The 108,914-nt window shown below is 41.1% G+C and overlaps 2 protein-coding genes and 2 non-coding genes across 4 annotated transcripts; 1 reads left to right on the top strand and 3 right to left on the bottom strand.

The window, feature by feature from the left end:
* Positions 1-15,626: 15,626 nt before the first annotated feature.
* Positions 15,627-17,824, bottom strand: LOC122668730 (probable pectinesterase 53; the record flags this gene model as incomplete). Its single annotated transcript, XM_043865266.1, has 4 exons — positions 15,627-15,840; positions 16,714-17,015; positions 17,115-17,304; positions 17,520-17,824. Coding segments are annotated over 4 exons (1,011 nt in total), but the record flags the coding sequence as incomplete, so codon positions are not given.
* Positions 17,825-23,455: 5,631 nt separating this feature from the next.
* Positions 23,456-87,925, bottom strand: LOC122668729 (probable RNA-dependent RNA polymerase 5). Its single transcript, XM_043865265.1, has 10 exons — positions 87,841-87,925; positions 87,630-87,684; positions 83,807-83,955; positions 83,292-83,514; positions 52,103-52,328; positions 47,718-47,863; positions 37,284-37,446; positions 25,559-25,697; positions 23,930-24,126; positions 23,456-23,814 (listed from the first exon to the last, which is right to left on the bottom strand). The coding sequence occupies exons 1-10, from the start codon at positions 87,923-87,925 to the stop codon at positions 23,578-23,580; spliced, it is 1,620 nt and encodes a 539-aa protein (XP_043721200.1). The 3' UTR covers positions 23,456-23,577.
* LOC122670207 lies at positions 86,292-86,385 on the top strand. Its single transcript, XR_006334181.1, has one exon. It is a non-coding gene; the product is annotated as a small nucleolar RNA Z103 (small nucleolar RNA).
* A 20,282-nt stretch (positions 87,926-108,207) lies between the features above and the next one.
* On the bottom strand, positions 108,208-108,302 carry LOC122670206. The gene has a single exon (XR_006334180.1). It is a non-coding gene; the product is annotated as a small nucleolar RNA Z103 (small nucleolar RNA).
* Between the last annotated feature and the right edge of the window lie 612 nt (positions 108,303-108,914).

Here is a 108,914-nt window from a genome sequence, read left to right as displayed (position 1 = left end):
GTAGAAGTTAAAAAGAATATACATGATAGTAAAATTACCAGGAGTAGAAGCAGACGAAGGCGTGCCACTTCCGGAAGGACTAGGACGGGAAGGAGGAGAGTATAAGCTTTTACCAGGAGAAAACGCAGAAATTGGAGTTCCGCTTCCGGAAGGACTTGGGCGGGAAACAGGGGAGGATGTGTTTTCTCCACGAGCATTTTTCACCATGTAATTTATAAAACCACTGAGAGTTCGAATCGGCTGCTTAGAGCTATAAATCTGGCGGAGGATCTCAAGGGAGGCTTCCTCTCCAAGCGAAGCGAGCTGTCTTTTCGCTCCGACGTCCGGCGGAGACACTGAACGTTGTTCACAGATTTTTGTGAGTGCTTGTTGAACAGAGGCAGGTAAAGAGTCATGGTCGGCATGATCCACCATGATCGTATCTCAGTCTCCTCAAACCCTAAACAACAGAAACAGAGCAAACGGACGAAGCTCTTTTTCTACAGGATTGAAGTCGAAATTTGAAAGAGGGAGACGAGGGTTTAGTGTATAAACAGAGAGCAACTTGGGCGTCTGTAGAGTCTAGAGTCAAGCTTTTTCTGGCTTTCGAAATGACCACTTTCGCTTTTATGAAAGATGACCTGTCGTCTCATATTTAACCGATGGAACATTTTAAATTGGCACTTGCCACAGAGAGAGAGCCAGTGAGAAATTGTGAATACGCATAAAATAAACTCTCTTTACCGAAAGTTTTCTTTCTTTCTTTCTTTTCCCAGACCGTAGAGCTTTGCTTTACATAGTAGTCCATGACGCGACAAACCGTACACGACTTTACTCTTTAGAAAGAAAAAAAAAACGATGGACCGACCATGTTGAAGAAGAAGGGAATTTGTGTAAGATGTAAAATGTCAGAAGGGTTCCGTGCGTATCTCGACAAGCATCTCTATGTTGAAGAAGAAGGGAAGTTCAGCTTGAAATGAGTTGCAGGTGTGAGGGATCGACTGCTGTGAGGAAGACGATAGATGGGATTTGGGGCTTTTGGTTGCAAGGGTAAAATTGTACATTAACACTGCTAAAGGGTAGTTTAGAGATTTAAATTTATTTAACTGGGTGACATGAGGGATGTAAATGGATAACCGAAATCCGAATCCGAATTCGCATCCGTATTCGTTTAGGGGCATCCGTATTCGTTTAGAGATATCCGGAAAATAATCCGAATACTCCGATTAAAATCCGTCCGAAAAAAAATCCGAATACTTAATAATAAAAAATTAACTAAATAATGATTTCAAGGGTTTTTGAAGATTAAATAAGTTCTAGAATATGATGAAAAGAGAATCATGATCTAAGAGATATGGATTGAGAGTGAATTGTATCCGCTAGGGGGAGGAAGGTCCGGGTTACACAAGGCAGAGATGTAAACGGATGGTCGAAAATCCGAATCCGTTTAGAGGTATCCGTATTCGACCAGGGAATATCCGGCCCCGATCACATCCGATCCGTATCCGATCCGAATCCGATCCGTTTACATCCCACTGACATCGTCACTTAACAGCAAAAAACTAACGTCAGGGACTAATTGGGTATTTTGAGGTCTAAACCAGGGGTGATTCGAGTTTTTTCAAAAACCAGGATTGATCCGAGTTTCAATTGAAAACCAGGGGGTGATCAATAATTTACCCAAAAAAATAAATTAAAATTGTAACTAAACCAAATAAGCCAAGCTGAATTGAATAAAATTTTTGTGCAATCCAGACCTGCAATGTAGAACAACAATCGGTTTGATTCCGGTTCCAGAATAAGAGTCAGTTAGAATTGAATTTGAGTATATTAATGGGAGAAAAGATTTTTGTCCGGTAGAGTGGTGTATGCCCATGGTTCTAAGTATCGGTATCATATCGCCCGTATCAGGTGATACATATCGATTTTGCTAGTCATTGATATCGATACTATGCCGATACCGTATCTGTAGCACGGTATGGAGAGGGGATAAAATGGTCAGAAAACTCATTTTTTAAAGAATTTCAAGGGTAATTTTGTCCAATCCAAGCCGATACTGTATCGGTATCATACCCATTTTGCATGTTGTCAATACCCGTTCTGATACCGTGCACTAAAACCATGCATGCGCCAACACTCCCATGAGTCTATCTCTCTTCTCCCCAAATGAAAAGACACCTCTACCCCCTTGTTTTAAGGAGGAGAGAGATAGACACATGGGAGTGTTGGCGTAGGCCACACTCCCGAACATAAAACTACTTCCCATAGTAATATATTAATATATTATAATTGTAATGTTAATATATTATAGTATATATTAATATTAGTATTAAATATTATAATATTTTTATAGTATAATATATTATATTATACATAGTATATTAATATATTAATAGTTTATAATACTACTATATCATAGTATATGACCCAAGTAAAGGAATCATAACCAAATAAGAACCAAAATCAAACAAAGCAGTTCAGTTTGATTTTCGATTTTTAGGATCAATTCATTTCCAGATCACGCCAACACTCTAGAACATAATCGAATACCTAGTTCTAGACCAATTTACACCTTATTTTGTTGTTTAAATAAGAAAAAAATAATAATAATAATAAAGGGCAACGATGGGGAGCCGCTTGGCAAAGGAATCAGCGACTTGCAGGAAGATTGATATAACTTCCCCATACTCAACCAAACATTGCTCATGTTGTGAGTCTGATGAGTCAATTTTTGCATGACCCACATTCTACTCACTTAGATGTTGTGTATCGTATTCTGAGGTACCTGAAGTCAGCTCTAGGCAAAAGGGTACTCTTTTCTCCTCATAGCCACATGCGTGTTGAAGCCTTCACTGATGCCGATTGGGCAGATTCTCCAAATGATCTAAGGTCCACATCTGGTTATCCTACTTTTGTAGGAGGTAATCTTGTGACTTGGCGTAGCAAAAAAACAAGTTATTGTTGTTTGATCTAGTGCAGAGGCTGAATTTTGTGTTATGGCTAATGGCATATGTGAGTTGTTGTGACTTAAGGGTCTCCTTAAGGATCTTGGTGTCAGCATTCACTCTCCAATGTTGTTGTACTATGATAAGTAATTTGCTATTAGCATTGCTCATAATCTAGTTCAGTATGACAAGAACAGGCATGTGGAGATGGACTGACATTTTATAAAGGAGAAGTTGGCCCAATGAGTTATATGTATTTCCTTTGTTCGATCAGGTGATCAATTGGTTGATGTCTTCACCAAATGGCTTAGTAGTAAAGTGTTTCATCCTATTTTGTATAAGTTAGGCATGTGTGATATATATGCACCAACTTGAGGGAGAGTGTTGTAATTTGGCCAAATTGGGTATTATTTTTAGTATATTCTGTCTTGAGGGCGTACTTATAATTTACACTCTTTCTCCCTTATAATAAATAAAGCTTGGTTGTGATCCCTAGGGACACAAGTCATTATTCTCCCCAATCCATTTCATCACATGTCCCTAAACCAAAATTATAAGAGTTGTTGGTCGCAATGCGACCGATATTTTCATTAAACGCATTGTTAAATGCAATGGATTAATGTAAGCCATTGATGTTTTATGAATGAAATCTTAACCATTGGTGGTATTTGTAGTGATTATCCTAAGGTTACCGGTATCATCTCCTATCTCCTGTTATGAAATGGACTTAGCCGTGCAGCTGAACAATACTTTCTTCTTCCCCCAAAAAAATTCGACTTTCTTTCTCCTTTTGTCAGAAGGTTTCTTCGAGTAGTGTAGTGAGCAAACTCAAAGCCCTGTACAGAGGTGGTGGTTGCAAAGTTCTTCTTCTTATGCCAGAAGTTATCTTCGTGTAGCGAGAAAACCCAAAACCCTGGTTCTTCAGAGGTGGCTGTTGCAGATTTATTTGGGTTGGGAATACCTAATAGACCCAATATGACCCATTTGATCGATTCTAACCGGCATTGGCATAGATCGAGAGCTTTGGGCCCGGTGTGTAGACACGCGGCTTACCCTTGGTGAAACTACAATTCTTAGCACCATATTGTCTGGTATATCAAAGAGCCTTGCACCGTCGTATTGCTTGATCATCTTACTCGTAGGAGTGGTGAGAGGTATGTAGGAGCACCTTGCTAAGGGAACCCTTTTCGGTCCTATTATCCTTTAACCGGCATGCATCATGTAGGGATCTAGAGCACAACGCTTAGGTCACGATACACTAACTGTAATATTATTTGAGAATCGAATCGACACTTTGTTGACCTTGTTCTTAACCGGTCTTATTAGCTTTGATCTCATCTTTGGCCCACTCCGCTAATTTGCGGCCCTTGTCGTATGGGCCAACTTAGAACTTGATCAACTTGGTATCCACACTTACTAACCCGTGTTTGGGATTGGCGTGCTTGTTGTGAACTTGTTTGCGCATCATGTTGCATAGAGCTTTGAATGACTTTCTTTCCTTATCCTTGAACATTCATTGTGTACTAAGTGTACCTTTTTCATAAACTATTCTTATCTCTACCGTGAACATATACATGATACATAGGGGGCATAATATAGTTGCATGCACAATAAGAGCACGTACATTCATTCCATTCTTAGTTCATTCATAGTCTCATGTAATCATTCAATCATTCTCATCATAATAGACATGAGGGATAAACATTATATCATTATTAATCATAACTTTACATTAAGATTCTCACTCATGGTCCATCCATCATGCATTGTTATCATTCTTATCATTTACCATACACATAATGCATAATTAGAAACTATTATCACATTAAGCCTTCTTACTCTTATTCTAACATACATTCTTTATATCTATCATGAATGTATAGTTCATAGTTACCATAAATCATAGCATTCATTCACTCTAATCATCATTCATATGCGTTGCCTTAGCTGGCTTGGAGATGAGATGTCTGGTGGCCCGTAGTATGGGATGCGGTTGACACCACCCAACTCATACGATGTCATATAGAAAGCGTATAGTTAGGATTCTCACCACCCATACTATGAACACTTGCCAACAGGGGTTGAGGTGTTGGATGCATGTGTGAATACTAATGTTCGCAGGGCATTATTCGGTCTGGGACCCATCTTCCGAAAGGGGTATGGTATCACAGGTTAATCATAGAGGACTGGTCAGGCTGACCATGGAGAGCATGTTGGAGCCGACTAGTCTTCTCTGACAACTTAATATGGCTGCTACCGAATACGGAAAGTGATTTTATATTCGAACTGCAGGTATTGGGGATTGTAGTAGTACCTTCTTACCTGGACTTAATTGTATTGTTAGATGGATTAAATAATAAAACTGAATCTCATGCATATAGGATTCAGTTGTGTTGCATCTGCATGCATTGTTTATTTTTCATTCATTGGGCTCGGTGGAGCTCATTCCTGTGGAACCTTTCTTTTAGATGATACTGCAAGTGAATGTATTTATGGCTGGGAGAGTTGTTTTGATAAGGACACTAATGGTGATCATGACCATCTTGGTGTGGACCACGAAGGAGGTGATCCCTTTTATGCAGGTGATCTGGGTGCCTCTTCAGGATGAGCCCTGAGTGATGGATCTTTGTTTCTTTTTTACGTGTGGATATTCTTTTTGAATAAATAGGTTCTACTAACCCCTTCTTTTGTAAAGCTTACCCCGGGTTCTTTTACAAATATAACCCCAATGTAAATATGTAAAGCTTTAATTAGGGAATGTAATTACAGTACAAGACAAGATGAGGTGTGGAAACAAAACAATTAGCATGTAAATATTTAATCCTATATAGATAACTTTTAGCTTTTCGTTGCACTCTGTATATCTTTCTTTCTTACCTTTATGTTTGTGTGGTTTGTGAGTTATATAAACTGCTTCTAGATCCTGGAGGTTTAGTGGATGTTGCCAGACATTTGGGTCACTTGCCCAATCCTCCTAGGGGTGATTCGGGGTGTGACATCATCTATGTCAATCAAAAATATATTAAAGGAAGGGCCATTGCTGATCATTTATCAGCTCACCTGGTGGAGAATGGCCGACCATTGGACGACTCTTTCCCAGATCAAGGATTGGCTACCCTCGAAGGTGAATAATGCAAAGATACATGGTAGTTATACTTCGATGGAGTAGCAAACCAAAAGGGTTGTGGGGCAAGGATATTGTTGATAACATCTGAAGGTCTCCATATACCATTGGCATTCCGACTCGATTTTCACTACACCAACAACATAGTTGAGTATGAGGCTTGTGTAATTGGTTTTGAAACAACACTGCTTATTGGCATAAAGAAGATCAAGGTCTATGGTAACTCATCTATTGTGATATGCCAAACATAAGGAAAGTAGAAAACCAAAGATGAAAAGTTGAAGTCATATTAGAAGTATCTCGAAGAGATAATCAAGCACTTTAAAGAAATATCCTTCGATTATTTCCCTAGAGACAACAACCGATTTGCGGATGCTTTGGCTACTTTAGCATCTTTGGTCGAGTATGACTCAGTCTATCAGAAAAAGTCATTTCAGGTAGAAAGGAGATTGAAGCTTGCATATCATAATATGGTGAATTCCCTGATGGAGGATGGTAGGCCGTGGTTCGGCCATATTGTAGACTTCATAAGGGATGGAAGATACCCGGATGAGACTACTTCGTGGGAAAAGAAGTTTCTAAGGAAGTATGCTACACCGTTTATTCTCCAAAGAGACATCTTGTACAAAAGACCCTATGATGGCATACAACTCTTATGCGTCGACGAAAGTCAAGCTCAAGCCATAATTGAAGAAATACATCAACGAATTTGTGGTTCGCATATGAATACAAGGATGCTGACCAAGAAGAAACACAAGTTGGGTTCTATTGGGCAACCATGGATGTAGATTGTGCAAAATTTGTTAATAAGTGTCACAAATGTCAGATATTTGCCAATATAATACACATACCGCCAACGGAATTGCATTCGCTAAGTTCTTTGTGGCCATTTTCTACTTGGGGTATTGATGTAATTCGAAAGGTCACCCCGAAAGCATCTAATGGACATGAGTTCATTCTAGTTGCAATTGATTACTTCACAAAGTGGGTTGAAGCGCAATCATATGCAGTTCTCACATCGGCCAAAGTGACCAACTTCATTGAAGAGAACATTGTCTGTAGATATGGAGTAGAATGGGAACTCATATCTGATTAAGGTGCCCATTTCTGGGGCAAAGCCGACAAAATTTGTACCAAGTTTGGAATCAGAAGACACAGGTCTACCACCTATAGGCCACGAACCAATGAAGCGGTAGAAGCAGCCAACAAGAATGTGAAAGTCATACGTTTCAGTATGCAACTATTGACGTGTTACCCTTTTGAAAAGATCACAATCCCCATCGAATTTTTTACCATCATTCAAGGGATTGTGAGGAGCATTGTTACACCCATTTTCGGTCAATATTGACCAATGAAGAATTAAACTGAAATAAAGTTAAAAGATGGCCAATGAGGCCAGGTTGTTTTAGTCAACATGACCGATGATAAAAGCTCACAATTAGTTTGATTAAATAATCTTAGACCAAAAAGGTGAATTAAGTACAAGTTTCGATCAATGGATAGGTAGTTTCAAAATAGGCAATCGGGTACAATTATAACTACCTGAGAAGTGGGGTTGCAGTTAGGGAACTACCACAGAAGGAAAATCAAAACGGGTATAAAAGGAAAAGAATTGGACGAGAAGGACAATCAACAACAAAATGCACAATTAACACACGCAATGTGTTCATCAATCTTTTATCAATCTGGTTTATTCTTTGATTAGTTTTTTTTTTCCTTCTCCTTTTCCTGGCTTTAACATATAAGTTAGCTAGTTGAGTTTCTCTTGTAATTTTTAGAGACTTATCCAGTAAAGGTTAGTTTTCATTACAAGTTATTTCCTTTATGATTTCTTTGCTTTTGTTTTCTTTTCCATTTCAATTGTTTACATAAGAAATTCCTTGGAGCAACCGAGGTAAGAGTGAAGAACTTTCTTTCATTTGATAGAAGTTGGATTTGAATTTCTTGAGTTTCCAAAGGCTCTGGCACGCCCACAACCTTGAAATTTCTAAATTGAAAAATAATGGTAAACAACGCCAAGCTGAGGCAGGACAGATCCTACATGGGGATATCTCAACCTTCGGGATGTGTCTCTCTAAGAGAGACAAATCTACTGAGATTTTTTTTTTTATGGGTGTAACCTCCAGGCAAGCATGTCTAAGGAGCTCATTCCCTCTATAAATATAAAGGACTTCCAAGAATGGCTTCTCTTCTTTTCTTTTACTTTTGTACTCACTCTTCCTCCCTCAGTTTAAACGTTGCTAGTTTTCAAGTCTCCCAAAGTTTTTCCTTTTAGCTAAGCACAATTTTGAAGTGTCCTAAAAAGACTCAATAGCTAAAAGAGACAATTTTAGCTAAATTACTTGCTAATAGATTGAAAGGATTCCTTCGCTCTTTCAATTCCCCATGTCAGAGTGTGTTTATCCCTGAAAGATAAATTACTGATAATATTGTGATTGCTCAAGAGATATTTCATTATTTATCTCACAAGAAAGGAAAGAGGGGTTTTGTTGCACTTAAATTGGATATGGCCAAGGCTTCTGATAGATTGGAGTGGGGGCTTATCACTTCTATATTTTAATTTTAGGGTTTGGAAATTATTGGTGTAAGCTCATTCATAATCTCATTTCTGTACCTTCTTTTTCTATTAAATTTCAGGGTAGCCCATTTGTTTTTTTCCATGTCTCTAGAGGGCTTAGACAAGGCTTCCCTCTTAGTCTTTATTTGTTCATTTGTGCCATGGAGGTTTTGTCCAGATTGCTTAATGGATACCGTGAGTTGGGTATGTTTAGGGGTATCAAAGTGGCTAGGAATGCCCCTGAAATTTCCTACTTATTATTCGCAGATGATACTTTTGTTTTCTGCTCGGCTAATGTGGAGGATTTACTTACTATTAAGGCTGATCTTGATTTATTTTCTGACATTTCTGCCTAGGAGGTGAATCTATCTAAGAGTGGTTTATTTTTCAGTAAAAATGTTTCCATGATAGATAGGATCCGATTAAGCTCTGTTATTGGAATAGGACTCTAATTCTGTTTATCTGGGTTCTAACCTATTTCATTCTAGATCTGCGTCAAAGGATCTGGGAAGAATTATAAATAGAATGAAATGTAAATTGTCCACTTGGAAAGCTAATCATCTGTCTTATGTAGGTCGGAATATTCTTATTCAATCTATTCTTGCATCTATTCTGGCTTATTCTATGTCTTCTTTCTTGTTTCCCTTTAAAGTGTTTAAGGCTATTGACTCTGTTTGTTTGTACTTTTGGAATGGATCCTCTCCTCAGTCCAAGGAACCTTGCTACATAGCTTGGGATAAAATTTGCTCACCTATGGAGATTGGGGGTTTGGGCCTTCGTAAAGCTGAGATTCATAATAAATCTCTTATCCTTAAATTGGGGTGGAGACTTCTAAATTGTAGGGAGTTACGGGCTAGGGTCATTACAGCCAAATATTTTCCTTTACAATCATTTTTTGATCCTAAGGTTCAAGCTAAAAGGGGTTCTTGGATTTGGAATGGCTTAGCTCACATCTCCCCTATTCTCTTCAAGATGGTGCATAGGAAGGTTGGAAACGGAATTGATTCTTCCTTTTTGGTTTGATCCGTGGTTGCCTAATAACCTAAGTTTGGAAGGTTTGTTACCAGATACTAATGATGCTTCTAAGGTTCGTATTAAGCATTTTATTCAAAATGATGTTTGGAATATTGATCTTCTTCAATCCTTCCTTCATGATTCGATTGTTGATTTTATATCATTTGTTCCTATTTCTGCTGATGTTGACAAGTGCTTTTGCAATCTTGCCAAGAATGGTAATAATTCTTCTAAATTAGCTTCTAAGTTTTTCTCATCTCATAAATTATCTGAACTTTTTAATCAAATGTTTTCCTGGTGGCGATTTCTGTGGAAGCTCCCGATTCATCCTAAGTTAAAATTTTTTTTTTGGCGTGTTTTAAATGCACCATCCTGATCAATGCCTCTATTTTGCAATGGTTACAAATTGATCCTTTGTGTGTTTTCTATGGATCCCAAGTGGAATCCATTTGGCTTCTTTTTCTATCATGTGAATGGATCAAGCTGATTTGGGCTGCGGGCCCTCTGGGACTGAGAACGGAATTCCTTTCCGCCTTATCTCTGGAAAATCTTTGCATCTCTATTTTCAATGCCCAGGCTTTGGACATGTATTCACTTAAATGGTTTTTCCCTGTGGTTATGATAACATGTCATTTTATCTGGAGTTTTAGGAACAAGGTTCTTTATGGAACCATGAAACCTGACCCCAAGTGGGTTATGGTTCAAGTGTTGAAATGGGTGTCTGATTCAAATTTATATCCAAGCCCTCCAACTCATCCTAATGTTGACTATATACTACTGAGACTTTTGATCTCTCTCTTCTGTATAGTACATCATTCCCTACATTACCATCTCCTGTTTTGATCAGCGCAGGATTTATTGACTCGGGGTTAAAAAGAGCAGGATTGAGTTATTATTTTTGGAAGATGGAAGAATTTTTTTAGTGGCTGCAGGTTTTTTGGCCACTGGGCAGCATGTAGATGTATCTGTCACATGTATTGACAAGGGAGTAAGGCGTGCGCGAGACCTGGGGATTAAAATAGTTGAAGTTTGGCATGATTGTCTGAGTGTAGAATATTGGCTCCCAAAACCAACTAACAATCCATGGCCTTTGAAACGTACTCCAACTCTTGTTAATATAACTAATCACTCTGTTAGTATTTTATTCAAACTTGTACAAGACTCTTTTTTTATTTCTTTCTTGCATGCTTGCGCTTTTAAAGCTCTTAACAAGCTCAGTGAGGATCATGTTTGTTTTGAGACAGCTAACATCCGTGTATCGTCTTCGTTTTTGTGACCAAATCAGGTTTGGACTCGAGGCCCATACCCACGCCCACTTGGGGCAACTGTGGGTCAAAAGGGCCCACTAGGGTTAGGGTTAGAGGAAGGGGGCCACATGGTCTGATGAGCACATTTATGTGTGAAATCTTAGGGTATAAAGCATGCATTTTACCACATTGGACAGAGTTACTTCGGTGCTTTCTTGTGCTTTTCAGGTTTTGGACTATTTTGTGCTATTCTGGACTATCGGGAGCTGCATGTCCGAATCTACACGTAAAGTCACCATTTTTCTTTTCATAGATGTAAAGAGGATTAAATTTTGAGCAAGATGGATGTGACGGACAACAAGTACGCATTGGTTTAAGCCTCCATGCAGTTGATTACTCTTTTCAGGCCAAGAAAGGATAATGGGTTAGAAATGAATTGGAATGCAAGCCCATAGCCATTCTACCACTTCCCAAGGGTATTTTTGACATCAAAGAAGGCATTTATAATCAATGGTGGAGATCTACTGCAAGTACATGATCGTTTCGGCGATTTTTCAATCTTGAAGAGCGAGAAGAGCTGCCATCCACATGGGGGGACCCACACTGCCACAAGATTCCATAATTTTTTGAAGGCCCACAAGCTGTCCACGATTTTTAGAGGGAGCACATAAGGCTCCACGATTTTTCTAGAGGACTATATGGGTATTTAATTAATGCTTTGAGTGGAATCCTAGTCATCACCCTTACTCTCTCTCTCCTCCAACTTTCTAAGGGTACTTTTGGGATTTGACTTTGGATAGATTTCTTTTGAAAAATATTCTCTCATCCATGGAAGGTTGAAAAGTCAAAGATGCCTTGATCACATGACTTAGAGAAGACTCCTACAAAGAATATGAAGCATAGAATAGAATTAGAAAGTCTACTTTTTAAAAAATAGAAGGTTTATGTAGCTAAGCTTTGTATCTCTCCCTCTTTCTATTTTTTCTTTTTTTCTTGGGATTCAAGCAATGTAAAGGAGGAAGGAGAAGAGAATATTCTCTTATTTTTTGGATTCTCTCGCTCACTCTCTCTCCCCTCCACGTTTTTTAGAAGGAGAGAAGCCCCAAAACCGTGGAGCCTCTCTCCCTCTCCTCTCCTCTCCTTTCTTCTCTTCTCCTCTCCTTCTCCTATAAATACCCAATGCTTTGGGCTTGTAAACTTGTTCAATTACTTAGAAAAATTTCTTCTTTTTCTCTTTCTAATTTGTGATTTCTCTAGTTCTAGTTTGATTTTATGAGCTTAGTTCATGGTTGTAATAGGTTTATGCAAGCTTTAATTTCAATTTATATCTTCAATATGGTTGTAATCTCTTAATTCTAGTTTTGTTTTAAAGCTTTCTAGTCTAAGTTCCTAAGTTTGTGAGAAGACTTGGAGATTTAAAAGAGGAAGCCATGCAAGGACTATTCAAGTTTCAAGCTTTTTCAATTTCATTCATGCAAAGCCTAATTAGTTCATGCACTTTCAACTTTGGTAGAAGGGAGTATTAGTTCTTTATTTTATTTTTATTCTCTTCTTCTTCTTAACCTCTTAATTCTTTTAGTTTCTAATTTCTTCTTCTTATTCTCTATCTCTTTCTTCTTCTATTATTTTTATTTTATTAGTACCCTCATCCCCTCCATTCCATCCATTCTATTAGGACTCTAATTCTCCACTTTTTATTTTTATTCTCATTCTCTACCTTTCTAATTCTTCTATGCTTATGCAATTTTATTTTTTTTATTCATTATCATTATCATGCATCATGTTAGAATTTTAATTTAATTATTTTTTATTTTAATTTTAGATTTGGTAGCGTCATTTCAAGTGTGGTAGAAAAGCAAGCAATTTCAATCCGATTCAAGCACCTTTGGGTTTCACCTCTTTAATCTCTAAGCTTTATTCTTCCTTTATTTTTTTTTAAGTAGTTATGTTGTGTGGCTGTGATTTATTCCTTTCAATCCGCGTTAGTATTGATAGGTTAGATGGATATGTGTTAGGACGTCAATTCAATTCGTTAGATACGTAATTTCGCTAGATGCTTATAAGTTAGGATACGTTAGTTTAATTATCATTAGTTTAATTCAACCCTTTAATCAATTTGGTTCACTTTGCATTGCTTTAAAGTGAGTAAGATAAAGTGGCATACAGCTCCTTGAGTTTGACCCGTAGCTACGACTGATCTGTATACTTGCGGTTAATTATTTCTTGCAAACAAGTTTTTGGCGCCGTTTTCGGGGAGATTATTGTCCACCTTATTTTTCTGATTTTTAAGTAATTTGAAGTACTTTAGTTTCTTCTCTTCTTTAAAAAAAAAAAAAGAAGAAGTTTTTGAAAACCTCATCTTGTTTCTCTTCTGTTTCAAAGACTGTGCGCCCAATCTAAAGTCCTTCATCTGCCCAAACCCTACCTCTTTTGGTGTCCCTCATAGGATTAAGTTACCTATGATGCTGCATCTTGACTTGGTTGGGTGGATTGGCATGTGACTTATCTTTGGAGGTGACCAACTTTGATAACAGAAAAGCGACATAGTGAGTGTTTTTGTTGGAAACAGAAACGTATAGTAGTCCTCCACTCTACATCAGAATCTACTTGGAGTCGCCCGTAGGTGGCTATTGAAGACTATACGGGTTCCCTTGCTATCAACCTATATGGCAACCTTACAGCTTTGAAACCACTGTTTCGATTCTTGAGGGACAGATGCACCATCTACCTTGGACTCCCTCTTGTTTTTGGTGATTTTTTCTAGTCTTTTATTTTTCTTTAAAGGAGACCTCATATCTGTTTAGGTGGCTACAGTGTGGACCCGTGATTCAAGCAACCGTCTTATTAGAATACCACTTTCTCCACCACCTTTGACTCTACCTTTGACCATGGGTGATCAACAATCCAAGACTCTTAAGGATAGGTTTTACCCTACCCAGGCTGCACAGCCTTCTTGCATCAACCTACCTATTGCTACAGGGAACAACTATGAACTCAAGACCCACTTCATTAGTATGCTACCCCACTTCCATGGGATGGCTAATGAGGATGCCTATCTTTTCTTTAGGGAATTTGAAGAGATCTGTGTTTTAATTAAGGTTCAAAATTTAACTGATGATGCAGTTAGGCTTTGGTTTATAACCTTTGTCTTAAAAGACCATGCCAAGAAGTGGCTTTATGGACTGCCAACTAATTCCATTTCTACATGGGATGAGTTCACCATTGTCTTCTTGAGAAAAATTTTTCCTCTGCACAAGACCAATAAACTTAAGAGTGACATATTCCAATTCAGGCAGAAACCACATGAGTTCTTCTCTAGGTTCATGGAAAGATTCAAAGACCTCCTGTTAGAATGCCTTCACCATGGTATTGACTTGTGGCAGCTTTGCCAAATTATTTATGAGGGCATAGACTTTTAGATCAGGCAGCTTTTAGAATCTATGTGTCCTACAGGCTTTACCTCTTTTACTGATGAGAATGAGGCCTGGACATTCTTGACCAACTTGGCTGAAAAAACTAGGGAGTGAGAACCTCCCAAGAGGCTGAAAAGGACCACTAAGGGATATCTCATTGAGGGGGTGCCAGCCAAGGAAGCTAAACTGGATAGCCTCATCAAAACGTTAGAGTCCATTGTCCCTAAAGAGCCTATACCGGTTAACCAAGTCAACCATGTATCAATATGCAGTTGGTGCCATACCCCTGAACATCTTTTGGAGGAATGCCTCAACACCTTTGTGAGGGTGTATTGATCATATGACAGAGGATCAACATGGCTACCAAGTTTATTATTTCCGTAAACAAAATAAAATCAATAGAAAAGTTGGGCTCGTTGTTACTGTTTGTGGGCCAAGATTTGACCATAGCTACCAAGTTTGTTATTTCCGTAAAGGAAATAAAATCAACAGAAAAGTTGGGTTCGTTGTTACTGTTTATGGGCCTGGATTTGACGATTGAAAAATTTGTAGGTCCTATCACATACAAAATTTCGTGAGGGTGGTTTATTGATCATATGACAGAGGATGAACATGGCTACCAAGTTTATTATTTCCGTAAAGAAAATAAAATCAATAGAAAGTTGGGCTCATTGTTACCGTTTATGGGCCGAGATTTGACCATTGAGAAATCTGAAGGTCCTATCACATACAAAGTTTTGTGAGGGTGGTGTATTGATCATATGACAGATGATCAACATGGCTACCATGTTTGTTATTTCCATAAAGGAAACAAAATCAATAGAAAAGTTGGGCTCGTTGTTACCGATTATGGGCCGAAATTTGACCATTGAGAAATCTGTAGGTCCTATCACATACAAAGTTTTGTGAGGATGGTGTATTGATCATATGACAGATGATCAACATGGCTACCGAGTTTCTTATTTCCATAAAAGAAATAAAATCAATAGAACAATTGGGTTTGTTGTTACTTTTTATGGGCCAAGATTTGAACATTGAGAAATCTATAGGTCCTATCACATGCAAAGTTTCAAAAAACATAGAATCTAAAAATCAAATCAATGAGTGATCCGAACCCCGAATAGGTCAGCATCAATTAGAACTAGTCAGAATCGAAATAAAATTGGCAGGAATTAGCCGGAATCAGCTGGATAGATTACGGTCGATTCTAATCCAAATAAAACGATTAACCGATATGATTCTCTAATTCCTGATTCTTAAAACCATGATGACATATATGTGATGCATTAAACTTCATCAGAGAATGGTTGTAAACAAAATTATCACTAAAAATAATTACTGAAGCCATCATTTTACACAAGGGAGTAATAGGGAGCAGGGCAAAGAAATTAAGAAAGAGAAGCCACCCCTCTGTAACAAATTGATCCACTCTGATCCGTCAATGAAACTCAGAGAAATAAAAGGCTTGGCCTCCTCATCAGTCAATTCTCTCGACCATGAAACTCTTCCTGCATTGATTGCTCCTGGTCCAGTGCACTTGTACTGTCCATAGAATACGGTCCTGTGAAATATTAGATATAAACAACGTTGGAGAATCGAACCCAAATCAAACCAAACCAAATCAAATTCAAACCCGAACCAACCCATCACATTCCTACCCTTCACACAGTCATACTTGCAGACAAACAATCAAATTTGGAGTTAGGTAGGGGGTTGGTTTATATTTTTTTGGAATCTTATCTGCTTTATTTATCACCTCTTACACACTGAGAAGCCCATGAAGGAAAAGGGTTAGAAAGTGCATTACACGTGTGTTCCAAATTCCAATACAGAAGGCGAGCATGGGAGAGAGAGAATGGGAAGGAAAAGAGAAGGCATCAGAGAACAGTAAAAAAAGGGTTAGACAAACTTTCTAGTTCCCTACTACTGCCACTGTGAAATTTGAGTGGAAGGGTCGGTGCCGCCCAGGCTAACAGGATTTTAATATAGGAAGCTAGTTCTAACTAAGGGGAGGGCATCAATTGATATTCTTGGATTGGAATCCATTTGATTAGATTTCTAGGATTCCAATCTGATGGTTTGAATAGGGTAGCATCCATTGTTTTAGTGCACGGTATTGGACTGGGTATCGGCAACACGCAAAATCAATACGATATTGATACGGTATCGGCCTGGATCAACTGTATCGATTGAATTTCCTTAAAAAATGAATTTTTTTAACCATTTTATCCCTTGTCCGTGCCGTGCTACCGATACAATATCAGTGACTAGCAAAACCAGTACGTATCACCCGATACGATACCGATACTTAGAACCATGGTAGCATGTAACACAGAAGTTATCCACAGAAGAAAAAAAGAAAAATTAGCAACGACAAAAAGAAAATAAAGAGAGACATAAAGGAAGGGGGAGATGGGTTTTTGGTATTACTTACATTTCCCTGTTGGGGTCTCCCCAGTTAAACCAGCCTTTGGGAAGGATAATATCGTCCATATATGTATAAGCAAAGACAACCCTAGAGAAGGTACCCCATGCCCGTGTAATAGTGTCTGCCCAGGTGAAATCTACAGAACCTTCAATATAGCAATCCTTGTAATAGTGTCTGCCCAGGTGATCATACAGTGTATCTTGAGCTCCCAAGAATTTACAACCCCAAAAGGCTGCAGTATCTGCTGATATCCTAAGTGCTACTGCTTGCTTTCCAGAAGCTCCTGGTGGGGGAAGAGGTGTTGTGTTCTGCATCACAAAACTTTGTAATTACAATTTGCAATTAAGATTTAATATCAGAACAGGAAGGGACAGAGAGAAATAGATGTTAAAACTACTGGAATTTACCTTAAAAGTAAGGTTTTTTGCTATGAAATAAGGGGAATTTATTGCAAATGTTGCAGAATTGAAGATACCAATAGGCTGCCCTTTAGACCCAATTGTTTGAGCTGTCTCTCCCGATTGAACTATGGTTTTGTCAGCACCTGCTCCTTCTATGGTTACGAAAGATTTCAATGGTGGTATATTCACTTTCTCCCTGCAAATTTCATGGAAAAAAAGACAATTCCACTGCTACATTATTATTTTGAATCCAATCTAATTTCCATATAGCCTTTCAACAGAAAGAAAAAGTCATAATTTTGTCTTCATTGTAAGAATACTAATCTCATCAGAATAAATAAGAAAAAACTACAACAGAAGAGAATTGAAATCCATGATAAAAAAAAAAAACAGAGAATTAAAGATACTCACGTATATACTCCTGCATTGACCTTAATAACAACTCTCACAAGATTAATAAAGGGAAGAGACTTGATGGCGGCTTGAATTGTTGTAAAATCTCCAGCTGCGGGGTTCTTATGGACGATAAGAGTATAAGAAGGAAGAGTTTGTTCTTTGCCGTGGAGAACAGGGAGTGTCTGAGACTTCCAACAAACTTTACCCACTTCATGAATTGCTGTTCTGCAAATTGGGTATGGGTTATATTTGGTGATAAACGCTTCCCTGCCGACTTCTTCGGTCGGATTCCTTTGGTGTGACAGTGTGTTTGGCTTGAATTAAGGAGCAGAAGAAGGAATATAATACAGAGACTATGTTTAAAATTTGACATTCTCTGAGAGAGAGAGAGAGAGAGAGAGAGAGAGAGAGAGAGAGAGAGAGAGAATGCAAGAAAAGGGTTTCTATAAGTTTGTTTCTTCTCATTCTAGGTGGATATTTGAGGAAGAGAGAGAAAAGTCACGGGTTCTTCTAATGGAATTAAAGGAGGGAGAGGGAGAGGGAGAGGGAGAGGTCAGAGACTCACAGGTAAACAATACACGAGCCACAAAGACAACCTCCTTTAGGTGCACTTTTTGTATTGAGATGGAATTTTCTATCTTACATTTAGTTTTAACTTTTTTTTAAATTCCTTCTCCAGCTTAAATTCTTCTTCTTGTTGGCATCCGTGAATGTCACTCTCTCTGTTTGTGTATGAAAGTGAATATATTCGTACATGGATTCATGGTACTCTCTCTCTCTCTCTCTCTCTGCTTTTCAATCCATCATCAAGGATTTGTAACAGATTAGCTGCAGAGGTTGAAGGAGGACCCACCAAAATTAAGCTTGATTTGACAAATTGGCTTAAAATGTGCGAAAAAAAGAGATGAACTGATCCTCCTCGTGATGACAATGACATAACTCAAATTTGGTTCACAGTCTTAACAGTATCTACCACCCAAAAAATAAAAATAAAAAAAAAATAAATAAAAAAAAACCCTTTAAGGTTCACCCTCCATCTGTTCATATCTTAGATAAAAACACGTGCATTTTGTCATACTAGATTAGAAATCTCTTATATCATTAGATTACTTTTCTGTAAGATTAATTATTTGGCAAACTGACTATTGGATAGATTAAGGATCCCACACAAGGTATGATGGAATGGAATTTCGGGACTGATCCTAAACCCATCCTTGTATACACATGAGAAATTTACCTATATAACTTCATTCAACATGAAAAAAAAAAAGGTTGTGTTTAATAAAAGGATATTCTCTTATAACCGAGCATGGTTACACATTATGTTTTGAGAATAAGACAAGAGACATTTAAATGAAGGTGTCAAATTCTAAATGCACCTATAGTGGTGTCATTTAGATACTCCCATTAAATATTATAAGCAAATAAGAGATAACAAGTTGGTTTCTTGAAAGGGTGAGCACCAAGGTTCGTAATCCAGGTATTGGACTTGGGATCGGTCAAGGCTGATACCAATCCAATACTGATACGGATCGGTCACAATTGCTCTAAATCGGTCAAAAAATGACCAAAATCAAGGTTTTATGGGATCGGATACTGTATTGGTAAAACAAATATTTAAAAATAAAAAAATTGGAAAAAAAAAAGGAAGGCGGAAAAAACGGTAATCACTTATCTAATCCTATTTTTTAGGTTGAGCTTATTTTTTCCTCCTCAATCTCACCCACTATGCCATTATTTAAAAAACTCGCCATTTAGATAATGGCGAGAATTTGAGGTTATATCCTTAACAACCTTAAGCAAATTTAAACGCCATTTTAGGGAATGAAATCTTCCCACAATAGATTCCTAGTCCAAAACGGTAAGATCCACCCTTTTCACTCTTGGATTTGAGGCTAAATCCTTAAACACCTTAAGCAATCAATGTTTAAATGGAATAAAATATTTCCTTAATCAATTTCCTATTCAAAAAACGGTAAGATCCCCTCTTTTTTCATGGATTTGAAACCCTAAATCTATGAATCATAGCTTAAAAGACTCGGGATCAAGAATAAATATGGTTTAAAAAAAACACAATATTTGAATAATTTTGATCCATAAAGATTGCATCTTCTTGTAAACAAAATGGTGAAAATGAGAAGTAATCTTCTTTGGATTACACTTATCATATTCTAAAAAAAAAAAGAAAAAAAAAAAACTTTAAATTAAGAATGAAAAAGAATTTTCAAAAAAGGTTTATCTATTTGTAACGGAGCAACAGAACTTGTAACCTCACTTTAGTTGCCACCCTAAGCACAACTTGTATTCCCCTTAATGAAGGGACAAATGTGGTAAGATCACTAAATTGGTTTCTCCACTAAGATTGACATCACTCTGGTTTGACCCAACATGCTATGGAGCCAAAGTCAGGTCAGTTTACTCGTCAATAACTAGTTTTTGTAATCAAAACTAGCAATTTCTTGTATCCTAGGGATGCGAGTGCAGCTACACGATGTATGTCATCTACCAACGTTGAAGAACTAGATGGAGAAGCTAGGGTTTTGGTTGAGGTCCTTGTGGCCTAAGTTGGTGACTGGTAATGGAGTTCTTGTGGTCTGGGAGGGATCTTCTTTGCTAGGATCTAGTAGTTCTGGTAGACAACAATGCCATTGTTAGAGATGAAGTCAAACAAAACATAGGGGAGAGTGAGGGAGAGAGATTGGATAGATTCTGGGCTAACAGAATCAGACCAGGGTCCTTGTTCCCCTTCTTCATCTCCTTAAAACCAAGCTTCAACTGGGATGAGAATGTTATGTGCTTAATGGGATTCAAACTAGCGTATGGGCACTAGATTGGGCTAGCCTAGTATCGAATAGGTTAAAGGTCCTAATTTAACGTGTTCCATCAGTTCTGGAGCTTTTGGTGTATTGGTTAACTACCTAATATTTGGTATCAAAACTGGGCACCATGTCACGGGTTTGAGTCATGAAAAGGTCTACCTAGGAGAGGGCTACCTAGAGTAGAGTAAAAGCTATCAAGAAAGGGCTACTTAGAGTAGAGTGAAAGCTATCAAGAAATGGTTATTTGCCTTTAAGCAAAAACTCTGGGACAGAGTGGAACCGCTTGGGTAAGGTTACCTACCGCCAGAATGAGAGCCGTCTAGAGTGAGAGCCACTGAGGACGATGGTTGTAGAAGCGTGATGGTCTATTATGTGCCTAATGAGGTTCGATCTAGTGTATGGGCGCTAAGTTGGGCCAGTCTAGTATGGTCGTATGGAATAGGTTAAAAAGCTTGATTTGATGTGTTTCATCAGCTCTACAACTTTGATGTATCGATAAAGTACCTAATAAGGAGAAAGATCAAGAACATAGCATAATGGAGGAGATAGACTTCGCTGAATAATTGATAGGTGGGTCATTGGAACCAGAGTTGAACAAAGAGGAGAAAAAACAAAAAAGGCAAGGTGGGGAAGAAGGGAACAAACCCTAAAGACTTGATAAAGTGAATCAACACGAATAGAGTAAAATAAGTTTTTTTCTTTTTAGCCACCAATTCACTAATGTACAATGACAAAGACAGAGGGCGTAGAAAAAAGAAGAATGCAATTGACGATAAAAAAAAAGACCATACCTAGTGCACAAGGCTCCCGCATTTAGTAGGATCTGAGGAGGGTCAAATGTAAACAATCTTATCCTGGTTTCCAAAGAGGCTGTTACCAAGAAGATGGATATGAGAAATCACACAATGGTGTTTACCGAGATCACACTATGTTTCCCATATAGTGGTTTGCCACAACCTTGACTTTAGTACCACTTCTTAGGGACCTTGGTAGAACTCGCCATCAAAAGCTAACCGTTAAGAAGAAGTTGCAAAAGTACCTATAAACCTCCTCACATTCTCCATTCATATCCAATGTGGGTCTATTTTTTTCTCCTTTCCTCATGGAACCCCAACATCATTGTGCATACTTCTTTCACCATAGACTTCAGTTTTTCAGCCAGTGGTGATAGCTTCCCCCTGGATGACCTTTCAATGCTTCAGCAACAAAAGACCACGAGGTTTTATCTTGTGGTGGCTTCAACTCAAGTTGAGCCATTTATCAAGCTAAGTGAAAGAGTCAAATGAACCAAACCAAAAGTGAAATCACTCACCTTGTCCTCACCTTGTCCCCTATTCCAACATGATCAAAAGAGGGAGACAGGGTTACAAGCAGATTTACCCATTGTGTTGCTAATTTCTTTTCCTAGCTGATCAAGAAAATTCTTTTGTTAATTATTGCCATGCATGATAACATTGATATATCTTTGAAAAAAAACCAAAATAAAACGGTATCTAACTTCTAGCATGTATTTGTTGAACATTATCTATCTACACCCGTACTAGTTCATAAAACAAAAAATCTCAGCCAAATAATGGAACCCTTTGGCCAACAGATTTCCACTTAAGCTATCGGGAAGTGACCTACCTCAGACAATCAGGCGAAGGAACTGAATTGGTAGGACTGAATGGTTAAGCACTTGAGCTCTTTGAAATCTGTTAATCATTCAGAAAATGATATGATTTCAGTATTATGATGACTTTTGAGTACAACTATAGTGCTCTTCGATAGTATTCATTTACTCAAAGAAACATTGGATTTCTTTTTGCCCAAAGAAAGCTGCATTCATTGTCACACTTGGAGATCACTCCTAGGGTCATTACTAAGTTCTAGCAAATAAACCTGCCAAGACATACTAGCAAAATAATTAGGCCACGAACCCAGGGAAAGATCTGTGCTCTAACAACGTGTAAGGCTCGCAAGTTCTGGGGCCCACTAGTAGATTGGGAAGGGTAAGGGACTGGCCAAAGAGAAAACCAGATTATACTCTGGTCACCAATGGGTGGACCTCCTATATAGGCCTGTAAACAGATCGGATTCGGCTCGGATACAGATCAGATGTAATCAGTTCGAATATTTCCTTGTCGAATACAGATACCTCTAAACGGATTCGGATGCAGATCGAATTCAGATTTTCGACCATACATTTACACCTCTGCCTTGTGTAACCCAAACCTTTCTCCCCCTAGTGGATACAATTTACTCTCAATCCATAGTTTTAGATCGTGATTCTCTTTTCTTCATATTCTAAAACCTGTTGAATCTTCAAAAACCCTCAAGATCGTTATTTACTTACATTTTTAAAATTAAGTATTCGGATTCGGATTTTTATCAGATTATTCGGATTTTTTTTCCAGATATCTCTAATCGAATACGAATGCCCCTAAACGGATACGGATGAGGATCGAATTCTGATTTTCGGTTATCCATTTATAATCCTACTCCTATATCACTGGATTTCCTTATCTCTGCCCCAACCGTTGGCTCAGACTTCCCAAGGGAAGAGAGAAAAGATCATTTCACTTGGCCAACAGGCAGTATTCACTATTATCTTCGTCCTAAATAAGTCACATTTTCACCACATTCATCAAAAATTTTGAATGCCAAGGATTTTGTCATTCCCTTCAATCACATAACATGACACCCATAATGCATCAGTATTCAGCCATTTCTACTGAATTTTTATCCTCTCCTGCTACAGTACGGTGCTGTAACACATCACGCGGCAGCTGGACAGACCATGTGCATAATGTGGGGCCCACTGTACCACATGGCCTGTGCAGCTCCGCCCCATGTGTTACAACACTGTGCTGTAACAGGAGACGATATGAATCCATTTCTACTACCATCCTGGGAAAAACAGAACCTTTGGTTGCTCCACTTCACGTTAATATTCAGTGGTATTTAATGGGAACCTTCAAGAACCCGAACACTCTAATAAGGTTGCTTGCTTGGGAGCCACTACTTTTTCTGTTGGCAGATAAAAACAAGCCCTTTCAAATATATAGTCAATGACTGCAGACTGAGCATGCGATAATTATGTACATCATACATGGCTAACTCTCATTTTTTACTCATGAGTTTTTTAAATGACAACACAAAATACTAAATTCATATTGTGCCTAAAATATTACCGAACTCAGAAAGATAGAAAAACTAATCTTCCAATCAGATGAGATATTCATATTTACAATTTTCATGTGATAAGATTAGGGCTAGTTCAAGACCTCGCGTAGAACAGATTTTGAACAAAAAATTGGTTCATCATTCTGCCTTTTAAGGTAAATCTTACAAAGAGCTTGACCAGCAATTTTCCAAACGACCTTACACTTACCAGCATCATTCTTTTGCTTTGCATAATCATAAGCTAGATGGTAAATAGCAAGAGCATCATTGAAGATTTCTTCCTCATTCCTTGCACTTGATCTGAATTCTGGAGCATGATAAAATTCCTACATTGAAGATCAGTCAGTATACTTGGGACTCCACAGCAGCCACTGGACGCAACTTAATCATTATAATTCTATAACATTTAAGTTATATACAAAATAGGAAACAAATAATTACCTTCTTATATTTTTCTATAACCTCATCTGCAAGTTCGGAATTGGAGCTTTGCTTTTTCTGACCTGATTCAGACAAGTTTTTGGGTTTATTTTGCAAGGCATTACACATGTCATTTCTATATTGCCGATAAAGCATGTCCCATTGAACCAAGCAGGTTGGAGGAACAACAACATCAAAACAAGGAAGCTTCCATACTTCTGCAACCATAATAAAAGATGAAAATCAGTTGATGAGATGAGAATGTTTTACGTGCTTATTACAGTCGGAAGTTCAAATCCTGTGTAGAGAATAGGTCACACTCATGTAGAGAGGACACATCCAAAAACATGGAGTCAGTGAGATGGGAGAAGTATCCTTATTAGAAAATTCCACCTTTTTCCATTGCTAATTTTTTTTTTTTTTTGGTAATGCTTTTTCCATTGCTAATGACATATACAGATAGGGGCAATAATTATTCACAGAATTATTCCCAGTAAATTGAATTATGCAAACTTTCAGAAGTAGTTCACTTCCAAAACATTACACCAACATTACCCATTTTAAAAGCATTTCTCAGGGGGTACCAGTACGTAAGGCTCTATTAGAATTTTTACTCTTTCTATACTAAAAAATAATTCCATGCTGTGGATTCTATAGTTTTTTATAAAAGCCTGTTCAGACCAAAAGACACACAAAATAGAAAAAGTAACATAGGGAAAGAAAGCACATTCGAAGACTTGAATTAAATCCACATTTAATTACATATGCTATACCTCTTACGCCAATTAAGAAGCCTTCAATTATCTTTAAAAAAATGATTTCTTTTGTTGGGGGGGGGGGGACTTGCATAAATGAACAAGCCAATTTGAAATCCAAGGGAATTTGCACGTTATGGGGTAGTCCACCCCACTCCCCTCTTTAAGACCTGAACAGACCAACCGATAAGATTGCTAGAACTTGAACAGGCAACAAATTGAGCCTAGCTCTATGAAAAAGCAAGTCTTAGGGAACTGGCTTAAATAGATAAAATTGATCACTTTTTACAAAAAAGAGTCATGACCGGCCCAAACCCCATTATGTATCGATATTCTTGGTTTGCTAAACTCTAAACGAGACACCTTGTTTGGAGCACAGCCTGGTTTTCCAACAATGAATTAATATTCTTTCCCAACAGCATTATTTCTTCTGTACAACTTACAGTATCACTTTTCAAACTTGCTACAAAATATTATGGGTTATAACCCCCAAAAGGAACTGAATAACTTGCATATCTGCTGGAAAACCCACAGATGCAAAGCTCAAACCTAGAGATGAAGAAAGCAAGAGAAAAATAACAAAATCCTATTGAAGCAGCCTCATTGCCAACCCTAAAATCTGTTGGGGTTCTATGTGGTAGGCGGAAAAATAGTCCCACATTGAATATGAATAGGGATGTGGATGGGGTTAATAGGTACTTGGGCACCCTCTCCATAACAGCTAGTTTTTGAGGATGAGTTCTACCCAAGTCCCTACACAATCCAGCTTTGACTTAGGGTCAAGTTTTGTTATTAATGTTGTTTTGCATTATTATACCCACACATGATTATAAACAATCTCAGGTCAATAAATCACATTTATTATCAAAATGCCTGAAAACAAAGAAAATTGTACCTGTTGATGTAAGACCTTCAGTTTGTAACAAATCCACCTTGTCATAAATCAACCCCAATATAGAAGTTGAAGTATACCCATTTGTCCTTTCCATGAAATGTGGAAATTTTGAAGCCTTCAGTTCATTTGGGATTTCCACCTATTTTGGATAAAAACAAAGGTCAGCATTGACTTCAGAAGTCACCATATGTAGATGATGCAACGATCATGCACAGATATTAGCCGCTGCCAAACAATCAAATTATCAGGTTTTACGTTAGATATTTAGATAACAAAAAATAAGCCACCCAAGAAAAAGCCCTTATATACAATGGTATTAACAGCAAAGTTGAGTGACAAAATCTCCTATTCATGGTGCACTGAAGATAAGCTATTTTGATGACCCATTATTCTCAGCCATGTGGAGGGCTATTGGGAAACAGACTGCTGGATGGGCACAATCTTCAGCCACTTCTGTATACTGTTGGAATACCGTATTTGACTTATATTTTGGTGACGAGTCATAAAAATGCGTGTGCTTGCATATTAACAATTTCCCAGCTAAATTCAAGCAGCGTATATTGACATGAAAGCACCTTCCCCAACCAATCATCAAAGCAACATCAAGTCTATGCCAAACAAGTGTGAAGTATTGAAAGGGCTCAATGGAATCAAGTTTCAAGAGAACACTTCTGTTGAGTAGTCAAACCCAAAAGGGTATATTTGTCTTTTATATTCTTAAGTTGCTTAGTCGGCTATGTGGGTTTTAGTCCCACATTGCCTATTTGTAATTCTGTCCTCTCTTTTCAATATTATAAATAGAAGAGCTTGGGGTGATCATTACTCACTCAAGCATTACATCCCATCGTGTTCTGTTAACATGGTATCAGAGCTAGATCTGATCTAATTCAGAACACCCCCCCCCTCATCGTTTCCTCTTAGCTCTCCTCTCTCTTTTTCTCTCGGCTTCTTATTTTTCTGTTTTGGTTTCCTTTCCCTATTGAAGGGCAGCACTTAGGAGGTGATCGATGATCTAGTTGCTACCCTCCATGGTACCTCCACTATGATATGAAGAAGGTTCGATAGTTGCAGCTGGCCCATCTTTTCTGCGATTTTTTTTTGGGAATTCTCCCTTTTGAAGATCAAGTCTCAATTATCATTGGAGATAGCTTGTTCGTATTGGAGACCCATTCTTGCAGCCTGGGACAGCATTTATCACCAATCATCATCACCAATTGGAGCCCCCTACCTATATAGATCTCAACTTTCAGAATTTCTAGAACCCTGACAAAAATCGATTTGAGGGTTAGGATTGTCATCCTTGGCAGATTTTCTGAGGGAAGTTCTATCCATACCAGGGGAGCACTCGATCTGTTTTTCAGCCATTTATATTGAGTTTTGTTGCACAAATCAGGTTTTTTCTCCAAACTATCAATTTGATTCTGGCACTTCTTGGCTGGTTGCATGGAGCCTGTTGTTCTTGTTTCAGCTTCATTATTGTTGGTTCCTCGTTAATTAATTACCATGCCTGGTTCAACTGTTACTACTGCTACTTCTGGTTCTGAAACTGATGGACAGCCAAGGCCTGAATATTTACCTTTCGCTGCTCCTATCAAACTGGATGGAACAAACTACTTGATGTGGTCCAGGTCTACGTAATTGACCATTGCTGGTCGAGGGATTTACTGGCAGTACAAAGAAAGGGTCCATGAAACCACTCAGAAGGAACTGTCCGTCTACAAATATTATGCCTCCCTAAAAGGACTTTGGCTACAATTAGATCACTATTCAGATTATCAGCCTTCTACTGCAGCCGACATTGCTGCGTACCATAAACACGTGGAGAAAAGATGTGTCTATACTTTCCTGGCAGGGCTGATAGAATTTGGTCCCATAAGACTCCAAGTTCTTGGCAAATCTCCAGTCCCTACACTAGAGCAGGATTTTGCTTTGGTCAATAATGAGGAGCGTCGTCGAGCTACTATGTTGCACACTTCTCCTATTGAAAAATCTGCCTTGCAAACTGGTTCTAACACCACTTCTAATACCATTACTGATAGTGGTAATGCTGCTTCCAAGGAGCCGGTTAAATGTGAACACTGCAACAAGCCTTATCACACTAAGGCTACGTGCTGAAAGATACATGGAAAGCCGACTGATTTTGAGGCTAAACGGGCTGCTAAGGGGAAGTCCAAGTTCAAGGCTAATCACACAAAAACTACTGCTGCTCCTGCTGCTCCATCCTCTGACACTAGTCTCATTGGTCTTACTTTGGATGAACTTCTAGCCTTCCGTCGCATGCTCAAGGCTTCATTAACACTATCGGCTGCACCTACTGCCTCTTCTGTTTCTCACTTTGCCTCAGGTATTCTAGTCAGTCGTCATTGTGCATCGGCTGTTACCAACCCCTGGATTATAGACTCCGGTGCAACTGACCATATGATTGGCTCCTCCCATATTTCCAGTAGTCTTCCTCTTTTGGGAATGATACAGTTTGAGTAGCTAATGGTTCCCTTTCCCCTATCTCTGGAAAAGGATCCATTCGCTGTTCTCCTTCCCTTACATTAAATTCTGTTTGGCATGTTCCTTCATTCTCTACTAATCTTCTCTTTCAATTAGGAGTCTTACTAAACAATTAAACTACAAAAATACCTTTTTTTCTTCTCATTATGTCATATGGGATCTGGTGACATGGACGACGATTGGGGGTGGTAAGGTACATGGTGGTCTCTACTTACTCGACACGGGTCAACCTTCACCCATTGACTCTATCTCCAATTCATCAGTTACATTCAGCCACATCACCTGATCTTCACCTATGGCATTGTTGACTCGGGCATCCTCCTCTTCGAACTTTAGCCTTTTTATTTCCTCAGTTAGTCAAAGGTTGTAAAAAGGATGAATTTTTATGTGAGGCTCGTGTTTTGGCCAAACAGACTCGTTCTAGTTATTCTTCCATTAATAAAAGTACTTCACCTTTTGCTTTAGTTCATACGGATGTTTGGGGACCTCCTCGTTGTGTTTCAATATCTGATTCTAGATGGTTTGATTCCTTTATAGATTGTCATACTCGTACTACCTGGGTGTACATGATGTAGCACAAGAGTGAAATTTTTCGCTGTTTCCAGCTCTTCCACCGTATGGTTGAGACCCAATTCAATGCATCTTTGAAAATTCTACGAAGTGATAATGGTAGAGAGTACATAGAGGGGCAGTTCCAAATGTATATAGCTGAAAATGGGATAATTCATCAGACAAGCTGTGTTGACACTCCCGCTCAGAATTGAGTGGCTGAAAGGAATAATCGTCACCTTTTGGTGGTTGCTCGGGCCATCATGTTTGCACGGCAAGTCCTTACCTAATATTTGAGTGATGCTATTCTCACCGCTACCTACCTCATCAACCGCATGCCTACTCCAGTCCTTGCTGGTCGTGCTCCTATTGACATCCTACAGGGTTCTTCCTCTTTTGTGGTGCCACAAAAAATATTTGGTTGTGTTTGTTATGCTCGCAATCATCTTCCTCATGGCAAGCGTGATCCTCGTAGCATTCGGTGTATTTTTGTGGGCTACTCCGCTACTCAAAAGGGATTCAAGTGTTATCACCCTCCCACTAGGCGAACTTTGGTGACTATGGACGTTGTCTTCCATGCATCCTTGGCTTATTATTCTCAGCTACCTCTTAAGGGGGAGCATGTTCCAGTTATCCATGAAGATATGTTTGAAGAAGTGCCTGCTGTCCAATGGGAGCCGACGTCTACTTTAGTGCCTGCTGTCCAGGGGGAGTCGACGTCTACTTTAGTTCCTGCTCAAGGGGAGCGTAGACCTGTGAGTCAGATTCCTGTTGATATAGTCTATACCTGAAATCGAAAGCAGCAACAAGAGCATGTTGAGACAACAAACACCACCATACCTCTTCCCCAATCGCCAGAACTTGATCCAGAGACTGCTCCACCTCTTGGTAAGGATCCTTCTCTTGATCTTCCTACTGCTGTTCGTAAAGGCATTAGGTCTTGTACCCAACATCCCACCTCTCATGTTGTTTCATATGACTCCTTATCTCCTTCATATCGCACTTTTGTATCTTCTATGTCCTCTATTTCAATTCCACAGAAGTGTCAGGAGGCAATTGCAGATAAAAATGGAAAGCAGCCATGGAGGAAATGAAAGCCTTATCCAAAAATGAGACATGGGAGCTAGTAGTTCTTCCTTCGGGTAAGAAACCAGTTGGCAGTAAATGGGTATTTGTTGTCAAGCAGAAGGTGGATGGATCAGTTGATAGATACAAGACCAGACTTGTCGCTAAGGGATTTACTCAAACCTATGGGATCGACTACCAGGAGACCTTTGCCTCAGTTGCGAAGTTGAATATTGTTCGAGTCCTATTGTCATATGTTGTTAATCTGGGCTGGGAGTTGCACCAATTAGATGTGAAAAATGCCTTTCTTGATGGGGAGCTAGAAGAAGAAGTAGATATGTAGATTCCTCCAAGTTTTTCTTCTGAAAAAACTCATGGGAAGGTTTGCAGACTGAAACACGTATTGTATGGGCTGAAGCAATTTCCTCGGGCTTGGTTTGGGAGATTCCATAGAGCCATAATGTCTGTACGGTACAAACAAAGCAATCCTGACCACACATTGTTCATCAAGCATTGCGGAGATAAGATCACTCTTTTTATTGTCTATGTCGACGACATAGTTGTGACTGGTAATGATGCTGATGAAGTTTCTAAACTTAAACTTTTCTTGGGACGAGAATTTGAAATAAAAGATCTTGGACAGCTAAGGTACTTCCTTGGGATTTAAGTTGCTCATTCTTCCAAAGGCATATTTCTCTCCCAAAGGAAGTATGTTTTGGAACTGCTTTCAGAGACTGGTTTGTTGGGTTGTCGTCCTTTTGGTACTCCTTTGGAAGCCAATACTCATCTACAAGAGAAAGATGGTACTCCTGTTGATAAGGGCCGTTACCAATAGTTGGTGGGAAAATTGATTTATCTCTCTCACACAAGACCAGACATTACTCATCTACAAGAGAAATATGGTACTCCCGTTGATAAGGGCCGTTACCAACAGTTGGTGGGAAAATTGATTTATCTCTCTCACACAAGACTAAACATTGCATTTGCGGTAAGCTTTGTCAGTCAGTTCATGCATAATCCCTATGAAGAAAGGCATTATCTTGTCCCCGCATGATCATCTTCATATTGAAGCTTACACAGTGCAGACTGGGGTGGTAATCCTGATCGAAAATCTACTTCAGGGTATTGCACCTTTGTTGGAGGTAATCTTGTCGCATGGCATAGTAAAAAACAAAATGCAGTGCTGAAGCAGAGTTCCATGCTATGGCTTAAGGAATCTGTGAGTTATTGTGGCTTCAAAGTTTACTCCAAGATCTTAGTGGTTCTGTTCATCGTCCAATGATGTTGTCCTTCGACAACAAAGCAGCAATCAGCATTGCCCATAATCCAGTAACATGACCGTACCAAGCATGTGGAGAATGACAGACACTTCAACAAGGAAAAGTTGGAAAGTAGACAGATTTGTATACCTTTTGTGAAGTCAAGTGATCAACTTGCTGATTTCTTCACTAAAGGATTAAATGGAAAGATGTTTCATCCTAATTTGGTCAAGTTGGGCATGTGTGATATCTATGCACCAACTTGAGAGGGAGTGTTGAGTAGTCAAACCCGAAAGGGTATAATTGTCTTTTATATTCTTAAGTTGTTTAGTCAGCTATGTGAGTTTTAGTCCCACATCCTATTTATAATTATGTCCTCTCTTTTCAATATTATAAATAGAAGAGCTTGGGGTGATCATTACTCACTCAAGCATTACATCCCATCGTGTTCTGTTAACAACTTCATAAGCCAAAGCGCCTCAAAAGCAATAATTGGTAACAAGCACCTTTAAGGGTTGTTCCACATTGGCGCAAGCACTTATGACTACTTTTTCACTTGTAAGTACTAAGTTGTAAGATTCTCAGAGCCTTTGACACCCTAAGAATTGGTCAAAAATTGCCCAAGTATGACTAAAGGGACACAACACAACAAACAAAATACAAGACCCCGTCTTTACAAGGGGAGAGAGGCAAGGGCCTGTAAAAGAAAAGGGGAAAGACCCCAATAGTACAATCAGTTAAATGTGAGTAATACCCATGTTTGAAATTAGTAGAGAAAGACCTTCAAGGATACTCTTAGTACTTTCACTCTTGCAGCCTCAAGGTTTGGTAGAGAAAGCACAGGTCCCAGTAGGTCCACGACACTATTTGTCATGTCTCTCCATTCAATTCATATATATGTGTACCAAGTACAATCACTTAACATGACTAATTCTAGAGAAAGAGTTCTATGTGGGGGAGCGTAGCCCCAACGTATGGGAGCGCGTTCGAAAGCATCAACAGAGAAGGATTTCCGCCTTACATGGGGCATGGGGCAGACATTTCGGGCCCCCTTTGTGTCTGGACGCAGAGACCATGCTTCCCCCCCCCCCCCCCACAAAGTTCTTTTCCCATTATCTTAAAGCAATAAAGGTGCTCTAGCAAACTTGTTCCGCCTCGGGATGTGATTGCAATTGGAGTGCACTCTCACTCATCTACTCTAAGAGGTGGAACCGACTAGGTCACGTACGGCTGGAACAGTTGGTGTATGTGCATTAAAACATGAGGCTAAAAATGCAACAAATAAGCATGGGCATGGAGGGTCATAAAGATCCAACCAAGCTTGCCAACATTTTCCAGTAGAATCGGATAATGAAGACGGTGGAGGGCCGGTGGGTGAAGGAAATATGTGAGAAGAAATCAGATTTGTAGGGGAGAAAGGAACACACAAGAAGGGAAGGGGGAGGGAAGAAGACCACACAAGCATTTTTGGCCACACAGACACTCTCAAACACTTCTCTATTCCATTCTATTCAATCTGTGATTTCATCCTATACAAACTATTTAAAAGAAGAAAACCTAAAGGAAACCTAGTAAACTTGGAAACAAAGTTTAACAAGAAAACAACATCCTAAGATTGCTAACCAACTCTAACACTTGCAAAAGTATCCCACTTTCTAAAATTGACTGAATAAAATATTATCTACCTAAATAAAATAAATTCCTAATATTCTATTACACCCAAGATTCAAACTAGACCCGATTCAACTCCATCTGGATACCCAACTGGGTTTGGGTCGATCCAAGGTCGTGCACCTACATCAATTCCCCCAGTGTTGAGAAAAACTCGTCTACGAGTTTTATAAAATGGGAGAATTAGAAACAATTGATCGGCATCCATAAATATTGACTTTGATGGGACGATTAACCAGCACATCTTAAAATCAACTGTTATGACCTTTTGATGGTCGCTAGCAAATGACATCTCTATGATGGGAATCTGATCGTGGGGTTTCACAACTAAAATCGGACAATCGATCAATTCTTTAATTGCAATCTTGATTGGACCGTATACTTCAGTTTGATCGTCGTTTCATTGCCCACATTTTCTTCCACATCTGATCCACCTTCTGAAGATTGTATCATGTTTGACACCTGATTATAGAAGCTATTATTATCGTCGGCAAGCTCCCGTCAACTTGTCTTTAAATCAAGAAGTCCTGTATGGAGATTACAAAGTTCAGTTTGCAATTTACGGAAACCATCCCTAATTGAAAGGAGTAAATCATACCGATCAGCCTCCATGGTGTAGCCAGGTTCAGCTTTGCTGTGAATAAATAGAATCTCTAAGGGCTATTGGGACATCAGAACAATGAAAGACAAAATAAGGTTAAGAATTTAAGCTGGAGGGCAAACTAGGAATTGAGGCTAAATTAAGGACTCCAGAGAGAGAAAACAGCATGGGGTTGAAAGAACAGAGGAAGGGTGTTCCACTTTGAATTGGATTCTACTTTGCAATCGAACAGGAGGATTAGCGAGGAAGACAGCGGGAGAAGCGCATGGCTGCTGAAATCAGGTACGATTTGTGCCCCCTTTTTTGTGTATTTGTTTCTCGATTTCTCTTCTTTTTTTTTTTTTTCAATTGATGGAACCTGGAAGAGTTGAGAGGGAAAATTGAGAAGAAGGGTGGTCGCTGGAATCAAAGTTTTTATAGGAGGAAGAAGGGCAGGGTCACGAAGGGAAGGGTTACAGCATGATTTGACAGGAGGGTTGGGGTTTCGTCTTCTCTGTTTTTTGCAACATAGATGATAGAATCCTAAAGGGTTACATCGGTAAGGGAAGAAGATGGGATTAGGTTTCTAGTCTGGAGAAGGTTGAATCGGAGGATTGGGTTGGGGGTTTAGTTAATGCCGTAGAGTTGGCGTTTTGCTGCCTTTTTATGTTTTTTCCAATGCTGATAACATACATTAGGAACAGAACAGGAAAAAAGATTTGGGGAAGAAGATGGATCCTTCGGCTCTGATACCAAAATCGGGGGAGGGTCGGTGGGGGAAGGGAATATCTGAGAAGGAATCAGATTTGCAGGGGAGAGAAATGCACAAGAAGTGAGGGGGGGAGGGAAGATGAAGATCACACAAGCATTTTTGGCCACACAGGCACTCACAACCACTTCTCTATTCCATTCTATTCAATCTGTGATTTCATCCTAATACAAACTATTTAAAAGAAGAAAACCTAAAGGAAACCTAGTAAACTTGGAAACAAACTTTAACAAGGAAACAACATCCTAAAATTCCTAATCAACTCTAACACTTGCAAATGTATCCCACTTTCTAAAATTGACTGAATAAAATATTATCTACCTAAATAAAATAAATTACTAATATCCTACTGGACCCGATTCATCTCCATCTGGATACACCCAACTGGTTTGGGTTGATCCAAGGTAGTGCACCTACATTAGAGGATCCCCTTTAGAGTGGGTGAAGGATCAAGGTAATATAGCTAGTCAGAGCATTAACGTTGACAAGTTTATGGCATCTCGAGAAGGCTGTGTTCATTCAGAAATACCCCAACTTTTTGAGTCATACGCTGGCCCCTGATGGGGATGGTGATGAGGACATCGACTTGTCGTTTCTAGTGGCCACACTAGCACACCGTCCCAATTTGATGGTAGGGTAATGGTGAAGGGGATGAGGGGGGTGATAGACATCAAGGGATGTGCGAGACGTACCACCAACAAGAGCCAGATCCAGAGCCTGAATTGATCTGCTTCACAAGCAAGACTCAGTTCGATCATGCAGCACAAGATGAGGAACATAGGTCCATGATGCAAGTGCCCCCAAACGTGCAAGCTACTTGAGATGCCCACGTCATTAATCCATACCATCATATGATGAGGATCATGGTACTAAATCTCGTTTCGTTTCGGTGTTTCGGTCTGACCGAAATTTCCGAGATACCGAAATTTCGTCGAAATATGGTATTTTTCTGTGGGTGTAAAATGCAAAAAATGTCCGAGATTTCCGAAATTTTTGAAACGAGATGACCGAAATTACCGAGATTTTCGAAATTTCCGAAACGAGATGACCGAAATTTCCGAAATTCGAAATTTCATCGAAATTTCCGAAATATTCGAAATATTGCATTTTTTCATTTCGGACTTGCATTTCGTTTCGGACAGGTCGAGATACTCGAAATATTCGATATCTCGACCGAAATTTCGCGAGTTTTAGTACTATGATGAGGATGATAGCATGGAGTCCTTGGACGTTAACGGCACGAGCTTGATTGACAGAGGTCTGGGTATGGAGAAGAGCGATGTGCACCATAATATGCCACGGGGAGCACTGGTTTCGACTATGTTGGGTATGTCCAATTTAGCTCTTCATCGTCATTACCCTCTGAGTATAAGGGTCAGTCACACATTGGGTCATCTTTTGTGGACAGCATATTCTCATTCCCTGCCCCCAGCCATGCACAGTTCCAAAAACACCACCTAATAGCAGTGGCTCTTGATTGAGTACCTCCAGTATGTTGATGATTCCATTTATAGGGCCATTGTGGAGGAATTCTAGCGTTACCTCAACCATATACTCAGAGGGTATTATAAAGTCAGGGGATAACTTAATTCGGTAGCACCAACAACGTTCTAATGGTTTTGATCCTGCGCAGAACTTGATTGTGTACTAGGAATCTAGAATGTGCATAGAGTTGACTTTTTGCTTGTATTGTTGACTCTGATATATATCACTCTTTGTATCAATCCATATATGATGCACGATTATGAAATGGTTAATAATTTGATGTCAATTCATTCTTAATGCATATTAAGTTCTACTTGAATTATATGTATTCTAGTACTAAAGATTGTGTGGAATAGGCCCTATTAAAGAATGTATACAGCGTACACTACCTAGGGACCGAATTCAAACTACCATTTTAGGGGTGATTTTTAAAAAACTAAGGGTTCTATTATGTATACAGGGCCTAAAATAGAGTTTCCAAGAAGTTTCAAGACCAAATTTGGCCCTCAAAACCCATCATCAAAACTTGCTGGAAAAAGTGTGCAGGTTTCAACTGAAATTTTGGTTTCAGCTCGAAACAAAACCTGGAACCTTGGGTAGAACCTATAGCAACTCTTGCTCCCAAATCCAAACTTCATTCAATTCTTCAAAACTTCCACAATGGGAATACAATACAACATCTTATATTGTCCAACTGTAAGAAGCTAAGACAAAACTCCATCAAGAAGCTAACTTGTCCCTGAAGTTTCATAAGCCCTAAGACAATAACCTAAAAAATACAAGAAGTGAAATCTCATCACATCACCTTCATAAGCTTATCAAAGTCGCCCACCCTCACTGTGCCACATGGACAAATGATGTAGCTATCCCCACTGTTGGATAGAGAGTTTATGGTTTGGATTAGCCACGAATCAAATTTTAGATCATGATTTAATCAACTTTCATCCCATGTATGTCTATGCAAGGCCCCCACACTCCAACCACCACTCTGCACTTCCCCATTGCCCCGATTCTTCAAATCTTTACTTTGCCACTCGAAAGATTCTGTTTTGGTGCAAATTTGACACGTGAGCAGGGGATCTTGGGTCTATCAGTCCACAAAATTTGAACATCAACCGATATGCTACATGGTAGATATTTGGTCTGCATGCCAGAAATTTTGCCTTCACAACTTGCATTCTTTAAATTGATACTTTGCATGTCCCATGACATTATATTAACCCCCCCACACCCCCAAAAAAAAAAAAAAAAAAAAAAAAAAAAAAAAATCAAACAAACTTGATGCAATGGCTGTTATGAAATATCCAGCTATAGAAATTCTTGACAAAATATGCATCCATAGCAACAAGCTTAAGGCCAAATGGCAACACAAAAGTGGGGTTCAACTACAATGAAATGGTGTAAGCATATTCATTTGCAATCTAAGATACGGTAATAATTTTCATTTACAAAAAAAGAAGTTAGGCTAAGAAAACCAAGAGTATACCCTTAATTAAAGGAAGATTGATAGAATATTAGTACCTAACATTGTTGATATAACTATAAAGGACTAGCCTAGAGGGATGGACACAGAAACCGATAAAGGGACCAAAAGGTTCAGTCATCTTGAAGTTTTCCCATCTTGATCTACAGAAATAGATAGAGTCAAATGAACCGGCTTATCATCTGTGAGACCAACTCAGAGCTGTTGAACCAGTAAACAAGCAGTTCGACACAATATTTTCTAGCATACTGAAATTGTTCTCCCCTAGATAGAGCCACCTGTTAATACTGCCGAACTGGTTCACTCACACAGGTTTATTTTGCAGTTCATTTACAACAGTGACCAGCAGTTAAGCTACTAACCTTAATTCCGGTCCTTGGTGCATCCAAGGCATCATAATATATATCAATCAATTGAAGCATCTTCTTCTTCAGACATTCTTTTTCCTCCACACATTCATCTCCCAAAACCAGTAGACGATCCATAAAAGATAACCAGCTGTCTGCTGCTATACCAGCAGCATGACTGGAACAGACAAGAAACCATTTCAGCTGTCAGTATAATTGAGACATAGTAGGATCCAAATGCATACAAATTAGCAATGAAAAGGAACACAAAGCCCCCTTCCTAGCAACTAGTCGAGAGTAACTATTCATAATTCATGACCATCAAAATTTGCATAAATGTTACTCGTCTTCCATTATGAAAATTAGTAATGGAATGAAATCCCAATTACAGAATCCCAGTTCCTAAAACCTAAATGTCATAAAACGTTCCATGAATGACAGCCAGTCAAAATCAGGGAAACCACAAGAGGGGGAAAAATAACATCCAATTCATGGAATCATTTTGGAATTTAAATCCTGCCAGTTGTGTTTTAGTAAGTTGGAATGCTCTTCTATACTAATCACTATTTCTCTGAACCAAACGCATTGAAAAGCTGTGAAAGGAGAAAAACACTAGGCAATCCCAGAGATCTTGAAACAAAATTTGGTCAATGAACTGTCCAACCTGGAAGCTTATATTGGAAAACTCTGATTGTCAAATTTTCACACCTGGCATGCTACGTTTATACAAATAATTAAAAATAACATATATTCTTCTTGACATGCTTAAAAACTAAGCTCACTTTAACTTCAACACATTATTTACCATTGAGTGACCACCTAAAATGCATAATAAAATCAGTTGTTTAAATTCATATCAGTGTAACAGTAAACGGAGGCTCCGTCTTGTTTAAGGGGTCCAATCTTTTCTTTTCTTTTTTTGTAGGGGTTGAAGGGTCGGGTGAAGTGTGTAAATAAATAAGAAACAGTAAAAGCAAAATGCAGATAGAATGGTGCAAGATAGGAATCCCACTTTACAGGCTTCAATCATGGTATCCCAAATGATTTGATGGCTTCGACACGTAGTCTTACAGTTTGTGATACAGTTCTGAACACACATCATTTGGGCTGTAAACAAACTGATGTAGATCACAAGTCCATATGTACCCGCAGGAACAAGCCCCAAAACCAGCACATCAAGGTTGTGGATTCGACTTCTGTGAGAGGCAGCATGGTCTGATGATGTGGCAAGTTTTTGTTGGTTCGATGGAGCATCACCTAAGGCAGCCCCAGCCCAGAGAGAAGCATGACAGATTATAAAATTAAAAAAAAAAAGTTACTGTCCACATGAACAGTACCCGAACTACTGTTCACGTGAACAGTGTTATGGATCCATGAGCCTTGTATTGAGAAGGAAATCCAAGCAAAATTTGAGATTTTGTGGGCCCCACTGAATATAGCAAGACAAAACTGATTTTGTTGCTGCCTAATAGTTTCTATTTTAGTCTTTCCTTTTGTTTTAGAAGGCTGAAATATAAAGTCTTAGTAGTTTCCAATTCAAGTTAGTTTCTATTTTCAATAAGTTCCCATTGTCACTAGTTGTTAGGTTTAGTAGTTTCTACTTTCTATTTCCTACTTTCTACTTTAGGAAGTTTCTAATTTGTAAGCTTGCCTAAGCTATTAATAGGCCCCCTATTGTAAGGAAGGAACAAAAATGGAGAATAAAATTTGTGGCCAAGCTTGCAATCGGTTATTGGAGAAATTCCATGTTTCAACAATTGGGATAGCTGTGGGTGAGAGAGCCATGCCCCTACCCCCTAACCCCCCCCTCCTTTGTCTGACAAGGTGTGTACAGTTTGAAGACAAAGAAGACAGTTGGTGCTTGGTCATTTAAAATTTAATTTTCTTTGTTAATTTTCATGTAAGTTTGCTCTGGGGGCAAGGGTAGACGGAATTTTTTGGTTTTCATTGTCAATCTACTTTTCATTGTAAACACTGTTGCGTGGGTGTGTGACAAGCATATGGGGTTGTAGCTTCAAAAACAGTGGATGCTGTGTTGAATCTTGTAACAGGGACGGTGCTCCTGTGTAGTTGGTGCTCCTATGTCGTGTGTGCGACACAAATTGTGAATTGGTGCTCCAGGCTGTGGGTGCAGTCAAACTTACAGTATTGTGCTTTTATACTGAGGCTGGATTTGAGTTGTAGCTCAAACGGTCATTTGCACCGTGGATGTATGCACACTGCCGAACCACGTATTGCCTTGTGTTGTGGTTTGTGATTTTGCTTTCAGGTGTTTACTGACGAGTGTGCATGTGAGGCAAGTTGTGAGGAATGTTTTTAGATATCACTGATTCACCCCCCTACTCTAAGTGATCCATTGGGTATAAGACATTTATGCCATATTTGCTTCATATAGGATGCATATCAAGTTAGGTATATCGGATCCTCTTAAGACCTCCATCGACTATAATATATGTTGATGAGAAACATTAAATCATTACTCCTCACAACTTGATCCAGTACATCATCACAATATGATCCAGTAAAACTTTACTAAATAAAGTTATGAATGTTGTTGAGTAGTATTGAATCATTAACAATGTATCATTGTATAATACTATTATATAAAAATATAGACTAGGATTGGAATACTTTTCCACTGGAGAAAAATGTCCCCTTTCATAACAAATATTTCTCTCTCCGAGATTCCTCCCCAGTTTGAGCATACTAGGAAATGTTGCTAGAATATGACTAGATCGACAGGTTCACGTTATTGGAATCATAGTTAAAAAATTTAGTGAAATTTCACCGAACTTTTGCTAATTTCAGCATGTCTGAGACGAAACAGGAGGTGAACGAAATAAGCATCCTTTCGTAGAAATTTCAGTCATTTCGTTTCAGTATTTTGCTCATTTCGGCTGTCCCCCCCCCCCCCCCCCCCGCGGCCTGAAATTGCTAAGCGAAACTCATGGGAAAAAAGTTCACTGTTTCGACAAAATTTCGGTATGTCACTCATCTCAGTCTGACAAAACGACGAAACAAAACGAGTTTTTGAACCTTGATCCCTCTCACCACCTAGGGTTTCATCTTCAGGTTCAATTGCTTGTTTGAAAGTCGTAACTCAATGTCAATCGCTGAACCTCCATAGGTTCTTCCTTTTTGCTTTTTTCCTAGTCTATTTGTGCACTGAATCCTGGAATTTGCAAGTAAGAAACCAATGCGGATCAAGTGAGTTTGTATTGAATATAGTCACATTAAGATCAAAGAGACATGTGAGTTTTCCTCCACATGCAATCTTATTGGTGGCATTTCTTACATTCAATCCCGAGCTTATGCTTCATTCTTTTTTCATCGTGTGAAATTGATTTGTAAATTTATTTGCATGAAAATGTTTTGCCTTGATTCTCATCGGAAAAAGAAAATAAAATCAACTATTTATTCGGCTTTTAGTTTTGATCAGAATACTTTCTCGATTTCTGTGTTTGTTCTTTATCTTTCTTTCTTTTCACATTTTGAAATTCTCTGCATCAGTGGCACCATTGCTCGACATAAATGTCATTCCAGCAGAAAGGACCAGCAATGGCTCTTGCCACGATTTGTAGATTAGTTAGACCCCTGAACCAACAGATCTCCTAGCACTCCAAAGACAATCAACTGCCAATATTTGTTTGCCTATAATGCCAAGTCCAACTCTCTATGCAAAGATAGGAAGTTGGAGGATTACTTTTAACCAAAATAGTGCAGAATGTAGTTTTCCCAATGATATTATGTACTTGATACTGATTGATTCTTCCCACAAAAAAGGGACACTCCATCACGGAAACGGTTAAATATCCAGATTTTCTTAATGGACAGGACAATAAGACATATCTGGTCAGCATCCAATCTTTTACAACCCTAATCATCTGATACAAATATAGAGGGTCTACTAGATACACATAATGATAACAAAAACAATGTATAAAAAATAAATATCAAAACCACATAGACAACCATGCCCAATACTCGATGAATATACTATTGTCTGTCATCAAATAAGAAGCCAGTTAATCAACTAAACAAATACAAGCACATAAGAATCGAGCACTCAAAAAGGAATCAATCACTTAACTCACTAAGATTTCGTTTGCCCAATTCTGTCTGCCACATGTAGTTAAGGTCCACTATGACCATATGTGGCTGCAGAGCGCCAGAGCTATTAATCAATTTCGAATTTAACATTATAATATTCTCCCAAAAAATAAAATCTTTGTTCCTTCCAGAATTTTTAGGAACTCCAGAAAATCACAAGACTGTTTAATTTTCATATGGGGAAAAAATACAGATTGCAACCCAATGTATTCCCCCTCATAGTAATTGTTGGATTATATGGGCCAGAATATCGTGGGGGGTATTCTGGACTTTTTACTGTTTTATTCTTGTTTCTATTATGTGGGTTTAGCCCCACATTGCTTACTTGTAATTTTGTCTATTTTCAATAATATAAATAAAGAGCTTGGGGTGATCATTAATTATCCAAGCCTTATTCTCTAATTCAGATCTGTTAACATGGTATCAAAGCAGGTTTCGGATTAGGGTAACTCTCCTCTCTTCCATTCTCGATATCTTCTGCTTCTTCTTCTCACTTTCATTCTCAAGTTCTTCTTCCACCCTTCACCTCTGGTTCCTCATTCTTCCATTAGGGCAGCACTGATGAGGTTATCTACAGATCCAGTTGCTGCCCTCCATCACCTCATTCATGTTCTAAAAAATTTCAGAATCGATAGAAGCTTGTGTACCCTCCCTGCAAAATTTGAAGCCTTCAGATTTTGGGACTGATTCAACTTTATCTACCAAGGGATCTCTGTACATTATTGAAGCTCAGGAACTGCAGCAGATTTATTGGACAAGGTTCTATCTTTAGCCATACTGAAGACTCTCTTTCCCTATCGACTTTTGCACTCATCGACGTTTTTCTCTAAAACCCTGCACATATCGATCTTAGGGTTACTGTTCTCTGTTGATTCTGATTTTTGGAAGGGTGATTCAACACTACTAGAAGGCCACTCGATCCAAGTTTCAGCCCATTCCAGTGTGTTTTTGCTCCCATTCGATTCCACATCGATCTCACCATATTCAGAGTTTTGAAAAAAAACCCTGAAAAAGTCTATCTAGGGTATTGCACTGGCTGCTATTGCTGATTTTTGGAGACAAGAATTACTATATTTCCAGCAGTCTCTCCTCCAATTTTTAACCTTTATTTTGGAGTATTTGTTGGGGTTTTCTTCACAACAACCCCTCTCTGCGAATTGGGTTTCTCTGTTACAAGTATGGGTGGGTCAATCACTTCCATTGCTACTTCTGATCAAGATAGCCAAGGCAAATCAGAATTTCATACCTTCCTAGTAATCCAATCAAACTGGATGGTTCTAATTACTTGTTTTGGTCTCGGTCTGCTTCATTTGCTATTGCTGGCCGTGGCCTTACTGGTCACATTAATGGCACCACTATTATGCCAACTGAGACTGGTCCTACTCAAGAAAGATGGCTAGCCAACAATGGTGTTCTCATGTCCTACCTGATTGGTTCTATGACTTTAGATCAGCAACATAATTTTCTTCTCCTTGATACAGCCTCTCAGATTTGGGCTGCTTGCAAGAAAACTTACAGGCAGCTTGACAATGAGGCCTAAGTATATGAACTCAGGTAGAAAGTCCTCCACACTACTCAGGGACAATTTTCAATTTCCAAATACTATGCTACTCTACGTAGTCTGTGGCAACAATTGGACCACTTCTCTAATTTCCATCCTACTACAGTTGCTGACATTGCTTCATATAAGAAGCATGTGGACAAGATCAAGGTGTATGATTTTTTGGCTGGTTTAAACGTGGAGTATGACCAGATTCGTGTTCAAGTATTGGGCCATAAGCCTTTCCCCAAACTTGAACAATCCTATGCCTTGGTGTCCTCTAAGGAAAACTGTAGGGCTGCTATGCTGCACCCACCTATTACTGACAGATCAGCCCTCAAAGCTGCTGCCCCGGCTACTTTTGCACCTGTTGGCACTGCTTCTCTTGGTGATTCAACTACAAGGAAAAGGGCTGCAAAGACAAGTGTTGGAAACTTCATGGGAAACTAGCTAACTTCGAAGGAAAAGGGCTGCAAAGACAAAAACAAAGACAAAGCCAAAGAACAAGGCTCATCACACTGAGATTGTTACTACAGTCCCTGTTACTGACATTGGTCTATCCCAGGTTGATCTACAGGCATTCCTACGTGTGCTAAGGACTTTCGTTGTTGCTGCCTCTACTACATCTGCTGATACTGCCAACTTTGCTACTCCTTCAAGTTCACACTTTGCCCGGTCAGGTATTCCATTTGGTGGTCACTGTGCTTCTGTAGCTTCCCATCCTTGGATCATAGATTTTGGAGCTATTCCATTGTTATTCTTCCACTTCTGGGAAAGACAAGATCAAAGTAGCTGATGGTTCCCTTTCCTCCATATCTGGAAAAGTAATCACCAACTGGACTTCTGCTCTTCCTTTATCTTCTGTTTTACATATTCCTAATTTTACTACTAACCTTCTTTCTATTAGTAGTAATGTAGTATTACTCGTGATCTTAATTGCAATGTAATTTTTTTCCCTTCCCATTGTGTATTTCAGGATCTGGCCTCTGGGAAGACGATTGGATTGGGTAAACATGGTGGATTGTACCTGCTTGAAGAAGGTTGTCCCTCTCCACCATACCTTTTCCGCTACCTCAGAATTCCTTGGTCTCTTCTGAAGTTTACCAATGGCATTCTAGATTAGGTCACCCTCCAATAGGAATTTTAGTACATTTATTTTCTAGTTTGGACACCCCTTGTACTAAGGATGACTTTTTTTGTGAGGCCTGTGTTCTGGCCAAATAGACACGATCAACTTATTCCTTATCAAATAAAAGGACTTCTTCTTGTTTTCAATTGGTGCATTCTGATATTTGGTGTCCTAGTCGTAAAACATCTCTTTCTGGTCACCGATGGTTTGTTTCTTTTATTGACTGTCACTCTAGGCACACATATGTGTATCTTTTACACACAAAAAATCAGATTTTTGAGTGTTTTGGACATTTTCATAAAATGGTCCAAACTCGGTTCTAGGCTGCTCTCAAAATATTGAGAAGTGATAATGGAACCGAGTTTAAAGAATCTCAATTTCAAAACTATCTAGGTGACCATGGTATTGTTCACCAGACCAGTTATGTTGATACCCCTGCCCAGAATGATGTGGCAGAAAGGAAAAATCGTCGCTATTAGAGGTGGCCAGGGCTTTGATGTTTGCTAGACATGTCCTATCTCAATATTGAGGAGAAGCTGTCCTCACTGTTGCCTATCTCATCAATAGGCTACATTCCCGGGTTCTTGACTCCCGTAGTCCAGCTGAAGTTTTACTGGGGCGTTCCTCCTTTGTTGTTACTCCCAAGGTGTTTGGTTGTGTGTTATGCTAGAGATACAAAATCTCCAGGCAAACTTGAACCTAGGAGGTTACATTGTGTTTTCTTGGGTTATTCTCCAACCCAGAAGGGTTACAAGTGCTATCACCCCTCTTCCCGCCGTACTTTGGTCAGTATGGATGTTATTTTTCATGAGACCGTTTCCTATTATTCTTCACCACCTCTTCAGGGGGAGAGTTCTAGTGAAGATGTGCTGTCTTTTCAGGTTCCTCCTTTTCTAACCCCTATGGCTGCTGTCCAGCCACCTATGGCTGCTGTCCAGCCCCCTAAGGCTGCTGCCCAGCCTTTGCTGGCTGTTCCCCCCTCATCCGAAGGTAGTCCTTTACAGGGGGAAACCATGGGAAAGAGTGTTGTTGATGTTCCTATTCAGAGGGAGCTGACTCCTGTCCAGAGAACTACTGGAGCGTTTCAGAAGAAGATTGACAACTCCAATATGATCACCTATAAAAAGGGAAGCACCAAAAGGGGGCAGCTTCAATCTATGGTAGCACCAATAACCATCCAGTTGCCGACTCAAGATCCAGATTCTTCCTCTCCTGGTAGGCCCTCTCCCTCCGACCTACCTATTGCTCATCGCAAAGGTACTAGGACTTGCACTCTGCATCCCATATCCTGTTTTGTTTCTTACAGTTCTCTTTCTCCTTCTTTACGTGCATTTGTATCTTCTCTTTCTTCTGTTTCCATTCCTAAAAATTGGTAGGAAACATCTACAAATGGAAAGTGGAAGGCGGCAATATTAGAAGAAATGAGAGCACCACCCCAAAATAATACATGGGATCTTGTGGCTCTTCCTCCACTGAAAAAACCACTTAGATCTAAATAGGTCTTTGTGGTAAAATAGAAGGCATATGGGACAGTAGATCGGTATAAGGCACGATTGGTTGAAAAAGGGCTACACTCAAACTTATGGAATTGACTATCAGGAGACTTTTGCACCAGTGGCGAAACTCAACACTGTAAGGGTGTTATTATCTTAGGCTGCAAATCTTGGGTGGGATCTACAGCAATTGGATGTAAAGAATGTCATCCTCCATGGGGAGCTTAAGGAAGAGGCATACATGGATGTTCCACCAGGTTTCTCTGATGACAGGACCAAGGGCGAGGTCTGCAAATTGAAGCGTGCTCTTTATGGTTTGAAGCAATCTCCTAGAGCCTGGTTTGGCAGGTTTCACAAGGCTATGATTTCAGTAGGATATGAGCAAGCAATATTGATCACACTTTGTTCATTAGGCGAGTTGGCGACAACGTAACTATGCTCATAGTCTATGTTGATGATATTGTGGTCACTGGTAATGATGGTGATGCTATCAAGAAATTGAAGTACTTCCTTGGCCGTGAGTTTGACGTAAAGGATCTGGGGACTCTAAAATATTTTCTAGGGATAGTAGTCGCTCGATCTTCAAAGGGCATCTTTCTTTCTCAAAGGAAATATATCCTAGATCTGTTGACTGAGACTGGGTTGCTAGGTTGTCATCCTTCAGATACTCCTATGGAAGCTTCTACAAGACTTAAAGAGGGCGAACCTGTCGACAAAAGCCGTTATCAGCAATTTGTAAGAAAACTAATCTATCTCTCTCACACACGACCTGACATAGCCATTGCTGTAAGTTTGGTGAGCCAGTTTATACATGATCCTTAATCCTCTCACATGGAGCCAGTCCTTCTTATTTTGCGATATTTGAAGTCTGCTTCAGGAAAAGGAATTCTTCTCTCTCCCAATGGTCATCTAAATGTTGAAGTTTATATTGATGTCGATTGGGCTAGCCCTACTGACAGAAAATCAATTTCTGGCTATTCTTCTTTTGTGGGTGGAAACCTTGTCACGTGGCGTAGCAAGAAGTAGAATGTTGTAGCAAGGTCCAGTGCTGAAGCAAAGTTCCGTGCAATGGCACAAGGAATCTGTGAACTTTTGTGGCTTAGAGGATTTTTGCAGGATATTGGTATTGCTGTCCATCTTCCCATGATGCTTTATTGTGATGATAAAGCAGCCATTAGCATTGCCCATAACCCTGTCCAACATGATCGTACTAAGTATGGGTGAGGTTGACCGGCATTTCATCAAGGAGAAGCTCGAAGCTGGACTCATCTGTGTTCCCTTTCAGAAGTCTGTTGATCAGTTAGCCTATTTATTCATCAAGGGGCTAAGTGGCAAAGTGTTTCTTCCTATCTTAGTCAAGTTGGGCATGCACGACATATATGCTCCAACTTGAGGGGGAGTGTTGGATTAAATGGGCCAAAATACTGTGGGGGGCATTCTGGATTTTTTACTGTTTTGTTTTTGTTATATGGGTTTAGTCCCACATTGCTTACTTGTAATTCTGTCTTCTATTTTCAATAACATAAATAAAGAGCTTGGGGTGATCATTAATGATCCAAGCCTTATTCTCTAATTCGGATATGTTAACAATAATATATTATATTTTCGTCCTACTATATATTACTTAAGAATTTTTCATAATTAAATTAAAAAGTATATCATATAAAAGAACTACCAAAAGCAACCATGAAACATCCCAAGCAATGCTTTACTATGTATGCAACGTACTCATCTTCTTGTTGCATAATTTATTTTAATGTTGACATTTTTTAATTCTTTGATAACATAAACAAACACTAATTTTCGTACAAGAAATGTAAATTACAAAGCACCAATTTGTAGATTGGCTCAAGGTAATCAACATGTTGTATGACATCTTTCAAAAAAATTTACACAAGTTTTTATTTGTATTCATCCATCCGCCACTTGATTTTTCATCTCTGGTAACAAATTTAAAAGGAGCGGGGGAAGGAGGAAGAACGACCGTAGCTTATTGGGTCCTACATTGAACAGACAAGTTTTTGCAATAACATCCATAACTACAAAGATAAATAAGGAAACAATATACTTGTGTTTCTACTCAGTAACATGTTTCTACTCAGTAACAGCACAATACATTCACTGAAACAATTTAACTCAAAAAACAGAATTAAATAAAATAAAAGGCGAGAGTGCACCTCGGTTGAAAGCGAATATCTAAGAATTGCTGAAAAAGCTTTCTCTCCAATTCCTCAGACGAAAAATCAGTTGGTTTCTCGAGTCCTATGCCTTTTGCTGCGTAAGTACTTGTCCAGGGTTCACTTGGTCTGAAATAGTGTAGTAGCTAGATAGAATGCAAAAATGTGGTCAGCGATGAATGAATCCAAGTTATGTCACTTTACAAAAAAAAAATGACCACCAAGTCAAGCGAAGTGTCAGTACTCATACGTAGTTCAAACATGGTTGTATCGGTGCCACAACATGGTAAATATAGAATCTACTACTTTGTACAAACATTCACAGGTATTAATGATCCCTAGACAACAAACTTGTGTTTAATCACTTGCGTGTTGCATAACACATGGTAACCTAAGTAACACTTTGACAACTCTGAAACAACATTTGGGACATAGTGATGAAAGTTGATACGACACCCACATTGATTCAATTACCAATTAAAATTTCTAGGAATTGGCCTTGCAATATCATGTTTACTACAATATACAGACAACTGTACATGTACATGTAATGCATAACCTATATGGCATAGTCAATTTGTTATCCTTTCTCCTGGTGATGGTGAAAAAAATTGGATCAGCGATTGAGTGCACCAAGTCAAGATACCAGAACCAAATGGCATACCATATGCACAGTAGTTCTTCAGGAGAAAATATAATCTTTGTGAAACACAACAGTTAAACTAGTTAAATATCTCATAGTAGCAAACTGACAGGGGCCCATTGGAGGGCTTATAAGCCAAGTGACAAGGCAAGTGAAGGGAGATCAAATATCCATTTTTTTAAACTTTTTTGTAAATACATAGGTTTGTTAAATCTATGCACACCATCAAAGAAGCCATACATAAAAATTTAAAAAAAAAAAAAAAAAAAAAAAACCAAGGTCCAAGAAAAAAAAATTATAATTCAACTTATTAATGCACTTCATAGAGACGAGTGATCAAATAGTCACAGCAGGAGGCAGAAAATACAGAACCAGGGGTAAAGCCATTATTTTAGAATATTATTTATCAACATCATGGATAGACAAATTGATTAGTTTTGGGTATCCTGAAGGAAAAACATATTTATGTACGAGAGATATTAGAAGATTCTTATGCAGATCTTATTCTTTAACATATGCACTGTCACATCCATTGGTTTGAGCATCCTATCTAGTTGCTTGTTAACATAGGGAAAGTCCTTGGTGAGGCTTATTGAAGGGTGGGTTCCCCCCATTACGTATGCACCTGAGCGATATCTCTCCTCCCATTAATGTACACCAGTGGGACATCCCAAAGCTGTTAGGAGATTACCCAAAATCATTCATCTCTACTACAGATCACAAAAGTACACAATTTTGCTCATTTTGGTTCTATCACCCAATATTTGTTCAATGTAAATCTCAGAACTTAAACCTTCAATTTTACTATAAAGAAAAAGAATCAAGCTAGTGATCATGGTTGTCACGGCATCTAGATGAGCCAAAGCAGTGCCAGGGCATAATCGCATGCGCCTAGTCAAGTGCTTGTATGTAAATAGGGGTACGGTGCTTATGTATAATATAGAAGAAATAATTTTCTTAGTCATAAATATAAAGATTTTTCATGAGTGAAGTAAAAGAAAAAAGACATGCTTTTAAGTTAATTGCAATTTTCTCTGTACAAATTGGAAATTTTAAGTTAGTGCGAATCTTGGTGCAATGGTAAGGTTGCTCCAATGTGACAACGAGTCTCAACTGCTTCCAATGGTGGCAAGGGAAGTCTGGAAAGTTACCTTCCTCATCCTCCTCTTTGTCATTCTTCTTCTCTTATGGTAGCGAAGGTGGAAGTGACGGTGGTGGCTCTTCCTTTTCTTCAGCGGCGATTGCTGCTTCTTCTTCTTCCTCCTCCTCTTCTCATTCGCTGCTGCAATGGCCTGCTGCTATGGCGGTGACAGTGCCAGAACCAGTGCTTCTGCTTCTGCTTCTCCTATTCTCCTACTTATGCTGCTGCAGCCCTATTGTCCCCATTTTCCCCTCATTTACTCTGTTTTCCACTCTTTTCTCCACTATATCCATCTATTCATCCCTCCTCTTTAGAGTATTTCAGATCAAGGCGCACTAAACAAGTAAGGCGACCAATGGCCTAGGCCACCCAAAAGTTCCACATCTCCTAGGAGGTGCCAAGGTGACACCTTGACAACTATGCTAGGGATACACCATAGACCTTCGGTAAAGAGATTTACAAGAAAGTGGCTATTTGCTAAGAGTAAGATAATAATGATGATGGTGAAAACAATAATAATAATAATAATAATAAGGAAAAATTACATCTCCCTCCCTTGTACTTTGCCCTAATTACACGTACCTCCCTTTGGTTTTCCCACCTTACATACGATTCCCCTGCAGTTTCCAAAAAATTACTAAGACCTCCCCTGCCGTTAGCCTCCATCTGTTGAGTCATGACGTGGCGTATTTATATTTTTTTTAATACCAAAATTAACCCTGAAACCTTGTAAGAATACCATTATACCCTTTTGATTAATACCAAAGCTAACCTTGAGACCTTGTAAGAATACCATTATACCCTTTTGATTCAAAACGAAGAGAAGGGGGTTTCTTTCTGTTCTTCTTATTCCCCACTTCGTCTTCCTCCTCTGTACCTGGATATCGCCGGCGTTGAAACCAGCTGCCATTGACTGAGAAGGAGTTGAGACGAGCATTCTCTCCCCATAGCCTGAAGGCCTCGTGATCATAGGACAAGGCAGCGTCTTCGGCGGTGTCGAAGGTGTCCAGCCAGATCATGAGCCTGGCTCATGGGTTTGGCTGCAGAGGAAGAGGAGGAGATGCATATGGGCAAATGAGAGCACAGAGACCAGATGAAGGGGGTAGGGGACCAGGAAAGAGGAAAAATCCAATAACAACCTAGTATGACAGAATAAATACACAACATCTGCATATTAACAGCTATCTTGGAAAAGAGATCACTTCACTCTAAATAAATCCTCTGAACATCATCAAATGCTTCTTTATGTATTTGAAGTTCAAAGGTGTCCACAGATATGGGCATACACATAGAGAGAACTTGAACATGGCATAACATGTTAGAAAAACAGGCCCATCACAATCACGAACATCTCCAATGCACAGCAGCTATCCCTCACTAAGACATTCACAGGTATTCAATCAAACATCAAGATGCGAGACCTAAACTCTAGGAAGGATACGAACAGGAACACATGCCAAACATCAAAGAAAATATTACAAAGCTTCCCATGGATTGTAGAATTGTAAGCACTGATCACCCCATTTCTATATAAACCTCCATACCAAACATTTTGTCCGTTAGCAAGATAGATTCTGATTATTTAAATTGAAATCGCTTGAGTTGGCCAGACCAAGTGATCACCGGCTCTCAAGATTGACGGCGAACGACGACGAATTACGGCCGACCAGAAGGCTGCCATCAATAACCTTGGATGGTCTACGGATGACCATGAATCGTATCACAGATCAAGGAAGAAAAGCCCATTTTTTTAAGCAAAGAATCTGAAATATTCTAGAATTCATCTTCAACCTCCATCCACGATTCTAGAAGACCCTAACCCCTTCTATTTAAACCCAAAACAAGATTGCGACGGCAACAACCCCAACCCTTCATTCCTTGGTGGGTTCAGAGTCCTCAGCTCTTCTCTTTTTTTTTTTTTTTTTTTTTTTTTTTGGAGTCCTCAGCTCTTCAATGAGCGATCTGATGCATTTTCATTTGATATCGAACGCAACCACCAGACGTGATGGAGTGATGTGTGGATTGAACTTAACCAGTCAACATGTCCTACATTCAAGAAAACCATTTTCAGAAAATCCCTCAACCTTCGTTTTCGCCGGAGATACCTTAGAGCTCACTAGAGATGAAGACCGGTGATTCATTTCCTCTGTTATGGGTGTTTTAGGTTGAAGATGAAAGAAAGGGTAGCATTGTAATTTAATTTCTGTTGTTTTAGTACAAGGGTTAAACAGTCTTTTCCAAGTCATATCTAACAGCAGGCTAACACCATAAGCTGGAGGGGGTCAAAATGTCAGGTGGGTAAATCAAGGGGAAGAACGTGTAATTAGGGCAAAGTACAGGGGAGGGGGATGTAATTTTCTGTAATAATAAAGCAATAATGATGAAACAGATGACAAAAGTAACAAATAACAAGGGAATGTTTCAAGAAGCACAGACCATGAAATGTTACCGGCAGCAATAAGAAACACCGGAATCAAAACAGAGTAACTAATGACAAGTCCAATGTAACATAAGTAGTCACTATGAGAACCACATTCTGGACTCAAAAACAGTAGGAAATTTAGTATTATATGTATAAATCAGTGGACAATCAATGCCAACCTTAGGGTTTCTTGACACCCAATACATGTCGCCATCAAAATCGCCGCCTGCCATTTCATCTGCTACTGATCTTGATCCTTGAGTAGAAAAGAAAATACCATATTTGGCATTTCCAACAATGTTTTCCATCTGCTTAACATAGGTGGCAGTTAAGACATGTATATCCCCTAAGTGGAGACCAGGGTGCCTGTACACCAAGACTGTCCCCACCATTTGCCCACTGTCACTGCACATTTTAAGAAAATAAAGCATGTCAAAATTACCAATTTAAATTATCTCATTATTAGACAATTTGAATAAAAATTGCACTAAACACTCCTTTATGTCATATTAAACAAATAAATAATATTGACACGCTAATTAGAGGTTCAATCAAGAAAGGGATATACCGGGAATACTTTAGGCTTGATTTCAAGCCAATTTATTGTATCATAACTCTGTTCAACGCCTACCATGGATAAGAAAACTTATAAACTTATAGTAGAATAAGTGACAATTGTCTTGAAGACCAAAAAACTTTGGAAGTTCATTAATCCGATTATCTCAACAAATGAAATTCCACTGTTGCTTAAAGTGAACAAAATTCCAAAATCTTGCTAGAAGATTGGATAGAAATATTTTTTTAGTTTGATATTTTTTCGTTCAGTGGACAGATACTTGGGTGGAAATAGGCAGATTTAAGGGTCTGACTGTGGAGTTTACGAAGTTAAAATCCATACTTAAAACTGGGAAGATTGGTCGCATCACTATCCACAATCTTGGTATAGGAATGTTTTCCAGGAAATAATGATCGTTTGGGATTCCTCTTTAAGATAGTACAAGCTGATGAGAGGCTCGCTTTGCCTGAAGTTTATCTTGCAATGGATGAGACAAAGAATAGCATAAATCATTTCCGGAACAAAGAAAGGCTCTGGAAGGTCATAGAGATTGTTGAAAGGTGTTGGGTGAATCAGAAGTAGCGTCCGCTATATCCTGCTGCATTTTCCTCAATCCTAGCAAGTACATTCAGGCTATTGAGAGGGATCAAGATAATTTTTGCCAGAATGTAATGATGCCTTTAATGATGTTGTTGCAAGGTTGGTGACTGATGCAACTTTACAAGACAAAACCGTTGAGAAGTCTGGTGTAATGCAAAAGTCGACCTCAAACCAAAGAAACCAGCGGGAGATCGATTGCAGCCAGGATCAACACAATAAGGCTGAACAAATTAAAAAATGGCAACTCTTTTTTTTTATTGCTACTTTTCTATTACATATGAAGAAAAACATAAAAGGGATAAGGATAAGACGAAAAAGAGAAGGGAGGGTAGAGGAATGGCTCTCTCAGCCTGGGTCTCTCACCCACAGCTATCCCAACTATTGAAACAAGCAATTTCTCCCATAACCGATGGAAAGTTTGGCCACAAATTCTATTCTCCAATTCTCTGATCCTTCCTTACAATAGGGGGCCTATTAATAGCTTAAGCAAGCTTGCAAAATAGAAGGTAGAAAATATAAACTTCATAAAACCAAAATAAAAGGTAGGAAAATAGCAACTAATGAAAAATAGAAACTAGCTGAAAATAAAAACTACTAAGGCTTTCTAGATCAAGCCTTCTAAATAAGCAAGGAAACAAAAATAGAAACTAATAGATTTACTAACTAGATACTACTAAGAGAATAGTAACTAAACAAATCAGATTTTCACACCAGCTGTCCATATCATCCCCCAAATCACTGTTCACGTAAACAGTAACTCAGGTACTGTTCGTGTGAACAGATTCTGTCTTGGTCTCTTTTCTTGTTCTTCATGCTTCTCTTTGGGCCTCCATCGAACTAACGAAAACAAGCAATCGAATGCACAACCTTGCTGGGCTGGTTTTGGGGCTTGTTCCTGCAGGAACATATGGAATTGTGATCTACATCATGGTGTATTTATTGTGTAGTTGTTTGTATGTTGATTTGTATTTAATCTACTTTTTTGCTTACATATATTTAAATCCTTTGGCGGCAAAAACACGAAAGTTTTGCCCCTGATCTTATGAAGATCGCAATACGTTTGCTTGGCCTTTGTTGCTCCTTTTTGGGTTGTGAGCGCAATTGAAGCACAATCGCGTTTGTGACTACTTCAGCAACCATCCCAACCCCGCAGTGGTAGAAGCCTTGTGCACTAGGTATGCCGTTTTTCAGCACTAAAGTACATCAATTTTTTAGATGCTTAATTTTATTTTTGTTATTTGTAAAGTTTTATGGAAGATGGGCTTACAGGATGGATAACCTCATGTTGTTGATTGTTCTTTAGATTCACACCAAGAAGAGGAATGTGTTGGAGCAACAACATTCAAATGATCTCGTCTACATTCAGTATAATTGTCGTCTTCAAGGTTCAAAAAAAGAAGGGAAAGGTTATATCCAAATATAACACCTGTTAGAACCGTAGGGGTATTTTAGACCCTTTTCTAATATTTTTATGTTTCTATTATGTGGGCTTTAGTCCCACATTGTGGGAATTGTTATATCCAAATATAACACCTGTTAGAACCGTAGGGGTATTTTAGACCCTTTTCTAATGTTTTTCTGTTTCTATTATGTGCGCTTTAGTCCCACATTGCTTGTTTTTATTTTTATTCTCTATTCCCATTGATATAAATAAAGAGCTTGGGATGATCATTATTCATCCAATCCTTACTCTAATTCTAAATCTGTTAACATGGTATCAGAGCAGGTTTTGAATTAGGGTCCTCTCTCTCTCTCTCTCTCTCCATCTCCTCTTCTCTTCTCTCTTTTCTTCTTTTGTTTTCTATTCTTCAATAGGGCAGCACTGATAAGGTGATCCATAGATCCAGCTGCTGCTCTTTCTCACCTCATTCCATGATTACATAAGTTTCCATATCAACAACACCTTGGCTGCGTATTGGAAGCTTCCTATATTTTATTGATTCCACCTCAACTGTAAGGAATCAATCCCCCGTACTGAAGATCAAGAACTGCATTAGGTTCCTTTGTTGAATTTTTTTTATCTAAGATCTGCCTTGAAGACCCCCTAGATCGATTTCTTCAAAAACAGGGTTTTTTTCAAAACCTTGACAAATATCGATCTAGGGACAGCTGTCCTCTGTTGGGGCTGATATTTGGAGGGGTGCTTAATCTCTTCTAGTCCTACACTCGAGCCATGTTTCAGCTCAATCCAATGCTTTTTTTGCAGGTTTCTCTCCCTACATCGATCTCAACAAAATCAGGGTTTTTTTCAAAACCCTGAAAAAATCGATCTCAGGGCTTTGAGCCTTTGTTGGTGCTGGTTTTTTGAAGGTTGGTTCTCCATTTATAATGACATATCTGCCTCAAATTTGCGCCTCAACTATTCAGTTTTTGGGCCTATTCTTCCTATTAGAAGAGAGAATTGGGAGAATGCTTGAGTGATCGAAATAGATCACCCAGGCCCTTTATTTATAATAGATTGAATTACAACTGATCAAAGTAAAATAGGAATGCTGCCTCAGTTCTAATCCTATTAGGAATTCCTAATACAACTAGGAATCCAACATAGAACTCAGTTGAGGTGAAAATAATAAAAAAGGAAGCCCTAGTCCTAGCCGAAATATGACTAGGAATCTAGGAATACATAAAACAAAATAATAACATAAAAATAAAAAGGGAAAAAGACCAAAATACCCCCACGGTTGGTATTCTGGTATATCTTAACACTCCCCCTCAAGTTAGAGCAAAGATATCAAGCATGCCCAGCTTGACTAGGTTAGGATGAAAGACCCGTCCAGGTAGTCCCTTGGTGAACATATCAGCAAGTTGATCAGCAGACTTCACATAAGGAACATAGATAAGGCCTTCCTCTAACTTTTCCTTGATGAAATGCCGATCCACCTCAACATGCTTCGTGCGATTGTGCTGTACCGGATTATGTGCAATACTAATGGTAGCCTTGTTATCGCAATACAATATCATAGGAAGGCGAACAGCAATGCCAAGATCTTGTAGCAAACCTTTTAACCAGAGTAGCTCACAAATACCATGTGCCATAGCACAAAATTCTGCCTCAGCACTAGAAAGGGCCACCACATTTTGCTTCTTGCTACGCCAGGTGACAAGATTACCACCCACAAAAGAACAATAACCAGAAATAGACTTACGGTCTGGAGAACCTGCCCAATCAGCATTAGTATACGCCTCAATGCGTAGGTGACCATGGGGAGCCAAGAGAATTCCTTTCCCAGGAGCGGACTTCAAGTAGTGAAGAATCCAAAAAACAGCCTCCATGTGTGAAGTATAGGGATCATGCATAACTAACTGACAAGACTAACAGCAACAGCAATATCGGGACGAGTATGCGAGAGATAAATCAACTTTCCCACTAGTCTTTGATATCGTCATTTATCAACTGGATCACCCTCCTTTTCCTTGAGACGAACATTTGCATCCATAGGAGTATCTAAAGGACTGCATCTTAACAAACCAGTCTCAGTCAGTAGGTCTAGGACATACTTTCGTTGGGAAAGAAAGATGCCTTTGGAAGATCTGGCAACTTCAATCCCAAGAAAATACCTTAGTTTTCCTAGATCCTTAATTTCGAACTCTTGGCCAAGAAATGTCTTCAACCTGCTGATCTCAACACTATCATTGCCCGTGACCACAATATCATCAACATAGACTATCAAGATAGTGAGTTTTTCCTCTACTCTCTTGATAAAGAGAGTGTGATTTGCGTTACTCTGTTTGTAGCCTACAGAAACCATTGCTTTGTGAAAACGGCCAAACCATGCTCGGGGGGACTGTTTCAACCCATAGAGAGCACGTCCCAAGTTGCAAACCTTGCCTCGATTGCTGTCAGAAGAAAACCCAGATGGAATGTCCATGTAAACCTCTTCATCGAGTTCCCCATTGAGGACGGCATTCTTCACATCAAGCTGTTGTAAGTCACATCCAAAATTAACTCCACAAGATAATAGTACTCGGACAGTATTCAGCTTAGCGATAGGAGCAAAAGTCTCCTGGTAATCTATCCCATATGTTTGAGTAAATCCTTTGGCCACGAGGCGTGCCTTATACCTATCCACAGTTCCATCCACCTTCTATTCACTACAAACACCCATTTGCATCCAACAGTTCGCTTCCCTGGTGGAAGAGTCATAAGCTCCCATGTGTTATTTTTTTTCAAGGCGTCCATTGCCTCCATCATTGCAGCCTTCCACTTTCCATCTGTAAGAGCCTCCTGCCAATTTTGAGGAATACGAACAGAAGAAAGCGAGGAAACAAATGCACGAAAGGATGGAGAGCATCATAAGAAACAACATGAGATAAAGGGTGTTGAGTGGAAGTTCTCACACCTTTGCGAACAGCAATGGGGAGATCCAAAGAAGAAGTATTACCAGGTGGAGAAGTAGGTTCCAGAGCCGGAGTTGGCAATTGGACAAGAATAGGTGTCACAGTGGATTGAAGCTCCCTAGTTCTGGTCCTATTTCTTGAAAAAACCTTCAAATTTGTAGCATCAATCCTTCGCTGAAATTCACCAATAGTTCTTTGGACTGGGGTGACCTCCCCTTGAGCAGGAATTGTGGGAACCTCCCCCTGAAGGAGAATGGGGAACCTCCCCCTGTGTAGGAATATCTCCCGTTGATGTAGAGGGAAGGGTAAGGGTAGGCAGGGTAGGAACAGCAGAAGTAGACTCCTCATAAACATGCCTAAGAGGGGGTCAACGGTCAACACATCTTCACTAGAACTCTCCCCCTGAAGAGGTGGGGACAAATAAAAGGAGAGAGTTTCGTGAAATATAACATCCATACTGACCATGGTACGTCGGGCAGGAGGATAATAACATTTGTACCCTTTTTGAGTGGCAGAATAACCCAAGAAAATGCAGCGGAGACTGCGGGGCTCAAGTTTGCCAGGAGATCTGGTATCCCTAGCATAACATACACACCCAAACACCCTAGGGGGAACAATATAAAAGGAAGAGCCATGTAAAAGCTCAATCGGGGACTTGGAAGCAAGAACCCGAGTCGGCAACCTACTAATCAAATAGGCTGCAGTAAGGACAGCATCCCCCCAATAAAAGGAGGGAACATGCCAGGCAAACATTAGGGCCCGGGACACCTCCAAGAGATGGCAATTTTTTCTCTCAGCCACACCATTTTGGGCTGGAGTATCAACACAACTAGCTTGGTGTAAAATGCCATGGGCAGAAAGGTATCTTTGGAACTGACCGTCCATATATTCGGTCCCATTGTCACTTCCCAAAATCTTGAGAGAGGCATTAAACTGAGTCTGGACCATTTTATGAAAATGCTGAAAACAAGAGAAGACTTCACTCTTGTTATGCATAAGGTAGACCCAAGTGAAACGGGAATGACAGTCAATAAAGGTAACAAACCACCACTGGCCATGAAGAGAGGTTTTACGACTAGGTCCCCACACATCAGAATGAATTAAGTGAAATAAGGAAGGACTTCGTTTATTAGATATAGAATAAATGGATCGTGTCTGTTTGGCCAAGACACAAGGCTCACAAAAAAAGTCTTCCTTATTACAATTTTTAAACAAAGTAGGAAACAAAAGAGCTAAAGTGCCCAAAGAGGGGTGTCCTAATCTAGAATGCCATTGGTGTAATTCAGAAGAAAAAAAAGATGACTGACATAATTGGGAAGGTAAAGCTTGTTGTGGTCCATCATCAAGGAGATACAATCCACTATGCAACCTACCCGATCCAATCATCCTGCCCGAGTCCAGTTCCTGGAAGACACAATGAGTAGGAAAAAAAGTCACTTTGCAATTTAAATTTTTGGTAATACTACTAATAGAAAGAACGTTAGTAGTAAACCTTGGAATGTGCAAAACAAAGGATAGAGTAAATGAAGGAGAGCAACTAATGGACCCCTTGCCTGAAACAGAGGAGAGGGAACCATCAGCCACCCGAACTTTATCTTTCCCAGAAGAAGGGGAATAAGTGTAAAAAAGGTTAGAAGAACCAGTCATGTGATCAGTGGCACCGGAGTCTATAATCCAGGGAGAGGAGACAATCGATGCACAATGACCAGCAAAAGGGATACCTGAGCGGGCAAAGAGGGAACCTGATGGTGTGGAATAACCGACAGGATCAGATGTAGTGGATGACTGTAACATACGCCGGAGAGCTTGGAACTCCTCCTGAGAGAAACTATTGTCAGCAGTGGGTGCCGGAGCTACACTTTCAGTGTGATTGGCTTTGTTTTTAGGTTTAGCACGGCCACGTTTAGCCTCAAAGTCAGCAGGCTTCCCATGTAATTTCCAGCACTGAGCCTTAGTGTGATATAGTTTATTGCAATGTTCACACTTGTAAGGCTCCTTTGGTGGGGCAGCAGCAGTAGCAGTGGCAGTAGAGTCAGAAGAAGTGGCTTTAGAACCAACAGCCTGTAGGGCTGATCTCTCAACAGAAGGATCCAACATCATTGCAGCCCGACGTGTTTCCTCAGTAAGAACATAAGAGAAGGCCTGCTCTAAAATAGGGAAACGCACCCAACCAAGGACTTGCACACGGATTGGATCATAATCATCATTAAGACCAGCCAGGAAGTCATAAACACGAAACTCATCCACATAGGCTGAATAAGCAGTAACATCAGTAGCTGTGGTGGGCTGAAAGGGAGGCATAGTGATCCAATTGTTGCCACAGACTTTTGAGGACAGCATAGTACTTAGTCACGGACACCTCCTGTTGGGTAGTAGATTGGAGTGTCTTCCAAATGTCATAAACCTGTGCACCATTCCCCAATTGTCCATAAGTGCCCTTAGCAGCAGCCTATATTTGTGCAGCGGAGTCAAGAAGAAGATATTGGCTGGAAAACTCTTGTGGCATGGAGTTCAAAACAAAATACATAACTGATGAGCACATTTATGTGTGAAATCTTAGGGCATAAAGCATACATTTTACCACATTAGACAGAGTTACTTGGTGCTTTCTTGTACTTTTCAGGTTTTAGGTGAATTCTTGTGAAAATGGAGGAGATGATGCTAAGAAAATGTTTTTAAGCACTTTAGAGATGTTAATAGTATGGAGGCGTACCCCATCGAGTCAGCTTCGTAACGGTTCAAACGACACTTGATTCCGAGTTGAAACGAAGAAGTTATGGCCGTTTCCGTAATGACGCGTGAAAATGGTCTGTAGGGGTTTATTTGTAATTATTGATAGTCGGCCGGGATTTGGGTCTATTTTGGGTGATTTTTCGCAAGGAAGACAATGGTGAGGCCTATATAACCACCCCATGCTCCACGTTTTTTGAAGGACAGATTTGGCATTTCATTAATTATGAGTGAAATCCTAGTCATTACTCTCTCTCTCTCCCCTTCAACTTTTCAAGGGCACTCCTAGAACTTCACTTGGGACAGATTTATTTTGAAAGATATTTTCTCATCTATGGAAGGTTGAAAAATCAAAGATGCTTTGATTTTATTGCTTGGAGAAGATATCTACAAAGAAAAGGAAGTACAAGTCAGAATTAGAAATTTACTTTTCTAGAAATAGAAAGTCTATGTAACTAATATTCTATTCTCTCCCTCTTTCTATTTTTTCTTTTTTTCTTGGGATTCAAGGCATTGTAAACGAGGAAGGAGAAGAGAATATTCTCTTTCTTAGGGAATATTTCTCCTACACTTCCCTCTTCTCTCTTCTCCTGTCTTCCCCTTATAAATACCCCCTACCTCTCTTGTAAAAAATTGCTCATTCACTTAGTGAAATTTCTTCTCTTCTTCTCATTCTAATTTGTGATTTTTGGCTTTTCTAAGTTCTAGTTTGCTTTTATGATTTTTAGTTAATGGTTATAATAGGTTTAGTTTGTGCTTTAATTTCAATTTAAGTCTTCAATTGGGTTGTAATTTCTTAATTCTAGTTTAGGTTTTAAGCCTTCTAGTCTAAGTTCTTAAGTTGAAGACAAGACTTGAAGATTTAGAAGAGGAGGCCATGGTGAGTTTATGCAAGTATTCAAGCTTTTCAATTACATTCATGCAAGCACATCCAGGTTTTACTATCTAAACTCTCAATCTCATTCTCCATCTCCTCTATCTCTCTCTCTCTTCTTCTTCTTCTCCCTTTATTTCTTTTATTTTAATTTTATATGGTTGTGGTTTGTGGATGCATTTTCATTCCCTTATTTCTTTTTATGTGGTTAGTATGTGTGGCTGCATTTTTATTCCTTTCAATTCGCTTTAGTTTGATAGGTTAGATGCCTAGTATTAGGACGCCGATTTAATCCCTTAATTTTGTTACATGCTTATGAGTTATGATGCATTGATTTTCGTTAGTTTAATTAGTTTAATTTAACACTTTAATTTGGTTCACTTTGCATTACTTTTAAGTTAGTTAAATAGAGTGGCGTATATCTCCTCGTGTTCGACCCATAGCTACGATTGACCCGAACGCTTGCGGTTTTATTTTAACTCAAACAATAACCATAGCATCATTGGCAGCCCATCGGGTCTTGGCAGTGCCCTCTTCAGTAGGCTGTTTGGAGGTGCCATTAAAATGCCCACTGAGTCCCCTACCTGCCACAGTCAAGGAGAGAGATCTGGCCCATATAAGGTAATTTGATCCATCAAGTTTAATAGATGCAGCATAAGAGAGGAATTCTGTCCACGGCTGAGAATCAACTCCAGAGTTGGCCGTGGTCACTTTTGAGTCCCCCATATTGCAGACTGTTATCGTGATCTTAGTATTACCACAAGAAGCTAATATCGAGAGCACAATGAGGAGGGTATTTTAGTCTAATCAGCCATTACTTTTATTTTATTTGGATGTTCACTGTTTTACCCTTTAAGTTATTTACATAATGAAGGTTTTGAGGAGAGTAACACATATCGTGAAACTCTCACAGTTCTGCAGATTCTCGCCTCCTCTTCTCTCTCGGCTTCTCTTCTTCTTCTTCCTTTTTCTTAATTTATTTACACAGACAAAACAGTGGCAGCAAAAAACAGAAATAACAAATTGATAGATGAATGAATCCCTTGGCAGCAACAAGCAGCCCTAAATCCAAAATCGATAGTTAGGGTTTTGAGTAAAACCCTAGAAGAGAAATCAATTGAGATTCATGGGTCCTCAAATAGAGAGAAAATACTGCAGAAGAAGCCCTGAAAGTTGATGCAGATGTGTCCAAAACAACAGCCCACGCAGAGAGGAGAAACAAACCAGATCGAGAAGTAGCAGGTTTTTATTGTTTTTCAAAAACCTGGAGAGGAGATCGATATGGAAAGATGCCTCAATGGTGGGAAGAGAAACAGATACAGCAGCTGTCCAGAAAACCTGCAGTGTTGGATCCCAAGAAAACCAGCTGTAATGGCAAGGAGAATCTGATCTTCAACAGGGAGGAACTCCAAAAAAAATCGCAGAACTGTGGGCAGCCGTTACCGATCCTTTATTTATAATAGATTGAATTACAACTGATCAAAGTAAAATAGGAATGCTGCCTCAGTCCTAATCCTATTAGGAATTCCTAATACAACTAGGAATCCAACATAGAACTCAGCTGAGGTAAAAATAATAAAAAAGGAAGCCCTAGTCCTAGCCAAAATATGACTAGGAATCTAGGAATACATAAAACAGAATAATAACATAAAAATAAAAAGGGAAAAAGACCAGAATACCCCCACGGTTGGTATTCTGGTATATCTTAACATATATCGATTTCAGCCTAGCAGGATTTTTTTTCAAAACCCTGAAAAAATCGATATAGGGGCTACACTTGTCTGTTGCTACTGATTTTTGGAGACACATCTTGTGACATTGAAAGGGGATCCTCCTCCAATTTTCAGCCTTTAATTTGGAGGATATCTTGTGTTTCTTGTTACCATAGCCTTCTTTGCGATTTGATTTGTTTTGTTGCACTTATGGCTGAATCTGAAATTTCTAATGGAACTTCTACAGACAATGGGTATAGTAGGAATGATACCCGTGATCTTCTCCTTAATCCTATTAAACTAGATGGGACCAATTACCTGATATGGTCTCGCTCTGCCTACTTTGCCATTGCCGAAGACGGGCTTACTGGCCATATTGATGGCACTACTGTCATGCTAGCTGAAGCTGGCCCTTCTCTGACCAGGTGGATCTCAAACAGTGGTGTGCTTATGTCCTATTTGATTGGCTCAATGCACTCAGACCTTGCCGATGGTTTTCTTCTCCTTGATACAGCCCATCAAATTTGGTCTGCTTGCAAAGAGACATATGGACAACTCTGTAATGATGCACAGGTGTATGAGCTTCGGAAGAAGGCCAATAAAACTGCTCAGGGGGAGTTATCTGTCTCCAAATACTATGCTACTTTGCGTAGTCTCTAGCAGCAACTGGACCATTTTTCTAATAACCATCCCACTACAATTGCTGATATCACTGCATATAAGAAACATCAGGACAAAACAAGGGTCTATGATTTTTAGGCTGGTTTGGACATGGAGTATGACCAGATTCGTGTTTCAGGTATTGGGTCATTCCCCATTTCCCACACTTAAACAATCCTATGCTTTGGTCTCCTCATAAGAGAACAGTCAGGAGGCCATGCTCCACCCTCCTGTTACTGACAGATCAGCCCTCCAGTCTGCTGCCGAGGCTACTCCTGCTCCTGTTGGTCATGTTTCTTTTGGTGATTCTACTACAGGACTGTTACTTGTGAGCATTGTCACAAGCCATACCATACCAAAGAGAAGTGTTGAAAACTTCATGGGAAACCAGCTGACTTTGAGGCTAAACGGGCTGCCAAGAAAAAGACAACAAATAAGGCAAACCACTCTAAATCTGTTCCTACAGCCCTGACTACTGACACTGGCTTATCCTAGGATGATCTACATTTTTTCCTACGACTGCTAAGGTCTTCCGCTGCTGGTGCTTCTACAACATCAGCTCCTGCCATCTCTTCTGCTCCTTCAGGTTCACACTTTGCCATGTCAGGTATTCCATTTGGTGGTCATTGTGCTTCTGCAGCTTCTCATCCTTGGATCATAAATTCTGGGCCTACGGATCACATGATCGGTTCCTCTAGCCTGTTCCATCGGTATTCTCCCACTTCTGGGAAAGACAAGGTCAAAGTAGTTGATGGTTCCCTTTCCTCCACATCTAGAAAAGGAATCATCAACTGTACTAACTCCCTTACTTTATCTTCAGTTTTGCATATTCCTAATTTTACTATTAACCTTCTTTCTATTAGTAGTCTTCCTTGTGATGTTAACTGTAAAGTGACTTTTTTTCCTTCCTATTGTGTGTTTCAGGATCTGGCCTCTGGGAAGACGATTGGATTGGGTAAAGTGCACGGTGGTTTGTACCTACTTGATGATGGTCGTCTCACTCCACCCCCGTTACCATCTCCACATTAGAACTCCTTAGTCTCTTTTGAAATTTACCGGTGGCACTCTAGAATAGGTCCCCCTCCATTAGGAATATTAGCATCTTTATTTCCTACTTTGGTCAAATCATGCGATAAGACCGATTTTTTTTTGTGAGGCTTGTGTTCTGGCCAAACAGACAAATTCTACTTATTTGGTTTCAAATAAAAGGAGTTCTTCACTTTTTCAATTGGTGCATTCTGATGTTTGGGGCCCTAGTCGTAAAACTTTCCTTTCTAGTCATCGTTGGTTCGTTTCTTTTATTGATTGTCATTCTAAGCATAAATGGGTTTATCTTATGCACACTAAGAGTAAAGTTTTTGCCTGTTTTCAACATTTCCATAGAATGGTCCAAACTCAATTCGAGGCTAATCTCAAGGTTTTAAGAAGTGTTAATGGTACTGAGTATAAGGAACACCAATTTCAAAAGTGTTTGGATGATAATAGGATTATTCACCTAACTAGTTGTGTTGATACCCCAAACCAGAATGGTGTGTCTGAAAAGAAGAACAGACATTTGTTGGAAGTGACCAGGGTGTTGATGTTTTCGCGCCATGTCCCCTCCCAAATTAGGGGGATGCTATCCTCGCTGCAACCTATCTCATTAATCGGTTCCCTTCTCGTGTTCTTGACTCTCGTAGTTCGGTGGAACTTTTACATGGGAATTCCACCTTTGTGGTTCCTCCCAAGGTGTTTGGTTGTGTGTGCTATGCCAGAGACACGAAATCCCATGGTAAACTTGAGCCTCGTGAGTTACGGTGTGTTTTTTTGGATTACTCTCCAACCTAGAAAGGTTATAATTGTTACCATCCCCCTTCCCGTCATACTCTGGTCAGTATGCATGTTGTTTTTGACGAATGTCTTTCCTATTATCCATCTCCACATCTTCAGGGGAGAATTATAGTTCTAGTGAAGATGTGTTTGTGCTTCCTCCCCTTGAGGCTCCTCCTACTTTGGAGCCAATGGCAGCTATCCAGCCTGCTTTCCAACCTACATTGGAGCCTACTATGGCTGCTGCCCTTTCTCCTATGGCTGCTATCCAGCCTACTTTGGAGCCTAATTTTGCTGCTGCCCCTTCTTCCACAGGGATTCCTTTACATGGGGAGCTTGTAGAAAATAATGATGGTCATGTTCCTAGTTAGGGGAAGTTGACTCCTATCCAGAAGACCATCAGAGAATTTCATAAGAGAATTGACAACTTGAATGTTATCACCTACCAAAAGAGATGCTCCAAAAGAGGGCAGCATCAATCCACTAGGGCACCCATACCTATCCAATTGCTGGCTCAGGATCCAGATCCTCGTCCTCCTCCTGGTAAGATTTCTCCTTCCAAACTACCTATTGCTCTACGCAAAGGTACTAAGACTTGCACCTTGCATCCCATTTCTCGCTTTGTTTCTTATAGTTCTCTTTCTCCATCTTTTCGTGCATTTGTGTCTTCTCTTTCTTCTATTTCTGTTCCTAATTGGCAGGAAGCTTATGCAGATGGAAAGTGGAAGGCAGCTATATTGGAAAAAATGAAAGCCTTCAAAAAAAAATAATACTTGGGATCTTGTAGATCTTCCTCCAGGAAAAAAACCAGTGGGATGTAAATGGGTGTTTGGGGTCAAACAGAAGGTTGATGGCACTGTGGATCGGTACAAGGCACGTCTGGTCGCAAAAGGCTTCACTCAGACATATGAGATTGACTACCAGGAGACTTTTGCTCCTGCTGCAAAGTTGAATACGGTTTGGGTTTTGCTATCTTGTGCAGTCAATCTTGGATGGGATCTACAACAGCTGGATGTGAAGAATGCCTTCCTAAACGGAGAACTTAGTGAGGAGGTGTACATGGATATTCCACCAGGTTTTTCTTCTGACAGTAATCAAGGTAAAGTGTGCAAGTTGAAGCAAGCACTTTAAAGGCTGAAGCAGTCACCTAGAGCTTGGTTTGGTCGGTTTCACAAGGCCATGATTTCTGTGGACTATAAACAGAGTAATGTTGATCACACTCTCTTTATAAAGAGGGCTGGAAAAATCATCACTGTTCTTATAGTCTATATGGATGACATTGTGGCTACTGGCAATGATGGTGATGAGATCAACCGGTAGAAGAAGTTGTTTAGGCAGGAGTTTGAGATAAAAGATCTAGGGAAGCTACGGTAGTTTCTAGGGATTGAGGTTGGCTAGACTTGTTGTCTGACACTGGTTTATTAGGATGTCACCCTTCAGATTCTCTTATGAAGGCCACTGTTCGTCTCAAAGAAAAAGAGGGTGAACCTGTTGATAAAGGCTGGTACCAAAGACTGGTGGGGAAGCTAATTTATCACTTGGCGTAGCAAGAAGCAGAATGTGGTGGCTCAGTCTACTGCTGAAGCAGAGTTTCCTGCTATAGCACAGGCCATTTGTGAGTTACATTGGCTGAAAGGCTTGCTACAAGACCTTGGTGTTCCTGTTCATCTTCCTATGATGTTGTACTATGACAACAAAGCTGCAATGGATCAAACCTTCTTTATACCAATCTACTCCTAAAAGGAAACTATAAGAGTAGCACCCACGACGATTCCTATCAATCAGGGATTACACTTCTAGAGGAACTCTACTAGTGACGTTCGTACCATGAATAGAAGACTACTAGAACAGGCCTCTCCTTGACCGCCTCTGCTAGCCATGTACACTATATTTATTCAGGTATGACCACCTGTAGAGGCATCTCCATTAATAACAATTGTTGCTTAGAGAGATCTAATTTAAGCATTGGAGAGTCCCCCACTAGGTTACAGTGCAGGAAGATAATCTGAGGAGATTTCTTGACGCAACAGTTTGGCGCTGTATGTGGGACCGATCATCTGACATCTAAACCCACTTGAATTCTCTACCAATTGTAGGATCAAACCATGTTTGAAGAAACACGCCACCGCCTGAAACCACTTGCAAAGGGGAGGAACATGCTCGTGCACGGAAAACTCAACCACCTCGCTGCGAAGGCAGACCCTCCTAAGGATGGCCCCATCCCCAGCCATTACCGAAAGTTAGCGTGCCAGTGAAAGGTGTTCCAAACCTGGGAAACAAAGAAGGGCTCTCAACGAAGCAGCTACCACCGCCGCCGCCTCTACCACAGTCTCTTAATCCCAACGCACTAGCTACCAATGCTCAAATAAGAGATTTGTAGATCCAAATGTTGCAGACCAATGAACTGTTTAGGGGGTTCATTAGGTAGCAGATGGCGACTGCCATACCCCCATAGCAGCATCAACCAGCCCCCGTGCAAAATCTGCAAGGAACACCCGTACCACTACAGGAGGCGCTACCGGTAGATCAGAACCAAATGCCTCCACCGCTACCTGCATCTACAGAAGAAAGGGCTGAAAGTCGAGTAGGATCATCCCATCCCCCACGTCATAGGTCTGCCTTCTTCCTGGTGGCTAGAATGGGAGACTTGCCAACCAGGGTACGAGGGAATCCGTACGACAGCAGGGAAACAGCCGGCCTCCTCTAAAGGAGATACGAGAACCCATCATACGGATCAACGCAACAGCACTCTGACCGAGGCCACTAGTACTCACTACTCGGTGAGAAGCGAGACATCAGCACCAGAGGGCGATCACCGAATGGGTGGCAACATGGAAGATGTGAATTGGGTTCAACGATTCACGAAAGACGAACTTCCTCCTAGATCGAACAGAGATCGGGTTCGACGATCCATCATGTCAAAGGATGCTCGGGCCCAAGCTGGGGGTCGGGATTCAAGATACCCCAACCCACCAGGGACGAACCAAGTAGCAAAAAGTGATCAAGAGAAGAAGCTAAAAGAAATCGACAAAAAACTTAAAAGATATAACAGAATGCTGATCTCTCGGCAACTTTCAAGCGACCAAACATCGAAAGATATAACGGAAAAACCAGACATGCAGGACCACATTAACTACATCAATGCCATGATGATGCTATACGGAGGATCAAAGGCAGTAATTTGTCAGGCGTTTCCAAGCTCCTTCAAGGGAGCAGCCATAGCCTGGTTCTCGAGCCTCAAGCCCGGGTTAATCAATAACCTGACGGAATTATACGCAGCCTTCGTTGCCGGCTTCCAGAGCAGTATCAAACAAAAGAAAACGACTGCCAACTTGCTGGTAGTAAAGCAGAGGAGCAATGAGTCGATCCGGGATTTCCTTACTCGGTTTGTCCAAGAATCCCTAGACGTCAAGGACTTAGACGACGGTTTGGACTTCAATGCTTTGTATGGAGGGATCATAGACGATGGCCTGATAAAGTCAATGGTGCTGGAACCACCCACCAATATGGAAGAGTTGATGGACCGTTGCAACCAAATCACCAACAAGAAAGATGTCCTAAAAGCCAGGAAGGTAGTCGAGTAAAAAGCCCTTGAGACGAAGAGGTCATCCAGTGACAAAGACGATAGAAAGGAGGACAAGAGAAGCAAACCCGAGCGTCCACAGAACAAGATCCGAGCCCAGAGTATTAACCATTGAAAACCACACGAACGGACATCCTCATGCAAGTTAATGATAGGGGTCTCCCTGTTAGAGTTGTTAGTATTTTGTACAAGGGTAGTTCTGTCACTGTCTTGTTATAAGACATGACTTAAGTTATATTTTTTTCTTTTCTTTCCTTATTTCCATTTACCTCCTTAGGGAGGTCAGTGTAATTCTAGAAGTTATTAATAAAGTTAATATGTGTGTTGAGAAACCCTCAATACACATAATCATTTTCTTTCATACCCTTTTCTTCTTCTTCTCTTCTCCTCTCCTCTTCTCCTTCATACTGTAAACTCTTCCTTCATTACTAGGATCGATTTTCTGTAAATCTTAACTTGGTATCAGAGCATCAAGGTCCTCTGGTTTGAGAGTTGGGCAAGTTCAGCATTGTTTCTGTTACCTCTCTTTGGAACCCTTCTCCCTATTAGGGTTCCATTAGGGGCTGTACAATGTGAAGCAATACATCCCTTGGAGTTCCATTCTTTTATTCAATATAGAATGGAGGGACTGCAGCTACTGAGGCAAAAGAGTTGAAGGTCTAGCAGCTGCACCATTGTTACCACCAGCCTCTGTACGATTTCTTTCAGTTCATCCTCATCTCTCAACCTTTTGTGATGAGGTTTGGTGCAATTGGATCGTCTAGGGGTGTCTTTTCAACCCCTCCAGCATTCGGTTGAAGAGAGAAGCAGTTTGAGGAGTGCTGATCAAAAGGTTGCTGCCCAGGTGTTGCCCAGATTTCCGCCAGTTTTTTCTCTTCTCTGTACGATTCTGCCTGTTGGCAGCATGGTTTGCTTTGGGGCTGGGCCCTTTTGAATCGCCTAGAGGTCCCCTTTAAGGCCCCCAAGGTCTCTTCCATTTTTCGGTTGACAATCTTTGTCGAGGCAGTGCTATCTTGTGTGGTTCTAAGCTACTGTTAGTGGCAGACTTGATTAGTTTTATGGCCTTGGATGTTATGTGCTGCTGTTGTTTAGTTTGTGGAAGCATTAAGTTTGTGTTTTTCATCAAGTGTATACTCTCAGTTTGCCTACTGCTTGCTGTTCTCCTGATTGTTTTTGGTTTGAGGTCTCTCCCCATTTATAAACAAAGCTTTATTTTGCATTCCCTTGAGTTGTTTGCAGTATGTCTACTCTGTCTGGGACTGAATCTGAGGTCAGTGGACCAATTCCGGCCAGTAGTGTCCCAACTATGGCTTCCTTTGATAACCCCAACACCCAAATCCCTGTTGTGAAGAGTTGAACAATACCAACTATTTGGATTGGTCTTGTTCTGTGAAGATATCCCTGAGAAGTAGGGGAAAGATGGGGTATATTACTGGCTCTATTAAGGAGCCTACCACTACTGATCCCGGATACCTGAAATGGGAGACTGCGAACTCCACAGTTATGACTTGGTTGGTTTTCTCCATAAAACTTGAGATTAGTAGGAGATTTATGGACAAGGAGACAGCCAAAGATATGTGGGACACTGTTGCCCGGACCTTTGATCGAGTTGGTGACTATGCAAAGGTGTACCAAATTCACCAAAAAGTCACCAATATGAAGCAGGGTAATAGGAGCATCTCTGACTACCACAACACTGTTATCAGCCTGTGGCAGGAAATTGATCACTACAGGTATCTTCGACTGTCCAACTGTGTAGATGAAGTCAAGGTTTACAAGAATCAGGAGGTTGAGACGATTTTTTCTCTACTTGGTGGGCTCAATCCTGAATATGAGCCCATTCGTCTGTAGATCCTAGGGAGGTCTCTCTTTCCATCCTTGGACGAAGTATGTAGCTACTTGCAAAGTGAAGAAACTTGGAGAACAACTATGAATATCGCACCATCAACGGAGCGATCTGCTCTTGTTTCTAGTTCCCACGTAGACTGGAAAAGTGGGGGGAAAGGCCAAGGGCCAACTCATGGAGATCACCTTGAGAAATTTAAATGTGATCATTGTGCAAAACTAGGACACACCAAGGACAGGTGTTGGGACCTTCACGGGCAGCCCCCTGGTGTGCGTGGTGGTTCATCTGGTGCCTGTGGTGGCAAGCAAGGGGGAGCTAGGGCTTACTCTATGACATCCAAGCCTGAGACATCGGACCCCAGCCGGCTCCTGATTCCCTTTCACAGGATGATATTGCAGCCCTCCGCCGGCGGATGTCTCACCTCGGACGATCAACTTCTTCTGCCTCAGCTGTACAGGTCTCGTCTGCCTCGTCCACTGCTCCTACTTGGATTATTGACTCAAGCGCCTCTGACCACATGACCGATTTGTCACAGTATTATGATTCCTATTCCATTTGCTCTGGCCGGGACAATGTAATGGTTGCTGATGGTTCCTTTTCTTCTGTCTCTATTAAGGGTAATGTGAGAGTTACTCCTCCTATTTCCCTTGAGTCTATCCTTCATGTCCCTGATTTTGCTACTAACCTATTATCAGTGAGTCACCTAACCAAATCCTTAAATTGTTGTGTCACTTTCTTTCATTCCTATTGTCTTTTTCAGGATTTAGAGACAAAGAGGGTTATTGGCAATGGGACTGAGAAAGGAGGACTCAATCATCTTGAGCCACGATTACCTGATTCATCTACTGCTGTAGCTTATGTTTGTGGTCGAAGTGACCGTAGTACTTTGGAGTCTGTAACGCTTTGGCATCAATGTTTGAGTCATCCCTCTTTTGTTGTTATGAGGAGATAATTACCCCATTTGTTTACTTTTTTTCCTTCTTATGTTTTTCAGTGTGAATCATGAATTTTTGCTAAACATTGTCGCACATCTTTTCCTTATCATGGTAATAGATCCACGGTTCCTTTTTCTCTTGTTCATTCGGATGTTTGGGGGCCTTCTCCCCCTGCTTTGTTTGGATTTCGTAACTTTGTTTCGTTTGTTGACGACTATTCTAGGTCTACTTGGACTGTCTTGTTGAAACAAAAAAAAGATGTTTGTGATGCTTTTAAGAATTTTTATCAGTTTATCAGCACTCAATTTGGTACTCGAATTCAAATTGTTAGGTGGAACAAGGGGGTGCATACATGTATGGGGGGCTCCAACAGTTTTTTATTGATAATGGGATTATTCATCAATTGGCATGTGTTCACACCCCTCAACAAAAATGGGGTAGCTGAAAGGAAAAACCGCCACTTACTGGAAATCACCGGAGTCTTCTCTTTGGTATGCACGTGCCTAAGACATTTTGGTCTGATACACTTGTTGCCGCTGCCTTCCTTATTAACCGGATGCCATCTCCACTTCTTGGCTCCAAATCTCCCTTGGCTCTCCTTTCTCCTCAATCCTCAGCCTTCTCTTTGTCTCCAAAAGTCTTTGGTTGTGTTTGTTATGTTCACGTCAACAAATCAGCCCGTACCAAGCTTGATCCCAAAGCTCTCAAGTGCATCTTCTTGGGCTACTTCGATTAAAACCACAAGGTATAAATGCTACCATCCTCCTTCCGAAAGCGACTTCTCTCCAAAGATGCCACCTTCTTTGAGTCTATTCCTTACTTTTTCTTCTCCTCAGCATCCTCCTCAAGGTGAGAGTATAGAAGTGAAGAGGATGCCGATGTCATTCCTTTTCTATCTCCTTTGCCTACCTCCACTTCCCCATTCCTATTTGATATTGGAAAATACAAAGAAGTGGATGTTGTTGATGCTAATGGTGTTGTAGATATTGATGCTAATCGTGGTGGTGATGCTAGCGGAAAAAAAGAATACAAGGGAATAAGATTAAAAAATGTTGTATTCACAAGACGTGAATGCTTGTTGAAAGAAAAGGAGAGCAATCCTGGTATGTGTTGAAGGGAAAGCAACCCTATCAAAACCCCTCTTTGGAGCCATATCCTCAGCCTCATCCTCCTCAATCAGATAATACTTCTCCATCTGAATTAGATATTCCCATTGCTATAAAAGGGGAAGAGAGCCTGAACTAACCCTATAGCCCAGTTTGTTTCCTATGACTCTATTTCTCCTACAGGTATTGCCTTTTCCACTGCTCTTGAGTCTTCTTCCATTCCCAAAAATGTCACAAAGACCTTATCCAATCCCAAGTGGATGCAAGCAATGCTTGAGGAAATGGTGGCTCTAGAGAAGAACAATACTTGGACACCGGTTGATCTTCCCAAGGGGAGAATTCCAGTTGGATACAGTGGAAAGATACAAAGCTTAGCTAGTTGCAAAAGGGTAGTCAAGTGTATGGTATTGACTACCAAAAGACCTTTGCCCTTGTAGCCAAGCATAACTCAATTAGAGTTCTTCTATCAGTAGCAGCTAATAAAGATTGGCCTTTGTACCAGTTAAATGTGAAGAATGCATTTCTTCATGGAGACTTAGCAGAAGAAGTATATATGCAGCCCACCTGGTTTTAAGTGTCCCTCGACTGAAGGGAAAGTGTGCCTCTTGAAGAAAGCTCTCTATAGCCTCAAGCAGTCTCCTAAGGCCGGGTTTGAGAGATTAAGCCATCCTGAAGAATGGGTATTATTATCAGAGTCAAGCTGACCATACCTTGTTTATCAGGAGAGGTAATGGTACAGTTACAGCCCCAATTGCCTATGTTGATGACATTGTGGTAACTGGGAATGATGTAGCTGAGATGAACAAATTGAAGTCTTATCTGACTAAACAGCTTGAGAGCAAAGACCTTGGACTCTTTAAATACTTCTTGGGTATTGAAGTATCCAGATCAAGGAAAGGAATCAACATTTGTCAGAGGAAATTTGTCTTGGAACTTCTGAAGAGATAGGCATAATGGGGTGCAAACCAGCAACTACCCCCATTGATCCGAATCATAAGCTTGGTGATGAATGTAGTTCTCCTCTCATAAATGCAAACAAGTATCCAAGATTACTTGGGAAACTAATCTATCTATCTTTGATTCGACCAGACATCACTTATACAGTTGGGATGGTGAGTCAGTTCATGCATACTCCCAGGAGTGGACATCTAGATGCAGTGTATCGCATCATCAGGTACTTGAAATCCTGCCCAGGAAAAAGTCTTCAATTTGCCAAGCATGACCATTTGCAGATTGAGGGTTACAAAGATGCTGATTGGGCTTGTTTAATCTCAGACAGGAGATCTACTTCTGGGTACTGCACTTTTGTGGGTGACAATCTAGTTACCCGGAGGAGCAAGAAGCAACCAGTTGTAGCTAGATCCAGTGCGGAGGCAGAGTTTAAAGACATGGCTCATGGAGTGTGTGAACTTATATAGCTGAAGAGACTACTTTAAGACTTGAGTTTTGACACTGAAGGCCCATAAGACTTTATTGTGACATGTGACAACAAGGCAGCTATAAGTAATGCCCATAATCCGGTTCAACATGATCGAACCAAACATATTGACGTTGATCGACACTTCATCAAAGAGAACCTGGATTTTGGTTGCATTTGTACTCCTTTTGTGAAGACAGGTATCAAATAGCAGATATTTTCACCAAGGGTCTCATTGCTGGTCTATTCAGTACCTTATTGAGCAAGCTGGGAATGTATGAAATTTATTCTCCAGCTTGAGGGGGAATGTTAGAGTCTTTCGTATTTTGTATAAGAGTAGTTCTATTACTGTCTTGTTATAAGACATAGGTTGTATTTTTTCCTTTTCTTTCCTTATTTTCATTCACCTCCTAAGGGAGGTGAGTTTAATTCTAGAAGTTATTAATGAAGTTAAAATGTGTGTTGAGAAACTCTTAAGACAGAATAATCGTTTTCTTCTTCTCTTGTCCTCTCTTCTTCTTCTCCTTAATGCTGTAAACTCTTCCTTCATTACTAGGATCGATCTTCTGTAAATCTTAACTCTCCATCGGTGGTCGAAGCCCATGTTCTGAAAGCCAGAAAATAGGAATCAGAAAAAATACAGCCGGTTCCATAAGGATACGGGCACGACACAGAGGACTGCCAACAATTAGAAGGGAGATAGAGGATCTGATAAAGATTGGCCACCCTCGCCGTTACGTAAAAGGCGAAGGGGGTGATCGAAAGGAAGACCGAAAGGAGGATTGCGCTAGACGAAGAGGAGGGCCGGCGCTAAGGGGAAGATACACCGCTCTGAATGACAATAAGCAACAAAATAAGCCCAAAACAGATGATGACTGCCCAGGCAGGAATCAGGAAGGAAAGCAAAGACGAACACCAGGTTCGTCGGTGTAGCGAAAGCAAATGAAAAATGGGAAAAACCACCACTGAGATCTGCTTCTTGGACAAAGACATGGAAGGAGTCAGTTGGCCCCACCACGGCGCATTGGTAATTAAGGCAATCGTAGGTAACAGAGAAATGCATAGGATCCTCGTAAACACTGGAGAATCCGTAGATATGTTGTCCTCCGATGCATATAAGCACCTCGACCTTCCTGACGACAACCTCCAAAATGAGGGGACCTCCTTGTATGGCTTCTCTAGAGCCTTTGCACCAGTCGAAGGTTCGGTCAAGCAAGCCGTAAAGCGGTTGGGAGAAGACCATGCATAACTACCGTGCTGGTGAACTTCATGGTGGTGAAAGTAGCGCCCACGGTTAATGCTATCTTAGGACGTACAAGTCTCAATGAGTTAGGGGCAGTGGTGTCGACAAAGCATCTCAAGATGAAATTCCCCAAAAAGAAAGGAATCGGGGAGTGTCGCATAGAACAGAAAAGTCTCGGGAATGCCATGCCACCTTTGTCAAACAGACAATATGCAACTGTAGGGGAATGGCTTTAGTCGTGGAGATCCGTGACAACAGAGATGTGACAAGGGAGCGCATGGGAACCAGTGGAGAATTTAGCAAAGATACTGCTCGACGGTGAAGATACAAGCCATTCAAGATACGGCACCACCTCAGACGGTTAGAGAGATACAAAAGTTGAACGGCCGAGTAGCCACATTGACAAGGTTTATGTCTCGGGCAGGAGACAAGTGCCTACCATTCTTCAAAACCCTTAAAACTTAAAGAGCCCTTAAGATTTTACTTGGACAAAACATAGTTATCAAGGCATCGCCATGGCGTCCACGCTCTTTGGTCACCTTAGACACCTTGGCGGGCGCCATGCCACCATGACGGTGTCGCCTTGGTTTTTTATCCTCTAAAACGCCACGGTCACTTTCCCGCCTTAATAACTATCGGACGAAAAAGTATCACCATGCCTTCGAGGAGCTGTAGGTTTACTTGGAGAAGCCGCCTCTCCTGGTTAGATCGAAGCCGAATGAAGAGCTATTGTTGTACTTAGCAACATCCCCAGTGGCAGTGAGTGCAGTACTACTAAAAGAATGCGAGAAGCAGCAACAGCCCCTCTATTACGTCAGCCACGTGTTGCTCGGCGCGGAAACCAGGAACCAAGAAATCAAAAAATTGGCGTTTTCACTCGTCATCACCACTCGAAAGTTAAGGCCTTACTTCCAGGCACATGCCATAACAATTCTAACGGACAAACAGCTAAAGAAGGTGCTCCATAAACTTGATATCTCCAGACGGCTCGTTGCATGGGCGGTAGAGCTAAACGAGTACAGCGCCGACTACAAGCCCCGTGTGGCAATCAAAGGTCAAGTACTTGCAGATTCCATTGTGGAATGTACCCACTCCGTAGACGGGAAAGACGAGGACACGGAAACTGGGGGTTGTGATTAAGCCTTCTGGACAATGTTCATGGACGGTTCATTCAGCAGGTGGAGGAGTAGGATTCATTCTAACGAGCCCCAAAGGTTACGAGGCGAAGAATGAATGTGGTTAGCCAGCTGAACGGGGTACAAATCGAGAGGATCGTGGTTCGGGGGGACTCCCAGCTGAACAGGGAGTACGAGGCGAAGGATGACCGCATGGAAGCCTACTTGGCCAAGGCGAGGAAGTTAATGAAGAGATTCACGAGCTTCGAAATGCAGAGGATACCCCGTGCAGACAACATAGCGGCAGATGTGCCTTTAAGACTATCTACGGCGGAACTATCACAATTAGACCAGGCAGTGTCCCTCAAGACCTTAAACAAAGCCTTTTACAAAGAAGAGATAGTAGCCCAACTCGAGGAGGAACACTGCTGGATGGACCCGATCTTGTACTATTTACAGAATGGAAAGCTCCCTAACAACCTGGCAGAAGCAAGCAAATTGAAAATCCGAGGGGTGAAATACACGGTTATTGACGGAGTGTTATATAAGAGGTCGGTCTCCAGCCCGCTACTAAGTTGCATTGGCCCGAAAAGAGCACAATACACCCTAACAGATGTCCAAGAAGGGATCCGTGGATGTCATACGGGCGGAAAAGCCCTAGCCTATGAGATGTTGAGGCAAGGATTCTATTTGTCAAGGATGCAAGAAGAAGCTATCCAACATGTTAAAAAGTGTGAGCAATGCCAACTGTTCGCCCCAATACCCCATCAACGGGCAACACCGCTGACCTTCGTAATCAGCCCCATTCCCTTTGCAATGTGGGGGATGGAAATCTCGGGAGACTTCGTGCCAACCTCAGGGAACAGAAAATATGTGGTGGTTGCGTTTGACTACTTCACCAAGTAGGTAGACGTTGAGCCCTTGGCAACCATAACAGAGAAGCAAGTGGAAATTTTTTCAAGGACAAGATCATCTACAGGTTCGTGTTATCACGTGTCCTAGTCACAAATAATGGCAAACAGTTCGACAACCCTGCTTTTGAAGACTTTAGCAACAAATATCACATAAATCACTGATTGGCGGCAGTAGCTTACCCTCAATCGATCGGACAAGTAGAAGTCACCAACAGGACCCTGCTCAGCGGTATAAAGAAGAGGGAGGCAAAAGGAAGATGGGTAGAGGAGCTACTCAACGTCCTATAGGCATACCAAACCACGGTACGGACCGATTGGCGTATGGCACTGAAGCTCTGGGCCCAGTGGAAGTCGTCGCATCATCTCAGAAGGTGCTTGCGTTCAATGAAAGAACCTAAAAAGATGGTCTCAGGGCAAACCTAAACTTCCTAGAAGAAATACGAGAAGACGCCCTACTGAGGAATATAGCATACCAACAACAGGCCGCTCGGCATTATAATATACAGGTTATGGAGTGACTATACAGGCCAGGTGACTTGGTACTCAAAAAGTCGAGCGCATTGTAACCAAGAAAGGAAGGCAAGTTCTCCCCAAAAAGGGAGGGACCATACATAGTCTCGAAGCAAATCCTTCCACATATCACTTGAACACTCTAGGAGGCAAGAAGATACCACGTCCCTGGAACTCAGAGAACTTGAAAGAATTCTAACAAAAAAAAGGCTCACCAAACGGCATTCTTTCAATTGTTTTTCAGTTATTTTTCAAATGCTTTCTAGCTTTACTATGCAGAAATAAAAAGAGTAGGAGTCATAAACGTTACATAGATGCGTGCAAAGACCACTTTCGAACAGTAAACAAAAGTCCTCACCTGTGAGCACAAGAGACTTCACCCGAGAGGAGCAAAAGACCCCACCCGTGAGGCAATAAAATCCCCATCCATAGGGCTACAAACCCTGTTTCTGGGCAACAATGAATACTTATCCGACAGGGAATACAAAGAAATGTTTTCGGACGTCACACCAAAACACCTTGTCTTGTTCACAGGAGACCTCCAACAAAGGCACCACCGTCACATAAATAACATATGAAAACATTTCTTTATTCAGGACGGTTTAGAATCAACATGGCTTACATCACAGAAACAAGAATCAAGATTTTGACAGGTACAACAAAGGGACTAAGCGTGCTCAGCCTCCACTGAACGTTATGACCAACTCGCCATGCATAAAAGGATACCAAGACTTCCTTCAAAGCCACACCAAACCTCATCCCGACTGACTGGAACGAGAACCCGGAAGTCCTGTAAGGAAAGTGCACGAGAAAGAGGTCTGATGAACTCAAACTGAAGGGGGCCTCGAGGAGATCCTACCTAATGGGAATCACCATCCATAGACTCCTAATTCCTCTGAAGCCGGAATGGATCCCAGTGATGAATTCCCACAGCCCAAAAACTGAGGAGGTTGGGCAAGAAAGAAGACAACTGCCTCATGATTCTCCAACCCTTTGTACCAGCAAACCGTCGCTAAGCATCAACACAATCATACTACACAAGTAGGTAAGATGGAGCCTACGAACATGACCAACATTACATATCGTTCGAAGATCCAAGTTGCGGGGACATTGTCGTTCGAAGATCGGAACTGAAGGAGAGTATCAAAAAGCCACCCGTCGCACACCAACAAAGCGACAACCCCGATAGCTATGAAAGCAACGGCAAAGATAACACCAAAGCAACAAAAGGGCACTCATGAAGGACCAGGAACAAAGCATATAGGGGGCATCCATCAATACGAGTAAGGAACAAGCAACAACCTTTTAGTACAAACGAGTGCAGATAAAGAAGAACTTGGATCTTCTATTTATAATAGAACCAATGGCCCGGATCTAAAAACGAGCCCACGTTCTAGATTTGATAGCCCTGCAAACGTTTAAGACGCCTCTTTAAGGCGCAAACTACCAAGGCACGTGGCGCCTCCCCATTGGAAGCTCACCCTTGCTTCCCTCAAACCTCATGGATCTCGAAAAGACGCGAAAATCCTAAGGAAATTAATTACACCATGACCAAAAAATAATGGGAAAGTGAGATTTCAAAAGGGGAAGTGATCACACCATTAACGCGACTTAAGATATTTCACTAAACCTCATTAGAAAGGGGGGGCAAGAACGACAGCAAGATCGAGTTGAAGAGTCAAGACAAAAGCTCATATATTAAAAGTATCGTTAAGTATGACTTTTTAGCTTCCAAGATAAAAGATTCCTGGCTCTTACTCTGACAAACCCTAACGGCTCTGTCGGAGTGGGGGGCTTATGTTATATCCAAATATAACACCCAATCAAACCATACCACATCAGCAGAGCGTAACAACCTATTAATAAGCAAGAACCCGGCAGATCATTCCCATACCCGGTCCAATAAGGAACTTACTAAGAACGGCGCAACATGCCACGTAAGAATGGATCAATCCTTCCTTATACCAATCTACTCCTATAAGGAAACTAAAGAGTAGCGCCCATGATTCTTATCCATCAGGGATTACACTCCTAGAGGAACTCTACTACTGATGTTCTTACCATGAATAGAAGACTGCTGGAATGGGACTCTCTCCACGACCGCATCTTTTAGCCACAAATAGTATATATTTTCAGGTATATATACAATTGTTAACAATTGTTGCTTAGAAAGATCTAACTTAGGCATCGGAGGGTCCCCAGCTGGTACAAACCGGCTCTCTGGTGTTCACTCTACTCTTCTGTGCAGGTTACAGTGCAAAAAGATAATCTGTGGAGATCTTTTGACGCAACAAGAACAATGCAGAATATTTTAGTCGACTGGTGCTAGATGAGTTGGATTAGAGTAGTAAGTGTATGATTAACCAATCAGATGATGAATTAGTCCATCCTCGGGATGATCTCAGATGGTAAACTGTACATAGAGTAGTTGGGGCATTTTCATCGACTAAGGGCAACAATTGACTAAGGAGGGTCAAGCATCAACAAGTGGAGCCAATATAAAATATACATGTCGTAGTAGGGGGAGAGCTGAGTAGTCGTCAGATGAAGAAGAACTGGAGGAAGAGGATGTGCATGATTCAAATGTTGAGAAAGATTTTGGTCTACGTCCAACTGATACTATAGGCCAGTAGCAGCAGCAACAAGATGTTAATTTAAATTTACATGCTGATTTGAATTGAACAATTTGAAAATTTGTATTTGGATGGCTTTTTTTATTACTTCCCTTCACCTCAAGTATTTAACTGTTTAAACTTCAAAGATGACTTAAATTTGGCATTTTGGTTTATATTATGTTTTCTTTCAGATAAGATTTTTGGAACAATTCAAATCATAGTTATCAAGGTGGGAAGGCGACCATGGCGTTTTAGAGGGCTAAAAATCAAAGCGATACCACCATGGCAGCAAGGCACCCACCTAGGTGTCCAATGAGACCAAGGAGCCTGGACGCATGACGTCGCCTTGGCGACGCCTTAATAACTATGATTCAAATCTACCTGGGTTACTTAGGCTTTGTATGGAAATATTAAATAAAAACCGATTCTAATGTTTTTCCCATTTTTTGGAACAGAAGCTGGGTGAAAATTGTATGGTATGTCCGGTTTGATTTTCCCTGTTTTTTTAAACGAACCAAGCACTTGGCACACTTTTGATTTTCTCCATGTGAGAAACGATTCTGGCAAAATGGGGGGAAAAAACTGTCACATAAAAGTTTAGGGGTATTTATGGCATTTACTATTAAAACATGCCAATGCCTCTCAAATGTAAGATTTCTACCTAAAACAAAGGCATTCAAATAGACGATGCCCCTCACGCTTAGAGTGCCGCTGACACCGCCGCTCTTGGGGATCCCTCTGCTCGCCTAGTCCACTGCCACTCTCGCGGCCGTCGGATCTTTTCCTTCTTGGGGATATTCACCTCATCCAAGCAAGTCCACCACTCCAAATGCCTTTGTTTCTTCCGTTCTGTTTTCCCACTGAGCTTCACCAAACCCTCATCGGCAGAAGCTGAAGCAGTAATCCAATCACTCTTGGGTATCACCGTCTTAATCGCATTCCCAATCCACTCTATCACATAGTCATTGACGCCCCGAGTCAGAAGCACCTCTACAATTTTCCTGATGCCTCCACCAATCATCCCTGAAACACTCTTCTACCCATATAGATTTGTATTTTTTCTTAGTTACAGAAACGCTTTTATTCCAGTGTTACCATACAGCATTTCAGGACACAGAAACGCTCAACAAGCACAGAAACACATAAAACTGTGCCGGACCTAGAAACGCTCAAAAAACACAGAAACGTTGCCATACAGAGCCTTATTTTCCATTAAATTTGTCATCTTGGTTTTTACTTTAGTTACTTCTGAATTCTTAGCTCTTACTTCTTACACTTTATTTTTGTATTGACTACCGGAGTAGATATATAGTGGAGGGCCTGGAGCATGGAGATTCTCATTTTGGCATCATAGATGTTAGTATAATAAATACTTGCATATTTTAACAGCCCTTTTCTGTAGCTTGCATATCTCTGTTTTGCAAATCTGATTCTGTTTTTATTTAATCTTACCAAACAATTCCATATCTAGTAATCTGTTTTGCATTTTTGCTTCCAAATTGATTCCTCTGTCTTAGTTCTTTGCTCTTATAGGTTGATATGTGAAAGTGTATGAATCCTTCTATGTATAGATTGAGATTGCTATTGATGTAATGAGCTGTTAGCATATATTGATTGAGATTGCTATTGCGGTAATGGGCTCTCAATTTGTATGTTTGGGTCACTAACTACCTTTAATGGGCTGTTAAATTATTCATAAATCATACTTTCTGAAAAATTTTGAATTTTTTTGTTAATTGGAGAGTATTGTGTGTTTTTGACTGTGTAGTTGGATACATAAAATGATAATATATATATATTAGGGTGCCTTGGTCGCCTACGCCGGCGCCTCTTCGCCTAATTGCTAGTCGGCCGTCCAAGGCCTTGGTCGCCTCGACAACTAGGCTCAAAATGCCCTGGGTATCGATATCCTGATCGCATTCCATCAAGGTTAAAAGTATCAATGGGCACAGTCTAACCTTTGGTCGGCAATAGCAAGGAAGAGAACATCCTGCTGGATGGAATCTGGCAATAAATATCTGATAGATTATCCAAGGATGGTTGTGCATGGGAGGAGCAAACCTCAAGCACAAAGGTGGGAAGACAAAACTCATAGAGGCAACGTGAATTCAGTGCAGGAGACAAAAGGTCAAGCATGATGTCATTTGATTCTGAAGAATATTCTCTAAGGGTCAAATACAGGCAATCAGAAAACTAATTTTTCTCCAATCTAAGCACCTTTTAATAATAAATCCTATGATTTTCATATCGTTCAAACGTTGTAACAAATAAGTCACTAAAAGAAACCATGGTTTCAGCAAAAAAGGAATTGGTACAGCGAAAGAATTTCAACTTCGGCCTGCAGGATTATTTTTTAACTGGTTTTGTCAACCCATTCTTGTATACATTGCCAAATGTAGTTACAGAAAAATTGTTTATTAATATTTCATGGAAAAAACTCATGATGATGAACTGCTTGAAATTTTAACTTCAAACCAACATACTTGAGTACTGTTCATTATTCCTTAAAAATTTATATTGCCAAAAACTGACAAAAAATTCCCAGAGAAGTGCATTAAAAATACATTACTAATTGATCATTTCAAGAAATGTGACCACTCTTCTTGTTTATTGTGTTTGCTTTGAGTTTGTAACCTCTTGTTGCATTGTTGTTTGCTTCATAATGTTTTTTCACCTCAGTTCTTTCCTGCTTTAGCAGGATTTCTATTGATTGAATAGTTGTGTATATTCATCAGCAACAGCAACAAAAAAATATAGCATGAGGTTTGCATGATAGATAAACAAAAATGGCCACATAATACGTACAGAATGACACAAACTTCATCCCTCTTCAGAATCCCAGTAGGATCAGCTGTTCCCATCACATTATAACACTCACTGATAGGAATTTTTCCTCCCTTGAGCCCCTTCTTTTCTTCTTTTGCCAGCACTGATAAATGACGATATAAAAAAGGTTCATCTAGGGGAATTCCACATAAAATCATCCTTGCTGCAAGAAGGTCATCCATATCTCCATAATTGAGTGCAACTGCATGTACAACAATAAGAAAATATTTGTAAAAAAAACATCACAAACAGAAGTTTGAAAGAACGATAAAAAATAGTAACAAATAGCTATAAGAATATTCTGAGATGGTATAAATGTATAACAATAAAAACAGGATCCACCTAGAGGAGACCATTAAAGAAGCAAAATTATCATCAGAATAACAAGCAGATGATTAGAATTCTACCTATATTAGCACAGATTAAAATGACCAAAATCTAATATCAGCAGAATTTTCCATAGAAGAATAGTAAATCAGATAATGAATACGTACCTCTTAATGCAGCACGTTTATTGGAGTGAATGTTTTTAGCATCCGCTAAAGCATTCATTAGAAGTTCCAAAAAATATTCGTTTGGGACCCCTCCATAGTTAAGATGAGCAATTAAAGCTTTTGATAAAAATGCTTTTCTCGGACGATTACTGCAAGAGAAAGATTATAAAGCTGAAATTGAATAATTAAACTTTCAAGAGGAAGCTTATAAAGCTAAAATTTAATCATTTAACTCTCAGAAGTGAAACCAATCCCACAAACTGCATACGGCTTGCATTTTCTCCGTCAAGCTAAAATTATGATACCGGAGCCAACACAAGAAAAATCCTTCAAGATTCCTTTGTTTATTAAAATATTATACAACTTTTTTATTACATTTTGTAAGACTAGTTTTTTCTGTCAACCTCTTTTGGACCATTATCCCAGTCAATTCTTTCCTCTCCATTTGTGATCTGGAAGGTTCAATTTACTCTTACATTGGTTAAGGAAGGAAACCTCTAAGGGGTTAATTGATGCAGGAAAAACAACATGTTCATGATCCATGGCTGTACTAATAGGAAGAGGAGGTGAGAAAAGGTGGAGAGTTGATAAAGATTTGCAATAAAAAAAGGTGTTTTTTACTCCGGGGTCACTCGGCAACAATTGTTGATTCTTTAAACCAAGGTTTGCAATATTGGAATATAGGGTATCGAGATTACAAGGAACGAAAATAATCACATGCAATAAACAGCAGGAAAAGAAATCACATTAAAAATAACAAGCACCACACATGAAAGTGAGAATATAGAATGATGAGAAGAAAAACTATGAGATAGATGGGAAAGAAAAATGAAAAAGATAAAGCAAATGAAGAGATTGAAAAAACCCACCTAATCCTCCATGGTTGGAGATCTCTTCCCTGAAAAAACTTAATTCAATTTGACTACCATAGCACGAGAGAGCAAGTCTTATCTACAAATATTTTAAGATCCAACTAAACCAACTATATTACTACTTTGACTCCGAGTGACCCTGAAAAGGAGAAAAATATTTAAATTATGCGAGACGGTTCCCTACACAGCCCGACTGCGGTTTCAGGCAAATGAGGGAACCCCCTTTGGAATCTGACAAGCGGAGGGGGCATTTATGACATATTACCCCCTCACATGAACAGTGATACATGTAGGGGTGTGCGATTTCATTTTTGAGCTGGCGTTGTGAAAATCTTTTTCCCAAAAATAATTCTTCTAAACCCCTAGGGAATCTCTTAATGTATTTCTAGACAAAATAAAAATCTAAATTTACTAACATAATAAAATTAGCATTAAAAGATAGTATAGATTAAAGATTCTATAGTTGTCTAATACAGGTTTAATATGCCCCATACTGTATTTTATAGTGTTATTGAATACATGTTTCATAGGCCCCCATTCTTAAAACTTTGGGAAATTTTCAGCGACACCCCCTCTGTTGGACCGTAGAATTAATGCCACCCCACTAAAGGCCAATATATTAATTTGGGTCCAAAAACTAACGGAAATAACTGAGAGTTAACTGAGCGGGAGTAAAATGTCTAAACTAGCCTCAGTTGAACAAAGGGACTTTCTTCCCAACCCCATCTCATCCAGCTCTGATCCAACCATTCTTCTCAACCCTATCTCATCCAGCCACGATCTCAGTCTTCCCCGAACAATCCAACCTCCAAGGCTGCCCTCTCGACCTCCCTAACGAGCTCTTCCACGCCCTCAACAACGCTTGCGGTGCAATGGAAATAACCCAAATGCACACACAGGGCTGAAACGAAGCCGTTGCTGCCCTGTGCTTGCCGCTTGGCTCTACTCTGCATACTTTTCCATACTCAGACTTGCATTCTCGTCTATTGCTATTGTGGTATAAGGCTCCAACCCTTGAGCTGTCCAGATGCGTTCTCGGTGTCGAAAGAGGAGAAGCTTTTCGGTGGTGAGAATGTGAATCGCCTTGAGAAGGATTGCTTGAGCAGCAACAAGGTGAGTAAGTTTCAGATTAAAGGACAGGGAACAAGCTTTCTGGTTGTTCCAATTGCTTGAACTCACTCTACCAGGTGAGTAAGTTTCAGATTAAAGCTCTCTTTCAATTCTCTCTAATCGATCCATGGTTAACAGAGATAACTGTGTGAAATGAGAATCTGGGGAGTGAAGAGACAAAAGTCCCTATAATGGAAATTTTCCATTTCCACTTCTTCTCCCAAGTCCAGAGTCCCCATCTCCTAATTTCAGGAAAATTATCTGCTCCAATTCCATGGTTGGTATTTGGGGAAAAAAAACCCTAAAGCAGACACAGAGGGAAAAAACAAAGCGAGAGAGAGAGAACTCATGATGGTGAAATGACGGTATCAAAGGTGCCCTTGCAGATCCGGAGAAATTCTATTTCTCTTTTTTATCTTCTCATTTTATCTCTTTCTGAATTTCTGTTTCTTATGTGATCAGGGTTTTAATTTGGAATGAAAAATGAGATTTGTATGGAATGAAAGGAAGTGATGACTCTTTCCCCCAACATCTCGACTCTGATGATACTAAGCTCTTTTTTCTCTTCGGAGAATCCAAGCCAAGATTCTGATCCATTCTTTCCCCAACCTTTCTGTTTTTTCCTGTGAATTTTGAACCCTGAAAATTTTCTTACCTGCAACCCACTTTTAGAAAGGTTGGATTGCTAAGGGCATGGTGGGGCGGGGTTGTAGGGGAGCGAGAGAAGGAGGGTTGGTGGTGGTGGTGGCGGCGGCAGCAATGACGAGGAAAAAACAGCAGAAGGAGAAGAAGAAGGAGAAGAAGAAGGAAAGAAAAAGGAATAAACAAAAAGAAAAACAAGGGCAAAATTGACTTTACAAAATTACTAACATGGTGACATCACTACTTAACTGTTACAAGGTTATTTCCGTTAGTTTTTGGGCCCAAATTGATATATTGGTCTTTAGTGGGGTGGCATTAATTACACGGTCCAACGGAGGGGGTGTTGCTGAAAATTTCCCTAAAACTTTTGGCCATTCGGCATGACTCTTGTATCATATATTGAAACGTAATAAGCGAAAATTAAGGACGACGAATTATACGTTTCCAAAAAACATAATTTTTAAATCCTTAAAATTTTTATAATAACAAAGGCAAAAGACTCCGTTCAGGATCGTACGGTCAAGCACTGATCATTGCCATTGGAAAAGAGGGGGTTGAAATGACCAACATCCCCCCCTTTGCCATTGGTCAAGCCCTGAAAATTTTAAATCTATATACCATATAAAGCATTTAATATTTTTGCTGCCCGCCATTTGTTTGACCGAATTTTAACCATTTCCCTTAAAAACATCAAAACCAAATAATATCAATACGTATCCGATGTTATATTTTTCCTATCCCAGAATTCCATCCATGTATTAAGTAACTATGATACAATAGTAAACTAGGATGCATTAAAATAGTAATATGTGATTTACTATAAATAGTAAAGTTCATGATTGCAAAAAGAGACATCCCTGTGCCAACTACCAAGCCACGCATAGCAAGAAAACTTCCATGTCACAACTTGCCCAACCCCTAAAATTGGAGTGCATGCCACCAGCCTTTATCCACATATAACATTCGAAGCAAAAGGGAGGTTTTTTTTTTTTTAAACCCGAACATTCTCTGGGATGCGGGCCAGCCCTTGGAAATTTATTAAGATTCAATACAAATAAAAAATACAAGGGGGGGGGGGGACATAAGCCTTACCCTGACCCAAGCTAGCTCAACTCTCTACTCTCCACGGTACCCAAGCCCAAAAAACAAGATGGCATAAAACCTTTACACTTTAGACTATTATCGCAGGACCAGCAAACCCGCTCTGTCTTCCCGAATAATTCGCTGGAACTCCCCTGATAGCTGGCCTCCAACCTGGAACACAACTGAAGAGCCAAAGTCACAAGCAAGATTCGCCAACCAGTCAGCCGCCCTGTTACTTTCCCAAAAAGCAAAGGAGATTAGCGGCCGAGTTGACTCAAACAGGGTTAAACTCAAACAGGGTTAAAATTTAATAGAACCAGTACCAACCTTTCCAAACCTTACACCTTTTGGAATTAACCATTCTAACAATGGAAGCCAAAACCGAGTCAACCACAACCCCTCTACAGCCCATGCAAGCACCATAGAAATTTTAGAAGGCTGCTACAACAACGCCCTCAGTATCCCTGATAACCCCTCCAGCTCTGCCAACACCTGGGTTACTCCTACATGCTCCATCAACAATAAGCTTTACTGACACGAATGGGGGACACCAATAAACCGGGAACGGGCGCCTCAGCCGGGGGAAAGGGCTGACAAACTAAAGCACTACAATATCAAACTATCTTTGGAGGAAGACGAGCATTTAATCTTAGGCGGGTAGGGGGAGGCCTTTGACCCAAGCCCTGATACAATGAATAATAGAACCCGCAATGCGCCTTCGTTCTCCATGTCTCCTGTCATTCCTTTCCTACCAAAGCTCCCAAAGAATCAAAGAGGTTAAGAGCCCAGTAATGTAGGCACTATGGCTGCTACAACCCGTCGAATCATGCCAAAGGAGGATACATCTCCTGACATCCTGATACGGAGGAACAACAATATCGAAGATGCGAGAAAAAACACCCCCAAACCTTTGTCGCAGTGCCACCCGACATCAGGCAATGGTCGGTGTTCTCACTCCTTGGGCTTACACAACAGTCACATCTGGAGGGCAAACGAATTTCCACAGACCTTAAAGACACATCTGCCGAGATCCCCCCATTCAAGAGTTGCCAAGTAAAAAAACCTATCTTCGTTGGCAATGATCGGTTCCAAATCCACTTATCATAGGTTACTTCTGCTACTCTGCCCCTCACCTCATTCCAGGCAGACATGGCAGTAAACCGACCATCGCTGGAGATGGCCCACACCAACACATCTTCTTTATTAGAGAAAACATAATATCCATTAACAATACTCTACCGTACGGCCCGTACCGCAGTAGAGTCAATCTTGTTCAACACTCCTGCTTCCAAACCACGTCCTCATCCATCGCATCCTTAACCCACAGGTCCGTGTCAACGGAAAGAGCATTGTGCACAAAATCAATCAATGGGCCATCCCCCACCCAATTATCAAGCCATAAAGAAATATTACTAGAGCCAATCAACCATCTAGACTTCGCCAGCAAGAGGTCCTCATGCGCCAGCGCACTCCTCCAAGAATTTGAGCCAGACCCACACGGCCTAGCCAAAGCAACATGAGAATTTTTAAAAAACTTAGTTCTAAAGAAAGCACTCCACAGAGACTGGTCAGATAAAATCCTCTAAAGCCCTTTGAGCCTAAAAGCGAGGCCAAAATCCTCCAAAGGCCTGATCCCCAACCCACCTTCCCCAAGAGGCCTGCAAACCTTCAGCCACCCAACCCAGTGTCGGCGCTTTCTATATTCAGAACACCCCCCAGAGAAAGTCCGCAAAGATGCTATAAATCCTCTTAAGGACAAGCCAAAGGCAAGTTGCCATGTGGCATAACCATGGAAAGAAAACTTGTTCGAAACCTGTCGAAACCACCGAGATATCTTGGTTTCGCAGGTTTCCAAAACGAGTTGGCCAGGTACTTAAAAAATGCATGGTTTCGACCGAGATGTTGGTAATTTCCCAAGTATCGACACTTATGAACATTGAAACTTGGGGAAACCTGGCCTCAAACCAGTACAAATACTTATGTATGCTAGTAACCAGGCCAGAAACCAGAACAGACACTTATTTATGTTATTTATGCCTAATATTATTTGAGTAAATGAATTTGAATTCATTTACTTAAGACATTATTAACAAATAAGCAAATACCCGCCTACTTGAATCTAATTAAATAATTAAAAAATCAAATTCCAAAAGGAAAAAAAAAAAGTAAACCCCCTGTTCAAGAACAAAAACTCTATTTTCAACGGTAGGTGCAATTTTCAACTTTCTCATGCTGGGGTTTTTCTCAAATCTAAAAACTCCATAAATATTAATATGGTAAAACATTGCCAAAACCAAAAGTGCGGTAAAATATGCATTTGTTTTGATGTCCAAAATTTTTTTTCCATTTAGAGCGATTTTGACAGCATTAATGCACACCAAATAAGTTTGACTGGTACATAACTCATTCAATATAAATCAGATTTAAGCAATGTTGGACTTGTTGGAAAGCTATCAAAACAAAGCATTATAACAAATCCAAGATTGCTTAAATTTGATTTATATTAAAGGAGTTATGTCCCTGCCATACTTAATTTGGTGTACGCAAATACTGTCAAAATGGCTCTGAATGAAAATAATTTAGACGACATCAAAACAAATAAATATTTTACCACACTTTTGGTGTTAGTAATGTTTTACCATATTATGGTTTATGCAATTTTTAGATTTGAGAAAAACCCCAACATTAGAAAGTTGAAAATTTCACCTACCACCGAAAATCCAGCGTTTGTTCTTAAACTAGGGGGTTGACTTTTTTTCTTTTGGAATTAGATTTTTTACTATTTATATTGGATTCAAATAAGGGGTATTTGCTTATTATATATAATATCTTAACTAAATGAAATACAAATACAAATACAAATACAAAAAACATTTAGTAAATGAAATACAATTACAAATACCAAAACATTTACTTAAGGCTCTTTTTGGCATCATTTTTCATTTTCATTTTGGCCTATTTAAAAAAAATCAATACTCAAAACTATTTTGATCAAAAATGAAAAACTGTTTGGTAGAGATGACCAAGCTACGGTCATAGGTAAATGAGTAATGATACAGGGCTGCGGACATTGGGCTCTCGTGGCTCAGGATTTCTTTTGGGGTTTCTTCGAGTTTCTACGTGGGCATGCCTCCTCGGGAGGATCGCCCCGTTGCTGCGACGTCACTTGGGGGACCCCCTGTGGTTTGCGAGGGCCCTCGACCTTCGTTTGCTGCGAAAGTCTCTCGGTCGCTCTCGCCTCCTGTTGTGCCAATTGAGTTAAAGAAGCCAGCGACTTTCCATGGGGTCCCGGCGGTGTTTTTCTCAGATGATGAAGTGGCTCTCTCGGAAGTGGCTTTCGCCACTTCTCTCAGAAGTGCAAATATGGGCATCCTTCGTTGTTCGTAATCAAGGAGTTTTTGCAAAAGAGGTTTTACCTGCAAGGAGACGTGGTGGTCTCGGTTCAAGATCGACGGCACCTCCTTTTGAGCTTCTCTGTTCTAGCGGATTTTGTTAAAACCTGGTTGAAGGAGCAAGTCTCCATTCAAGGCTTCATGCTTCGTTTTATGCGGTGGACTTCAGATTTTACACCTGGCTGGGAGTCGCCATTTACGCCGGTGTGGGTCTCTCTTCCAGGTCTGCTGGTGAATTTCTATCAGGGAAACTTTCTTGCCTCCATTACAGGTTCGATTGGCAGGGTGCACAAGGTGGATGGAGCGACAATGAATTGTACTCGCACAGTGGCAACTCGAGTATCTATCTAAGTGATGGATGGGTTCTTGGCCTTTTAGGCCTCTTTTTAGGGGAGGATGTGTCGAGCACCTCAGGGTGCTGCTGTGGAAGACGCTGCTGTTCCGTTGGTTTCCCCTGTACCGGTTGGGGGGGGCAGCGGGTCAGGGAAGCCGCTGACAAGGTTTACATGAGGCATTTGCGGGTTCAGAGACGGTTGCCTCTAGTAGCAAGATGGGATCAACATCGAGGTAGGAGGCGGAGGTAGAGACTATAGAGGGGTTTTTGGTAGCTCTGTGGTGAGGAGCTTAGGCGGATTACTAGGTCCATGGGGCCGGCAGGTTCACTTCCTATTGCCCCATCATGAATTGCATCTTCTGGAATGCAAGAGGGGTAGGGAATAAGCCCACTTCGAAGCGGTTGAAGACTTTGATCAATCTGCATAATGCAGACATTGTTGCCATTGCAGAACCAAAAGCGCAGCCGTCTAAAGCGCGCTTGACCCAAAGGAGGATTGGCATGGCTGAGGCTCACGTTTCAGATCGGATCTGGATCTTTTAGAAGGCGTCTTTACAGGTCCAGGTGGTTGTGGAGGAGCAGCAGTTTGTCTCGGTAGACTGTAGTTTGGGCAGCTCGATGCAATTCTTGGTCACCTTTGTTTACGGTCGCTACTCGGTGGGGGAGAGAAGAGAGCTGTGGGAGGCTCTGGTTTGGTTTTCGGTGGGTACTGGGCTGCCGTGGGCAATGGGGGGAGATTTCAATGCAATCTTGGCCCCACAAGAAAGGGTGGGGGGGGGGGGGGAGGCCAGCTTATTCTATGGCTATGGATGAGTTTGGTGACGGTGTCAGTGCGGCAGGTCTCTTTGATCTGGCCTATGCGGGCAACATGTTAACGTGGTCTAATAACCAGGAGGGTACTAGTAGGGTGTTGGCAAGGCTCGACCGTTTCTTGGCTAATGCAGCTTGGATGTCAGTGTTTCCACAGTGTGAAGTGTCCCACTTGAGTAGGGTGTGCTCGGATCATTCGCCACTTTGGCTTTCTTGCTCTCTCGGTGGGAGTTGGCCTCACTCAGGTTTCAAATTGCAGCAAATGTGGCTTCACCATGCTAATTTCCAGGAGTTTGTGAAGTCCCAGTGGGTAGTGCCGGTTAGTGGCACAACTCTCGTTGCCCTGTATTTGAAGTTGAAACGCCTAAGGGGCTCCCTGCGTACCTGGAATAAGGAGGTGTTTAGCAATATTCACCAGAAGGTTAGGTATGCTGAAGATGCGGTCAATAAGGCGGAGGTTGCAGTGGACCAGGATGCTAGCCCGCAGAAGCGGAAGGCTTTGGGGGAGGCTAGGAGAGTGCTGGAGGGGGTTTTGTTGCAGGAGGAGATTTTTTGGAAGCAGAAGTCTAAAGTTTCTTGATTGAAAGAAGGGGATAGAAACATTATATTCTTTCACAACATGGTTAATGTTAGGCGAAAGCAGGGGGATATCAGGAGAATCAGATCAAGCGAGGGGGCTTGGGTTACTTCTCAGGAGGGAGTGCAGGAGATTATTGTGTCCTATTTTACTGATATGTTCTCCTCCCAGGGCTGTATCGTGGATGAGGAGTTGCTGTCTAATATTCCTCAGGTGGTGACTGAGAGGGAAAATACAGCTTTGCCTAACCCACCGTCTTTGGAGGAGGTAAGATTGGCGGTCTTTTCTCTTTCTTGCGACAGTGCCCCGGATCCAGATGGCTTCTCTGGCCATTTCTTCACGGCGTGCTGGGATGGGATTTGTGATGATGTGTGGAAGGCAGTGAGACTTTTTTGGAGGTGGGGCCTTACCAAGAAGCTATACCTCAGCAAACCTGGTGCTGGTTCCAAAGAAGGACTGTCCGGAGGTAATGTCGGATCTTCGGCCTATCAGTCTCTGTAACTTTGCTTACTAGATTATTGCCAAGATATTTGTATCCAGGCTAACAAGTGTTCTCCCATCCTTGATTGCGGAGGAGCGGGGTGCGTTTGTATAGGGCTGGAGCATTCATGATAACATCTCTATTGCACAGGAGGTTACATCGGAGCTGAATAGGAAGACGAGGGGGGGAAATGTGGTATTGAAGCTTGACATGGCCAAGTCGTATGACAGGTGGGAATGGGGTTTCCTCTTCTCGGTGCTTGCTCGATTCGGGTTTGCAGATGCTTGGATAACTATTGGTTCTCTATTGTGTTGGGAGGGCAGGCAACCGGTTTTCTCAAGTCTTCTAGGGGTGTGCGTCAGGGGGATCCCTTGTCACCGGCGCTGTTCATTCTGGCTGAGGAGGTTCTTAGTAGGGGCATCTCAAATTTATTCTCTGAAGGCCGGGCAGTTTACTATGCGCTCCCCCGGGGGTGCCCTGGCATCTCCCACTACCTCTATGCGGACGACACCATAATCTTCACTAGGGGGTCAAAAACCTCTCTTAAGCAGATCATTGGCTTTATCTCCAGATATGAGGGTTTTTCTGGGCAGCTGGTCAATAAGCAGAAAAGTTGTTTTGTGGTGGGGGATAAGGTATCGAGTAGTAGAGCTCGGCTGGTGGGTGCGTCATTGGTTTCCCGAGGCGTTCCCTCCCCCTTACCTACTTGGGGGCACCTCTTCACACAGGCCGGCTCAAGGGTTGTTTCTTTGATGATTTGATTGCAAAGTTAAGGAAAAGGGTTGCTGGGTGGAAGGCCAAGCTGCTGTCCTCAGGTGCGCGGGTCACTCTACTCCGCCATGTGTTGTCCTCTATTCCCCTTCATGTCCTTGCTACCTTGGCACCTCCAAAAGAGGTTCTTCGGCGATCTATGGCATTCGGGCAGACTTCCTATGGGGTAGCTCGGAATAGGGAAAACGAAGGCATTGGGTGAGTTGGACGTAGGTGTGCAGGACGCTGGAGGAGGGTCGTTTGGGGATTAGATTGCATGATGAGGTTGGTCTTGCTCTTAGGCTGAAGAGCCTTTTGAGGGTTATGTCGGAGCACTCGCATTGGGGGGTGTTCCTAATAGCCAAACTGTTGAAAAACTGCCATCTGTCTTTGACGTTTGCTCATGGGGAAGGTACAAGGTCTTGGAGAAATACTTTGGCTAGCAAGGATATTCTGCTGTCCAGGGCAAGGTGGCTTATTGGCACAGGTGATATCTTATTCTGGTTGGATGACTGGACTGGAAAGGGGCCGCTTATTGATTATGTGGATAATGCGCTCCAGATTGACACCTCTCTTCGAGTAAATGATGTGTTGGGGGTGGACAGCAGCTGGAACCATGCAGTCCTTCGCCAGATAGATGTTGATGAGCTTAAGCAAGGGATTCTACAGGGTGACTACCTGATTTCAGGGGAACCAGAAAGGCTGGTTTGGACCCCTGCTAGTGATGGCGTATTCTCTGTGAAATCGTTGTGGAATGAACTAAGGGGTCACTCACCTGAATGTGGCTACTCCAGATGGATTTGGAATCAGACGCTGCCAACAAAAATTGGTTTCTTCACATGGCAGATTTTTAATGGAGCGATCCCCACAGATGAATCAGTGAAGACAGTCGGTATCCCTCTGGCGTCGATGTGCAACTGTTGTAGGAACCCAGGATTTGAGTCCACTGACCATTGTCTTGCTTATGGTGGGACTGCTACTAGGGTGTGGAGCTTTTTCTCGGGTATCTTTGATGTGCCTGGTGATCTCTCTCTGAATGTTAGAAGTCGGATCTTGCAGTAGCATGAATTGGCTAGTGGTAATAGCCTAGCTGCCTTCATTGTAGGACTGCTGCCCTCTTTGATTGTGTGGGAGCTCTGGAAAGAAAGGTGCAACAGAAGGCATGGGGAGCGTATGAGAACAGCTCGGAGTATCATTGGATGCATTATGGCTTGGGTTATATGTCTGCCTATGCCCTCCAAACTAGGCAAAAGCTGTTCGCTGAGGGAACAGCAGATTCTGGCAATTCTTGGAATGGCAGCCCCACCATCTAGGGTGGCCCGGCCTATCCTAGTTTACTGGTGCCCCCCAATGACATTGAAGTTGAATGTAGATGGAGAAAGCAAAGGTAATCCGGGTGACGGGGGAGGAGGAGGGATCATAAGGGACAGCGAAGGGGTGGTTATGGCTGCCTTCGCTAATTTTTATGGCATGTGTATGAATTCCATCGCTGAGCTACGTGCTATGAGAGATGGTTTAAAGCTTTGCCAAGAGCTGGGCCTTGTGGGAGTGGTGATTAATTCAGACTTTATTTCCATAGTGTGCATGTTTAATCTTAGAAGATGTGGTTTGTGGAATGGGTGGTATTGGTTTCGCGAGTCTATGGGGCTGCTGGAAGTGGTAAATCCTACCATTTCGTTTGCCTATAGAGAAAGTAATAGAGCTGCAGACTGGCTGGCAAACCATGCGTGCAATGTCAGGCAGTCCACCACTTTTGGTCGGGGTGATCTGCCTCAGGGAGATTTGAGCCTCATCCTAAGGGAAGACAGGGCTGGCTTGCCTGTACTCGGGCAGTAGTGCATATTGATTCTTTTTTGTTGGTCTCTGGGTTTGGGGTAAGGCGGCATGTCCCCCCCCCCCTTGTATTCTTTGATTATTAATAAAATTCTAGGGGCTGCCCCGGGTCCCAGAGAATATTCGGGTTAAAAAAAAAAACAAAACACTAAACATAATAGATTGTAGAATGAAAAATAAGTTTGGTAACTACCTATGTGAAAATAATTTTTAGGGAAAAAGTTTTCTATCCGGGAGTGTGGCCCACGCCAGCACTCCCATGAGTCTATCTCTCTCCTCCCCATGTGAAAAGACACTTCTGCCCCCTTGTTTTAAGGAGGAGAGAGATAGACACATGGGAGTGCAGGCGTAGGCCACACTCCCGTACAGAAAACTGCTTCCCTAATGTTTATTACATTTTTTAACAAAGGAGTGAAGAAGTTCTCTCATCACCTATCTTCTTTCCCAAATCAACTCTAAACAGTAAAAATGAAGAGAGTTCTGGAGAATTAAACCTAATGTGACATTAGACACTTCTTTATTATCTTCTTGGTGATCAAATAGTCGAACTCAAACAAGGATAGATTAACTTTGATACTTTTTTTTTTTAAACCCGAATATTACCTGGGACCCGGGCTGGCCCCTAAGCTTTTATTAAAATCATGAGCAAATAATAAAGAATACAGGGGGGGACATTCCGCCTTACCCCTACCCAAGACAAGAACACACCACTCAAGAAACCTTCCACCCCATACAAGTGTAAAAACAAACAAGCCATTAGCTTCGTAGGACAGGAAGACCAGCCTTGTCCTCACGGAGTATGGCCTGAAAAGGACCCATCGGCAAGCTCTCTGGCAGATAAACAGTAGAAGTCCTCGTGTGACAGGAACGCTTGGCTAACCAATCAGCCGCTCTGTTGCTCTCCCGGTAGGCAAAAGTGATGTTGGCCGAGTACAAGCTAATAACCCTTGAATCTCCTTGTAGTAGTACCAACCTTCCCATAAGTTACACCTCATCTGATTAATTTCTCTAACCGTTGCCTCTGAGTCACAGTTAATCACAACATCCATGAAACCCAACTCCATACACAACCTTAGGCCATCCCTCAGCAACCTGAGTTTTGCGAGTGAGTTGGTACAAGGTCCATAAAAATTACAGAAGGCTGCCAACACTTTCCCATTCCGGTCTCTAATGATCCCACCTCCTCCACCCAAGCCAGGGTTACCAGAACAAGCGCCATCAACGTTTAGCTTAACCGAGGAGGAGGGGGGGCACCAGTAAACCGGGATGGGCCGCTTGCTCTTAAAGGTTGGAACAGCAAGACCAAGACATTGTAAAATCAAGATTTCCCTTACAGAACCGTGGGGGCCTACCTTGGCCGGATAAGGCAACTCCCTCACCCGGGCTTTGATGCAATCAATAATGGAGTTGGCTGTCCGCCTCCTGTCATCATGTCTTCTGAAGTTTCTCTCCCTCCAAAGCTCCCAAATGATCAGGGATGGCAGAATCCCAGTAATAAAAGCACTGAGGCCATGTCCACCCGCCAATCCCTACCAGAATAAGACCCTGCTCCTCGAGTTTGGGACCACTTCTCCAGAGTTTGGAAAGATGGGTGAGGTCAAACAATCTAGAGAAGTGGTCCCAAACTCTAGCCGTTGTGCCTCCGGAAATAAGGCAGTGGTCTGTCGTCTCCCTCTGGGGCCTACCACAGCAACAACATTTCGAAGCTAGAGGAATACCTAGCGCCATTAGAGAGTCATCTTTAGGTATCCTTGCATTAAAAGCTGCCAAGAAAAGAAGCCCATCTTCAACGGGAGTGTGCTATTCCAAATCCACTTCGCATAGGAAGCTGTTGGTGACTGACCCCGCACAACAATCCAAACCGCCTTGATAGAAAACAGGCCAGTACTGGAGAGAGTCCAAACCAACACATCCTCTTGATCCAACAAGAAGAAAGCTCCTGACGAAACATACTCTCTGATGGCCTCTGAATCAATGTTGTCCAACACTTCCTGCTTCCAGGTACCGTCCATACATAAGGCATCCTTCACCAACAGCCCCACATCAACCCCAAGACCATTGTCTACAGTGTCTATTAGCGGACCAAAACCCGTCCTGTTGTCCAGCCAGAAGAAAATATTACCTGCCCCTAGCAGCCACCTGGAATTAGATAAAAGGACCTCCTTGTGCTCCAAAGTGTGCCTCCAAGACTTCGAGCCTGTTCTAGTTGCCTCTACAAGAACGACATGCTGATTTTTAAAGAACTTAGCTTTGAAAAAATCACTCCAGATCGAGCGCTCCCCTAGAACCCTCCACAGGCCTTTGAGCCTAAGCGAAAATCCTACTTCCTCCAGCAGTCTGATCCCCAGCCCTCCCTCCTCAACAGGTCTACACACTTTATGCCATCCAACCCAGTGTTTTCTCTTCCCCCACTCCGAACTGCCCCTAAGAAAATCAGCAAAAATACCGTAGACCCGCTGATGAGCACATTTATGTGTGAAATCTTAGGGCATAAAGCATACATTTTACCACATTGGACAGAGTTACGAAGTGCTTTCTTGTGCTTTTCAGGGTTTAGGTGAATTATTGTGAAAATGGAGGAGATGATGCTAAGGAGATGTTTTTAACCTTTTTCGAGGTGTTAATAGTATGGATGCATAGCCCATCGAGTCAGCTTCGCAACGGTTCAAACGACACTTGATTCCCAGTTGAAACGAAGAAGTTATGGCCGTTTTCGTAACGACGTGCGAAAATGGTGTACAGGGGTTTATTTATAATTATTGACAGTCAGACGGCGACAAAGTGAAGCGGAAGTTCGGATTCCAGGGGCCTAAACACAATTATCAGGCGTTACTTTACTGTACCCGAAAGATTCCATTTGGAAGGCTCTGGACAGTCCAACTTCAAATTGAGATATCTTGGGCTCCCCAACTCCGAATTGGATGAAATTTTGGTCTATTTTGGGTGATTTTTCGCAAGGAACACAATGGTGAGGCCTATATAAGCAACCCATGCTCCACGTTTTTTGAAAGACAGAATGGGTATTTTATTTATTCTTGAAGGAATCCTAGTCATCACCCTTACTCTCTCTCTCCTCCAACTTCTCAAGGGCACTTCTGGAATTCTACTTGGGATAGATTTATATTTTCTCATCTATGGAAGGTTGAAAAATCAAAGATGCTTTGATTTTATTGCTTGGAAAAGATATCTACAAAGAAAAGGAAGCACTCGTTAGAATTGGAAGTTTATTTTTCTAGAAATAGAAGGTCTATGTAAACAATCTTCTCTTCTTCTTTTTTCTATTTTTTTTTTTTTTCTTAGGATTCAAGGCATTGTAAAAGAGGAAGGAGAAGAGAATATTCTTTTTTCTTAGGGAATATTTCTCCTACACTTCCATCTTCTCTCTTCTCCTCTCTTCCACCTATAAATACCCCCTACCTCTCTTGTAAAAATGGCTCATTCACTTAGTGAAATTTCTTCTCTTCTTCTCCTTCTAATTTGTGATTTTTGGCTTTTCTAGGTTCTAGTTTGCTTTTATGATTTTTAGTTAATGGTTATAATAGGTTTAGTTTATGCTTTAATTTCAATTTAAGTCTTCAATTGGGTTGTAATTTCTTAATTCTAGTTTAGGTTTTAAGCCTTCTAGTCTAAGTTCTTAAGTTGATGACAAGACTTGAAGATTTAGAAGAGGAGGCCATGGTAAGTTTATGCAAGTATTCAAGCTTTTCAATTACATTCATGCAAGCAAATCCAAGTTTTACTATCTAAACTCTCAATCTCATTCTCCATCTCCTCTATCTCTCTCTATCTTCTATTTCTTTTATTTTAATTTAATATGGTTGTGGTTTATGGATGCATTTTTATTCCCTTATTTCTTTTTATATGGTTAGTATGTGTGGCTGTATTTTTATTCCTTTCAATTCCTTTCAAAATTAATCCCTTAATTTTGTTAGATGCTTACGAGTTAGGATCCATTGATTTTCGTTAGTTTAATTAGTTTAATTTAACACTTTAATTTGGTTCACTTTGCATTACTTTTAAGTCAGTTAAATAGAGTGGCGTATATCTCCTCGTGTTCGACCCGTAGCTACGATTGACCCGTACGCTTGCGGTTTTATTTTAACTCAAACACCCGCCTAGACACCACCTTGGGTGGAGCCAGCGTCGCAAGAACATGAATTGGAATTTAGGACAGAACATGCGTTTTAAGAGTGATCCTGCCTCCTGCAGAAAGCAATCTCCCTTGCCACCTTGCATCTAATCTTCTCAATCAACCCATCAAACAAGCAAATCTTCATCCTCCCCGAGTGGAGGGGTGCTCCTAGGTAAGTGATAGGGAGAAATTTCCTAGGAAAACCAGTAATCTCTCCAACCAAAGGTGCTCTAGCCGATGTGGCCAAACCACTCAACACAAAACAGCTCTTCTGTCTATTGACCAGCTGACCCGAGAAGCCTTCATACCTACTGAGGAAGCCCATGATCTGTGAGAGTGAGCCCTTGAGCGCCCTAGAGAAGATGATTGTGTCATCTGCAAAGAGCCAAAGTGAAATCCCCGGGCACCCTCTTGGGAGCTTGTAAAAGGAAGCATGCCCTTCCACAAACAAGTTTTTAATTCCCCTGCTAAGAACCTCCTCAGCAATGATAAAAAGAGCTGGAGAGAGGAGGTCACCTTGCCGCACCCCTCTAGAAGATTTGAAAAAACCAGATTATTTGCCCCCTAGCACTGTAGAGAACCTACAGTTGACAACCATCTTCTTAATCAAACTGATCTAGGCGTCGCTAAAGCCAAATTTGCCGAGGACCTGCCAGAGAAAGACACACTCTAGGCGATCAAAGGCCTTCGCCATGTCCAGCTTAAGGATAACATTGGCCCCCCTAGGTTTCCTGTTGATGTCCTGGGCCACTTCTTGCACAATAGATATGGAGTCATGAATACTTCTGCCTTGCACAAACGCACCTTGTTCCTCTGAGATTAAGGAAAGGAGGATACCAGCCAGCCTGGAAGCAAGGATCTTGGCAATAATCTTGTAAGCAAAATTACAAACACTAATAGGACAGAGATCAGACATTACCTCAGAGTTCTCCTTTTTAGGGATGAGGACCAAGTGTGCCGAGGTGAAGCTCCTGGGTAGCTCCCCTCCAGCAAAAAAGTTTTAGACCGCAGCCCAAACCTCCTTACCCACGATATCCCAGCACGAGGTAAAAAAAAAAAGCCAATAAAGCCGTCCGGACCCGGCGCGCTCTCACAAGAAAGGGAGAAAACAGCCCCCTTGACCTCTTCCAGGGTGGGGCACACTAGAACTCTTTCATTATCAGCCTCACAGATAACCTTAGGAACCACAGCCAGCAGATCAACATCCTTCACACAGGCTTGAAAAGTAAAGATGTTAGAGAAATGCCGCACCGCCTCCTCCTAGATCCCCTCTGGGTCCGTTATCCACTCTCCATTCCCCCCCCTTGATTCTCTGGATACAAGCCTGCCTCCTTCGAACATTCACCATAGCGTGAAAGAATTTAGTGTTTCGATCCCCCTCCCTTAACCAGGTCACCCTAGACTTCTGCCTCCAGAACATTTCCTCCTGTAGGAGAATTTCCTTCAAGTTTTCCTTGGCTGCCACCAACGCTTCCCTGGACTCATCGGAGGCTTGTTGGTCAAAAACAACCTCCGCTCTGCACACCGAGTCCTCTGCGTCCCTCACCTTCTGATGTATATTGCCAATGGGCGCATGATCTGAACATGCTCTGTTGAAGTGGGTGACATAGCTCCTTGGGAAGGAAGTCAACCAAACCGTGTTAACCAGAAATCTGTCCAGCCTTGCCATCACCCTACCCGCCCCCACCTGATTATTCGTCCATGTGAACATGTTCCCAACATAGCCCACATCAACAAGGGCAGCCCTACTCACGAAAGACCCAAACTCCTCCACAGAGAGCGAACAAACAGGTCGACCAACCATCTTCTCTAGGGGGGACACAACCGCATTAAAGTCACCTCCCACTGCCCAAGGGTGCGCCACCTCCCTCGAGAACACCTCAAGCCTCTCCCACGAGACCCTTCTTTCCACATTTGAACAACGGCCATGGACAAAGGAAAAAAGGAATGTCCCCCTGCTGGCCTCCTTGCATTCAAGAATAATAAACTGATCATGCTCCTCCACCACACGCACTGTCAAAGAGGTCTTTCAAAAGATCCAGAGCCTGTCCAGCACATGAAAAGACTCCAGCCCAATCCTCCTCATCAAAACCCTAGCCTTCGCAGCCTGTGCCTTGGGTGCAGCAATAGCCACAATGTCCACCTTGTATAAACTCACCAAAGACTTCAGTCGCCTAATAGTGGGCTTATTTCTAACACCTCGTGCATTCCAAAGATGCAACTCATAAGGAAACATTGCACGGAGCTGCCGTCGATTGCATCAATCCTGTAACTCGTCTCTGGACCGTATCCCTGGTATGTCCACCCTGCCTGGCCTTCTTGATCTTTTCCTGTCATACATAAAAGCTGCTCCAAGGAAAGCAGTTTTGGGATGCACAAGACTGCGGATCCAACGACCTGCCGGCACGGAGGCAGTGCTCCCTTGTTCTAATCTCCCAAGAGTCATGCGAACCCTCTCCTCCAGAGTGGAACTGAAGACCCTCACGCTCTCCACCATCTGTCGCCGCTCCAACTCAGGTTCGGGCAAGGTCGAGACATAACCATCATCTTTGGAACCCAATGGCAAAGTTCCATGTGCAAAATAGCCTTGCAAGCTGGCCCCTTCAGGCTGTGAATGAGAGCTAAGTGTACCACTGACAGCCCCCTGAACGGCCAAAGGTTACTGGGTCCACCATTGTTAGGCATAGGTTACCCAAATTGACATCCCCATTCCTGTCTTCACCATCTCCTACACATAACTCACCTTCCTACACCGCCTGTACACCCTCCTCCACTACTGGCTGCAACAGCTGGGATTCCTCTTCCGCCCTGGCATTACCGAAAACAAAGGTGGGCTGCATATCCTCCACCGCAGGCTAAAGAGAGACGCCCTTAACCATCGCAGGGCCCCCCGTCTCACAGGCAGGTACAAGTTCCCTGGTTACTGTAGTACCAACAGCAAGCCGTTCGCCCCTGGCCACCCCTTCGCGTAAACCTACAACTCGCCATCGTCCTCAACTGCGACGCCGAGGCCTCGCCAGACCAGTAGCAGCCTCCCCAGCAGTCGCGGCACCTTCCCGGGAAGCTCCCTCTCCTCTAGGTATAAATACCCCAGCGTCGTCCCTGTCATCTTGATCTCCATTAGCGATAGTTACAACGGCAACACTCTCCCCTGCTCTAGGATCCTCCTTCCTGCACACAGGTTTCCTGTACTCTTCATTCCTGTGCCCCAGCTTGGAACAAATATCGCAATATGCTGGCCTGCTCTCATAGATCACCTTCTGATAAAACCCCGTCGTCCTACAACCAATCCAGATTCTCGAAGGGCGAGAGGCACGCAAGTCGACCTCTACACACACCCTTGCAACCACAGTTCTAGAACAGTTCGCAATAGCTCCGTCAACACGCAAGACTCTGCCAATAGCACATGTAATTGAGATGAGAAAATTCCCCTGATAAAGGTTGACTGGCAGCCCCGGCAAAGAGACCCACAACGGCGCCAATGGGGACTCCCATCCAGACACAAAATCCGATGACCATTGCATGAAGCGAAACAAGTAGCCCTAGATATGTAACTGGGCTTTAAGCCAAACCTTCACGAAATCCTCCTGGTTCGCGAAACTCAGCAGGACATGGCGAGGGTCCAGGGCCAAGATAAACACATCGCCCTTCAGGAAAAGTGTCTTCTGCAAATGATCCTTAATCTTGAACAGAGGTGGTTTCCCATAACTACACGTGGCCACCAGTGATCTCGCAAAAGACCTCTCAGAGATTGCGAGTTCCTCCTTGGAGAAGAAGACCGCAGGATCTCCAAAATGCGATGATGGTTTTTTAACTTCAACATGGACAGGTGGCAGAGTGGCTGAACAAGAAACGACAGCAGCAAACGACGCTGTCCCACCTACAAGAATCCCTAGAGGGGGAGAGGGGTCAAGGAGGTGAGCCTCCTGGGAGGGGGGGACCGCCATGGCAGAAGCATGATGGAAACCCTAACCTACGCCACTGGAGCTAAACATGCGCACCCACATTTTTCTTTTTGACGAATAGACTTTGATACTTTTTTTTTTTGGGGTGAGTAAAAAATATATTACCACGAGAGAGAAAGAAACAGAGAGCCCCGAAGGGAGGAAGAGAGGGAAAAAAAAAAAAAACCACCAGCCAGAGCAAAGACTAAGGGGTAGTAGCAACAAAAGAAACATTTGAGAGACCCCAGGAATCAACAATGAGCCTGTTCCTTGGGGAGTCTATACAAAAGGAGGGAGGAGCTATCGCTAACTTTGCTTTGATTTCAAAGGAGAAGGAATCCCAAATCATACGGTAAGATCGAGAATTGGAGGTTCATTTCCTAATTTTGTGCTCCATTCAAATATGATTGATAGCTGCACAAAAAGCCATCTTCCCGATTGAATCACAAAGAGAGGAGCCTGCAAAGGTCATATCGATCAAAATCCTCTCTCTAGGGAAGGGCAGGATTCTTCTTTGGGCAGGCTAGCATTTGTTGAGAATGCCTTTCCAAATTGCAGCAGACATAGGGCATTCAAAGAAGCGATGGTTGAGGTCTTCATCATTGTTCTAGAAGAGGCAGCAAGCAGAAGGAGCAGAGCTGTGCCGGCTGCAAAGAAAATCCTAAGTGGGAAGGCAATTGGTGAAGACACGCCAGGCTGTGAAGCAGTGCCTAGGAATATGAAACTTGAACCAAAGAAGCTTCCTCCAAGGAACCTTGGAGCCCTTTATACGAATGAGATTCCAAGCTGCTTTGGAGAAGAAGGAGCTGCCATTGGACCAAGTAACAAGGTCTCCTCTAGCCATCGGCCTTCTAGTAATGGAGGGGAGATCAATCCAAACAAGATCCAAAGACGTGGAGGAGAGGGGAGGCTGCTGCGGCAGATTTTTTTTTTTTTCTTTGATCTGTCGGATGCATTCACGTACAACCAAAATAAAAATGAAAAATTGCAGTCCCATTTATCAATCATGATCATCTCTGATACCATTGATAGAATAAATTAATGCGGAACATCCATGGAGATCAATGAGCATACAAAATTATGATGGTGTTCTTGGCGTACCTGATCTATGTTTGTGAAAGCCGAACTCTTGACGATCCCTGTGGTTTGGTCTGCCCTCTTCCACACAACTTTAGGTTTTCTCAGAGATGTCACTTAATGGGCCAGTGACAACTATTTATAGTGGTGAAGGCAGGGACCAACCCTGCATAGAAACTAGGGTTTCCTTCCCATTAAGGAAACAACACTTTAGGTCCACACATACTAACTGGACTCATACCATTAAGGCAGCTCCCATCAACACAACTAAACCGATTTTAATAAAATAAAAATGAGACTATGTCAGCCCACCTTATGAAAATCTTACAATATTTGGTTGAGTATGGGGAAGTTATATCAATCTTCCTACAAGTCGCTGATTCCTTTGCCAAGCGGGTCCCCATCGTTGCCCTTTATTTTCATTTTTTTTTTCTTATTTAAATAACAAAATAAGGTGTAAATTGGTTTAGAACTAGGTATTCTGTTATGTTCTAGAGTGTTGACGTGATCTGGAAAAGAATTGGTTCTGAAAATCGAAAATCAAACCGAACTACTTTGTTTGATTTTGGTTCTTATTTGGTTCCAAAATCCAATTATGATTCCTTTACTCGGGTCATTTACTATGATATAGTAGTATTATAACTATTAATTAATATATTAAATATATGATGTATAATATAATATATTATACTATAACAATATTATAAAATTTATTACAAGTAGTATAATATATTAACATTACAATTATAATATATTAATATGGGAAGTAGTTTTATGTTCGAGATTGTGGCCTACACCAATACTCCCATAGTCCCATGTGTCTATCTCTTTCCTCCTTAAAACAAGGGGGGTAGAGGTGTCTTTTCATTTGGGGAGGAGAGAGATAGACTCATGGGAGTGCTGACATACGCATGGTTTTAGACTTTTAGTGCATGGTATCAGAATGGGTATCGGCAACACACAAAACTGATATGATACCGAAATTTTTTTCCTGTAAGGTTCCTGACCGGTGCGGTTCCTAGTGCCTCTCACAAGAGGAGGGTGGACCCCACTCGGACAGAGTATTCGGTCAGGTGCCCCGTGTGGATTCCACCCCCTCTTGTGAGAGGGACTTGGGAGCCGCACTGGTCAGGGAACCGTAGAAGATAACGACTCTATGATACCGATATGGTATCAGCCTGGATCGGTTGTATCGAACAAAAATATCCTTGAAATTTGATAAAAAATGAGTTTTCTAACCATTTTATCCCTTATCTGTACTGTCCTACCGATACAATATCGGCACAGTATCGATATCGATGACTAGCAAAACCGATACGTTTTGCCCGATACGAGCGATGATACGATGCTGATACTTAGAACCATGGGTGTACGCCATTCTCCCGACAAAAATCTTTTCCCCTGTTAATATTTAGGGAAAAAGTTCTCTGTCCAGGAGTATGGCCTATGCCAGCACTCCTATGAGTCTATCTCTCTCCTCCCCATGTGAAAAGACATCTCTACCCCCTTGTTTTAAGGAGGAGAGAGATAGACACATGGGAGTGCTGGCGCAGACCACACTCCCGTATAGAAAACTGCTTCCCTACTATTTAATAGAAAAAAGTTTTCTGTCCGGGAGTGTGGCCTACGCCAGCACTCCCATGAGTCTATCTCTCTCATTCTCGTGTGAAAAGATACCTTTGTTCCTTTGTTTTAAGGAGGAGAGAAATAGATTAATGGGAGTGCTGGCATAGACCACACTCTTGGACAAAGAATTACTTCCCATATTAAATATACTCAATTTCAATTCTAACGACTCTTATTCTGGAACCGGAATCAAACCGATCTTTGTTCTACATTGTAAGTCTGGATTGCAAAAAGTTTTTATTCAATTCACCTTGGCTTGTTTGGTTTAGTTACAATTTTAATTTGATACCCTATCAAGTAAGGGATCTGGATCAGACCCACATGGGGACGTATAACAAGCACGCCGTTGACGCATCGTTAACTTCCGTCAACTTACTTGGTCGGTCCATCTTTTTTTTTTTGACTTTCTAAAAAGTAAAGTTGTGTACGGTTTGTCGCGTCATGGACTATTATGGAAAGCAAAGCTCTACGGTCTGGGAAAAGAAAGAAAGAAAGAAAACTTTCGGTAAAGAAAGCGTTATTTCCAAATGCCCGACCAAACTTACAGTTCTTCTCCTGAACTTTCACTAATGTTATGTATATCCTTACTGTCTAAACTAAGTATCACTATAGTCCCTCCTCTTAAACAGATCTGTTATGTTATAACGGATCTTAACTTTTTAACATTGATGGATCATTCTGCCCCCCTTATAGGGTAGAATGACAAAAATACCCTTATTCAAAAAAAAAAAAAAAAAAACATCCCTGTACCTTATCTGCTCCAAACCCATTTGCAATCATCCCGGCGAATCCCTTTGCAATCATCCCTTGAAACCATGAAATGCCTTTTCTCGTAATCCAGAAATTTGTACGAGTTGTACACGGTTTTTCTGCAAACCTCAGGTTTAACTTCTTCTTTTTTGTCTTCATCCTTCTTCGGTTCTTCTGCCTGAGGTTGAGGTTTCGGTTTCGGAGAGAGAAGCTCAACCTATCTATGACTCTTCCGTTGAACTCTGTCCAAGACCTTCAACGGATCGGCCTTTTCCCCTTCACAACCACCTTATGAGTCTTGCAATCGGTCTGAAATTAGGGTTTGAAGACAGTTGCAGAGCCCTGCAAACCCCTTTGATTGAACACAGTTGCACATCAACAAAGGAAGAAGAGCAAACACGGTTGTAAAGCCACGAAAAGGAAGAAAAATTCAAAAAACGTTCTTGGCCAAAACGATGATGATTCGATTTGAAGACTTAAAAGGTTTCGTTCAATGATTTGTTTAGGTTTATTTTAAAAAACCAAACATTTTGGTAACCGGATATTAGCTCACTGCTCTGCTTTTAGGGACTGAAAGAAATGTATGTCTCATGGCCTGTCCAAAGAGGTCATTGCAGCAACGCTGCCTCCCCAAGGTGATGGAATATGAGACCGCCAGAGATGGAGGAGTTTCCAAGTAAATACCTGAAAAGACCATCTATATCTCTGTGCTTGCTGTTTGACGTTTGCTATGGAATTTGTAGACACCTTGAATTAGTTCACTCCATTATAGTAAGGGAAATTCTTTCCCCCGTCAAGAAATCTAGAAATTTGTACACGGTTGCAGGTAGATTTTTTTCTGATTTTGTGTCGAGCAGTTGGGGAAAGAGTCATCACTTCCATCAGAGTCGAATTGAGTGGTGCATTTCATCTAGGAAAACACAGAATGTAAAGCCAAAAATAGAAAAAAGAAGAAAATTTGAGGTGTAAAGTTCATTGGCTTAGAAGGATGGATCTGTTTCTTGGCTTGTATTCTCCGTAGAGAAACTAAAAAGCTTAGTCTCATCAGAGTCGAGGAGTTGGGGAAAGAGTCATCACTTCCATCCATTCTATACAGACTTAATTTTCAAACACAGATTTAACAGGCGAAAGAACGAGAGGGAATTCCTACATATCATCCAGAAAAAGAAGACTTCGAAGACCATAGCTTTTAGGTTTGCAGAACCGGAGCTCTAGCGAATCTGGCATCGGCTCATACTCAGCACACAGACGAAGCTATTAAAACCCTAAAACATTTTTAGTTCCCACAATGAATTAGGGAAAAAGGCATTACATGGTTTCAAGAGATGAATGCAAATGAGTTCAATGAAAGGGGTTTGCAGGGATGATTGCAAATGGATTGAAAGATACCTGCAACTCAAGATGATTTGGGGAAGATGAGTTGCAGGGTTTTTTTTTGTTTTTTTCAAATAAAGGCATTTTTGTCATTCTACCCTATCAAGGGGCAGAATGATCCATCAATGTTAAAAAATGGAATCCGTTATACCATAACGGATCTGTTTAACGGGCGGGATTATAATGCTACTTAGTTTGGCCATTTTCAGGGGGCATTTGAAAATAACCCGTAAAGAAAATTATGCGTATTCACATATTTCTCACTGGCTCTCTCTCTCCGCCAAGTGCCAATTTAAAATGTCCCATCGGTTAAATATGAGA

Source organism: Telopea speciosissima, chromosome 7, assembly GCF_018873765.1.
Source record: "Telopea speciosissima isolate NSW1024214 ecotype Mountain lineage chromosome 7, Tspe_v1, whole genome shotgun sequence".
Classification (NCBI taxonomy): Eukaryota; Viridiplantae; Streptophyta; class Magnoliopsida; order Proteales; family Proteaceae; genus Telopea; species Telopea speciosissima.
This window is presented reverse-complemented; position numbering and strand designations above follow the sequence as displayed.

Bases quoted from the DNA above. Each gene is read 5' to 3' on its own strand.
- LOC122668729 (XM_043865265.1), bottom strand. From the start codon at position 87,925: ATGGGCTGTAGAGGGGTTGTGGTTGACTCGGTTTTGGCTTCCATTGTT. The intron at 83,956-87,629 runs GTTTGCTGGTCC...TTTCTCTTGCAG, and splicing joins TATTCGGGAAGACAGAGCGG to TAATCGTCCGAGAAAAGCAT. The intron at 47,864-52,102 runs GTTGGCATTGAT...CATTCTATCTAG, and splicing joins GGGTGTCAAGAAACCCTAAG to CTACTACACTATTTCAGACC.